The 144,179-nt window shown below is 37.2% G+C and overlaps 5 protein-coding genes and 8 long non-coding RNA genes across 17 annotated transcripts; 8 read left to right on the forward strand and 5 right to left on the reverse strand.

Moving 5' to 3' along the window:
- The first annotated feature begins 8,859 nt into the window (after window positions 1–8,859).
- LOC148843057 (uncharacterized) lies at window positions 8,860–9,495 on the forward strand. The gene has a single exon (XM_088959361.1). It carries the CDS (start codon window positions 8,860–8,862, stop codon window positions 9,493–9,495), a length of 636 nt encoding a protein of 211 aa, XP_088815487.1.
- Window positions 9,496–14,507: 5,012 nt separating this feature from the next.
- Window positions 14,508–15,333, forward strand: LOC148843058 (uncharacterized). Its single transcript, XR_016102879.1, has 3 exons — window positions 14,508–14,640; window positions 14,882–14,980; window positions 15,071–15,333. It is a non-coding gene; the product is annotated as an uncharacterized LOC148843058 (long non-coding RNA).
- Window positions 15,334–24,325: 8,992 nt separating this feature from the next.
- LOC148843059 (uncharacterized) lies at window positions 24,326–25,039 on the forward strand. The gene is made up of 2 exons (XR_016103629.1): window positions 24,326–24,409; window positions 24,572–25,039. It is a non-coding gene; the product is annotated as an uncharacterized LOC148843059 (long non-coding RNA).
- Window positions 25,040–27,811: 2,772 nt separating this feature from the next.
- LOC148843060 (uncharacterized) lies at window positions 27,812–30,844 on the reverse strand. Its single transcript, XR_016103132.1, has 3 exons — window positions 30,716–30,844; window positions 30,478–30,580; window positions 27,812–30,004 (listed from the first exon to the last, which is right to left on the reverse strand). It is a non-coding gene; the product is annotated as an uncharacterized LOC148843060 (long non-coding RNA).
- Window positions 30,845–35,346: 4,502 nt separating this feature from the next.
- On the forward strand, window positions 35,347–39,050 carry LOC148843061 (uncharacterized). The gene is made up of 6 exons (XM_088959904.1): window positions 35,347–35,697; window positions 35,793–35,917; window positions 36,060–36,156; window positions 36,653–36,762; window positions 37,068–37,142; window positions 38,737–39,050. Exons 1-6 carry the CDS (start codon window positions 35,628–35,630, stop codon window positions 38,785–38,787), a joined length of 528 nt encoding a protein of 175 aa, XP_088816030.1. The 5' UTR covers window positions 35,347–35,627; the 3' UTR covers window positions 38,788–39,050.
- Window positions 39,051–42,184: 3,134 nt separating this feature from the next.
- On the forward strand, window positions 42,185–55,091 carry PHT4;5 (phosphate transporter 4;5). Of its 2 annotated transcripts, none has more exons than XR_016103301.1 (15): window positions 42,185–42,673; window positions 42,757–42,902; window positions 43,172–43,271; window positions 43,467–43,519; window positions 44,008–44,082; window positions 46,182–46,262; window positions 46,533–46,594; window positions 47,381–47,475; window positions 48,236–48,351; window positions 49,667–49,703; window positions 50,858–50,953; window positions 53,121–53,262; window positions 53,333–53,426; window positions 54,449–54,535; window positions 54,643–55,091. XR_016103301.1 is itself a non-coding variant. In XM_088958001.1 (15 exons), the coding sequence occupies exons 1-15, from the start codon at window positions 42,281–42,283 to the stop codon at window positions 54,742–54,744; spliced, it is 1,638 nt and encodes a 545-aa protein (XP_088814127.1). In that variant the 5' UTR covers window positions 42,185–42,280; the 3' UTR covers window positions 54,745–55,091. The 2 variants fall into 2 exon arrangements, 1 of the variants encoding a protein (XP_088814127.1); XM_088958001.1 differs by having other exon boundaries at window positions 53,374–53,426.
- A 7-nt stretch (window positions 55,092–55,098) lies between these two features.
- Window positions 55,099–60,143, reverse strand: GUS3 (glucuronidase 3). Its single transcript, XM_088958000.1, has 9 exons — window positions 59,212–60,143; window positions 58,774–58,810; window positions 58,481–58,664; window positions 58,188–58,336; window positions 57,554–57,784; window positions 57,263–57,452; window positions 57,053–57,178; window positions 55,699–55,798; window positions 55,099–55,617 (listed from the first exon to the last, which is right to left on the reverse strand). The coding sequence occupies exons 1-9, from the start codon at window positions 59,452–59,454 to the stop codon at window positions 55,225–55,227; spliced, it is 1,653 nt and encodes a 550-aa protein (XP_088814126.1). The 5' UTR covers window positions 59,455–60,143; the 3' UTR covers window positions 55,099–55,224.
- A 16,636-nt stretch (window positions 60,144–76,779) lies between these two features.
- Window positions 76,780–84,678, reverse strand: LOC148843064 (C-type lectin receptor-like tyrosine-protein kinase At1g52310). 4 transcript variants are annotated; one of them, XM_088958271.1, is made up of 5 exons: window positions 84,193–84,678; window positions 80,867–81,331; window positions 80,613–80,646; window positions 80,076–80,531; window positions 76,780–77,463 (listed from the first exon to the last, which is right to left on the reverse strand). In XM_088958271.1, the coding sequence occupies exons 1-5, from the start codon at window positions 84,275–84,277 to the stop codon at window positions 76,881–76,883; spliced, it is 1,623 nt and encodes a 540-aa protein (XP_088814397.1). In that variant the 5' UTR covers window positions 84,278–84,678; the 3' UTR covers window positions 76,780–76,880. The 4 variants fall into 4 exon arrangements, with proteins under 4 accessions (XP_088814397.1, XP_088814396.1, XP_088814395.1 ...); XM_088958270.1 differs by having other exon boundaries at window positions 80,867–81,334; window positions 84,193–84,604; XM_088958269.1 differs by having other exon boundaries at window positions 80,076–80,646.
- Window positions 84,679–98,887: 14,209 nt separating this feature from the next.
- Window positions 98,888–104,831, reverse strand: LOC148843065 (uncharacterized). Its single transcript, XR_016103358.1, has 2 exons — window positions 104,692–104,831; window positions 98,888–101,372 (listed from the first exon to the last, which is right to left on the reverse strand). It is a non-coding gene; the product is annotated as an uncharacterized LOC148843065 (long non-coding RNA).
- A 2,796-nt stretch (window positions 104,832–107,627) lies between these two features.
- On the reverse strand, window positions 107,628–108,304 carry LOC148843066 (uncharacterized). Its single transcript, XR_016103357.1, has 2 exons — window positions 107,980–108,304; window positions 107,628–107,873 (listed from the first exon to the last, which is right to left on the reverse strand). It is a non-coding gene; the product is annotated as an uncharacterized LOC148843066 (long non-coding RNA).
- Window positions 108,305–110,061: 1,757 nt separating this feature from the next.
- Window positions 110,062–110,690, forward strand: LOC148843067 (uncharacterized). The gene is made up of 2 exons (XR_016103359.1): window positions 110,062–110,271; window positions 110,396–110,690. It is a non-coding gene; the product is annotated as an uncharacterized LOC148843067 (long non-coding RNA).
- A 10,405-nt stretch (window positions 110,691–121,095) lies between these two features.
- LOC148843068 (uncharacterized) lies at window positions 121,096–121,849 on the forward strand. Its single transcript, XR_016103064.1, has 3 exons — window positions 121,096–121,303; window positions 121,432–121,559; window positions 121,722–121,849. It is a non-coding gene; the product is annotated as an uncharacterized LOC148843068 (long non-coding RNA).
- A 16,754-nt stretch (window positions 121,850–138,603) lies between these two features.
- On the forward strand, window positions 138,604–139,135 carry LOC148843069 (uncharacterized). The gene is made up of 2 exons (XR_016102880.1): window positions 138,604–138,810; window positions 138,923–139,135. It is a non-coding gene; the product is annotated as an uncharacterized LOC148843069 (long non-coding RNA).
- The last annotated feature ends 5,044 nt before the right edge of the window (window positions 139,136–144,179 follow it).

Here is a 144,179-nt window from a genome sequence, read left to right on the forward strand (position 1 = left end):
TTTTTTTCCGATTTGCAGGATATGGCCAAGTACAAAAGCTTGGTCCGGTAACATCTTGATCTTGAAACAGTGAGATCGAGGTCGGAAGAAGGGCGATACTCTGGTTGCAGCTGAAAGTTCTTTTGTGATCTTCGTCACCTCTTTAGCAATGTGATTGTATTCTTCCCCAAGAACTCGTCCGAGTCCTCTACCGCAACTGCACTTATGGCGAATCCAGTATCATCCAAAATCATACCGCCGGATTCAATGCTTCTTAAACCAAAGCCTGCTGCTCCCAAATGCTTCTTAATAAAGGTGAAGAGCACCGTTAAGCGGTTGTATCCAACGAAAAGGAGTGTCGGGCGCAGCTATAATGTCTAAAATTACAGACCACAGAAAACTCACCCCCTTCCGGCCAAGCTTTTGTACTCCTTTCGGACCACAGAAAACTCATGGTGAGGGAATTTGCGGTCTGTAATTTTAGACATTACAGTTCAAGAGTGTCCGAAAGCGGTTGTATCCAGCGAAAAGGAGTGTCGGGCTCCTAGCTTGAGTCATCAGTAGTGTCTATTGCCTTTTTTTGATACGATTCCTCTGTTTCTCGACCTGGGCGGAAAAATAGACAGCTGCTGCTTTCGGACCAAGCTAGGAGCCATTGAGTCAACTCACTCAGTAGGCAGCCGGACAAATAGACAGTGGTGTTTATTGCAGTATCCGAAAGCGGTCCGACTCATCAGTTGCTTGGTCCGGCTCCTAGCTTCAGCCATTGAATCATCAGAAGCGAAAAGGAGTGGTCGGAAAAATATAGAGACAGAGGAAGACGATCAACATTGTCTATTGCCCTTTTTTATATTTTTATAAAAAGGTTATCCCATTTTAATTATTATATAAAAATATTACTTTTTATTGATATTAAGGGCAACTGTTAGAAACTCAATCTTGTATATGCGAGTGGAATTAACCGTTACAAACGTCCTCCCATTCATGAGCCCCGCAACATTTACAATGGGGCCATGAATTTATTACTGTAGTGGAACCTTATCATTAATTCCATAATCCATTGAACAATCATCATGTTTCGCTAACCCAAATTCAATAGAAAATTAACCGTTACAAACGTTAATTTTATGCGAGTGGAATTAACCGTTACAAACGTCCTCCTATTCATGAGCCCCGCAACATTTACAATGGGGCCCATGAATTTATTACTGTGGTGGAACCTTATCATTAATTCCATAATCCATTGAACAACCATCATGTTTCGCTAACCCAAATTCAATAGAAAACTACATGCCTCAACATCCCATAACATTGATCTAGAACGGAATGCTTGAGACAAAATATACATCAATAAAAAATACAAGACAAGGGTTTCTTCTTCTTTCATTCAAAGCTTTCTACAAGAAACTAAACATATCTAAAATGAAGCAACGAAAAACTGCATGCCTGAGCATTGCATGCCACCAAGTCACCAACGGAAGCATGAAGCAAAAAATGATGTGCTTAATACTTGTTTGAATGATTAGTCCTGTTACGGCTACCATAGACAAAACCTTGTGTGTTAATGTATCTTCAAAATCAATGGTCCCTTCAAAAACCCTAGCCATGTATATTTGCAACCCAACTTCCCTTGTCTTATAGTGAATACATACATCGATATTGAAATTTAGCAGCAACCCTTTGATTGAATGCACTTACAGAGAGAAACTAAGTCTACCAATTAACCATGGAGACTTCTTGTCCTTCTACAACGAGTCCTTGTTCTTGTAAGACAAGTCTTCCTTGAGGAACTTAGGTTTTGGCTTTACATCAGGGACATGGGTTTTTTCAGTAAATTTGGGTCTACTGTCAGTGTTTGAAATTATACCCTTTGAAGAATTTTTATAGAGATAAAGGGCCCTACTATGCTACTCAAGCTCTTGTTACTAGGATCCCCACCATTTTTCTTCCCAAATTTAACTTTTGACATCAATAATCGACAATGGAAAAGTATTCATCAGTAATTGATTTATTACTCACTGAAACTCTCAATTTTTAATAATCGACAATGGAAAAGTATTCATCATTAATTGATTTATTACTCACTGAAACTCCCAATTTTTTTAGTTGATTCAGGTATATTACAAAACCTAAATTACTCCTCCCTTATCATAATTTCCACATCTTGAACATGAATAAAGGGAGCAGAAGAATAAAAAGAGTAGAGAGATCCTCAATCGAAAGTCAAAGCCTTTAGTAATATTTCCAGTGTGATTTAACTGGTGTTTCCCTGTTGATGGCATTAAATATTCTCAAGAAGAAAACATTTAAACCTTTATATCCTGTTTTTATTTGATTTAAAATTTAATATAAATTTTAATATATTAAAAACAAGATGAAAGGACGTTTTCAAACATCCTCTATTGTCACTTCTACAATATGGGTGCTGATATGGCACCCTTTCATTTGATGTACAGGAAGATCTAGATCTGGGGCTATAGAAGTATACAACTGGGATAGCCATCTCCAAACCAAATTATAAATTGTTATTTTTAATATTTTAGGCTATTTTATAGTTATATTGGGCTTAACCAAATTAGAAAGCCCAAATAATACCCCTATCCTCCCTTAGTTTTATTTCTTTTGCTTGTATTTACCAGCTCGATGGATTAGAGAGAGAGAATTAAAAGTTAAAAATTTCCTTTGCTTGTGATTTGAACCGTACAATAAACACCTCTACATAACCCTTAACCTTGATGCAATCAGGATTTGATCTCCAATCTCTCCTACAACATAAGATAAAGACTATGACAAATCAGAACATTAAAGTCTTAGGCATGATTGATTTTGGAAGAGAACATTGGAATGAAGACAAAATAAAGGCGGAGGTTTTTGACCAAATTTGGCAAGATATTAAGACAATTTTTATTGATCCAAACTCTATGGAGGACAAAATTATTTGGGGGTGCAACCCTAAAGGGATTTTCTCTATAAAAATAGCTTATTAATTGAAATGCTTTTCTGTTCTTTAATTGGTTGGCTAATATTTGGAATATCAGATGCCCCCCCAAAGATAAATTACGGCGCATGTGGTTTGATAAATAAAATCAATTGTAATTCTGTATTGACGTGATCCACTGCTCCAAATTTTCTTACTCTAGCTACTTGGGACTAGATTTTATGACGAACGGATTAACCTGTGAAAGACATAGCGGGAGTCTTTCATAAAAATATGGCACAGGTGTTTTGAAAAGATGACTTTTAAAACAGAAACAAATTGAAGTAACCAAATCACAACATATATATTATATCAATTAGCTTAGAGCAACCGTTATATTAATTATTTAATGATACCATTCTCTGTATTCAGCCAACAGGCCTGAGACCAGAAAAAATACTTTACATAGATATTTTTTTCCTGTTTTAATTTTTTGGTAAATCGTTCTGATCTACGCTGTGAACAGCCTTATTTAAACATCATAGTCCTACACAGCACCAAAATATTGCAAAAAAGTGGGAGATCTTTTTTGTTTTTGATTTTTTTTTTTTAATTTTGGGAGGGGGTTTTATTTTGATTTTAATTTTTCGCCAATTAGGAGAGGATGATGAAATACCTAATATTGGAAGTCGATAGAGCCACCAATTGCATATTGATGGCATTTATTAGGAGGCTCCTCGAGAATTAAACATTTACATGAAAAATAAGAGGATGGATGAAGTTAAAATAATGTTCTTGTCTTAAACAAATTAATTGATAAAGAGAAAATTCTTAGTACAAAATGCTTAGAACATGAAGAAACAGAATTGAGATGAAAATTTCGATCATTGAGTTTGAAAGAGATTGTCATTCTCTCAAAGATAAAGAATCAGAACTGAAATAGGATTCTCATTTCCAAGGGAGTGGGAGGGAATGGTCATTCTCTCAAATCGGGAGAAGTCATTCCCTCAGGAATGGGAGTCAAATTCCAATTTCACCCAATCAAATGGTTGGAATCAAATGCCATTCCAATTCCCATTCCATCTAGACCTCTATTCCTGCAAACTAAATGGACCCTCAATCCAAAAAAGGGGTAGGATATGTATTTGCTTCCATGGATTTTATCCATATTTGAGTTGGATTTGGGTCTAACATTTGACCCGTTCAGATCCTTGTAGGTTTATAAATTATAACATTTTATATATGACATTCACATACTTAACTACATATTAAGGTTTAATTATATTTGAAGGGAAAATAAGTAAATTTCTAATATAATATCCTATCAGTACATTTTGTTACATATCAAAAATTGAGTTTAATTTTATATTTGAATCTAACCAATGTATAAGCATGTGTTGGCTAAAGGGGTCAATTTTAAGTCAGAAATGCAATGGTTTAAGATTTGGGTCCAGGTTGTCAATGGACTCCAAAATAAATCCAATCTGGCATTAAGTAGTGCTTAGTATATTGGACTGAACCGGTCAGTCAGATCAATTGAACTGGTTCCAGTTTCCTGAAATTTTAAAGAAAATGTGAAGCAAGAGACTTGAACCCTGATAATTTGCTTTAAAATTAAATTAATTAAGAAACTTATCATTCATTCACCAATTGAACCTCTGACCCATAAATCTCTCTCTCTCTCTTTTTCTGGTTCTATATGCTCTGTCCAGTTCTCTTAACATTGCATCTAATCTATTTTTTTTTTTTCAATACAGCTTTTAAAACCTGCTTCCATTTAATATGAGTCTAACTTCGGATTTTCAGTTAGTTGAAGCTCTTCCTTGTTGGATTTCTGCAGTGATCAGTCTCGATAGTTTGGTTGGATTAGGTTTGGTTCGTATCTTCTTTTTTCTACTCTGGTATTCATTAAACTTCACAAAGGTTTTAGGTTTTAAGTGGAAATTTCATATTTGTACACACACTAAATCCTGCATTATATTTTGAGAATGAGAACAGACCATTGTCAGCTTATTACGGGGGCTGTTGTAGCTGAGGCCATTGGAGGATCAACCAAATTCCTGTATAGAGAGGATTGGAAGTTCCTCAAACAGAGATAAGGGAGATGGGACAAAGAAGCATAAATTTGACAATTCATATTTTAAGAAGCTGCTGAAACAGGAGGATCTCAAGCTCTATGGATATATTGAAATCCAAATTCTTTGGAGTCTGCATTTTCACACAGGAAATTGGCAGCATTTATTTACAAATTAATCAAGAGTTTATTATCATAGGAGGAAATTGAAATCCTAGGACAATAATAGAGAACTCGAGGAGCAAGGCTAGTCCTTGACCATGCATCTTGGAGTCTTAAGTCTTGAATCAAGAGTAAATTATTTTCCACACAAAATTGCTGAAATAATCCCATTTTAACTCAACAAAAAAACATATTTCAGTAATTCTGTATGTAAAATTACTGAAATGATCTTTAAAAGAGGTTTCTGTTGAGTTAAAATGGGGTTATTTCAGTATTTTTGTATGTAAAATAATTTATAAAACAGTAGAATGGGTATTTGGAAAAAAAATTGGTGCATCAATCTAACATTTTCCGTCTAGGATGGTGACAGAATGAAGTTTTTTGTTGAGTTTCTTAAAAGTTCAGGGGAGGTATTTGTTAAAATGAAACTATAGGGAAGGTTTTTATGATTGTTAGTAGGGCTGTTCATGGGTCGGTTGGGTCGGTTTACTGCAGTTTTTCCAACTGACTCGACTTGGTCGGGTTACCTGACATAGAAACCGAAACCAACCCAATGTTAAGCAAAACCGACCTGGTCGGTTTGAGTTGGGTTGGGTCGGTTTGGATCAGTTTCGGTTCTAAGTTCATCCCTGTGATAAAATCTTGCTAATTTTAAAAATAGTCATAAATTGAACATCATTTCAGCCATCTCCTATGATAAAATTTAAATGAAAAGTTAATCACAAAAGTTGTTCATTAATCACCATTCACTAATCCAAAGTTTTTTGCAACCATTCTAAAACTAAGTGGCCTAATGGGCTTTGGAACTTCATGTTTGAACTAAGAACTAAGTCGGTTCAGTTCGGGTCAGTTTCGATTTTCTTGTGTGAAAACTGAAACCGACCCGAATCATCGATTTAAGAATTTGCACAACCCAAAACCGACCCGTGCTGATGAAAACCCGATCGACTCAGGTTGGGTTGGTTCGAGTTGGTCGGTTTGGTCGGGTTGGGCCTTCTTATGAACAACCCTAATTGTCAGAAATTCATGGGAGGTTTTTGTATTTTACCCTTACAAAAATGCCTACATGTAGGGGTGAGCAAAAAAAATGAAAAAACAAATCAATCAAAACTAAACCGAAAATCGGTTAACCGAACTGGCCGGTTCGGTTTTGGTTCGATATTCTTAAAAAACCGATAGTTTCGGTTCAGTTTCGGTTAACCATTTAAAAAAAATGGCAGTTAACCAAACCGGCCGATATATATACAATAATATATATTAATACTATATTATGTATATATATATATATATATATATATATTGAAAATCGAATAAAAGAGTTCGGTAGAGACTTTTAGCCTTCTCTTTGAAATTTTAACCTTTCAATTGAAAGTTCGGCAGTCTGCTAGAGTGCCAGACTGCCAGTCTCCAATGTCCATCAATTTTCTCGTCTTTTCCCCAGACCGCTAGAGTGTCAGACTCTCTTAGTCTTTTGACTCTTTTCTCTTCTCTCTCTCTCTTAGTGTCTCAGTTTTCTCTTCTTCTTCTACTCTTCTCTTACTCGTCTTCTTCGACTTTTTGTATTCCAGTCCCCACTCCAGATAGCCGCGTAGCCCACGCCAACCACCAACACGACAGCACCAAGCAGCAATGACAGTCGTCGCCTTGCCAACAAGCAAGCACCAATAGTCCAACGCCATCTGACTCTAATCTTTGTATCTCTCTTCTCTCTCCCTCACCTCTCCTCTATGTGTCTCTGCCCAGCACCACCTCTCAAGCTCTCACTTCAGGCAATAGTCGACAACAACCAATGGCACCAATCAGTCCAGCACCGACAACAACCACTGGCACCAACCAGTCAGGCATCGACAGCAACCACCAGCACCAACCAGTCAGGTATCGACAGCAACCACCACCAGCTTTAGTTTTTTTTTTTTTTTTTTAAGTGCATAAAAAAAAACTGAAAAACTGAACCATTGTTAACCACTTCGATTTCATTTTGGATACCGATCAGGTCGGTTGGTTTGGAAAAAATACCCCATGGTTCGGTTAACCAATAATGAGGTATTTTTAACTTTTTGTTAACAAAAAATTAAGGAATATTAACGATAAAAAAGTATTAGTCAATTGTCAAAAACACTAAGATAATGTTAGTCAATTTTCAAATAGTAAGGACACACTTAGCCAATGCTCTAAACCATAAGAGTAGGTTAAGAAATTTACCCTTACTCTCAATAGCCTAGCCTCCAACAACCAAAGTTTCTCCCATTAATACATGGACAGAGGGAGTGAAAAGAGTGAAAAGCAGTCAACCTTTCTTTCTTCAACCAGGAGCGTAATAACTCATTCTGTACATGCCATAGAACTGTTGCACGGATCTGAAGTTCAAGATCCACCATTACAATCTCTAATTAATCAATATTCTCCTTTGTATTATTTTTTACTGTTTTACATCAAAATCCATTATTTTAAATTTAAGTAAAAAAAAGGAAAAATTCCATATTATTATCTGTACTTTGAGGCTAGTGTCACTTTAGTCTTCAAACTTTAAAATGGTGTCAATCAATGTATTAAACTTTTAAAATGTGCCAACTTAATACTTATCATTAAGTAGCGATTGAGTGATATGAAAAGATATAAATTTCTTCAGGTATCATCTAATTTTCTTTATCATCCATCTTGCTCATATTAGCGTGAGCTGTCAAAGTAGGAGGATATTCCTTAATTCAAGGGACAACTCCTATTCGGAGTCGGTGATCACTAATCCTTATCATAGGAGTAGTTTGTATTGGACAAGGAAAGATGGAAGAAGGCTTGTATCTATATATATTCATTCCTTGTAAAGGAAAAAGTGACGGGAACAAAAGAATAATATCTTTCGTTCTACACGAATTCATTTTACACGAACTGTCATGGTATCAGAGCATCGATCCTACAGGGAGGGCATTCGAGCGGTGATCCTACAGTGATTGGCCACCCGTGCCGAGCCCAGAACGGTCGGCAAGCCCAACCTTACCTCCTCCTCTGTTAGTGGTAGCAGCATCAATCTTGGCGGAAATCTCCTTGGCTGCGTGCTTCTTAGGCTTCGTCCTTCCAGCCATGGTTGGTTCTCTCTCCGCCTGATGATCAACGACAAATCACCCGAAAGGCAGGAGAGATAAATAGAAGTTCAGAGCAGCGATAAAGTCATCGGAAGTCGGACGCAACCGAATAGGGGATCACCTCTTCCTCAGCCTTGCGGACGCAGACAGATCGTGTCGTCTATCTCCGACGTCAGAAGTCGGATGCAGTCGGATAGGCGATCACATCTTCCTCCGCCCTGCGGACACAGCCGGATAGGCGATCTCCAAAGGACCTCTACACGTTCAATTTGTTGGGAAAATTTATCGGTTCTGTGGAGCATCTATAGAGATCAGCATCAAGATCACGTTCTTGAGGTAATTCATCACCGTACTAGAATATTACTATTTTTTAGAGCTTTGGTTTTTTATCTCGGAGATCGGCGAAGTGCAAACGGGTTTTTCGACCAACAAGAGGAACTCGGATTCCTTCATCGAGATTGCAAACTCGGTGTTTGATTTCAGAGATTTCTCACCTCTTCCTCCGCCTTGTGGCACTAAGCTCTTCTGCTCCGAGATGCCATTAGCAGGGACACCCTTCGGGAGATACAACCATGTTCGATTTAGAAACCTCAGATCCGGTTGGGGAACAACGATCCGACCCTATCCTCACCGAATTGACCACCAGAATGGCTGAAATCCTACACAGACCAACCTCGACTACAGAGACTCCTATCGCACAGATTGGCATCAAGTTGGACGGCACCAACTATGCTCTTTGGTCCCAAGTTGTTGAGATGTATATCTCCGGCAAAGACAAATTGGGATATATTAATGGCGAGCTTCCCCAGCCTCCTCAAACTGACCCAACCTTTCAAAGGTGGTGCAAGAACAACGCTATTGTCAAGGGCTGGTTAATTAACTCCATGGATGTATCCTTGATCGGTAACTTTATTCGATTCCCTACGGCAAAGATGGTGTGGGATTCTGTTGCTACTACCTACTTTGATGGCAGTGACACCTCACAAATATATGATCTCCGACGCTGTGTGACCCGCTTGCGCCAGTCTGAAGGATCTCTTGAAAAATATTATAATGATCTCCAAAGTTTGTGGCGTGAAATTGATTTTCGCCGTCCAAATCCAATGGAGTGTGCTGCAGATATTCAACGATATAATAATCTTCTTCAAGAAGAAAGAGTGTATATTTTCTTAGATGGCCTTGATGACAAACTTGACAAGATTCGAGTAGATGTACTCCAAATGCACCCGTTTCCCACTATTGAGCAGGCATACGCACATGTTCATAGGGAAGCTATCCGGTAAAAGGTCATGATCACCGGTAACAATATTGAAACTCCAGGAGCTGTTTTGGCCTCCAAAAGTGTTAAAATACGACAACCTACTTCATCCTCAATAGGCTCTCTTTCTTTGAGCAATGAAAAAACTAGTATGTCCTCTAAATCTCGAACATCTTCTGATAAATCTAAGTGTTCTCATTATGGTAACTCGAAGCATACCCGGGAGAATTGCTTCAAACTACATGGCTTCCCCGGCTGGTGGCATGAACTCCAAGCCCGGAAATGTCAAGACAAGGCTGAAACTGGTGGTAAGGCTGCGATGGTTACAGCAGAACCCCAACTGTCATTCACACCGCCTGTTGAACTACCACAAGGAGACGTACACCTCTCAGATTCAGGTAACAATCTTCCCCACAACACTGCTGATAGCAATGCATGGATACTTGACTCGGGGGCTACCGACCACATGACCTATGATGCCACTGATTTTTCAAAAACTTCACCACCAAGATGAACTACAATTGCTAAAGCCAATGGGGCTATATCTCCAGTCACAGGAGCAGGTCTGTGACCTTGTCACCTACAATATCCTTAAAGAACACTTTGTTTGTTAGCCAAATTTCCATTGATCTAAATTGTGTTGTGCTCATCTATCCTACTTTTTGTCTTCTTCACGATATTCTCACCAAGGAGATAATTGGGCGTGGTACTAGGAGGAGGGGGGGGGGGGCTCTACTACATGGATGATCTTAGTATGAGTCGAGCACATCATGCACACCATCAGAGTAATACCAAAGAACAATAGATTTGGATCTGGCATCGCCGGTTGGGACATCCATCATTTGGTTACATGAAACATTTATTTTTAGATTTATTTATAGATATGCAGCCTCATGATTTTCAATGTAAAATTTGTATCTTAGCTAAGAGTCATAGAACTATCTATCCTTTAAGTATGAATAAAAGTAAAGCTCCATATGCTTTAATTCACTTTGATGTGTGGGGGCCATCCTGGGTAACTACAGTGTCTGGGTTTCGCTGGTTTGTAATATTTGTTGATGATTGCACTCGCATGACATGGTTATATCTGATGAAACATAAAGATGAAGTGTTGACTATATTTCAATCCTTCCATATGATGGTGAAGATTCAGTTTTCAGCTAAAATTTAAGTTCTCAGGTCTGATAATGGCGGGGAATACATAAATCAACGGTTCCAAGATTATTTCCGGATTCATGGACTACTTCATGAGACTTCATGTCCACAGACTCCGCAGCAAAATGGCATTGCTGAGAGAAAGAATCGGCACATACTCAAAACTACTCGTGCTTTGCTACTTGGAGCACATGTACCTAACCGACATTGGGCTGATGTTGTTGCTACTGCTATACACCTCCTTAATAGAATGTCATCACGTGTCTTACATTTTAAGATGCCATTACGAGCTCTTTCATCACATGTCTCTCTGCCATCCGTGTTGATGATTCCACCTCGAGTTTTTGGTTGTGTGGCATTCTTACATCTGATAAAAATCAATGCACAAAACTTGATCCACGAGCAACTTGGTGCATATTTTTGAGGTATGCATTACATCAGAAAGGATATCGATGTTATGGTCCAGCCACCCAATGGACCTATATTACCATGGATGCTACTTTTTTGGAATCTAAAACATTCTACTCTCCTTCCAAAACCAATTCTTCTCTTCAGGGGGAGAGTTAAAGTGCAAAACAGAACTGGTTTCTACCCGATTGGCTGAATAATAGTGATTCAACAGAAAAGATGGTCAATGAAGAACCTTCTACAACTGGTGTAGTTTCAAGAGAGACATCTACAACATCGGAAATGTCTACATCGCCATCGCCACTTCCAGCAAAAGAAATAGAGACCCCAACCTCCACAGTACCCGAAGACCCATCTCTTGAGAAAATTCCTGAAGCGAATGACCCTGAGTAAACTCTCCTACTACGCCTTCAAGCTCTAATGATATGAATACTTCTGATGGTTACACTTTACCTTTCAGGCATAATCGTGGCAAACCGCCAAATAGATATTCTCCAGAGATTGAGGACCGGAGGTCAAAGTATCCAATTGCCAATTATGTATCAACAAAGAGACTCTCCAAACCTCTCAAAACATTTGTGCAAGAATTGTCCTCACATCATATTCCCACCAGTGTTCAAGAAGCTCTGACAAACTCGAAATGGACACAGGCCATATAGGAAGAAATGGAGGCACTATTGAAGAACAAAACCTGAACTCTTGTTACCTTGCCCGAAGGGAAGAAACCTGTAGGGTGTAAGTGGGTATTTTCCATTAAATACAAAGCAGATGGGTCGATCGAGAGATGCAAAGCGAGGCTAGTCGCGAAAGGTTATACTCAGATACATGGTTTAGATTATCAAGAGACCTTCTCACCAGTGGCAAAATTAAATACGGTTAGAGTTTTATTATCTCTTGCAGCAAACCTTAATTGGCTGCTACACCAGTTCGACATAAATAACGCTTTCCTCCATGGTGACCTTGAAGAGGAGGTGTACATGGACATCCCACCTGGTTATACAGCAAATTCCAAGACCAAAGTTGTGTGTAAACTGCAACGAGCACTATATGGACTGAAACAATCACTGCGGGCATGGTTTGGGCGGTTTAGTCTTGCGATGAAGAAATATGGCTTTCAACAAAGCAATTCGGACCATACACTATTTCTAAAGCACCAACGAGGGAAGGTGACAACCTTAATGATATATGTAGATGACATGATTATCACCGGAAATGATTCAAGAGAAATAACAACTCTTCAAAAGCAATTGGCGACTGAATTCGAAATGAAGAACTTGGGAGGGCTCAAATATTTTCTAGGAATTGAAGTTGCTAGATCAAGGAGAGGTATATTTCTGTCTCAACGAAAATACACTTTAGATTTACTATATGAAGTAAGACAGTTGGAATGCAAACCGGCAGACACACCAATTATACAAAACCATAAACTTGGAGAATACCCAGACCAAGTACCTACCAGTAAGGAGAGATATCAAAGGCTAGTTGGTAAACTTATTTACCTCTCACATACTCATCTAGACATCACTTACGCGATCAGCGTGGTGAGTCAATTCATGCATTGTCCAAGCGAAGATCACATGAATGCTGTAATGCGAATTCTTCGATACTTGAAGTCCTCACCCGGAAGAGGACTTGTGTTCTCAAAGAATAATCATCTAAAGATTGAAGGCTATACAGATGCAGATTGGGTTGGAAATATCTCGGACAGAAGATCCACCTCGGGGTATTTTACATTTGTCAGTGGAAATCTTGTCACATGGAAGAGTAAAAAATAGAAGATGGTGGCCTTATCAAGTGCTGAAGTTGAGTTTCGGGGAATGGCTAAAGGGCTTTACGAGCTTCTTTGGCTTAGAAGATTAATGACTGAAATCGATTTCTCCCCAACCTCTAAGATGGACATATTCTGTGATAACAAGGCTGCCATAGATATCTCTCAGAATCCCGTTCAACATGATCGAACAAAGCACGTGGAGGTGGACCGACATTTCATCAAACAAAATATCGAAGACAAAATCATCCGATTTCCTTTTGTCAAGTCTAAAGACCAGCTGGCGGATATACTTACAAAAGTTGTATCCAGTAAAAACTTCCACAGCTCACTTAACAAGTTGGACATCCAAGATTTGTATGCACCAAGTGAGGGAGAGTATTAACGTGAGCTGTCAAAGTAGGAGGATATTCCTTAATTCAAGGGACAATTCCTATCCGGAGTCAGTGATCACTAATCCTTATCATGGGAATAGTTTGTACTGTATCTATATATATTCATTCCCCGGAAAAAGTGACGGGAACAAAAGAATAATATCTTTAGTTCTACACGAATTGTCAGCTCAAATCTCTAAAAATAGAAACCTTAAAACCGGAGATGCTCAGTAATTATAACCATAACCTTTTTTTCTTTTGTAATCTGTTTCTTCGGTAAATTCGCCAATTTTCGTAAAAGCTGTCACCTTTTTCCTTTTATTTCCTAATAAAAAATTATCAAATTCGATCTCTTTCTCAACTTTTTGAATCTAAATATCTCGTCTTCCAGCTTTCTGTTACTTGTGGATGTTGGCTTTGAACTAAGAGCCTCAAAACGTTCCTTGGAAAGCGCTTCAAGTTTGTTATTCGGTTTGAATTTTCATGAATTTCAGATATTGAAGTAATTCTTTCATTCTTGTCTCTCATGTTGATTTCCTTACTCCAGGATACTCGTTTCCGGTCTGTTGAAACTTATCAGATGCTCTGTTTTGTCCATTTCTGTGGTCGTCTAGATATTTGTTTCTCTTGTTTCATCCTTTATTATTTTAAATTAATTGAATAAGCATTGATTTGATGCATATTGTGAGGTGAGAAAGAGCAGAATTTTTTCCTGCGGTAATGAGTTTGAATAGTGTTTTTCTTTGAGAAAGGTTCCCGTCACTGGTTTGCAGTGTTTTATTTTGTTTGAGAAGATAATGAACAGTTTTATTTTTAAGGGCAATTATAATATTTTTAAAAGTTTTAAGTTGCACTGATGTCATATGATGCACATAATTGATGGTTGGTTAGGTTAGCACATTTTGGAAGTTTAGGTATCAGATTGGTACGTTTTGAAGTTTGGAGGCTAAGATTAGGCCAAAATACAGAGTATTAATTGGAAATTAGAGTTTTATTGCTCATTGTTTTTTTCTAACTAGTAAAATGAAAACTTCAGAAAAAATTCTACAATGGCGAATGAATTTGTGCCATGTCATTTTTGCTCAAAATCATTAAAGTTAGGGAAATTGTCTAAAACTCACCATGAACTTTTAACATTTCCCTTAAACTCTACCCTTTCTCAGAACTGAAACCCACCGGAGATTGCCCCCTTTGAGTTTCGTCCGTCGACGCTGACAGCCGTTCCGAAAGATTTATTTACCGGAGATAGGTATCTTTCAGTTATCAAATAAGGCTTTTCTCATTTTCTATCTTATTTTTTGTTTTTTGTTTTTTTTTTTTCATTTTTAACAGTGAGAAACAACGAAGAAGATGTTCAAATGCACTCCATATAGATACAATAATCCTTCCAATGATGCCGATATCAATGATTTGGAGGTTCTCATGATCAGTTCACAGAAAAAGTCATATAATGCTGTTTCCAAAGGTACTAACCCCCTAAATTTGAGACAATTGAAGGGTTTGTTCTACTGTCTGAAGCGAGTAATGTGTTGTTTCTTAATCCTGCTTTAACATGGTGCAATTGATTTTGTGCTAATCTGGGAGGTTGGGAACAAGATGAATCAATCGTAGAAGTGGCGGAAAGAGAGACATCATGTTCTCGGCATTGGCAAATCCCTGGCTTTCCTAGACAAGTAGAACTAATCTCTTTTATTTGTTTATTGCAGAAAAGATTTGGTTCAGATTATGAGGAATATATGTATCCTTTGCGTGTCAAAAAGCTACTAGACAAATGGCCCGAGAAGAATGTACGCCAAAGAAAATGGGTATGTACAACCGGATGTGTTTGATATTTCGATGCTTGAAACAAACAAAATGAATTAAGTACTGATTTTGAGTTGAAATGTTCTATTTAGATGACTATGGATGAAGCCAAAAAAATCCTGCCCCGCATGCCTGGATGATTCAAGCTCTAGATGAATTGATGCTACGTCTACTGGTGACAAAGAGACACAACACAGAGCATAGAGACAAAGGAAACCTCAGAACATCAAATTGTATATGTTCAGTGATTTGGAAAAACCCATGAAAATTACTCGGGAAAAGAAAACATCAAATTGTACAATTCAACGCAATTTTTTTATTAAATGGAATTGGGTGATTCCATCAGAACCTTAAATTGTCATTAAAAGCATAATAATTTTTCTCTTGTGAAGTGAGTTGGTGGTGGATGAAAGAGGCACAGAGTTGCAGATGCTGGTCAATGTAGATTAATTCATGCACAAAGAATGAAAACAATTATAAACAAGCCTGAATTAAAACCATAATTAAGGAAGTACCAATTAAAGAGTATAAAAATTCAAGAAACTCAAAGAGTGTTATTAACTGATGCTTGTATACCCAGTCACAAGAAAATCATGGTTTCATACTAGCGTCTCTACTTCCATGATAGGACTTCAAAATATTTCTCCTTACATGGTGAGAAAAAGAGGATTATCATATTCTCAGCACCTCATAGTAACAATACAGGCAATTTGATTACTGTATGGGCATCCAATTTGAGTTGAGATCCTGACGCAGCATGGAAGCAATAACCGGGCTGGCTATGCAAGCACCGGCTAACCAAGCTTCTAGCGAAGCGAAAAAGAAAGAAAATCTCTAGGAGAGAGAAAAGGTGGCAAGAATTAAAGATAAAATCTGAAGTGTGTATTAACTAAAAAATAGCAGTATTTATAATATATCTGGAAATCATAGAATAACTAGGAAAGAAAACTATAGTTGATCTAAACATCTCAATCTCATAGCTGGATCGAACTCTTCTTGATCTTGCCTTGCTTTGATCGAAATCTTCTTTGACTTGATCTCCATCATCCGATCTCCCTGGATCTTATCCAGGCATGGGTTATCCTAATCTTGGTATGAATCTTGGATTATCTTAGATTTCCTTAAACCTTGGGATAATCTTGACTTAATCTTCCCGTGAATCTTGGGATAATATTGGATTCTTGGATTTTCTTGAGATAATCTTGAATTCTTGATTTATCCTTATCCTGCAAGCTTCCTATCCTATGAACTACCGCCCATATGGTGAGATGGGCCTTCCTGATGAGATGGGCCTCCATCATGATGAGATGGGCCTCCATCATTCTCCCCCACTTGGAAGGGACTCGACCCTGAGTCGTGGCTAGGATATGCAAGTGTCCCCCTAACACAGCGTGGACTCCCTGTTGAAAGTGAGCAGGATCAATAACTAACCCAGCTTCTGTTAGCATTTGTGCATAACCAAGTTCCTGAACACTTTGATGACTGACTACAGTGGAAGCCAAAGAAGAAAAGGAATATTACTGAACTTGTAATTGTTGTTGATTATGTTTCTGTATTTGGAGTTGTGCTTGTGGTATTTGAGAAATTTGTTGGGCAGACAAAATCTATGATTGTGTCTGTGTTTGGGCTTGAAGTTGCTGAACCAATGGCTTTTTCCGTTGATGTCGTTGCTCAAATAAGGTCAACTCCTCCGGTTTCTCCCACCAACTTTCACTAGTTACAGTGTTATAATGACACTTAAATCCTTCAGGCGATGTGTGCTCAATCCAATTACAAGTTAAAGGACCTGCTGTCTTTGTACTTGCATGAACAACTGAAGCAGCAGATGCAGTTGAAAGTGCCACTACAGCTTGGGAAGTTGCAGGAATGCTGCTTGCTGTCTGTGGTACAGTTCCAGTTCATTGAGGTTGTTGTTTACTAGCCTAGGAACTCTGCTGTTGTGTCAGATTTTGACTTGATGGCTGCATCAGATTCAAATGTTGTTGCAACTGGGGAGACAATTGTCATGATGACTGAGAGCTTGCCTGTGGAGTTTGCATATGTTGAGATAACATCTGAGAAAATTGAGCAGATGACTGTTGTAAAGGCTGAAGCAGGGGTTGCTAGATGGAAGGAGCAGACAACTGTTGTTGGCCTGCCATGGTAGAGACAACTTGCTTTTGTGAGTTCTGAGGGGTTTGTTGTACTACAGTAGAGCAGCTTTGCTGGACCTGAGGCTGAGAAATTGGTAGCTGACCACTCAATCCAAATGGTTGTTGCGATGGCAGAACTTGACTAAAGGATGGACTAGATAACCAACGGAACTTCCCATCCAAGTTGTACTGCTTTATGAGGCCATGCATCTTCTCAATCTCTTCTATTTCTTCCCTGTCGTTGGACTTCTTCACATCATTGTAACCAGCAACAACAACAAGGTTTTCCCGTTCCATTAGTCTAGAGTTCCTACCATAGAACTCACACAGACCTGTTATGTTTTTCATTCGGTCAAGCCTTGCCATGGAAAAGATAATGGGCTTTGAGTGATCTCTTAAAGTACCAATGCGTTCATCATTCTGCTCTAGGTCATATAAGAGCTTTTCAATTGAACCATGTAGAGCAGTGAGCCTCTTTTCTTTATCTGAGTATGGGAAGTAAATAGTCATATATGCTCCTGGAGAGACAATATTGAACTTCAGATCAAAAAATCAGTGCCATGGACAACTCGGTACAACCCTGGAAAAGTGAAAGAGGTGTGGCTCCCATACTACCCAACAGTATTTTTGGTTCTTGCAATCTCTTGGTATGTACTTGTGATGATAAAATCTTGTAGCTTAGCAGTAATTTCACTTGATACATCTTCTACGAATTTCTCCAGGTATGACCATACGTCAAACCTTGAGATCCATTTCCTGAGAATTCCTTTTGCAGTCCTAAAAGGCACCCGCAAAATATGCGTATTTCTTGTCCCACCGATCCTTTCCAAACATTGATGGCATGTTGTCCCATTTCGCTCCTTTGCCTTTGGAGCTTTGGGGGGATTTTTCTCTGCCATGGGTAGTAAGGTATAGCATATACGCTCTTTTTCGAGCTGGTATGTATTCTTCCTACCCAGGTGTTTGGCATCTGCATCAAACTACCAAGGCCTACCCAACAAAATATGGCAAGCATCCATATCCACAATATCACAATATACTTCACCATTGTACTTACCAATAGAAGATGGTACCTTGCAGCGTTCCTCCACTCGTACACCGCCTCCTTCCTTAATCCACCCAATTATGTATGGGTTTGGATGTTTTTCAAGAAGTAATTGTAACGTTTGTATGACATCCCTGCAAATAATATTTTCTTGACTACCACTATCAATAATCAGATCAAATAATTTACCCTTCATAATACATCTAGTATGGAACAATCTGTGCCTTTGAGAGGTATCTTGATTTTTTTTGGACAACATTAATTTTCTCACAACACAAGTATACTCTTCATGTTCGTATGAACCCTCTTCATCTTCCCCATCAGGTCAACAGTATACTTCATCCTCCACATCTTCTTCCTCCTCCCTTTTTACCATATTAACTGCCTTCCTTCTGGGATAGTCACTCGATCTATGCCCAACCTCATTACATTTAAAGCATTTAAAAGGAGCAGGCTTTGCATAGGGATTACTGGGTTTAGGAAGGTTGGAAGGGTTACCTCAAGTATGTCCTCTTGTGGTACCTTTACCGGCGTTAGCTGTACTTGCCGGGTGAAAAGGTTGTACTGCTGGGGCTGAATTGTTCCTGTCAACAGTTGCCGGTCTGCTGTCGCTCCTGCTGTACCGGCGATAATTATCACTACGTGCCTTGTTTTGGAACATCAATTCTGCTTTCAAAGATAGGTTCCTTGCTTCCTGCACACTAAGAACCATTTGTACACCAATTTTATCTTTGATGGACGGTCTCAAACAGCTCAGATAACAGACTGCCTACTGGTTATCACTTTCAGATAATTGATTTCTTTCAACTAATATCAAAAATTCAGATGTATATTCATTAACACTACAGGAACCCTGCGCACACTGTTGGTAAGATTCAAACATGTACTGTTCATAATCTAGGGGTAAAAATCTACCTCTTATAAGCTGTTTCATGCGCCTCCAGGTTCGAATAGGACCCCTTCCTTCTCTGATCCGGGTCTCTCTCAAGCGTTCCCACCAAATAGATGCGCCTCCCTTTAATAGGAAAGCTACCAGTTTTACCCTTTTTTCCTCTGGTATCTCCATGTACTCAAAGAAACGATCGACTTCTGTGATCCAATCTAGAAGTCCCTCTATGCCAAGATCTCCACTAAAAGTAAGAATGTCTACCTTGAGTTTAAATTCATCATTATTCCTACGGGGATTGAAATTACCTTGATTGTGCCAATTTCTGTCATTTTTGTTGTTGTCGGGAAGAACTGGAGCACCACCAAATTCTAACTCATCATCACTGTCGTCGTTAAGAACTGGACGTCAGAACGCAGCGTTGACGGGTTGCCTGTCGTGGTCGTCTCCTTCGATGGGATGTGGATTTTCCCGGTTCCATGGAATAACCTCCCATAACAAGGTTTGCAGTTGTTCAACCATCTCTGCCAACTGTTGTTCGATGTTACGTGTGGCCGTGCACTCTTCTTCGATTACTCTTCAAATAGCTGGGAACCCCTGATCTCCGTCACGGGGTGGGTTGCGACTGCTACAATCTAGGTTGGCCATCTGACTGGGCGAATTCCCTACTCTGATACCACCTGACGCAGCGTGGAAGCAATAACCGGGCTAGCTATGCAAGCACCGGCTAACCAAGCTTCTAGCGAAGCAAGAAAGAAAGAAAACCTCTAGGAGAGAGAAAAGGTGGCGAGAATTGAAGAGAAAATCTGAAGTGTGTATTAACTGGAAAATAACAATATTTATAATACATCTGGAAAATCATAGAATAACTAGGAAAGAAAACTGTAGTTGATCTAAACATCTCAATCTCATAGCTGGATCAAACTCTTCTTGATCTTGCCTTGCTTGAATCGAAATCTTCTTTGACTTGATCGCCACTGTCCGATCTCCCTGGATTTTATCTAGGCATGGGTTATCCTAATCTTGGTATGAATCTTGGATTATCTTGAACTCTTGGATTATCTTGGATTTCCTTAAATTTTGGGATAATCTTGACTTATCTTGAATCTTCCCTTGAATCTTGGGATAATATTGGATTCTTGGATTTTCTTGGGATAATCTTGAATTCTTGAATTATCTGAATTCTTTGATTTATCCTTATCCTGCAAGCTTCCTATCCTATGAACTACCGCCCATATGGTGAGATGGGCCTCCATCAGATCCGCTATACAAATTTGCTATGCACACAATCAGTATGTAGCAGAGTATCGGTTTTGCATGTTTGAAGGCGGTTCTCAATATGTTCCTCACAAAACACACCTCACATCATCATCACAGCATATTACAGTCATGCATTGAGAACATTTTTCCATGAATGACAAAAATACATATAATAAGATATTTCCAATAAACAACTTAAATTGCAATGAGATTGGTGTGAGGAGTGTTCTATGAGGAGCAAATTGGCTCTCTGTGCACCCTTGGGATGTGGTTGGCGCATTTGATGAATGCAACGCCAGGAGTCAATTTGAATTTCACACAGCACAGATGGAGTTTACATACCAGATTTGAGAATGATGAGATTCCTTGTAAGAGCATGCATGGGAATCCTGCTATATATCACGATTCAGGAATATCTATAAATTTAATATAAATGTAAATGTACTGAATATATTCCCAATGTGCGACTAGATATGTAAACAAATCCTTCATTTGAAGATCCAGGCTCAATTAGGCGCCTGTCCCAAAGTGATTGCATCCTATATAATAACGGTTGGTTGTGTACAGAAACCGTGTACACCAGATCTGGATGTCACCGAATTCATTTTATTGGCTCTTTCATGCCGGCCGGGGACCACCGACGCATAGAAATTAATTAGCAGTCAAACAGGAACATGCGAATGGCCATTGTAATTACCATATTTAATTTTTTTTTTTCATTTTCCTTAAAAGGTTGTGTTTGGTTTGAAGGAAAAAATAGGAAAAGGAAAGGAAAAATAGAAAAATCTTTATCGATTTTGTATGGATTTCCTATCTTTTCCTTCTAACCAATCATATCCTAAAAGTATTTTCAGAAAGTATCCAAACACAACTTTCTTATGTTCTAATATTTTGTATTCATGTCTTGGTTAGTGGGGACATGTATGAAGGTAAGAAAATGAATCTTATTGCCTAGTAAAAAATAGGGAAAATTCCTAATAGGTATCTTGTACTTTAGGTTGAGTGTCAATTTAGTACCTGAACTTTAAAATGTGACAATCAAGTACCCGAACTTTCATTTTTGCGACAATCTAGTACCTACCGTTAATAAACCGTCAGTTAAGTATATCATGTGACCTCATGTGCAATTTAAGACTTTTAAAAATGTCAAAACTACCCTTAGACATTGATCATCATCTTCTTTCTCAAAAAAATGAAAGAGAGTCCAAACACACTCTTCATCATCTTTTTTCTCAAGAAATTGAAGATCAGGTTCTGGGAACCCAAATCTCTTAATGGAGGTAAAGCCTCCATCCACCACCAGATAGATGTTATTTGCCACACCGAAGAATACTTGCACCAATGGCTCCAGCCATCGCCACCAAAGAAGCTTTTCATCAGTAGCCTAGTAATAAGCCCTTAACCTTACAATATTGGGATGCTTAACACTGTCCATCTTCTTCACAGAGAAGACAATAGATCTGAACCTGTTTGGTAAGTGTTAACACCATGTCAACAAGGAGCTAAGTTCGAAATAGTCTCCAGTACTAATAGCATGCAAAGTAGTTACTTCCTATTGGAAGATCAAAGATCGTAGCAAAAGAAATAGAAAAAGAAAAAGATTAAATCAAGGTATGCAATTAATAATCATCCTTTAGAATTGTTTTTGTGCTTCTATTTTAGGGAAATGGCTTGTAATCCATCGGAAATGCAAGAACCAAGCATCGATACCGACAAGCTTAGTTATGAGATATTCTCTATTATGGAAAGTAATTTTCTCTTCGGCCACGATGGTCAGAAACTCTAGATTCCCAAACAGATCGCTTCAGCCATAGAAACAAAATCTGAAACTACATCTCTAGGAACCACCGGTAACGGCGTGGGGGCGATCAAGAATTAGAGAGGTAAGGTCTGCATTCATAGCATTGATGGCGGAGGAATGAGAGGGATCCTCTCAAGAAAAGCCCTAGCTTACCTAGAACAAGCTCTCAAGACCAAATCCGGAAATGCAAACGCAAGAATAGCAGATTATTTTGATGTTGTCGCTGGTTCGGAGGGATTTTCTTGGCAATGCTCTTTGCCACCAAGGGTGATAACCAACCCATTCTCCAGGCAGAAGAGACATGAAAGTTCTTAGCAAAATAGGGGAAGCGTTTTTATCGATCTTCTTTTGGTTCATTCTCTGGCGGGGGTTATATACGGCGACAAGCTTAGTTATGAGGTGATCGACATATATATAGATCGAAGCTTACTGTCACCAGCAACTCTCCTTACCACATGCACCCTTCCATGTGCATGGATCGGTGTCATTTTCGTTCCAGTTGGAGAATGCCGAGACGTCTGACGTCTAGTCAAAGGCAAACTTCAAAGCCAGGAGGGAGAGATCGTCGGGGGATAGAGAGAAGAGTAGAAAGAGGTCACGTGAACGAAAGAAGATGAAAGGGACATGTGTTTTGGGCTATGTTTCATTTTCGTGAGAAAGAAGATGATTAATAGTATCCCTTTCATTGGCTTCTATTGAAGGGCATTTTTGTCTTTTTGCATGCCACTTAACGACTTGGTTAACGCCAAGTACTAGATTGTCACAAAAATGAAAGTTTGGGTACTAAATTGTCACATTTTAAAATTTGGATACTAAATTAACACTTGACATAAAAGTACAAGATACCTATCGGAAATTTTCCCTAAAAAATAAAATATACTTTGAAAAATCACATTGTCATGTTTGTCAAAGCTGTTAACTGGCTGAACCAATCCGCACTGAACTTGACTCATAAAGCGAATACATGCCACTGGTGAATGAATTAATTATGCCGCGCTTAGTAATTGTGGACATTAGTGGAAAGGTCAAATCGGATTCTTTTTCTTATTTACTTAAATATTGATAAATTATAGATAGCCACAGATACTTGCCACAGTGACACACAGACACTATATAATTTTTTTTTTTATACTCTTACATAAATTACATACATGGGTGGGTGCAAAAGCTTGTATTTTGTATGAATTTGTATATGTACTCTTTCTAGGCTCAGTTTGGGAAAAGTTAAAAGCAATTAAATTTGGTGCAAAATTTTGTATATGATATTTCTAAACTTTATATTTATAAGTATACATATTTATATTTACACTTTTCAAACTGAGAATTAATGTTTGTGATGAGTTTAAACATGAATTGCAAGTTTAGAGTCCACTTTTTTTACATTGATCAATACGAAATGTAAATGTTTTGCTATGCAAACATGTGGAATTCATGAAAAACACCCAACGCAACTCAATACACGTGTGTGAAAAGCACCCCCAATCCCTCTTAAGCATATTTTAATGTATGGGTGTATCTTCCTCCTATATGTCCCTATTCATTCCGATAGCAAGCTTAGAAATACTAGTCCATCTCTATTCCCAAACAATGTGGGACAAAAGGAGGGAGTTCAAGATTCTTGGAATTTGAATCTTCCCTCCAAAGAATAAGAATCCAACAGTTTCTTTCAACAAAGTTCATATTGGATAGAATGCGTTGAGAATGATTGATTTATCAATGCATTTGGTGCCTTGAAATGGTTATTTTCATCATTTTTGACAATGATTACCGTTAGCCTAATAGTTTTATTTTCACCACATTGAAAAGTAAAGGAATCATTTGCAACTGCGCAAGCCCAACACCTCATGCAGATGTTAGATCGAACATTGTGATTGATTGTGTAGATGGTTAGATAATTCACTTGTTTGACTGTTGGATATATTGGATTCTGATGTATATAATCTGATAATTAAATGAGTTTCCGAACACCAAAACCAATGTATCCAAGAGGTAAAACGAGAGAGAGCTTCACCAAATCATTTTAAGTTCAAGAGGATTATCAAAAATAATATATTACTCAGTCACTAACACTAGAATTCGACAAGCCTACGTGCTAGTTCCAGACTTCCTGCCATGGGAACAGTGGTGATTGGTGAAGCTCAGTGACTTGAATGGTAATTGTACGCTCTGCAAGCTTCTTTCATTAATGTGAGGCCTTAAAATTATTTGAATACGAACCCAATTAAATAAGCTTGCAGAGCGTACAAATTACCAACAAAGTCGCTGAGCTTCAACACTGTTTCCATGGCAGGATGACCTAAAGTTCAAGTAAGTGATCACCTTCACATACATATGTTTTTGCTTTCTAACCTTTTTAAACTTACTCGATCTGCTGTTTTATGACTGAACTCAGTCACTCACCTCTGTATTCATTCTCTCCTCTGTAACATTGGTTCATTTTGAGTGAGCACTAGTATGTCTCGTTCGCAGCTGATCACCCCAATCATGGTGATTTGGGTTTGTCTTTTCGTCGCTGCTTCACCTTTTGTAGATGCAGTTAGAAGATGCTTTTGGCTGGCCTGCGTAGATGCACCACCCCAGTATGAAATTCCCGGCGTTGTGATCACCATTCCCGGAAGGCACAACGGCGAGCCACCTGCTGCAGGAGTCAGAGTCCCCGGCATTGTCATTATTCCGGAGCCTTTGCCACCAGACGAGTCCCCTCCACTTTCGGATCTCCTACCACCACCACCACCCCTGCGGCTTCTGAGGCACCCATCACCACCACCTACTCCGCCTCCAATGTCTCTGCCACCGCCACCTCCAACCAATCTAACTGTCCCACCACCAAAGTAATATTGTAATAATCTTGGTAGACCTAATTATCTACATATGTAGATGTGATGTGCCAGTTATGTACTAATATTGGAAGGAATAATACTTGTTTGTTTTGTGTTGTGTTGTGGCTTGATATTATGAACACTTAAAAAGCTACATAATTTTATAGATATATAGTTTAGTTAGTAGAGATTTGGAAAGTAAAAATAAAAAAATAAAACAGTTTATGTTGAATTGCTGGGAAACTTTATACGTTGAAGTATTTGTTGCTGCCAAAAATGGGGCCGAGGGCAATAAAGGAATTTTGTTGGTATCCAAGGCCTAAGTAGGAGAAGAGTATACGTCAGAGCCCAAGGTGTTATTCTAGGGGCGGAGATTGCAACGGTCAAGTTAATCAAGTGCCAAAGAGGGGTCAGACTAGGCTCGAGACGAGGGTTCAGAGCTTAATTAGTCCTTTACAACTAAGGAGAGATCTCTCAAGATTCTGAATGCAAGAAAGCAAGATGTCTTTACTTTAAGATATCAACCCCTTTTATAGTTGATCTTGCTATGGAGTGGTTGGAGGCAATTAGAGATGTACGATCAAGATTTCATCTAGCCAATGCCATGAGACATGATCCGAGGCCTGCCAAATACACCTATCTCAATATTCATAATTAATAATAGGGTTGAATCAATTATGAAATGCCCAACCCAAATGTAATATAGGAGAGGAGTTTGGATCATCAACCGCTAACAAATTTTCCATTTTATATTTAGAGGCGGGTTCCCCTCATTATGAATATTTGATCATCCATTTACTAGCAAGTCTTCAATAGGTTAGGGAGATCTTTTAGCTTAAAGCATTGTTATTCATAGGATGCATGCCATAAAAGAAAGGTTTCAAATAAAGTTTTGAACTTAAGTATAGGATGAATTACTCAAACCTCATCCCGATGTTTATGATAAATAATAATTAATCTTCCTTGAATTTTGACCTCTCCAAAATCCTCGTCCCGAGTTTGGAGTAAACTTTATTGATTCCTTCTATTAATGTGGTGTTAGGAACTCCCGTGGAGTGCTCTAACACTCATCCTTAATTGCAAAAGTATCCTCAATCACCATCCTGACTTCTAGTATGAGTAGTGTACTCAAATAGATCAGCTAATAAGGCGGCCCATTCTTTAGCCAGGTTTGGACTGTCTTGTGCTTTAGTGTGTATCTGGTCATCTGTCCTTAGACTTCTTTAAGAAAATTGCTGAGATTTTTAATGAATGTTAGGCCTTCGGGCTCTTTTATCTTTTATTCAGAAAAAAAAAAAAACGATGTCATTCTCTTAAAGGATTTAAAATCCCCAATCTGCCCATGGGTGGTGTTGTATTAAAATATTATAGAAATGAAAAAAATAGATAATGGTGGAAAATTTAAAAATAAAAGATAATCAATAAAATGAAAATAAAGTGAAACAGAAAATAGAAAAAAAAAACAGTAGAATATAAATTAATAGAAAGAAAAAATAGTATAAAATAATCAAAATAATAAAAGAAAATTGTAAAGAAATAATAATAATAATAATAATAATAATAATAATAATAAAAAAATGTTCAGGAAATTATTCTTATGACAACCAAAATATAATAATGAAAAATAGTGAGTTTTTAATAAAATTATATAATAAAAAATAAAGTTAAGGTATCATTTTTCATAATAGATCTATTGTTGTGCAAAACCCAAAATATAGATTCGAATGACACCCAAAATTAAAAGAAAAACAGAGATAAAAAGAAGTAAATAAAGAAAACCACCTCACTCATAAAGAGAAGTAATATATTATTTACGTGGTTTAGCTTATAACCTACATCCACGGGAGAAGAAGGAGCAGAAATCCACTATGATATCAACAATGGAAAAGAATGCAGAGTTGTGCACTTACAACCTCACTCACAAAAGGGGAGAATCAATTTCTAATTTTTCTTATAAGGCTTTTTTTTTTTACTTTTTCATTGGTTTTATACCTGTACGTACTTATTATCATTATCTTCCGCTTAACAGTTCATCCATGTTTGAAACAGCCTTTTTCATGTGTTTCTTTCAAAGCTCAACCCCCAATTGAAGAATTGAAGTCAAGATGGAAATGAATATATATATATATATATAATGTTCAAGGAGAAAAATAATCAAACACCACATGAACAATAACAAACCAGAATTTTTGACATATATAACCTCTTTAATGTGATAAAGAGAAAAACTATAAGGTGCTAACCCAAAAATCTTCCACTATCAACAAGAATAATGAGATTACAATTTCATCTAGTTTCAATTATAGGATAGCAATTTCAAGAGATAAGAACCCTCTCTTGTGTTCATAAACAATAATAAAGCAAGATGTATTTAACCAACAAATTATGAGAAAGATCTCACCAAAACAAGGCTGCCAAAGCCCTATCGAAGATCATTGTTGAAGAGCCAAGAAAACCACCAAATACTTGATAGAATAAGTACAAACAACAATCAAAGCAATTGATTGAAAGTGCTTTTGTTCGCATAGCAAGAGGATTGAATCTCTTCTTCTCTTGTAAAAGAGGACTACTTTTCCCACTCTCTTTTTCTGTTATTTAATTTTTATTTTTTTTCTAAAAGAGGATACAAGTGAGTGTGTCAAGAATTCCAAGAGACTCTTCACTCCAAGAAAAATGAAGCTTATAAAAAAACCAAAGGGATAATTGAGAGTGGATCCCACTTTCCACTAACATAGAATCAAAACAAGACAATTAGTTTATTTCTCACTAATGAGAGAATACCCCCAAGAGGATTAAACTTTAGGGAAAATTCCCGATAAGTACCCTATACATTAGGTCGAGTGCCAATTGAGTACCCAAACTTTAAAAACACGATAATCTAAAAGCCGAATTTTCAAAATGCGACAATCTAATAGCCGTTAAGTAAAAAAAGACACAAATACCTTTCAAGTGTCATCTAATTGTCTTTATTAACTATCGTTCTTGAAACCTCTGGCCTCCCCCTCCCTCTTTTAAAATGACTTTAATTCTCTGAACCTCTTTTATAAGATCTACTAATTGTTACGGATGGATGTCCTCCGGGGTTTCCCGTAGAGGATCGATATCAAGTCACTGAAGCTTACCTGAACTGGAAAGTGCCCTGTGGACGTGAATCTTCAGTCTCTTGTGCTTGGGATTATCCACCTGAATGCCATTTATAGTCTTCTCGTCCCGACACCAAATCCAACAAGAATAATGCTCTACGCTCTGGTTATTAGAAGCTTCAAACGAATAAGCTTTGCAACCTCTGTTAACGCATTCCTGTCTGCACTCTGCCTCATTCTTAGCTTCAAACTTGCACGACTCTGCTTCCTTTCTTTACATTCAATATATTAAAAGGGGCGAAGTCTTGCCTCCATACCTCGTTATTTGTGATGGTTCTCGTTCACTCACATTTGATTTTCTTCTGTTACTTTTGGCCTTAATAACAAGTGCCCTCGAAGAAACTATTTCAACTGCATGACTGTTTAATAGAGGGGTCCAACGGCAGTTCACTTGACTTCGCAACTAACAAAAGCCTAGTATTCAATCTCCTTAAAATAGAATGATCTAAAACATTATAGAGGACTACAGCAGAGACGGGGCAAATGAGCATTGCTGCAATCGTCATGAAACCTGGGAATTGTAACGGAGGATCCAAACAGTTACTCTCAAGATCTCCAATGCGAGTTCAAATCTGCGTCCCACCCGCTCTCGCCCCACAAATGCCCCACACGCCCGTAGTGCGCCATCTGTCCCTTCACACGACTTCCGCTTGTAGCGCGTGCGGGGTTAACGAGACGTCCGTTAGCCCCTCCCGTTACCCCTCAAAACTCTCCTTCTTTAGCACCGGCGATCTACAACGACAACCGGCGGTATTCTCCGGTTCAACTTTTTCACATATTTTTTATTTTTTCCTTTTTTCTTCTGATATTTTTATTGTAGATCGCCGGTGCCGGAGAAAGAGAAGAGAACTCTGGCGAGAAGTGGGACCCAGCAATCAAATCTCTCTGTTTTCTCTTTTTTCTGTGTTAAATGTCACCAGCACAGCACACACACAGGCCAGAACTGCGCCGTCGTCGTCGTAGAAGTTTGGTTCTCTCTCTCTCTGGGAAACTTGAAACGCCGTGACTCTTGACTTTTCAATATTATCTCTGCAGAATCGAACACCAAATGAAGCTCTTTCTACTCTTCTTTCTCATTCTGCAGCTCCACGCCCTTAATCTTACCTTTTCTCTATCTCCCGACGGTCTCTCCCTTCTCGCTTTAGTCTGTCGTTAATCAAACGTCGCATGCCTCCGCCTTTTCCAACTGGAACGAACAGGACACTGACCCATGCAGCTGGTCCGGAATTTCTTGTATCAACGTTACTGGATTCTCCGGTCCTCGTGTCGTCGGAATCTCCCTCTCCGGACTGAATCTCCAAGGGCACATTCCGTCTGAGCTCGGTACTCTCGTCTTTCTTCGACGTCTCAACCTCCACGGCAACAGTTTTTACGGTTCTATACCCCTTCATCTCTTCAACGCTACGTCCCTCCGCAGCATCTTTCTTTACGGTAATAACCTCTCTGGTCCTCTTCCCCCTTCGACTTGCAATCTTCCTCGGCTTCAGAACCTCGATCTTTCTCAAAATTCGCTTTAAGGATCCATTCCCAGAGACCTGAGCAAATGCCGTCAGTTGCAGCGGCTTTCTTTACGGTAATAACCTCTCTGGTCCGCTTCTCCCTTCGACTTGCAATCTTCCTCGGCTTCAGAACCTCGATCTTTCTCAAAATTCGCTTTCAGGATCCATTCCCAGAGACCTGAGCAAATGCCGTCAGTTGCAGCGGCTTGTTCTGGTCAGGAACAAGTTTTCTGGAGAGATTCCGGATGGAATTTGGCCCAATCTGGAGAACTTGGTTAAGCTCGATCTGTCATTGAACGAATTCAATGGAACTATCCCGGCGGATCTTGGCGATTTGAAATCGCTCTCCAGAACTCTAAACCTGTCCTTCAATCATTTCTCCGGCGAGATTGCCGGTGACGGTGAACTTCGATTTGAGGCATAACAACCTCACCTGGTTTTCTGTGTATAAGGGTGCATTCCCAATTAAATTGTGACAGTTAGAATTTGGATAGCACTCCAACTCAAACATGCGAGCCATTTAAACGCCCCGTTTGCCTCTATTAGTTTTTTTAATAATACTTAAAAGTGAAAGAAAGGGTGAAAACCTTCCGCAACTACAAGACTATTCCATGACAAACTTTAATATTGTCTGTAAAATCCTAATCACTTTTTCTTAGCAGAGAATGAAGGAAAAACCAGAACTCCAAATAGAGAGATATACACTACATATCTCATGAAACATGGGATGAAGAAAATAGAAAAGTTTATTGTCAATGGGCACAAATCTATCACTCCATGAATGCCGATCTTCCACAGATGAAGACATTGCTATAGAAAACTATCAAGGGATTAGTGAAGCATATGAAATCTTGACTGATGAGTATTGAAAAACGAAAACAAAGAAAACGGTTACAAACCAAACCAGCTCTAACCTGGTGCCGATGCATTAATAAACGATTGCAGACCAAATAAGGGAGGAAGTCATTTGCAAGAAACTGTTTCAAGTGCCCATCATTTCTTACTCACTTCGGTACTCTGCCTTTTTCAAAACAATTGAAACCCATTATGAACTGGATTCGGTAATGACTCCCAAATTTATAAAATGTCAACTTTATTTTCTAATGATGATATTGAGAAAAAAATCTATCTTGAAGGTTTCTGAATCTTCACCTCAATCAATTGGATAGAGTATACACTATAAAGTCATAAAAACAACAAGATTTGCCGGTTTGTTGCTTCTGTTTTCATTTGCAGAATAAGAAACACTGAACGTTGACTTAGAAAAAGCAAGTTTACCATGGAGGAGCTATGCTAGCACTTCAATATAAACAATTCAACACCAGAACTGTTTTCCCCTGCAATTCGTTAATGGCATCTGCTCAATGAAAGGGCTAGGTCTAAACAGTTCTCTATATTTTTTATCGTTTGTCGAGCTGGGCGGTCCAATTATCTATTTCTATTCTTTCTTTTAAATTTTTAGTTTGAAAATTTTGAGATATTAAAAAAATGCAAACAGTCCCATTAAATGACTCCCACATATGACCTGGGATACCATGCGAAATCTGACATGTTTCAATGTAATTCAGTGCACCACAACACACATAACGAAGTGCAGGAAATCTGGACTCGAATCAGACAACGGTATTTGATACCAATCCAAAAAAAGGATTGAAAGCAAGTTTTGGGGGGTAATGGGTCCGTTAGCCCCTCGTGCCCTACATGCGGAAGCCGTGTGAAGGGACAGATGGCGCACTACAGGCGTGTGGGACATTTGTGGGGGCGAGAGCGGGTAGGGCACAGATTTGAATTCCTCCTGTGCACCCATGGAATGAAACTGTTGATCTGAGCCAAGGCTCTTAAGGATACCAGTATGCGCTGATTCCAACTCAATGCACAATGCTCTGCAAATGTGATATTTCAGAGCTTTCACCATTCAACAACTCTAAGTCAATTTTACAAGAATGCTCACCAGAGACCTCCATCTTCATCAATATTTTCAGAAATTCGATAGTTCTAGTTATATGATTAAAATGGTAATAGGAGACCAAATAGTCTATCCGACTTGCAACAACGAATTTCCATTGTAAAATTCAAGTATAACCCATCTTTACTCTTTGAGTTCGCAACTGAATTTCAACAAACAAGAAAAAAAAATGAACGAACTTTTTTCCATTAAAAATCCTTAACCATAGCATGAAAAAAACAACTACAAACAAGGCCAATAAGCCAAAGTTCCCCAACAACAAAACGTATACGAGTCCAAATTAGTTTCCTCTGTAAATCAAAGGGAGGAACGTATTCTCATTCTCTTCTCCTCCTCCTCTTCCTCCTAACGTCAGGTAATCCAAGAGCATAGCGGTGGTGTTAGTGGTTGCAGTTGCGACCTTTCTAAACCAAACTACTTTTCCTTCACTATCTAAAATCTGGTGGTTTCCGTCCCAGGCCATGGTAAACACTCCATTACTATTTGGAATTGGGTGGTCTCTGTTGGCGACCCACACAAGCGTTTGAGGAGACACACCATGATACTAAATCCCCAAACCGGTTGTTGGTAGAATTATTTCGAGTGAAAAACCCCAATTCTGATCTGCCTCTAGCAGAAACGAGAGTTAAGAAAAAAAGGTTTAGCAGATTCCGACTCAGATAGAAGTTAGGTTTAGCAGATTCCAATTCAGATAGAAGTTTGGGTTTTAAAAACATGGGTTTGTCGCTTCCTTTATTTTGGGCTCTTGGATTTTTGTCATAAAATGACGGTGGACTCTTGAGAGTTTGGCCTCTCTTTCATTTTCTTGAGAAAGAAGATGATGAACAGTGTTTAAGGGTAATTTTGACATTTTAAAAAGTCTTAAATCACACATGAAGTCACATGACATACATAACTGACAGTCTATTAATAGTAGGTATTAGATTGTAGCATTTCAAAAGTTTGGGTACTAAATTGTCACATTTTGAAGTTTGGGTATTAAATTGGCACTCGGCCTAAGTACAAGTTACCTATCGAGAATTTTTCCTAAATTTTATTTGTCTTTCACTTTATTCACGTGTTAGGCCAGAGATCCCAAAACATGAGTAGTTCCATATGTAATATTTTTTATGCATTTATAATTTTTATTATTATTTAGATAAAAAATTCTAAATGGTAAGGGCATATTGATAATTAATTGTAACATAGATAAGACTTTTTTCTGCAAAACAATATTAAGGGATGTCAATGGATCAGGTTAAATGGGAAGCCTGGCTTGACCCGACCCTATAGGGTCAAGTTAGGGTCAAGTATATTTGGTTTAGGGCCGGGTTAGGGTTTTGATTCTTTGACCCTAGTTAGGTTCGATTTTTTACTGACTTGCCCTGCCAGGTCATGATAACCTGCATATATACCAAGTATTCTTGCAAATTTTTTACTTCTAACTTTATAGGATTAAAGTTTATAATTTATTTATATGTTTATTTTTATTTTCTTTTTTTTTAAATAGAAAAAATAACACCTTATAATCTATAAAACAATTTCCTTACTTAAATTAATGTATTTTAGATCTTCAAAATGTGTTAAGTGCATTTGAAATTATACGGGTCAAGTCGGGTCGGAATCGGAGTAAACCCTACGGGGTCAGGTTGGATTTCGGGAATCATGTGTTTTTAAGACAGGGGTTAGGGTTGATGCAAACCCATGCCAAATCCAACCCGTTGGCATCCCTAAATAGAAAAAGGCTTTTTTTAACAAAAGGATAAGGCAAAAAGCACTCGTCCAAACACTTAAAAGAACATTTTAATTTCCAAATGCCTATTGGTTTAGAACAAAAAGCACTCTCAAATAGTTAAACGTGGTCTAAATCCACTAAAGAAACGTAATGTGTGAAGAATCTGAATTTGCTCATCATAGAATGCGCCTCATATTATCTCCCCATGAATGACAACATGCAAGTATGGATGATGTTTCTGGTGTATGACTACAATGTCTGTGAGATTGGCGTAAGGAATGCTCTCTGATTCTCGTGTGTGGAGCACAATATCATGAATATCTTCATTGTCACTTATACATTTGTTGCAGCCACTCTCTTGAGAGACTAAGAGATCAATGAAATGGGAACAAATTAGTGATGAAAATAATCAAATAAATTTAAAGGAATTTTTACTCATGCCGACTAAATAAGTAAACTTTTATCTACAATTGCAAACGATGACAATGGGAGGAATTGATGCCAATATAAGGGGTGTATGGTGTTGAAATATGGGTGTTGGATGTTTTGAATTGTTGTGGGTGCACAATGGAGTTAAAATTTGTTAAGTGGGTTTTAATCATATTTTCCCTAAAGCTATGTTTGGTTTGAAGGAAAAGGTAAAAAAGCTTATACAAGTTTTATAAAGGTTTCCTTACTTTACTCTTCCTTTCCCTATTTTTTTTCTTCAAAGCAAACACAGCTTAAAGTCAAAGCAGCATTTGAATGATATTTAATTTTCATCACTGGCACTCTCCCTTTTTCACTAGGGTTCATAACGGGGTGTAGGGTGCTATGACCCTTGTTGCTTTGATTGCCCGTTTAGGAGGGTTTTCATATAGGTGCAGCTAGTTTTAGTGCTCATGGAAGGCTTTCATGCAAACGGCTTCTCTTTGCAAAATGAATTGAAAGCCTAAAAATTACATTTGATGAAAAACCCAGAAAGCCCAAATACACTTTCTTTCTAATAAAGTTGAAGCTTCTTCAAAAAGCCCAAATACACTTTCTTTCTAGTAAAGTTGAAGCTTCTTCAAAGCACTCATGTAAATGTAGTTCGACCAAAACTGAAGTTCTCTCAAATAGGCCCTTACTAGCTTCTTCAAAATGGTTGAGCAAAAGCAGCTATGCAAACATAAAGTATGCCAAAACTGACTATGTGACCAATCATAAATGAACACAACAATACTTTATGCACATGGGACAAGTGGACAACATTGGGTAGGGATCTGTTACCAACAAAGCACTCCAAACACTATCCCAACAAGCTATTGTAGCAGCACATTGAGAATATTTCCCAATATCCAACTGCAGAGCCAATTGAAATAATTGGAAGCATTTATTGGTAGCAGATCCAACATAATTACACAAATTCACAGCAGATCCCGACTCCCCATGATCAAAGTCTGGGTCACCCACTAATGAAAGATGTTCTAACACCCTCCCAACATCATCTAACACACCACATTTCATTCATGGCATATCAGAATCACATCTCTGCCTCATAATGTCAACCCCCCCCCCCCCCCCCCCCCCCAATGCCCCACAGCACATTCCCGCCATGTATTGGTAAGATCTCCTGATGTCGAGAGAGATGTGGGGCGGAAATATAGTCTTGGCGCATCCCACCTCAAAACTCCCCATGATCTAAGTCTAGGTCACCTGCCAGGGAAAGATGTTCCAAACACTCTCTCAACATCATCTGACACCCCACATTTCATTCATGGCGTGTCCCACTTTTGTGTTGGGTACCAATATGATGATTTGATGTGTGGTATCAGATCATCTTGTTAGGAGAGTGTTGGGACCTCTTCTATTGGCAGATGATCCCAACTCCCATGACCCCATCTTCAATCAGATGAAATCATTTTTTGGGTAACGGGTGGGAGACCGGATCTGTTCCTTATAGATGACATCACACATCGACCTGTATTATGTATTATTGTTTATGGGAAATGTTCTCAATGTACCGTGAAATGTGTCTGTGATGTCGTTGTGAGGCGCTTTGAAGAGCCAATTCAATATGTGGGGCGCTAACACCGCAAAACATGATTTTCGGTTTTAGCCCTGCGCTACGGCAGTGACGCAGCAAAAGTGAACTCTCCAAACGAGCCCTTAGAGAGTCGACGATCAATATGTGGGGCGCTAACACTGCAAAACATGATTTTCGGTTTTAGCCCTGCGCTACGGCAGTGACGCAGCAAAAGTGAACTCTCCAAACGAGCCCTTAGAGAGTCGACGATCACAAAGCCTTATATACCCGCTCATCTCTTTCGATGTTTTCAATTTCTTATCTGGGTCCAGACTCCTGAGCTTTCACTCGTTGGAACAATAAGCTATTTCGAATTTTCGGTAGAGATAGAGAAACAATGGGGAGTGCACCATCGATGCTAACTCAATATGATATTGAAGATGTTCAGGAATATTCCAACAATCTCTGTAGACTCTTACTCTTTTTCTTATTTCTCTTTGCTTCTCTAGTTCTAGCCAAATTACGTCTCTTGGGGAAATCCTTATTTATTTCTGAAATTCAGTTTCTCAGCAAGAAATAGTGTCCCTGTACGAAAGATTTTGTCAGCTCGATAGGAACGCAAAGGGTTTCATCTCCGCCGACGAGTTCTTATCTGTTCCGGAATTTGCCGTAAATCCCCTTTCTCAGGTACTGACTATATTTCATATCAATTTGTGTCTAGGAGGTTTTAAGGTGAAGGAATTGTTTTCCTTTAGAAAAAATTTACAGACTCATTGGTGATGCACTTCATGTGCTTGAATATTTGATAGTTCTGTTTTTACCTTTGCAGAGGTTGCTTAAGATGGTTGATGGATTGAATTTTAAGGACTTCGTGGCCTTCTTGTCCGCTTTTAGTAGTAAAGCAAGTATTCAACAAAAAATCGAACGTGGGTTTTACTTCCATGGATTGTAAAGATTGTATACCCCTTCGCAATGCTATTCATACTTGTAGATCTTGCTCTGTTTACTATTTCTCAATCTCTAGTTTACTAATTACGCTTAGAACCCCCTGTATAGATCATAAAAGATCCCACCTCAAGAAATGATGAGAATAGTCGTTTAATGGGGGCTGCCTAGTCTGATGTTAAAACTCCACTTGACGGATTGATTGCTGGTGGTTATGATTTTCCTATCAGGCCAGTAAGTAGGACCCTTTGAATGCTGGGACCTCCCCCATCCCAGGAGGGAAAAGAACGATTTGCACCTTAAATTTTGCAATGAAGTTATAGGGATTTCAAACTTGGATTTTCACTTATTATATTCCTTGAATTTTGGATTGTTGGTGAAAGATAATTCACAGTTCATACTTCGTACTCTACATCATTGACTACCTTTGGGCTTTGGGGCTTTGGTTGTTTTTTTTATTGATATTGTCTATCTCAGTGATCTTCAAGGTCTATGACTTAGACAACAAGGGAAAGGTCACTTTCAATGATATATTAGAGGTGCTGCGAGATTTGACAGGTTCTTTCATGACTGAGAAGCAAAGAGAGGTATATTTCTCAGTGGCATATGTTCCTTTTGGTTTTCCTCTTTCAAGTAAATAGTCACCAATGCACATAAGCTTTTGCTTTAGCCAGTTCTACCAATCAATATCTGTTGCTCAGAAGCAGAAAGATGTCTTATGGGAATTATTTACCTTGGTTTTTTATACCGTAGTCGATTTTCTTGTAATCTTAAACTGCAATGATGAGAGATTGTCATTGATACACGTGTGCAATGAAAAATTGGTTTTTTCTAAGTTTTTAAAATTTGTATAGTAAGCCCTATTAAGATTTCCATACCATATATTTCTCAGACAGTTTTGAGCCAAGTATTGGAGGAAGCTGGTTACACAAGGACATCTTCTTTACTGTTGGATAACATCATTAAGGTATTTTCTTCCCATTTCAGAGCCTTTTGTCAAGATTCCTGTGGAAATTTGTTTTCTATTAAACAATTTGGCCTTCTGTAGTGGTATAAAATACAAGGCTGCCCTTCATTTTGCTTGGTTCTAAGCAATAAGAACAAAAGCAAGGACATGGTTTCAGGTTGTCCTAGCTGGGTTAAGTAGTCTCTGTAGATAAGTAAAGTTCAAAATATATGAGGGTTTAAGTAAGAATTTTCTGTTTAATGTTTAGGCGCGTTTTTCAGCTTCAGCCTTTTTCTTATATTCTTTCGTTTTTTCAGTGTAGATGGATCATTACATGACTGGAATCATGCCTCCTAGAAAATTAACATGTGAAAATAAAAGGAGCATACTGAAAAGAACAGAAGCCCTATGAGTTACGATTCTAGTAATTTTTCTTGATTCTGCTCAATAGCTGACCTCCTGACTCTAGCTTCCTTTCATGTGAGAAAACAAGAGATGAAAACTAGGATCAATAGCATGATCTCTAAAAGTAGTATCATGAATAGTACAAGATATTAGATAATGGGAATTTCTTGCGCATGTTATGTTTCTAAAAGATGAGTATGTTTTGATTGGATCAAATTAATTTAAATTATTGGAACAATAGCACCAATGGCAACACAATGATTTAGGCTATCCATGGACCATGATCTTGAGTTGTTATGGAACCATATTTGGAAAAGGTTTTAACCTGATTAGGAACAGGATGGTGGTTCTACTGAATGGTGATGAATAAGTTATCACCCTTTAATAGATGGACCCAAACCCCATATTCCTTTGGTAATGTCTGCTGGAACAGATTTAGTGGCAACTTGGTTATATACACCACTGGGGATTTTGAGGGGTTGTGTAGCAATTTTATAAATCTGAATTGCTGTTCACTAATCATAGATTTCATTAAAGCTTTGCAACTTCTGCAGAAAGCTTACATGTCTAACCTAGTCAATTTATATTGGTGGAAAATGACTTTCTTGGAGCAACCTGCCAGACAATTTTTGAGGAATTTGTCAATCTCCTGAGATAATCTATTGTTAACTGGTGTGAAATGATCATATTGATGTTTGGAAAAAAAAAAAAAAGAAAAAACGAAGAAAGTAAACTGATTACCCATACCATGCTAGATGCATAGAATGCATGCTGCAGCAGGTAAGAACCATTCATTTTATCTATTTCTATTTTTATCCTGTTATTATCAGCACCCTTTATTGGTCCAATCATATGTAACATCTTTTTAATTATCTTTAATCTTTTTTTTTTTTTTTTTTTTTGTGTGGACGGTCCACCCTATTATTGTTATTTGACCATCTAAAGAATAAAGGTGAAAGTTTTAGTACCATATCATCCCTCTTGCCTGTGTTATATGTTCTTCTTTGGAACATTATTTTTTATTTTCAACCCACAGTTTACCTTGCATAATACAGATATGGAGATATAGGCTCCTGCTCTCTGACTTAAGCTATAACTTCTAGAAAGCATCTGCAGAATTTTCTTGATTTCCCTTTTCATATTGGTATATCCACTTTCTATTGTTATTGTTCTTTATTGTTTGCATTATCACTAATTCACTTGTTTTCAGATTCTTGGCTGTCCTGGATTGAAGATGGAGGTTGAAGTGCCTGTCGACTAAGTTAAACTGGGGAGTTTAGCTACCTTGGCTCACGATAAACAAAGGAGAGGATGCCCAGCAATACTTTGTAGCATGCGTTTGAAATCAACCTTGGGACACAACTCTGTCTATAATTTTCTTTCTCATACTTTTATTTTTTTGTATTTTCCATAACAAATGAACAATATCGGAGAAACTATCTCTCTGACATGAGAAACTAAGCTTCTGAATTTTATAAATAGTTAAAGATATGAGTAAAAATGGGTGGGAGGTAGAGATAGAAATGCAGTTTCATTTGCGTTTTATGATTATAATTTCAGTATATTTTTGTGTCACTGCATTACATTATGGAAAATTGTGGTGGCAATTTTCAGTGTGGATTGAAGCCCGAGGCCCTCCTTTCCAGTTTGGACCAAAAGCTAACCAACTTGAACCCTGAGATTTTACAATTCTAACCGACTCTGTTATGAAAGAAAGATGCTTAAATGTCTGAACTTTCAACTCTCACGTTCCGAGTTAGCAAGTATCTCTTGCTACAAGGATGGTCGCTTCAGTAGTTCAGTACTATAATCAAAAACACTGCAAATTCTCTGAAAGCACCGATCACCGGTGCACGGGGATTCAGACGGGTATGGGCACATGGCATGTATGGAAACTGAAGCATGCAAGACGGTCGATTGTTTTTTTTTTTTAATAGTTTTCATAAGCTGTCCTGATAATTTGAACTGTGGACATATTCCCAATTACAGCGGAAGTTTATACTCGTTAGATCTATGGAATTTTTCTAAAAACAAGTTAAAAATTCAAAATTATAAAAATATTTTTTTATTAAACTCATTGATCTAACAATAATTTATTTTAAAGATGATTTTACTAATTTAAAAATCTGAAATTAAAAAAAATAATATGTATTATATATTCAAAATGATATTCATGGTACGAAAGAGCTATAAGATGGAATTAGTGATACTACTGAATTTTTTTTAATTCATGTTACGTTGTACTATTAGTGATACTACTGAAATGATATGTACATGTTCTAGACTCTTGGTATTGTTGATAGTAACGGATCTTCTTATATATAAAGGCATGCATACATTTATGTGTTTATACTCTGTTTTCTGGTTCATGGTCTGATGGCCTCTGGCACTACAGAATGGGGGCAATCCATCGTCCATGCCCATAACCCCACCAACATTGATGGCAATGGGATTTGATCCCAATTTTTTGGGCATTAAACAATAACGACACCTGATTTGGTAATATCTTTCCAAGGGTATCGTGTGACAGAAAGGATGTCAATTAACCAGATATTGTCATGGTTATCATCAATCACCTTGTTTAAAATTCAGAGCAGTGTTAAATCCTTTCACTTTCTCATGATTTGATATCAACTCCATCTCACACATCCATATATAAATCTCTAAAAGGTTTCTTGCAGCTAACATCTCTGTGCATCTCCCATGCTGATGTTGAACAGATAAGACAAATTAATCTCCATGAATACAATATCACTCAGTTTTCATATACCTTTTAATGTTTCCTCTCCCTTCATTTACTCTTCCTTCACTATTAGAAACAGTGTTAAGCTTTTGTTCTAATAAATGACCATCCATGTATTTAAACAGGATGCAACCGGAACAGGTCTGCCACAAATTCCTACACTGAAAGGCAAGTCTGACTCTTGAATCAAGAGTTACTTAAAGCTAATATATATCTTCATACTTTCTTTTGGTAGGACAGTCACAGTGATGCTGTGCTGTGCCATGCTTTTACCCAGAAATAAACTCAGTTACAACTTACAACTATTTGTTGGGGTTATGCTTTCAGAGACAACACTATTCTATGTTTAGATTAGTGTCTTCGGATGCTCTCTTTCATTTCACTTGTATTTTGCTTTTGCTTTTTATAAAGGATATTTGATAAGCCCTGGACAAAGGTTGGGAGCTTGAGCAACTGATCCTCACATATTTGCTTCAGAATCTTCTAAGTTCTAACCAATGCTCTCAATCCTATGGTGAAATTTGATATGGCTATAGATGCATCATGTAAATCAATGTCAAGGAAAAGTTGCAAAATTATATTAACAAACATAAACTAAGTCAACAATAGACCATATAATTAATAATCCAAATGCCTGCAAAGTATAAAAATTTGTTTTCTTCATCATCCAAGCATTATCCCAATCATATGGGGTTTGGTTACATGAATCCTGTTTTTCCATTTTGTTCTATTTAATACCATATTATTAGCGATTAAATCATTTATTTCAAGTTGTTGAGGTGGTGGGTCCCACTCAAAATTCCAGATTTGTGGTGTGAAATGGATCTTTGGGAATATAAAGAAGAATAAAATGAAAGATTTGAATTCAAGTTAGTTCTTGTAGAGACTATAGAGTGTAGAGGACTTGGACCTCGTTCTTGAATAGGTTTTATTCTCTAACATGCCCTCTCACACAAAAGCCGAATGAAGCGTCGACAGCACAGGCCCACCCATAAATTGCACTGAAACTTAATTAATTATAATGGGAATGACGAGAATCGAACACCAAATCAATTGATCAAAGTGGATACCATTTCAAAAAGCCATTCAACCTAAAAGCTTAAAATGACAAATGAAATAAATCCTTAAATAGGATTTATTTTCTAACAAACTCTAGGTGGAGTGTCCAAGTTATCTTGTAGTCAGTGGCCTGCTTCACGGCTCTTCCTTGTAACGTGGCATGACTGGAGACTAGTGCAACTCTATTACAAAAGTCATGGCAGACAGACAATGACAACTTGAGTTGCGTCAAGGAACCTGGAAGGAATATTCACAGAGCAGAGAGCAATGCTAGTTTTATAGATACAAATTTATTCTAATAAGGAGTTTCGACGAAAACCCATCACAACCCCTTCTGAATTTCGATGAAAACCCATCCATACGAGCAGTTATCACTTTTATGATGTTATGATATTGGTTGGTTGATTGTAAGGTTTTTTCGTTATCATGGTTGATCCCTTCAATTTGCTCTACCTCTTCTTTTTTTGATGAAAATGTCTTAGAGCTTAAATCTTGGAAACAACCTTGTTTTTATTGGATCCTCCATCTGTCAAGATTGATGGGTCCTACGCATCCCACAGAAACTATGCATTTATTAAACTCTACAGTCTAGTTTCGCGGTATTACCGATTATACACCGCTGATCAACGTCCACCTGTCACAGACTTACAGTTAAGAGTCGTGATTTGGTGCGGCTGAATGCACGGTATTAATGTAGCAAAGTTCTAAGGTCGTCAGGCTTGGAATAAATTCGTGGGGCCCATAAATACCGGGCTCACCATTTATTCCCATCCGACGGATTTAACTTACGGCCTCGAATCGTTTCCTTTCACAACTTTCAGTTTAAGCGGAGCCACACTGCATTAACTTCTAGCGTGGCTTGCTCTAGTCCATTCAAAGTTCAGACATGTTTGAGTCTGACTTCACTTAAAAAGAGCTCCTCCAGTTCTTGGCTTGGTTGAGTGACGAAACAATGGCGAATTTCACACTTCGAACAGAAAACTGGTGCTGTTTCTCTCACCAGAGAAATTCCTGGAACCCCATCTCAAATGCTTCTCTCAGACACCGCCAGTTACATATCTTCTCCTCAAAGCGGTTCCTTAGGTCCAGAATCTCTTCCAGTATCAAAGAAAAAGGAGATGTTGCGGAAACGGAGAAGACAAGAGCTATCAACGGCCTACGGCGAGTTGCGAAGGAACCGGAGACGACGGTTCCAGTTTCAGTTTCAGAAGACCACTCGGGCTCTGAAGGGAGCTCTAGTGTGGAAGGGTTTGATTGGAATTGGCCACCTTGGAAGCATCTCCCCCATCGGTATAAGCTCATCGGCACTACGTCACTCGCTTTTGTTGTTTGTAATATGGACAAGGTATGCTTTACTTTTATTTTGTGGCGTAATTCTTCGAATAGTTACTGGGTCTTAATGCTTCTCCTTGCAAACAAAATGGGTAGGTGAATTTGAGTGTTGCTATAATACCGATGTCGCACCAGTTTGGGTGGACTTCATCGATGGCTGGGTTGGTTCAATCGTCTTTCTTTTGGGGTTATGCTTTAAGTCAATTGCCTGGTGGATGGCTCGCAAAGATTTTTGGTGGAAGGTTAGTATCAATAGCTAACAGGGTTTCCTTGATCCTTCAACCTTGTCTGGTATACTCACAAGGTTAGGATCAATTTAATAAAAACCTTACCAGAGGGACCATTTCATTGGATTCTTTCAGACGAGGTTGGAATATATGTGATAGATAATATTTCTCGATATGCATATTGTTCGATGCTTGTTTTATCTTTGCATGTTATGCCTATGTATTAGGGTGAGTTAAGTAGGAGATATACTTCATTCCTACTAGTTATTTTGTTGATGATGCAGAAAAATTCTTGAGGTTGGCGTCTTCAGTTGGTCTGTGGCCACAATACTTGTTCCTTTGGTATCAGGATTCCTGCCTGGACTTGTTTTTTCAAGGATTTTGGTATGTTGCTTTCTCTGACCCATATAATTCTGAAATTTTGCTTTTTGGGTGCTATGTGCCAACTACATTTCTTGGCCTTCAGTCTATTAGCGATTTCCATTAACGCTTGTGCAGTTTGCTCTTCATTTTCCTTTCTGTATGGCTTATGCAGATTTTAACTACCTCACCTTTCATCTTCTTTTCTTTAAATTCCAGGTTGGCATAGGGGAGGGCGTTTCCCCTTCAGCTGCAACTGACCTTATTGCCAGGCAAGAAATTAGAAATCTAGGACAAATGATGTAGCTTAGAAAACATAATGTAAGGATTGGAAGCATAAGCATAAGCATAAGCTGCAACTAACCAACTTGTGTCTTCCAATGGCCTTATTCTTGCTCTGGTTTTTGAGGACTATGTATTTTTCTTCTTCTCTATGGCTCCATGCTTATTTTTGATGAATGAAGTGCATTTTTTTTTCCTGTTGCATCCAATGTGAAATGGTTTCCTTTATGAACCTCCTTAGTGTAGACCTTCAGCTTAGCATATTTCTCTTTCTATATTCATTTTGTTGTAATGTTTATAAATTCTATTTTCTTGATATTACTGTTTGGAAACCTTATCTTGATTTTCTTCTTTTTGCACATATCCCCATGCTTCTGTTTTTGTGATTGCAATACCTTTGTTTGCATAGTAAAATGTTTTGAGTTATTTGAAAAGCTCATAGACTTCTATTCACTTAAGAATTATCCTTGCATTCCAGGTTTATACCATCGGCAGAGCGGTCACGGGCAGTATCATTTGTTTTTGGTGGCTTGAGTGTAGGAAGTGTTCTGGGGTATGTTTCTTTCGAAGGTGGAGGTAGAACTGCCCCATAATGTCAATATTTGTTTTTCTAGTTTACAGTTGGTACCGCTACTCAATTGTATTTCACAATAAATATCTATGGTGGAATTTGATGCTTGATTGTAGGGACTAGCTAGGAAAGAGAATTATAACATACACAAGATGATGATATTCTTAGGAATTTCTGTAGTTCACGTATGAGAAGCTATGACCTCTATCCAGAGTATTAGCATAATGTTTGTGCTTATATGGAAAATATACATCTAAGGCTTCTGTCTTAATGTGTAATGACAAGTAATCAAAATTCCAATACTACAGTTACAGTTCTTATCTGATGGAATAATCTATTTTCCTAAATAAACTCTTGTAGAACCATACATATATAGAACAAAGTGTGTTGAATCTCAATTCAATCCAACCAACCAAAATCCTATTCAATGATTTAAAGTCAGCAAATAAATCTTTTATTGCCAATATACAATATCGAGGTCCATGCCTTGTGTCAAAATTTGAGTCATCAGATCAGATGATGTGTTAAACCTCAATCTTATGCTTTTTTGGCCATCATTTAGCTCTTCTATAACCATCAGTTTGCATCAAAGCACTCATTGTTGTAGTGGGTTCTCTTATATTCACATGTTGAAACTATCTTGCTTACTCCCAAGCCGACTCCATGACTCTCCTGAGTTGACTCCACTTCCAAGCTAACTCCTAATGCACATTAACTGTCTGAGTCAATTTCTTTGACTTTTTCCCAAGTCACTTGACTCTTCCTAATCAATTTTGAACAACTTCTAGCTGTGAATTATCACATTTATCTATAAAAATATCAAATAAGTTAGTTAAACAAAATGTTTTGTAATTAGGTCAATTAGGGAGGCTCTTTCATTTCCTATCCATTTATGCCATGTGGAAGAATTCTGCAACCAAATCCAAGATGTCCTTTGTGGACGCCTCTGGACTGATCATGTGATTATTCCCCCATACTTATCATCCTTATAGCCTACCTTGTATTGGAGTTTCACCTTACTGATAACAAGCTTTCCAAGGTGTAAGTTTATAATTTTTGGTTGAGCATCTTATTATCAATACAAGATATAATGTCACATAATTACTTTTTATAGGTTTCTAAGTTGTAACATGATTCCCCAAGTCAACTCCATGATTCCTGATTCAACTCCTTTCCTAATTGTAATGAGATGATTCAAAAACTCAAGTCAGCAAGCTATAGAGATGAAGCCATCTTAATCTATTTTGCCTCATTCATTGTTGAGATATTACTAGATTCCCACAAATGCACTTATTTCTGGTTCTGTCATTTCTAGGTGCCACTTATCCGTATCCAACATCTCTGTCTTTATTGCACATATTTATGGCCATTTTGGTTTTGGTTGCCTATATACCGCATGCAACATTGCTGTTCTTGAGGCGAGAGAAATGTGAAATAAATTTCAATGAATATGGATAATATATATACATGATACAAAATTACAAATATGATGCTGAGAAAATGCAAGGAAGGGAAGCCTTGGAGGCATGATGTTTGGTATAATATCCTGTTTTATTTGTTGCATTGTCCTTAGGACTTTAAAGATGAGAGTTGTCGTGCCATTTGTTACTTTCTCATTTTAATTCAAATGAACAATAACAAGTTCCTTGTTTTTCTTCTTTGATCAACAAAACTTTAGAAGTATGGTTGGTGTTAGTAAGTTGTATCAGGTTGAAGTATGACAAGTTACTATTTCATTTTGCTTATACACTTCTTTTATTTTCATTTGAAAATGGGTTCATTTTTTGTAGTTCTAGAGATTCTGTTTGTGAAGGTTCTATATCATTCTTCTCTTGAAACATTTTCAATGTGGATATGAAGTTGACATGATCTGATAACAATGTTATATGATCAATCAATTGTCTTGAAATTCTATTTTTTCACTACAACCACTATTTGAGTTTTCTCCTGCATATTATGTGTGTGGTGTCCTAAGTTTCTAAATTTGCTTATCTTACTTGAACAATATACATCTGGTTATGACTATACCGTTTGCATGAACATTCTTTTATGTCCTTTTCTGAAATTGGTTAATATTGTAGGCTTCTCTCGGCTCCTCCTCTTATCCAAAATTTTGGCTGGGAATCTGTTTTTTACATGTTTGGCTTTCTTGGAATAGCTTGGTAAGTAACAATTACTTGGGGTCTATCCGAAACCACAAAGTAAATTTTTTTATTGATCAAACTACAAAATAAAATTTTGTTTTATGATTTTTTTTTTAATTCTCCTCTATGTATCATGTGAAAATGCAAAAGAAAAAGTCCTGATTTTCAGCCAGTATGGTTCTCCCGGTAGTTTGTAATGCTCAGTAGTTTATCCAAAAACTTGTGAACATTTTGAAATGCTAACATGATAACTGAATAATTCATGTTATTTTTCAAACAATTATGCAGGTGTTCGGGATTTCAGTTTGTTAAAGAAGAACAATCTTCCTTTACTGGTGAATACACATCACGTAAGTATTTGCCCCCTTTGTTGTTGCTGTCTTAATTATAAATCTTCTTATCATCATCATCACCTAAGCCTTATCTCAAATATATGTGGTTGGATACATGAATAAAGTTTCACCATTCCATTCTGTTCATTGACATCCATTATTAAAATTAGCTAGCTTCATATCTTGTCATAAATATAATTTATGCTTTAAATGTTTTACTTCTTTATAAATTGATGTTTTCTTAGTTATCATGAATGGGATGTTTTATTTCCAATGTTATTAGGCAATCTGTTGGACATTTCAAGTTGATGAGTACTGCAGACATAAATATTGCATGTTTCTTTTAAGTTAACATCACTATTACACTTCAACAACTCAAGTAGCAAAGTAAAATGCTATGGAATAGTTATACAAAAACAAGATCAGACGTAATGAAAAACCAGTCACCTCTGGTGAAAACAAGACCAAGTAGCATTACTAGCATGAGCAGTTGCAATTGCAAAATGTTTTTATTTACTAGTGGTCCATGGTTACAATATTGTCCTGAGAGAGATGTATTAATTTCACTATTGTTGTTCATATTATGATTATAAACATATAGGAACATATTAAATGCATTATTATATTGGTATATCTTTTTGTGGCATCATCATCAATTGTTTCAAATCCTGGAAACAGCCTTGTGCACTGGGCTGCCCTTTTTTATCATCAGTTGTTTCAAATAACTTGGCTTTCCAGCTTGCACTTCAAGGTTCTTTTTTTCTCACAATTATAAATATCAATCAAACTTTCTTTTTATAACAGGAAATTTCCAGAGTACTGCTAACAGTCCTTTGACATATTTCTCTGGGGAAAAGTCATTGAGTGCCTCCATGAAAGAGTTGGGTGTTTCAGTGAAGGTACATGCAATTAACTGTATAAGTATGACATGTGACATGATCATGAGATTGAGGCAACATTTTAATGCATCAAGTCCACAGATTGAACCTCAAAACATGTCCTATGTTCTTATTAATAAATACTTTCAAAATAAAATGTTCAAATTACATTTATAATTGCCAAGTCCAATAGGTTAGCGGGACTTGACCAAATAAAACAATCATTCTTTATTAGGATGCAAGATAATTTTTTATATGTTTCATTTAGTTGTTACTTATTGGAAAGCCCTGGTTTTGTGTCTTTCACTTAACACCCTGAAGCTTATTCAACCTGCTTTAGACAGGTAAATGTCATTGGCTCATGCTTGAACATTGTGCACCTAGCACAACCAGGTTGTAAGCATTATTTTATGTTATATATGTTACGTTTTTCATCGGTTTTGCATATATTACATTGGTATCACTCAATCTCTTATGATTATCTCCTTGTATATCTCTTTTTCAATAATTTTTTTTTTTTGATAAATGAAGGAAGGAGATCTTTTCCAATAAAATTTTTACCTTAACTTTTCAAAAATAAAAAAAATATGGGCAATGGATTCACCACGTAAGGTGCAACTTTTTTTTCAGTGAATCTTTTAACACTTCAGATTCTTTATGTGCCTTCCATTAATTCGAAGGCAAGCATTATTTTATGTTATCTGTTACATTTTTCTTTATTTATCAATAAATATAAAAAGAAAAGAAAAAGAATTGATACATTTGGACAAATTATTTGCAGGAAGTACCATGGAAGGAATTTTTCCAAAGTCCTGCTGTATGGGCAATGATATATGCTCATTTTTGTGGGAGTTGGGGCCATTATACTTGTCTATCATGGCTCCCTACTTATTTTAGGTATATGTTTCTTTTATTTATTTCAGCCTTTTCATTTTGGTTCATTTTGAGTTATTGGAGATTTTAACTTGTTTTCGTTAATGAGATATGCTTTTGATCTACATAAAAGTTATTGCTGTTTTTGGATTAGAGTATTGATGGATTTGAGGTTTAGGATGCTGTCCAATCTCACAAGCTTCCATGTTCTGTTATTTGGTACAAACACTGTAGAGGAATGAAAGTCAGGATCTTGTGGAATTCTACAAATACATTGTTGTTTGAGGGTCACTAAAGTCAGAAAAAATTGACATGGTTCAGAACTGAGTTCCATATCTGCACCCAATTTTGGCAGTAGTTCAACAGAGCCCTTAAATGTTGTATACATGTTATATGATATTATTGTTTAAGGGTCAACTAGGTGCATCCACCTACCTTGTACAACAGTAGGTGCATCATAGTTGGCCAAATGATAAAGAATACTGTGCCAAACACTTGATCCAAATCGTATGGGGTTTATCCCCAGATCTCTAGAGCCACTAGAACAGAACAGCCTTGTTCATAAGCCTAAAACGTCTTAAACCTGCACCACCACTTTCCTAGGGGAGGACACTTGAATTCAGTTAACCAAATAGTATTTTCTCTTATTATTTGTCCCATCACAGAGAGATCTGAATAATTTGTTTCAATGCATTAGTTACCAAAACCAAAGAATCGGGATAGCAAACACATCATAAGATTTGAGACTTCCATTCTCCTTTTTTACAAGTTTGAGCTTCCAGTTTACATACATAAGCCTTCATCCAGATAACTTCCTCCTAAATCTCCCACTATCAAATCTCACATTACCTTAGGCCCAGAGATGAATTTGTAATTGGGTAATGTAATTCAATATATTTTTTTCCTTTTCTTTATGGTCAAGCTTGGGCTGTTTGTATATAGGTCCTCTTCATTTCAAACATTTTAAATGCTTGGTTTTTTCTTCTTCTTTTCATCTATAGATCCATGGTTCACTGTTTCTCATTAAAAAAAAAAAGACATTACCTTAGACTAATGGTTGGCACCTGAGGTAGGCCAAGATATCTAAATAGTAATGATTCATTCGTACACCCAAGAGAAACTACCAAATCTAAGTGGAGAACATTTCTAGCTATAAAGACCTTAATTTTTGTTTAACTGAATGGCTATTCCATACACCACTTCAGAACACATTTAATTTCATTATCTCAAAAGAATTATTTACATTGCCACTTTGCATCTTTTCTTGCTTATCTTTCCATGTTTACTTTTGTCATTGAAATTAGAAAGACATTGAAGTTTCAATTGATATTCTGTGCAGTGAGGAGCTGGACCTAAACTTGACTGAAGCTGCATGGGTAAGCTCATGCTATCATTACTTTTCATTACTCTAGCCTTCTAAGGAAGAATCCTTGGATGATGAAACATGAGGCAACCTTGTTGTAAGTAAATGTAAACTGTGTAATTATTAATATACAATTGACATACAAGCTAAAGAAGTATCACTTAAGTTACTGCATTTGATGGATAAATAATATATTATTAGAGATCAGATCGTGCTATTAAGGTAACAGTATGAAAAAAGAAAGTTATTCTATAAATATTTCTTAAAATGCTATTCAGGATATCCCATTTTCCTTATTCTTAAGGGTCGAGATTTAAGCAGAATGAACTATTGAGACTTCTAGTAAAGATCATTGCAATTGTGGGTATAATGAACTATAACTACTAATAATATCTAAACACAAGTTATGTAGAATATAAAACTTATTCAACTGCAAGGTGGAAAGTTCCTGCCTCAAGGACAGTATCATCAATTTGGATATTTTATTTAAAAGTTCATGAACTTCAGCCAGAAGTAAATTGAATTTTATAGTTGGCCTTGTATCTACTAAGCTAAACCAACCATCTGCAAGAATGCATTAAAATATAGCTGACTTTGACAAACAAGGCATAGACCATATATACCAATGTGATGAGTGGAAATGCCACAATAAGTGATATTACTTCTGAAAACTTAGAATTTTAAACATGCTGACATGTTAGAATAATGATGTTTAGTTCTATGGCAGAATTTGTTGATGATAAAGAATTCATGCTAACTAGAATACAACTTTTGACTGGTAGTTTATGTGGAGCATATTAGTTCCTCATCACCTGTACATTGAATGAATCGATTACTTGGGATTGATTTCATGTCAGATCACCTAAAATGTGAACACATCCAAGAGGTAATTGACCAAATTGTCTCAGCAACATCGCCAATAATATATTATGGAAACTGTTGGTTCATCTGTCTGATTTGTGCTATATTTGGTGACTTAAAATGCATATTTTAAATTTGTGGCATGCTCCATAGGCATAAACTTAAGTGCGTGAGTTATCCTTTATTTTAAAGAAGTTTATGTCAGGAAATGTTCCATGAACATCAATGGAACTTTACTTCAATGCTTCTGAAAAATGGACCATAATAAGTTTCTCTTTCTTATCCATTTGTAATTTTATTATGTAGGTATCTGTTCTTCCACCTTTGGCTTCTATTATTGTCACTAGTGTTGCATCACAATTTGCTGACAACTTAATTGCCAGTGGAGTTGAAACTACAACGGTATGGAGTTGGGGTGCATACTATCTTGGTTATTTGAATTCCAGATGAAATGAGCATTCTACTAATACCATCTTACTCATTTTGGAGAACTGAAATTTTTTATCTGTAGTGCACCTCTTTATCTATGATCTATGATACTACTAAAAGTATGAGTGAGCATGTGGAACTTTCTTCTTGACTAAAATACCCCTGTTTTTGAATTTGGTCCCACTAATTGTGAAGGCTAAAAATATAATTTGAATTGCTACTTTTCACCTCATTCAATTCCCTCTCATTAAGTCTAATGTTTAAGGTATTAAGTATTAACTCCCATTCTCTTCATTAATTCTTATATTTAAGGCATTTTTCTCACCAATAAGTTTTACTAACTATTTTTATGTTCAATAAATTCTACTAACTATTCTATGTTCAATACTTTTTACAATATAAAACCCATGTTCCCATGTTTTTTTTTTAAATAAATCCAAAAATGAAACCACCCATGAGGTGGCAGTTAAGCAATTCAACCATTTGGGTCAAAAGAGTCAACCTATGATGCTATAGTTAAATAATAATATTTTTAAAATAGAAATAAATACAAAAAATCCAAAGTAAAAAGAAAAATATAAAAATTCGTAGAAAACTTTTGGTTACATCTTTAATATTATATATTTATCATATTAAACAAAAATAAGTGTGATAAATATGACTTTTATAACATAGAAATATAAAAAGTTGTAGAAAAAATTGGACACATTTTCTTATTTTTGTATAGTGAGCTGAATGTAAAGGCTTCTGTTCATATATAGGCACCTTTTTGTATATGCTGAGGGTTTTTTTCCCTCTTATAGTCTTCTTCAATACAATCAGTTTACCACTTCTCAAAAACAAAGGACATATTATTACTATCATCATCATCATCATCTAAAATTGCCATGTGCAAAGTACATGTACATTAGTAAGTTATTTATAAAGAGGAACAAAACAAAATATGCTAGTATGAACATAAAAAGAATGTCCAAAAACTAGGCCAAAATCCCAACCTTCTCAGATGATTATCCCAAGTCATTATGCTAGGAACAGATCTCGCTAACATAATATTGCTCTATCTACCTGGATAATCCATCAGCCAATACATTTGATGATCATCTGAATGATGTAAATAAGATATTCTGCCTAGATGCAAGAGGGACCAGTGCCTAGTGTAATGGTAAAATCTCAGGTTGACAAGCATGACAATGTTGATTTGAGTCTGATATCAGGCACTGTGAGCAAGAAAAAAAGTTAGTCTGTATCCAGTCCACCCCTCCCAAGACCCCAAATGATTAGGGCCAGCATTGAGTAATGGCCTTTTTCTAACCTAAACACAAGATCTCTATCTTCTCTAGTGAAACGTCACATCTTCAATTGTCCTCCATTTATTTAGCTAGTTACAAGTTACAACTAGGGGTGATCAGGGCCAGACTGGGTCTGGTGGGGCTTAGCACCTATGATAAGGGGCATAGCCCGGGTCGTGGGCTTACAACCATAAAAATAGTTTAAGTATCATATATAATATGCATTTATGTATCATATCATAACGTGTTTGTGTGTAAACATGTGCTCATAATTTAACGATGGACATGGCACTAAACAGAATAAATTGGAAAAAACAGGATTCAAGTAGCCAACCCCATATAGTTTGGGATAAGGCTTAAAGTATTGGGCCCAGGCCTTTCCTTGAAATTTGTGGGCTGGGCTGGAAATTATCACCCTTCATTACAACAAGTTAATCTCATTCCACTTTCAGCCTTACATAAGTCTCAATTCGCAATTAGGTTTAAATTTTTTTCTCTAATTGCAGTTCTGTAAGCACTCCAGTTAATTCCCCAATTCATCCAAATAGCAGCCATCAAAATTTCAACTTAACTGCTCCTTGGGAAACAGGGGACAAATTCCAAAACCATAGATTCTTCTCACTAATTCTCGTATCCATAAAACATTTGAAGAATCTTGGCAGGATAAGCTCTTTCGATACAATGGAATCAAACTTTTTTACTGTCTTTGAATTGCAAAATGAGAGTGCAATTAGTAGTTATGATAAATATCTGAGACTGGGTTTAGGATTAGCAGCATTTATTGCCATGCTGAAAAGTTGTTTTAGTTTTTCTTATTACCACTTACTTATTACATCACCTTTGCAATGTAGGTGCGAAAGATTTGCCAAACAATTGCCTTTTTGTCTCCTGCAGTTTGCATGACTCTTTCCTCTTTGAATCTAGGATTGCCGCCTTGGGAAGTGGTGACAATTCTCACTGGTGGCTTAGCCCTATCCAGCTTTGCTTTGTCAGGTATATACTTCAACTTCAATATTTCCATCTTCTAAGGTGGTCAAGTTGCAAATTGATTTAAATTTTCTAGGTGTAGAGATTTCATAATATCTACACCTTGTATTGCCACAGGGCTTTATTGTACTCATCAGGATATTTCTCCTGAATATGCAAGTATACTTTTGGTAAGTTTCTACAACTTTTCACGTCTCTTCTATGTTTAATATTCCTGTGACGAGTGTCCTTAGGGTGAGTTATAGGAACCAGGACTAGAGTTAATTAATTTCATGCTCCTTTTGGTATCCTTTTCATCCTTGTCTTCCATTTGTAACAAACATCATTAAAGATACAGTTTTGATTGCAATCCAATGTGTTTTCCTGTGCTCTAGGTGTTAGTTGGAGGGAAGGGTTGTGTGATGTTTGTTGTCCTTGACTGTATAAAATATGTGTACCCTGGTCAATTGTTGTCCCAAGGTCATGGGTAACTGAATGTCAACCATGTAACAAGTGGATCTTTTCCCCCACATTAACCATTTGATTTACATTTATCTTACCATATAATAAGATTATACCATAACCCAGAAATCGTGATAAAAATGATGATCCAACCATCAACACTGGATTTTCCTCCACAACTACTATCCATTTATTTGAAGCAGACAAGTCTCGATTCCTAATGTAGGGATAAAATTGTTGAATCTTGTTATGGCTGGCTTAAAAAGGTGATCACCTACTGAAGAACAAGGTTCAAGGTATCAATACTCTTGATACACAAATTTTTCATATCAAGAGTTTCTATTGAGCGGAACTATTTTTTCTCTAATTTTTGTTCTGGCAGTTTGACAGGAGACCTTCACATCACATATTGGTGTTTGAAAACATTGAAATCTTAGAACTCTATGTTAAATGTATTGGTGAATGGTGACCCTGAAAACCCATACTTATTGGTCAATACACACCAATATGTTGCGATATTTTGAACCTTGCTGAAGAGTGGAAAAAACTTTTTAGGCCAAGTGTATGGCATTGAGTGCAAAATATGAGTTGTTTCTTATATGAGATGCCAAAATACATCTCTTTAAATAACTCAATTTTTCAATTCTGAAGTGTCAGGAATTTGTGTGAAGGAAATTCCAGCAAGAAATAGTTTTAGAATTCCCTAATTAAAAAATATTTTTTTTCTTACCACTCTCTCTCTCTCTCTCAGGGTATTACCAACACTGTTGGGGCGGTGCCTGGAATTGTTGGTGTTGCTCTCACAGGCTACCTTTTTGATTCAACACACTCATGGAGTGTAAACTCCCTGATCTTGAATAATTCTTGATTTTTCTCCCTGTTGACTATTTCCATCCTAGAGTGTTTTATAAATTTATCCTTTTTTTTTACATTTATTTTCTGCAGATATCATTGTTTGCACCATCAATCTTCTTTTACTTGACGGGTACAATTGTATGGTTAGCGTTTGCAAGCAGTAAGCCTCAAAGCTTTTCAAAGAGGGACTGATCCTTTGTCTATCTGCGGATTCACTAATTCTGTAATGAACCACTGAAGTTGGAGTTTAGTTCACTCTATGGTATTGCTAAATTCGTTTCTTTTACAGAACTGTTGGCAATGGATATCATCCACTTAGAGGATCGTACTGTTGCAGATCTAATACAGAGAAAGAAAAAAAAGGGAAAATCTGTATATACTCAAATGTAGTTCATTGAACATAATGTATGAGCATGTTAGATTTTTTGTATGTTTGGAGTTGGTGCACCCAACCCAAGTTTTCCCCAGTGATGTATTCATTTTCATTGGTCTGCCAAATAGAAATAATAGAAAGTTTTTTTTTTTTTTTTCTCACAAAACTCACAATTTTGCACTATATTGTTCTCTTATCATTTTTCTGGAACGGTACAATTGTACAAATTTGCATATATTCTGTTTTCTTATTTGATCATGGTCATCAAAAAGAACAAATTCGGATCCATTTGATCAGACCTACCTACAAGCAGGAACATCAATGTCAGGGATGTGGGCGAATACAATAGAAAAAGGAGCAATTGTTATCGGATCAGATCTGTTTACGCTTATAGGTTCCAATGGAGGAATATCCCCAGATGAATTTACAGTCAAGATGTTCCCATTTAAATGTACAGTTTGACTGTGCAAGTTCCCATCCTTAGCTGTTAGGTGGTATTCCTCTCTTGTGATTCTGCTGTTTTTATGATCTCGAGGCATCTGAGTAAACCTTGTCTTATGAGATCTGTGTTTATGGTGTCTGTGTTTATGTCTCAAAGTCGATGTCTTATAAAGTGCAGCATGCTGGGTTGTAACATGGACTTGAACAGTGGTGTTGCCATCAAGGTTGATCAGCAGTAATGTTATCCCCGGCTGTAAGAAACATCATGGTTAGTAAAATCAACAGAGAAAACCGTAAAACAATACATGTAGATAAGTCTAGCTCTAACTTACAGATTGTTTCGCACAGTGAGAGTATGCACGTATCTTCTTTGTTCCTGTAAAATTTGTTGAGAGGACTGTCCTTCCCATTAATCGGTGCCAAAGAAGAGCACTGTTGTACAGCAGGAAAGCAAGATATCAATTAGATTGTTAGTTTGCCACCAAAAATAAAAAAATAAAAAATAAAGGTTAGATGATCAGTTCCACAGGATTTATTCTATAAAGAGTCCAACAGTCCTGGCACTTGCATTTCAGCTTACTGGAACAAAAGAGAACAGTGCTTATGTTCTTACATCTTGCCACAATTCAATTTGTATAATTGATGCATATCTCAAATTTGGTTGGACAGCCATGAGACCCAAGGTTCAAAATATCATACACCCGATATACCGGTAGGGGCGTATCAGGCGATATCAATACTTTTTTTAATTTTTTTTTCAAAACCGTTTCAGGGGAGCCGGTTTAAGGCTCCTCCACCCCCTGAACCGGTCAGAACCCTGATACACGTTTTCAAAACGTGTCAATATTTTGAACCTTGATGAGACCCGGATATCCATACAGAGGCACCATATCGTGTTGGATGCTTCAATTTGTAAGTATAAATTTTGTATCCAATACTGTGTTCAGCCATGACCTTGCCATATCTGGGTATTGGATATGAAATTTCCATTAAAAATTGAAGCATCCGACATGATACAACACCCTTGTACAGGAACCTGGGCATCATAGAAGTTAAATGAAAGAAACATTAGATCAAATTATAAGCATGAACTATGGATCTTCCCTACAGGAAACCACCCATATGTGCCATGCCAAGGGATTTTGTGGCTGATCATACTGCTCATTAGATAGAGAATTCACTGGATTGGCCACATCTCTAATCCCATACCTGACCTCGTATCAGAATTTTGCTTACTGATAGTAGCCATTCATAAAAATTTGTATATAGAGGGTTATTTAGATCACGTAGCAAGTTCATTTAACCATTCTTCTTCGAAGACTGGAGTGTATGAAAAGGAATGCAGAGACTCCTTTTGAACTCCAAACTAATTTACCAAATGGACAATTCCTGGATTGTTAGAGAAGCTTACTACTGATTACTACAATTTGTTTTCTTTACTGACAAAGCGTTGAATTAAATGATAATTCCTTCATTGTTAGAGAAGCTTACTACTGATTACTACAATTTGTTTTCTTTACTAAGAAAGCATTGAATTAAATTTCTGATTAGATATATAATTTCTTGAATGAATTTCAAAATTTGGTATCTTCTAAAGGTCTTGAAAAATCAATCAAGTTGAATAATATTGTATTTATTAATGGATTAAAGATCTGAAGGCTGATTCTTGCAGAAATAAAGAATAACCTGTAGTAATCAGGATTTGGTACAAAGGTGGTAGTATTGAGAAGGCCATAGTTCCCACCAATCAATGTTTGTCTGCAATATGTTTTAGTATCGTAAGTCGCTGACATGCCAAGTTGATCCAAGTACCTGTTTGGTTGGTCATAAACAATAGAAATTCTTAAATAGAGATCTTAGAGATAAAAGTTACAGAATTAACCAGAGCTAACTTACCAGAAACTAAACACAAATGCATTTGTGACAAGATTGTGGCCGCTGTTGTAAGCACCTCCTGCTTCTCCAACCCATGCAGTTGCATTGGTTGCTGTACTTTTGAGAATGCTTTGGAGGCTGCTAAATGTATTTGCCTCACCGTCAAGATAAGTTGGATCAAGGATCTTGTCTATCAGGTGTGTATCTACTCCTATATGTTCAGAAAGAGAGAATGTTTCACATTCTTGCATTTTAAAAATTTATAAGAGTTGGGTTTCAAAGAGAATGATGGATACATTACAACCAACACACCTGGACCAAGATTATATATGTGGTGAGTGACTACATCCAGTGATTTTGGTATTGTTGTTACTAGTTGTTTGTACCATCCTGCATCAAAGAAACCTCCTGGTGCTAAAACTAGTGGTTTTACATCAGAATTCTTGTAAAGATCTTCAACTACATGTTGGAGAGATAAAACATCGGAGGCATACTGGTCTGCTGCAACCCTTACTCCAACCCCGTTTCCACTCAATTCATTCCCTGAAAAAAAAAGCATTTTAATATAAATAAAAAATTAGATATATAATCTTATTTTAATCTAAGACAGCATAGACAGTGCAATATAGAGAAGAATGGGTTGGGATATATGAGTGCAAAACTTGAGTATGAATATGTAATGATAAAATATTGTCAAGTCAATAAACATAAAATCTAAATTTGTTCCACCTCTCATACAAGTTGAACTTTTAACTTTTGGAAAGCTTAATGATAAAAGACTTGTAAAATTAAATCTTCTATTGCTAGAGCTGAATTCTCTGTATCATCATAGCCATATTGATGGTGAGAGTCAGAGGTGGTTAAATGTTCAGAAGAGCACCTCAGGTAATCTTCCCATGATAAAACTTTCTTATAAAAATAAAATAAATGAGAAAAATATCCTTACCAAGCTCCCAACCATAAATGACATAACCCTTGTTTACAGTATAACGTATAAGAGAGGCAGCATTGGTGTAGTCCCAAGGCCCCAGTGCAGAACCATCAGAAGAGAGATTTCTTCCATTGAGTGCATTTAACCCAAAAATAACCAGTGCGCTGGATCAGAAGAAGAGATGATAGGGTAAATGCAGAAGAAAATTGCTTCTGGAAAAAAACAGAAGTGCATTGTAAAGATAATAATAGAAGAAAATGGATCTATGGTCTGGAAAAATAATAAAACAGTAAGGTAAGTCGTCTTACCCAGCCTTTTTGAAGAAATTGTTCAGTTCATCCCATCTAGACATGGGTAAGCACCCCTGTGTGAAGCCAAACAGCTCGGAACTGTTTTTAACGAACTGGGTACAGGGTTGTGGAGGGCTTCCTGTGTCATATATGACCTTATCTTGCAAGGTGCCTCCTAATCTAAGCTTCAAAGGTGAAAAGGCTGTAAAAAGATGGGGAGAGTTCTATTTCAGATTTTCATAAAGAACGAGGAACAAAATTAATAAATTCAATCATCAGAATGTTTATTAAGTACTATCAGGATTCTGTACCTTTCACTGCATTTAACAAAACAGTGTTGTTAAGATCCTGTAAAGAGCAGAAGAAATATTTGGATTTCAGAAAACCATCGAACTCAGAATTCTTAATAACTTATATCAACTGTTTTTTTTCTTTCACAAAAGGAAAAAGAGCAGCTCAACATATTTTGAAAACCAAACCCAAGTCAAATATTTTGATTTCTGACATCCTGATCCATAATATCCCCTCAAACAGAAAAATGAGGTAGAAAAGAACAATCTTACAAGGAATAAAAACCAAAGAAGGGAGAGAAAAACGAATTGAGAAACCCACATTAAACAGAGTATGGGATTTGATAACAGGAACTATAGATTAATAAAATTTCTAGCCCATTTCCAGTTAAACGGTATCATAATGTGTGCTTAAATTTAGATGGAAAATGAAATCGATAGCCAGTAGATAGAACTTACCAGATTGAGCATAGAAGCATGACCCCAGCTGCAAGTCCCGTAGTCACATTTCTCTGGTGGCCACCAGTCCACTGTGGCACAAATAAAATCATCGTCTATCCTCCCAATGGAAGCGCTTCCATTAATTAAGACAGTACCTTCAATAGTTCCACCTCCTGATACATTCTGTGACTTCACTGTTATCGAACTGTAAATACAGAAAACCACCCAGTACAGACCCAGAAGCTGAAACCGAGAACCCATTACGGGATTCAGAGTTTCAATCAATGCTGAGGCCTGAGGATTCTAATCCTTCTCAATGGGTGAAAACCCCCATGAAAGCGCAAAACTAGTTGAGTCTAAAGCTGCCCATTGGAGGAAAGGAAAAGATTAAATAAGAAAAGAAGGAAAGGTGGGAGTGGATTCAAGCTTTTAACAACACCCAGCAAAGAATTAAGAATCTTCGTTTGTTTCGAGGAGTAGAAATTCAAACTATCTTCTTCTTTGGATCATTTTTATTAAAAAAAAATGCATCCAGAATTAAATATTGCATGGTTGGATCTTATACTGAGGAAGGACTCTTGCTTTGCTTCCATGCCAAAGATACCCTGCAATCGGTGACAGGTGTGACTGTGCGGTTCACTGGGTCCCACCCCAATGAAATTATTCTTCGTTTTTTTTGTTAACTAATGAAATTATTCTTCTCACCGTCTTGCTCTGACTCTTACATGAACATGATTGCTGTAGGATTAATGGGTCTCTCTGCTAGCTCTCCACTTTGTTACAGTTACAATTTTCTTTTCTGTGCTGTATTTTTGTAGTGTATCTTTGACGGTTTGAGGCTCTGAGCTAGGAAGGTTTAACTATTTTTTTCGTATTAAGCCAGGAAGGTTTAACGAGAACAGCTTTTAAGCAGTTTTAAATGCATTCAGGCAAAGTTATCTAAAAGACCCACCTCTGAAGTATCGTGCCTTGTTTTAAATAAAAACAAAAGACCCACCTCTGAATTCTCTAGACAATAGTTGCTTTAAGACTGGGAAAGCATATCTTTGATGGACCAAAAAAGCCTGTAAATGGTGCAAAAGACAATGCTTTGGAACCTTGTCTACTGGGGCCCTGAAAACAAAGTCTCATTAACAACTTAGAAGGCATAAATGATTTCACTTTCTACATTATGGGATGATGGCCCCAGCAGCAAGTTCATTGAGTAGGGAAGAAGAGTCCCCCAGCTGGGACCATTTCTTCTCCCTGGTTTTCAGACTTCAAGCCTTCTCTCTTGTCTTGTTTTCTCCTCTTATGGTGGGATTTGGTGAAGCAATTATCCACCAAAATCATGTTGAAAGTTGAGTTGGACAATAATTGATGCTTTTGTTCAATAAGAATTGTTAGAGTCAAAGCTAACACCTAATGATTGGGACCTGGTGGCTAATCCCACCACCCACTTTGCTACCACCACACTCATCTGCTCAATCGCTTGTACTAAAAGAAACTCCATAGTCATAATCTGTAGTTTCAGTCTGATGAAAGAATTCAACCCATGGTGATGAAGTGTTTGTTAGATTGGAATACTTTTATGTCTGTGAATTGATGTATAAACTGAGGGCCTCCAGCCAGGACTTCTAGACCTGCTGGAAAGTGAAGTCTTATTTTATTGGTCTCATCATCATCCTCTGAGGGCCTATTCTAACAAAAACATGAGATATGATTATTTGTAAGTCTTTCACAGTTGTCTCCCTCAACTGCAACTTCAACACGTGAATTCACGATACCCTCGTCATCCTCATGCCATCTGACACAATATGACTCGTGGTTGATTAGTCGTCCCTATCATCAGTAGTCTTCACTAACGTCATTCAGTAGTTCATAATCTCTATCAAATGTTCACTAAATTTTCTGAAAGAACAACTTCAGATCTGCTTAAGACGTGAGGGAGGACAAAAGGTGGACTATAGATGGCAAATGAAAAGGTCGGTTGAGGGGTTGAGATTATGGTGATTCACCATACCTTTTGTCCAGTTGTCCTGACATTGAACACCTCACGTTTGAGCCATTTAGGGGTCCAGTTGTCCTTCAAGTCTTAAGTAATAAGCTTTTTGAAGGGTCTACCGTATCATTTTGAACCATTTAGAGTCATTTGTTGACAATAGCATGAACCATTCCATGTCCATGTGTAGAGAATAATGGGTCTCTTTTATTGTGCCATTTCAGGAGAGAAGATCTTGGACCAATGCACTAGCTGACATTTCCATGTCTTAATGGAGAAAGCCATTGGTACGAACCACCTAATCCATTAATCCTTGGACCACTCGCCAGCATGGATGACCTTAAGCAGTAAATTAAATGTGATTCACGTCTGTTGAATATCACCATCAACTTTAATGGTTCAACCCTAGGAGAGGAATCTGGAGTGCCTTCACTTTAACCAATATGACTACTTCCAGTCATGCCAACTAAATTCTATGTTTCATTGGGTTGGGACTTGGGAGTGCTTATTCTTAAGCACTTTATAAGTGCTTATTTTAAACTGAGATCACACGTATAAGCACTTTTATGCGTTTGGGAAATCACCTGAATAAGTACTCTTTATAAGCCTATTTTGAATAAGTAAAAAAAAAAATTGGTTTTTTCCTAGTGCCTTTTGAAGAAGTCTTTATTGCTGACCCATCGTGGCCTCATGGCCTGTCATGTAAGTTTCAAAAGACTTATACTACCCCCCATTTAAAGAAGTGTTTTTTCACCAAGGTAACTGTTTTATTAAGCATTTGCACACCCAAAATATACTCTAATACTCATGCAATTTTATTTGTTGAGTGAAAAAATGGACCTTTCCTAAACTTTTGGCAATCATAAAAACTCTCTTTAATTTTATTTTAACAAGTACCCCCCTAAAATTATGAAAAAAAACTGACAAAAGCCTCCCTTCCGTCTTTCAGCCAAGCCAAAAACATAAAAGGGGCGTTCTTTTTTCGGATTTTGAGAGGGGGAAAGTTGGTAAATGGAATTTTGGTTTCTATTGACCAAGAACCCCATATTCTTTTTTCAGATTTATGTGGGAGCCAAGAAAAAGTTTATTTTCCTGGGTATCACTTACCCGGGGAAAAGTTGTAAGTGATATACCCATCTCCTAGGTGGGTAAATAATTTTCTTACCTAGGGGAAAAATTGCCAACACTTGAATGGGACAAAAATACCCCTTTTAATAATGGATTGTTATGGCTAAAATGGTCATTGCCTTATTTACATGATAAATAAAAGAACATGGATAAATGCACTTACCAAGTAAGTGTTTTCCAAGAAAAACTTACCCAAGTGTAGTTACCTGGGTAAGTAACTTACCGAAAAGTGAACGAGTCGAAAAAGTTATGAATTACCCTAGATTAATCTCTCATTCGATTAACAACACTTTCACGATTTTACGAGTCTTAACGAGTGAGTGTTCTTCACCGGCAAAGTCCTTACAGGTATGTGAAATAGTTGAAAGTTGAGTATTTGCTGTGAAAAATAGAATCTTGGTCACTTGACACTAAACAATTTTAGTGATTGATTTAAGAATAATAGTGGTTCAATTCAATATATATCTTTCCGAAACCTCCCTAGCTTTAGCGACTGTAGACTAGAACTAATAACAAGTACACAGCTACAAGTGCAGTGAAGATGGTCCTAATTGTTAGGATACATTTGTTCCATATTGGTAGTATGGGATGTTAATATGAGGTATTTCAAATCGGTAGTATGGGATGCTGTTGTGGGGTATATATGTGCTTGGGTTCCCTCCCTCTAACAGCTAGCTTTTAAGGGTGAGTTCTGCTAAGGCATATATCACTAATCCTCTTCTTCTCGCTTTGATCCTCCTGTGACTCCACCATCACCGTTGGTTGGGTATACGCATAGTCCATCATCTCCACCACCACCGCATCCTGAACCCTATTGTTGTTGATGTGGTTTTGGTTGGTGTTGCTTCTGCCGCTTCCACCTTTGCTACCCAGGATGATGACTTTCTAGTGGAAGTTGTAGTGGCACCCACGCACCTCACACTTTAGTCCTCCTAGGGTGGTTTCATCTGCCGTGAACTCCCCATAGCCATTTGTTGTGTAGCTGTCAAGGCTGGCCGCATGATTGTGGAGGCATTCTTTATAGGCATCATTTGTGCTCTCCCTCCATAAACATTAATGGCCGCATGATTGCTGGCTAAATCTCTGTACAACCCCAGATCACTGGAACTCTTGAATCTCATGTTAGATGAAAAAAGAACATCTAAACTATTCTCATAGGAGTTCACATCTCCACCCTACAATGCCTCACAACACATCCCCGTTGTGTATTGGGAACATCTCCCGATGATAGTACCAGAATCGATGATGACCTAATACACAACGGGGATGTGCTGCGGGGTGGTCTCTTGTGGGGTGAATAACTCTCTCAATAGTGTCACCACTCGTTCTCTTTTTAGAGAGTGAATAGAGTAAATGGGTTTCAATACTAAACACTCATCGGTGAAGAATAGTTTCCGCAAAATGGAAAACATTCTTGGTGAGTGGAATATTCTGAGCAATGGTGCCACTACGAATGTTGTGGTGTTAGGGTTTACACTATTCTTTAGCTCTAAAAAAAGACTTGTAAAAACTAAGAAGTGTTGTTAATCGAATTAGGGCCTTTTTGGCATTTTAACATATTTTGAATAATGTTCTGACGATTTCTATCTGGCTCAGTGATAAAAGGGAAGTTTTTGTTGATTTTTTCAAAAGTTCATGGAAGGTATTTGTTAAAATAAAACTAAAGAGGGGATTTTTGTGTTTGTCAGAAACTTTAGGAGAGGTTTTTATTTTTATCCAAACAAAGTAGGAGTGCAAGTAAGTGCCCAACCTTAAGAACTAAGCTTAAGGTCTGAGCCTAAGGTCAAGCCCGATTTGTTTGACTGGAGTCCAACCCGCACTAAAATTTGATGCCCTTGTGTTGGGCTCAGGCCTGGGCCAGGCTTGGGTTAGTCAATCAACTCACACTAAAAATTAATGTAAATGTATATATTTATGTATGCATGTATGTATATAAGTATATATGCATGTTGCATGTAAATAATGTGTATGTGAATTTATCTATGTATATAGTTGGCTTGGGATTGGGTTGGGGTAAGGCTAGGTTGGGCTTGGCTTGCCTAAGGGTTAGACTTGGGCCCAACCCAAAAATTAAGAAAACCAAACATTTGGGCCTAGGCCTAGCCCAAGGACTAAAAATCTAAGCCCAACCTATGTAAAATTATGGATTGGGTCGGCCTGAGCTCTGGTTGGGCCTGTCCAAATTGCACCCCTAGAAAAAAGAAGACATTAAAATTGCAATGGATATTCCAAAAGTAAAATTTGTTAAGCGTTTTAGTAGGTCAAATGCGAGGAGGGCAAGGTTGAGAAGGTTTTTGCATTTTCATGTGTGAAAAGAGTTTTAAATCTAAAAATCCAACTTACTTAGGTTTTGGAGAAGGTACAAATTGGGAGGTTTAAGGAGGTGGGTAGAGTCTGGAATTTACAAAACCCTCCCTAAACCCACCCCATAGCCATCCCTAATGATTGATGACCTAATAGCTGAGATGGTCACTCAGCACTAGAGGTGGGATCAAACCTATATAACTGTAGGCAAATGTTTCCTAAACAACACTTGCCGAGACAAGTGCATTTACCAATATCCTTTTGCTCCTATGTAAAAGTATATGATGTTAATTTTACCCACCAACTTACCCATCCCCATTTATCTAAAAATGAATAGTACCTAAAGAAAATAATAATGATAAGAAAAATTAATGGAGGTATTCTGTGCTTTTGGATAGTGACATTTTCCTCAACTTTTTCCTACAACAACTCCACAACTCATCTTTTTCACCAAACAGTGGCGAGTTTAAAAATAGGGATTATAGTAGATAAGGGCAACTTTTGGGCCCTAATACCAATAAAAGTAATATTTTTAAAAAAAATTTAAAAAATAAGTTAATTTTTTAAAAATAATATCAATTAAGGGTAAAAGCATTGTTTATCTTCTTCATCTTGCAATCCATTCATCAGCACCGCTGCCGCCCACCATTGCCTTTGGCAACGCCTCTACCTATCTCCGCCCACCTCCACCTCCACCTCTGGCAACATTACCGAAGGTGGGTGGAAGCAAAGGCAGCGGCGGCACTGGTGGTCATTCCTTTGCCCAATGCATCCACCTCTGCCGACCTCCGCCTCCGCCTTTGGCAACGTTGTCGTAGGTGGGTGGATGTAGAGGCGGCGGCGGCGGTGCTGGTGGGCGAAGGTAGCGGCATTGGGCAGAGGAATGACCACCAGTGCTGCCGCCGCCACCGCTTCTACCTCCGCCTACCTCCGGCAACGTTGTCGGAGGCAGAGGCGAAGGTGGGCGGAGGAGGCATTGCCGTAGGCAGTGGCAGACAACGGCGCTGATGAATGGATTGCAAGAGGAAAAAGATGAATAGTAATTTTGCCCTTAATTGATATTATTTTTAAAAAGTTAACCTTTTTTTTTTAAATATTAGTTTTATTGATATTAAGGCCCTAAAGTTGACTTTATCTGTTATAATCCCTTAAAACCTGGAGGGAGTCATTAAATAATGTCAAATGAACCTTGAAACAATTAAAAATACCAAAACTACCGTTACTTTGTTCATGAGACCTTTTTTGCCTCTCATTTATTGAGTATCTAAAACCCTAATTATTAATCCTTTCTTTCTCATTTTCTTTTGAATAGGGTATTGAAGCAATAAATATAAAATCGATCTATGTATTAATTATATCATTTTCATCATTTTACAATTTTATTCTCTCAACTACTAAAGCCATTAATAGATATTGTTAAATTTATCATGCACAATTACAATTACATCAGTTTACGCGCTTTTCATGTGAGGTGCAGTGTTTTATTTTTATTTATTTTTTTATAAAAGTTGAGGTGTACTGTTAAATTAAGTGTGATGTTTTCTGTTGTTTTATCTAAAAGAAGTGCAGAACGAGTCTTGGGTCTCTTGGCTATGGTAATAAAAGTTGTGCAATTCAATGCACATCTCAGTCGTTGTGTTCCTCGCCACGTCCCTCAGATTTTGGTCAATCGATACAGCCGAAACTTTATTTATTTTTTTTGGTTTTTTTTTTTTCACATTTTGGTTTTTTGGAAAGCTTTAAACATGTTTTTTATTATTAAAAAAAATTGGGGTCCGAAAGATCTGAAAATAGGCGTTTCGAACTGTATCTTTTTAAAAAAATATGATACGATCATATGATACTTTGAACCATGCTAAGATCAATACTCACCTCATATTCATCAATCAAAAAATTCCCTAAAAAAGTGAAAGGAGGATCTGCTCAGCGCCTCATAGACATATTCACCATGCATTGAGAACATTTCCCATAAATAATAAATTATAAGTACGGGAGACATTTTCAATACATAGAAGGATGTATGTGAGGTCGGTGTGAAACACCGTGTAAAGGGCAGATCCGATCTCAACAAAGCAGAAAGCCCAAGATATAATAGAATATTCTGCTGATGTGGACTCAAAGGTGGCAATTCCAAAGCGTCCCTTACTGGTTAATGGTTTGGATTAATTGGCCAAACCAACCATACATGTGGTAGAGAAAAAAGTTGAATATTTTTTGCTGCCTCAAATTTTGAACCAATAATGAGAAACATGTGGGTGTTGCTGTTTTGTTGGATCACCAATCATTCATCTTGAAACGGGATAGTTTTATTCTTGCATTTGCATTTGGATAAATAGAATAAAACTAACCACCATTTAGGGTGTTTAATTAAATGTTAAACCGATCAAATCGATCAAACCAGCTCAGTCCAAGTCGAGTTGGTTGGTTTTTTAAATATACCGGTCGGTTTTGGTTTGTATGAAAAAATAAACTGACAATTCGATTTGGTTTTGATTCTATATATTTAAGTAATTATTAATTAGTCTCTACCCTATATCTTAAATATTGATATATTTTATTTGTGTTTTGTTTGAATTTTGAAAAAAAAATGGTTATTTATGATAAAAACAAAAAACGTAAAACCAATACAAATATGATACAATGGTACAATATTTAATCCAGTTTTGTATAAATTTAAATATATATTGACAAAAACATAGTTTTGCATAAATAACTAATCAATTTAAATATATATTTTGATTTTGCATAAAAACTAAAAAGAAATAAACTTAAATATAAATAGATATTTTAGTTTAAAATATATATAAAAACCGACTAAATCAATAAACCAACCCAAACCGACATTTCATGTTTCATTCAATTTTGCTTCGGGGTCAATCAGTTTCACTTTTGTTAATAAATAAACTGATAGATCGAATTGGCTGAAAAAAATGACTCAAACTGACCCTATGTATTATCAAATTACCAATTGATTAGTTTTACAGTTAATTAATTTAAGAAATGATAAAAATTAAGAAAGTAAAATCAATACTTTTAACAACGTTTGAAATAAACGTCATTATAGGTTCAAAACTAAACGTCGTCAAACTTTGTGTTTCGATGACGTTTGAGACAAACGTCACCGAAAATATATGGCGGGAGGGGGAGGGGATGGCGGAAAAGAGTTTTTACGACGTTACTTTAAACGTCGTCAAGCATTATGAAGAAACGTTCCAACAGTAACTTGTAACAACATTTATGTATGACTGTTGCAAAAGACCATTTTTGACGATATTTATTATTAGGGTCGTAAAAGGTGGACTTGTTTACGACGTTTCGTTTAAACGTCGTAAAACTGACGTCGTCAAAACCCTCTTTTCTTATAGTGCGACCTATGAACACCCCTACCACCACTGGAGGGAGATGAGATGACACCTGATTTAACATAGCCATGATATATATCAAACATCTGTTTCATCAATTATTTTGTAAACTTTTAGTGAATTTTAATACGACTTTTCTCATCTCCATATGTTGTCAGTCAAAACACAGTTAATTAAGATTATATTCTGAGCTGATTATTTAATGCATTTAATCTCATGGGTTGAACTTATCTAATGATGGGTGACCGGGAACATCTCTAATGAGTCTCATTCAATGTCCCCCTCCAGATTTCCTACCCCCAAACTCTTATGACATCCTACCCATAAGATAATGCACATTGGAAACATCAAATCTCCCCATGAATAATAAGGTAGATATTCTTAATATACAGCTATAGGATATATGGTGTGGTCAAAGTTCACTTCCTTGTAATTAAGGTTTTTAAAATCGATTTGGAGAACGAATTGGTCAGGGGTCTGGTTTTTGGGTCAAATGGTTCAATCATTTGAATTGGATGGTCAGCCCGTTTTGACAATAAAATTAAAAAAAATGGTCAAAATCGTTCGAACAGTTAATCGCTCGGGTCAGTGGTTTTCTAAATAAAATCAATAGTTTTTAGGAAAAATCTGATTTTTCTAGAAAAACAAAACCGGTCACCTGACCAGCTCCCAGTTTTTCCAATCCGACCATCCGGTCCAGTCCGGTTTTGGAAACCATGCTTGTAATCCCATAACTAGGCTCAGTTTGGAGGAGTACAAATACAAATATTTACAATATAAATATATACAAAATAATAGAAAACAATGTTTTAAAAAATGACCTAGAATTAGTACCGTTTTGGCCACCAGTTTCTGGGTTGATGGTTTGACTGTCCAATTCAAACGGACGGCCCATTCTGAGAAAAAATTAAAATAAAAACGGCTAAAAACCATTGAACGGGTCAAATAAGTCGACAGTTTGATCACCCGATTCAACAGTTTTTTACCAGGGACCATGTTTAGGGTAAAACGAAACTGATTGCCTAAACGGTTCTCGAGCTGAAAGGTCTGACCATCTGAATCAACAGTGATTCAAATACCATAATAAAAAATACATGATTTTACATTCTATATAGTTGCATTTGTATTCTTTCCAAATTGAGCCTTAGAATACAAATATGTAGAGTATAAAATCATGTATTTTATATTATTTTGTACATATTTATACTATACATATACATATACATATACATATTTGTACTCCTTCCAAACTGAGTCTTAATGAAACATAAACATGGCAGCGGTGGAAATAAATTCAAAACAACATGTGAACTGCTTTATTTCATTGGAGGGTAACAAGGGAGTGTGTTAATGCGACAGCGGTCACAACAGATGTGCTCTGGTTGTCATCTCCTCCCATATAAAAAGATTAGTGTTGTTCTCCTTTGAATTTTGATGTGAATTGGATTAGATTGTAATATTTTGTAGAGAAGGAGAATCATCACCAACTCCTCTATATAGAGATGGGAGTTAGAATAGGATTTTTTTTTTTTATTGTTTGTTTTGATTTGTAATTATTAGAGCAGGTTTCCATTTTAATTAGGTAGGTTAGACTTGATTAGAATATGATAGAGTAGCAATTGGTCAGCTTAGATTTTTTATTTGGTAACATGTCATGAAGAGTAGTTGGGTATTGCAATGGACTTATTCCTTTAATTTGGTAACATGTCATGACCAAATTATTTTTGGTCAGAAAAACTTCAAGTCAACCTTATAAAGAGACAAATGTACAACCTTAAGAGAGATCCATCACTAATGAATTGCGCATGGATATATAAAAAGATGACAAGATAATTCTTTATTCACTTCCCATGAACACCTCTATCCCATCCACTTTGGTTTGGTTGATATACTGGATTTTTTATTATGTAAAACTGTGTAATTAGCAACTTAGCACAAATAAAAAAAAAAATTGTTGAACTAAATATATATACTCTCTCTTTGGCAATCAAACTGATCGAATCTAAGTATATAACCGATTGACCAGAACAAAATTGAAAAGGAGGAAAGGTTATGTGATTATCATCCTACAACCTGCCTACAAAGAAATCGAGAAAACAAGGTTGGAAGATTTGTGGGGTTGTGTACACTATTCCCTGATGTGTCTGGTGCAAGTCTTTATAAATAAATAAATAGGAAAAATTTGGATCATTCCGAACTTCATCTTCCTTTTCGCTCTTAGAGAAGTTAATATGTCTGCTTAATTATGAGATTGTTAAAAGGTGCTCTTTCTCTTTCAAATGTTAAAACCTGGTCATAGCTCTTTGACTTATTGTTACCTTCCATTGTAAGAGATTGTAATTCTAAGCAAGTTAAATGAAATGGAGTTGTTTATGAGCTTCCTTTAAAAAAAAAATAATTTGAATGTTGTATTTTTACTAAATTGTCATATATTCAAGCTTCCTACAAGTAAATTTTAATTCATTTTTTTTTATGGAATGCAATATCAAAGTCATTTTTATCAATTTTATTTTAATTTTTTTATACAATTCAATATTCAAATATAAATCTTATGGATAAGATCTGATACATATTCAAATATAAACAAATTAAATGTAAATATACCTATATATATCCCTTTAAATTCGATATGTTACAGTTCTACTATGTTGACAAATAACGTCTAGTGCATCACAATTTGATTATTACTAGCTACATACGTGATGGAACTCATGATCAAGACACACTAATTACATACTTAGGGTTCATTTGGTTTATAGTCCGAATCAGAATCAGAATCAGAAAGACCTATTCTTATAGTCTGGTTGGTTCAGACAGGAATGAAAACGAGAATTGGAATTAGCAGGAATGAGATTTTATTCACAAGGAAAGAGAAGGAAATGACCATTCCCTAAAATGAGGGAATGCCATTCCACCAGGAATGAAAATGAGATCCTGATCCAGCCTGTTCTAATTCCAGACCCCTATTCCCGTGAATATATGGGGCCTTAATTTGTAATTAAGGACTTAAAGTAAAGACTTTATATATGCATATGTATGGATGAATGGATGCATGTGTGGCTAATTTTACCATGTTCAGTGGAAGATCCTACCGTGCATTGTTGTGGGAGGTATTCTTAATGCACGCCTGCAAGTCACTGTATGGACGGTCTTCCAGCCAGAGTGCCATCATCCAACTCACAACTCACACATTTTGCCCCTGTATAACATTCTCCGGAAAAGCTTTAGCTGTTGGGGGCCAACAGTCTACATTGTTGACAGAATTTCTAAGAATGCCACGTTACCATGAGAATGGGTAAATTAGTAATTGCATATTATTTTATTTTTACTAAAAATCAAAGCATGGGCGTGAATAGGTGAACTGCCAAGAATGTGCCCAGCCCAAAAGCCGTCTCAACAGTCTATGCTTGTTGGGCCCCGTGAATAATAACTTATAAGTACAGGAAATGTTCCCAATGCATGGTAGGACGTGCATGTGAGGCGCCTTATGTGAGGAGTAGATCCGGTCTTGGCCCCAACAACCAAAGTTAACCCGCATTCTCCACCGGTACGAGCGTCTAGTCCGCACGAGAAATTAGAATATGCTCCTAACAGAATGCGCCTCACAGCAAAACATCTCTACATAAAAAATAAATACAATTTATGGAAGATGTTCCTGATGTGCAGCCAGACATACTGTGAAGTTGGTGTGAGGAGCAGATACGGACTCCCACGCGAGATGATACCATCCACATGTGACGCCTTCTAAAGAAGGGAAAACTCTTCAGGGCATGACGGGATTTGCTCCTCACAAATGGGTGCCTCACATGTACATCCACCGGCCATTGGGAACATCTCCCGTGAATAATAACAAATAAGTACAGGAGATGTTCCCAATGTATGATAGGATGTGTGTATGAGGCGCCAGGTGTGAGGAACAGATCCGGTCTCCTTCAGGGCATAGGAAATCAATCATCCAATAAATCGAAGGAATCAGGTAATCTCAAATCTACAAAGAAAATCGAAAACCCAGTCTATAGAGTCCACCCTCATCTTTTCCTTTCTGTTCATGAATAAAAAAGAAAATTTCCCTGATTTTCTCTTATTCACACTGGAAAAAAAAATTCACCTACCAAAACAAAACATCTGGATTTGATTTCTTTTGTTTTTTGGGTTGTTGTACTGACAGTTATCTTTTGCTAAAGCCTCAATGCAACTGCTGTTGCTTGTTTCTTGAAACGTTTTTTTCTGTCGACTGAAATCAAGATTTAGAGCATGATTTAAAACTCACATTTATACTTAGTATTAATTTCACTAAATTAAAGTATATGTTTGGCACCGATACTACAGATGCAGCATGCTTTCTGAGAAAATTGTGAAGTAACAATAACATTTTCTGTTCGGTATCAATGCTCCATAAAACGTTTTCAGTATTGGTATCTATTATCCAGTGCCACATTACTATCACCTCACATCCCTATTGGCTGCAACAAGCTGTAGCTTCAGACCACGCCTTCTCGATTTCTGAGGCATGGCTTGGAGCACCATTTTTTATGGAAAAATAGTTCCAAACAAATACCCATTTCCTGGAGTGCTGTTTTTTCCAATGTGGCGCTGATGTGGCACTGTTTTCTAGAGCAAGGGCAACGATGCGAAATAGATGCTAAGACTAGGTAAAACGGTAAAAGCAAACTGGTGAATATTGAAGTCTGCTTATAGAAATGCTTTGTTGCGGTACTCAATTGAACGTTGTAATTTGTAAATTTCAGTTAAAATTGAATTAATCGATTGTTTACACACTGATGGACTTCTTGGCTCATGCACAGTCAAGAACTCAATACATTAATGGTGTTTCGCCCCATTTTTGGTGTTTGGATGGGCAAGGAAAGAAGAAGTTAATGGTGGGAATTTGGGATTTATCACTTTTTTCTATGGTTTTTAAAATCGGACCGGACCAGATGGTTGGACTGGAAAAACTGGGAACCCGTTTTATTCCAGAACTGTTATTTCTCCAAAAAACATGACCCAGGTATTCAAATCATTCAATGGTTTGGTCATTTATTTTTTTATTTTTTGTCAAAGCGAGCCATCCATTCGGTTCAAACAATCGGACCGTTTGACCCAAGAACTGAACCCTGACCGATTCGTTGTCCAATTCCATTTTAAAAACCTTGCTTTTTTCTTTCTGCCTACCTAGTACCTTCCACTGATATCCTAATACAGGATAGATCCCTAGGCTTACAAATAAGGATTAAAAAGGTGCCAATGAAAAAGGATAAAGGAGGGAAATATTTCATCACGTTTGTTGAAGGTTACTTGATATTTATTAAATATAATTGATAATTGATGGTATGTTCTTTTTAGTTTTCTTCCAGTTTGACTGGTTTATTAGCCAATAAATTATTTATATTTTCCATTATTTTTAATCTCTTTTTGCAGGGTTTTTTTTGGAACAATATAATTCTAGTTACAAAGTCACTGGAATTTTGTTGATCATTCAATTCTAGTTATAATTGTTATGGTTGATGAACAGTGTGTGCATCTTAAAATTAATTTGAAATCAGTGCATTTCATGATTCTTCCCAAAAAGGGAAAAGAGAGGAAAGCAAAAAAAAGAAAATTGGGATGAGATAGATTGGAGCTTACATATAAATCGCTCCATCCATTTCATGCCATACAAGTGAAGTGGGTCCAGCATCATTGCCCTCCCTGGCCACAATGAGCCTGTTGATTGATGCAGTCTTGCTTTATATGACAATTCCATGAAAATGTTTACAGCAAATCAACATGTGTACTTCTGACCTATTATCGGTTCAACAATATAGATCAGTTAGATGGTTCGCCAACCCTTGTAATGCTAATGGACAATGTTGATATCTTCTATAACTATTAACTTTGATACATGTAAAATGTGTTTTATGTGCAGCAGGCCTGGAGTCCTTGTATACACAGATCCTTAATGGGCCTTTTGCATTCTTGTGTTTCTTATCTTAATGTAAGAAGAGTTGAGGATATTAGGATGAGTTCAAGAGCAGTACCAAGGAGAGAGAGCCCATGGGGGTTGCCAGAGGGAGATAATCGACAACCTCAAGCACACAGGTGTGATGATCGAGCAGAGGATGTAATCTAGGTAATGTACAGGATTTAAGCACTTTATTAAATTAGATTAAGATCCAGTCCCCAGAAAAGAGGAGACTGACCCCCCAAAAATTTTCAATTTACAATTCACCCCTTTTTATCCTTGGTTTGGCTGTCAAATCTAAGCAAGCACTTTATTAGATAATTATGAATTCCAAGTAGAGCCATGTGGACAGTGTCAACTAATGATGCAATGTCATTAAACTAGAATTTATATGCTAACACTTTGAATTTGTTTAGAACTGTTCAAGCTCTGTTGGCAATGCATGTGTTCTAAACCAGGGAATTATGGTAGATTTTTAGATTAGTAATTTGAAAAATAAACTTCAAACTAGAATTTATATGAATGCTTTCTTTTCTTTTATCGAGGAAAGTTATTTATCCGATATATATATATATATATATATATGAATTGATTTATTTAAACTGAGTTAATAATAGTGGTAAATATGCTTGAAATACATACCCTTGAAAAATTTTGCAGAATACAACTTAATTTTTCTACAGGGAGGAACCAACAGATCCATTTTATTATTTGCAGTTTGATACCCTAGTCATTCTTTTTTCATATTTTGAGAGGGGGGAAAATTGGTCAATGGGATTTTGGTTCCCATTGACCAAGAATCCTTTTTTTTTTTTTGTCAAATTTATGTGGGGATCAGGGAAAGTTTATTTTCCTTGGTATCACTTTAAGTGGTACCCATCTCCTAGGTGGGTAAATAACTTTCCCACCTAGGGGTAAAATTGCCAACACTTGAATGGGACAAAAATATCTTTTATAATAATGGATTTTTATGGCTAAAATGGTCATTGCCTTATTTACATGAGAAATAAAAGAACATGGGTAAATGCACTTACCCGGATAAGTGTTTCCCAGAAAAAACTTACCCAAATCTGGATAAGTGACTTAATGAAAATCGAATGGGTCCTACGAGGGAAGAGGTCAAATTTGAATTAAGCTTCCACATACAATACAACCATCAGGATTTAATTAAGACAGGATATCTTTTTAGCTGTCCTGACATTTTTAGTGAAGACGTGCTTCAAGATTAAGCAATGTGCTGCTTCTCTTTCATCTTATATATTCTTGTAATGCAAGTGTTGAATCTTAGAGGTCATTGATCAATAACTTGCTGAATCCTTGTATATTGTTATTCTTGCTTTAATGAAATAATGACAAATTTGTATTTGCTTATATTAGCTCATGACTTCAAAAAAAAAAATCCAATAGCTCCTACAAGAACAAGTTTACTAAAATATAAAGAATTACTCATAGACAAGACAAATTGGTAGGATGATTGGTGGTTGTGTATCTTTTGGACAGTACGCTAATAATTTGAGAGGTCCATGAATATTTCCCCTGCCCCCTGGAACTCATTCATTCACTATTTCATGGCCTTCAACTAGAATGGAGGTTACTATCGCCGCTTCATGCATCAACGTTAATTTTGACTAGCACGGTTATTTTAGTTGGTCCTGGTTAAACTTGTATGAGACAACACAGACAAGAGTTGTTTAGCAAATGTGTTGCACATTGTAATTTGTATGCCCTCGGGAAAATTTTAAACAGCAAATTCACCCCATGTGATAATCACATCTTTCAAAATGAGGGGAGGGGAATATTCTGGACCAGCAGTTCTTATCGGTCTCAGTGATGGCCTTGTGACATGCTGGGCCAACCAAGCGTGGTTGGAAGATCAAAAAGGCAGAGATGGAGATGGTTTCTTCTTAACATCCCTCTATGCTCTGCAAAGATGATAATTTATAATCAATGTGCAATCTCTGGCTCTGTCCGAAACCAGTTGCTGGTGTGAAATGGTCCAGACTCGAGTCATCTGCAACTAGCGTGGCCATACAAGGTAGGATTATCAGCAGTAAAAGCGTGTTTGTTTAGTTGTTTGTAGTGCAATTTCATTATGGACGTGCAAACGAGTTTAGTCCAAATTTTGGTTGGACTTTGTCATCGTTTTCTTTTCCTATTTCGCTTCAAATTCTCAAATGTTCTGTACTCTTCATGTAATATAGCATCTATAATTGATCTCTCTTCAAGGGAAGAGAGATCTAAAAGACCCAAAGTTCTGATCACGGTAATTCTAATAAACTAAAAACTCACTACCTAAAATAATTCGGAAGACTACTAGCAAAGGGAAACTAAAAATTGGTATATATCAGAAATGGTTGTTTGGTGTCAAACCAATTTGTTCAATTTATCATTAATTGTCCTGATAACAAAAAAAAAGGGTGAACACACTACAGCCTGAGTTTGCAACCTCGCAGATGAGTTTCTGCTGCTGTTATATAACACCTAAGATCATATCTGCTTCATGATCGACTGCTGAACCAATTGCATCCACAATATCATACTGTGGATCATAATTGTATGATCCGAATCAACTTCTCAGACCCATTCATGAGAATATTTGTTAGACATAAATAAACATCAAATTTATCCACAACAACCTCCTTTATTGCTTCCCCATTTCTTTGGTTTTATTTTAGGGCATGCATCAATTGTATGAAATAGACATGACAAGTTATAGATTGTGCCATCATTTTATCAACCTATTTCAGAATGAATTTTAGCCAGAAAGAATCCTTGGGCTTCACATTTTTTCTATTGTTTTTTTTTTATGCTCAATGTAAAATCTTATGAATTAACAGAGAGAGAGAGAGAGCAAAGCACATGCTCCAGAATGATGAACTACTCGTGGGTTATTTAAATCCTATTAAATAGTTCGGGTCAGCAAATATTGGAATGAATTGCTAAATTGAAGGTAAATATAGGTATTTTCCTCTTACACATTGTTGACCTCCATTTCAAATGGAGCAAGTCGAGAGGCAGTACTTGTGCTTGTACCACTTCTTGCCTTCTCAGAACTGGTTTTCAATCCCAATTGTTGCAATTGATGAACAACATGCGACATCCTTGGCCGCACTGATGGGACATGTTGTGTGCAAGCATATACAAGGTCCACAACCTTTTGTATGACTCCAACTTCAGGGATATCAGAGATAACTGGATCCAGCAGCTCTATGTACCTGTGTGACTGCACTAGAGGTGTGGCCCACTCAAATATAGTCTGCCAACCCACTGAATCCACTGCCTGGGCAGGTCTACGCCCACTAGCAAGTTCAAGCAACAACACTCCAAAGCTATAAACATCACTTTTTGTAGTGAGCTCATTTCTGTAGACAAATTCTGGAGCCAGGTACCCATATATGCCTGCCATCACTGTCCTTTCATGCATCACTTCCCATGGGACAAATTTTGATAGACCTACCCCCATCAGATGTGCTCTGAACTCTTCATCAAGTAGTACATTGCTAGCACGAATATCCCGGTGCACCACATGTGGCTTCACCTTGTCATGTAGGAATCTGTACAAAGAGGTGCAGAGAGATCACCATAAGATTCAAAAGCTTATCAAGTATTTAAGGAGAACGATAAATGGAGATTGGAGATCTGCATTTAGAATGGAATTTGGCTATTGACAAGCATTTTCAAATAAACAAGTAGGATTACCACATCATGAAACCACCAAAACCAATAAACAAGAGGTCCTTATTCCCTTGAGGTAGAAATGCCATATGCAGCAGCTACATGAACTCTCATGACAGAACAAGGGTTGATAACAAGAAACAATGAAAAGAACGTTTCACATTAATCATACATCTTTGACAGGTGACTACCACAACCAACTGTGAGTCTGTGATGTATATTCTAGAAATCTCCGGGCCCAAATATGAGACTACAGGCTCTCTATTATTGTTGTTAACTCATTATTCTCGTTCTTTTCATGTAACTAGTTCAGGGATTAAATAAAAAAAGAAGACACAAAGATCCAACTATTGTCAAGTTATTGCCCCTAGGCAGGTAAAAAGTTTTATCATATACAGAAGAAAGGTGCAAGTGCAACATGGTTGGAAATGAGTTTGCATCAGGAACTGTCAGAAAGCAGTCAGTGTCCAACCTTTTATGGACAGAACACACATGCATAAAAAAAAGCAGAATTTGATGGCCATAGATGTAAATCCATTGAAAATCCTTTGCCAATTATGCAACACAAGAAATAAGAAAAGTGGGGTTTGGAAAAATAAATTGCCTATATTCTTTGGTGGGATGTGATCCCAACATTAAGATATGCCATAAGTATATCCTTTTTTGAGTCAGGTAATAGCTAGTATTGGCTTTGCAAGTGGCCAAGTCATCTCCTACATCCTTGTACCATCCACAGAATTTCTTGTGTCAAAACCAAATTTAGCACATGATCCTGAAAACTGACAATTTCTTCTAGGTTGTAATTGTTTTTCTTGTTTTTTATTGAAGTTTTCTTTTTTACTTATCAAAAAATGAAAAAAAAAAAAGATATTGCCTGGCAGACCACTGAAAGTCATTCTCAATAGATTCTTCTATTTTTCATGGGCATGATGTTCAACTGTAAACTCTGTTCTCAACCTGATTATAGAAATGCTTGGGAAATGAGAGATTAATTGGATTACCTGAGGAATAGGAGCTAAAAATAGAACTAATACAATAATTGGATTAAAAGCATAGCTTAAGAAGGCAAGTGGTATTTAATCAGCCAAGCTTATGACTGTTGAAGATCTAAAGTGGAACCCAAAGTATGGTAGTTCAAGAAAAGAAGAAAGAGAAAGTTTAGAAAGAGGATAACTTACAAGAATCATACCTAGGAGCATTGAATGCATGGGCACCCCCAACAAGAAACCAAATTATATATGGCTTTTATGCGCATGCTCTCTCTCTCCTATATCAAACCTACATTTCTCAAAATTAAAACTAAATTAGTTAGTTCTTTTACCTAAACAAACTTTGTTAAATGGTTTGATCCCTGGTGTTGCTATGCCTGACACGTGTTTTGGAAAGTCAGACAAGTCAACTTCTGGGCATGCATCGACTTACAAGTCCTCTCTGTTAGATGGGTTACAATCTTAATCTTTATTATTTATTATTATGGTCTATTATGCATCACTATTTATTCCTGCTTCTATGTTTTTATGCTGCAGATTGTGTTGTACAACTAGGGGTATCAGAGATAAAGAACCAAGTCTAAACTCTAAAGATGGTTGTCCATGCAGAACACGTGGAGGACTTAACTGGCACCTCAAACCGGGGGGGGGGGGGGCGGGGGGGGCGGAATCAACAACTACTAGAACAAGCAAGGAGCATTCAGAGAACATATTTCTCATCTGATTCCTTCATTGGCATTTGCCTATTCCATTTTAATATGGTACCATAATGTTTAACTCTAGTTAAAAGCAGACGACTGTACATCAAGGGGAAAAAGATAAAAGAGAGGCAACTTGGATGCAGATAAATAAAAAAAAGGTCCTTCCTGAGATCTTTGTACAGAGAAGAAAACAAATAGTAAGGTAGAGAATAAAACCTAGATAATCTCATTGAAATTTTAATATAAGTGTATCCATACATATAAGTATGATAACAAGGGAGTAATAGGGTTCAAAAAAAAAAAAAAAGATAACAAGGGAGTAATAAAATTAGTTCAGCAAAACAAAAAGATGAAAAGAAAACAATAAAAGCAGGTTATGATACCATTATGCCTTTTTGAAAGCTATGATGACCAGATGTGAATATTAACACAGATACAAATGTAGGAAATAGGTAAGCAACTTCCATTTCCTAATATCCAGACATGGATTCAGGTATTAGTATCTCCTATTGACATGCTTATTGCATGTCAATATCTAGTTTTTAAAGCCATAATGTCATTTCTCAATACTTTTTAGCTAAACTTCTAACACATTGATTTTTTATGGTATGATTTGATAAACCATATCAGTTTAGATATTCTAAAAGTGTTATTGTTATAAAGTACACTCTAGAAGTTGTAATCCAGTACCAGTGTATCAAGTGCATATTGTGACTGTAGTACAAAATTGGAAGAAACTAATGCAGTTTCAGGTGCACGTTTCACTTAAGCTGCAGTAGAGGTATAGAATTCAATACTGACGCAATTCCCTGTGCAAGAGTTATGGCGATTCTCATTCTCATTGCCCAATCCAAGCTTCTCCCACCCCTAGGTATGTGGTGTAGCCATCTATCTAGGGGCCCATTAGCAACAAACTCATAAACAATATAACGGTCACCATGATCATAGCAACATCCTTTCACCGCCACCAGATTAGGATGATGGAGCTTTGCAACTCTTCCAATCTCTGAATAAAATTCCTTCTTTCTTTGAAAGCTAGACCTTTTCAATCTCTTGACTGCTACCCTTGTTCCATCAGGTAAAAGCCCACTATATGTGCCACCAGTCTTGGCATCTCCCACAAGACGGTTACCTTCACTGAAATTCTTTGTAATTGACCTCAGTTCCTCATTGCTGAAGACTTTCCATGATGGGGTAACTGATGCAGATGTTGATGGATTAGATGATTTGCGAGACCTTCTGCGCCTCTTGCTCCTCCTGTATGCAAGCAACCAAATTACAATAGCCAAAGTTGTGCAAAGGATCAACCCACTAACAGTTGCAAGGATGATAAGATACTCCTTGTGGCGGTGCAGGTGGTAGCATTTGTTTTCTGTCAAAGATGAAAGCTTTTTAACGAGGATACAAAAATTTTACTCTGGGTAACCAACCATTAGATATATAACAAGCTCCATGGAGGCAAAGAAATAAGAAACAAGAAAAGCCACCAGCTTGACTCCTTTTGTTAAAACTGTTCTTATCTCGAAGAGGAATTAAGAAAAGAACACAAAAGAAGAAAAAGATGGTAAAATAATTACAAGGTAATTGAATACCTATATCAAGCATACAGATGAACTCATGAGAGTTGTTGCATCTCTCACCCACAAGGGTTGGCTGGCCATTAGTCACCAATGTACAGATATTGATCAGATTAATGCCTTCACATGATGAATTGGAGCAATTGGAGCAAAATGGTGCCCCAGGGAAGATGGACTCATTCCAATGTGTTGCATTGTCAGACCACTTCCAACTAAAACCACCTGCAGAATTGAAGCCTCTTCCTCCAACCCAGCAGACTCTTGCTGTATTACTGCAGAGTTTTCCAGTAAAACTTAGTTCCTTGGATGATGTCAGTGCTGCCAAGTGCCCATTATAATCCCTACATCGGGACTCTGATTCATCCCAATAACTGGAGTTTTCTATCAGCCCAAAACACTTGCTCTTATTTGGACTGATTACCCAACCATCAGGGCAAAGTGACTTATTTGAGCTGATCTCCCAACTAGTAGGGCAAAGTGCTGCTATCAAACAAATGGAACATTTCAGGAAAATACTAACTCAAAAGGCTATTTCTGTGATCAAGAAGCAGAAAAATAAAATGCATTACTACATTTAAAATCTTTTAAGAATTTAACATCTGAAACCAATCAAACTAATAAGAACATTGACCTGCTTCAAGTAATTATATCTATGATTTACATATAGTAAATGTCTTGATTAGGTGTCATCAACTGTGTGATCATTATCCTTATTAAAAGGAAAAAAGCTTTCTCACAAAGAACCTAAACACTCAAGTCAAGAAAACCTTTTCCCAAGTATATGGGATTGGCTACACAAATCCTTTTCCACTATTCCACTCTATTCAGTGTCATATCCATTGTTAGATTATTTCTCAGTTTTTCTTATCAATAAACATGTATTTTATTTAAAGTTCAGATTGGAAACAGTTTATACAACTTGGTGGTGGGAATGTTGATCCCATTTAAGAACACTTTTCTATCCCTCGTCACAATGCAGCCCAAAATAATTATTTCTCAGTAATTCAATTCATATCCTTTTCATCCTGTCCCTAGCTCTTCTAAACCTTTCAATTTTCAACAGATCATCTTACTAGTGCATAGATGATCTTCTATGCACATGGCTAAACCATCGTAGTGCATTATCATTCCTTTTATCACCCTTGGAGGGGGGGCACTTCTCCAAGACTCCCATGAATATAGACATTTCAAAGCCAATCTTTTAATGTTTAACCATTCATCCATCTCAACATTTACTTTATGCTCCACACAAATACAGTATTGCTTGGTTTTCACACCTTCATCATCACATAAGCTTTATCCCAACTTTATGGGGTTGGCAATCCTGTTTGAACATTCCATTCTGTTTAGTGCCAAACTGCCACATCCATTGTTAAATTATGAATGCTTAGATGGTACATCGATACTTTGAACCTTGTGTTTTTTATTTTTTTTATTTTTTAGTTTTTTTCCAAAGTTTCAAAGGTTGGGAATATTGTTATTTAACATTTAAAATCAACAGATTAAAAAAAAAAACTTAAACAGCATATTGGTGACCAGTCAATACATTGTGAAAATTCGACCCTTGCTTAAATCATTTGTTACTACTTCAACCACGTCCTTTTTGGCCAGACCCTATCCCTTCTAGCCCCTTCAACTCGCAATAGACTGCTTCTTCTTACAAGTGCTCTATGCACATGGCCAAACCAACCTAGTCTACTTCATCTCATTCCATCATCCATTGGAACTACTTGAATGACTTCATTTCTGAACCTATCCTTTCTAGTTGTTTTGCTCATCCATCCCAGCATACACATTTCTACTACACTCATTTTTTGGACATGTTTCTTAATACCCAACACTTTGCTCCATACAACATTGTTGGTCTTACAACTGTTATAAAATTTCCTTTTAACTTGAGTGGTACTTACCTATCCATTTTGCCCATCCTGCTCTAAATCTATGGGAGACATCCTCCTCAATCTCTCCCTTGTTATGAATTAACAAACCAATGTAACAAAAAATGTCACATTGAATCATCTCTTAGTTTCTAATTACGAAGCAGTCCAAATAAACCCCCTTCATTTCACCCATATCACTCTATTCATATGGGCGACATCCTCCTAAATTTCTCTCTTTTTTAATGAATTGTTCAACCAAAGTAACAAAAGATATCACAATGGAGTATCTCATGGTTTGTAATTCTAATTGTATCCTCGTTATCATTCCTAAAAAAAGGTCCATTACATGATGTTGGTTCTCACTCCAGTTGTCAATAAATTTACACTGCATATATTCTATTTTAATCTTACCTAACACCACTTGATTCTAAAGTATCTCTACAAAAATCTAATTTTGCACTTAATCACTGTATTCATGCAAATCCTGCAATGTATATTTACCATTAAACAACATGGATGTCTTGGGCTCTTTATGGTTACATACTGTCTTACATGTTAGAATTTATAATCTAAAATGGGGGTTCTGTATCTTTTTAATTAAACTCAGTTTCAAATTCAGGCAAATTATTTTTATTAAGTGAAGTGGATTCACTTCAACTAAGTGCAGTTTCACTTCAGTTAAAGAAAGTGGTTTTTTAGACTTTTAGTTTCACATAAGTCTTTGATGGAAGGATGCCTATATAAACTCAGCTTAGGTCCCTTCTCTTGCATCAAAAAGCACGTGGTACACCCGGCAAAAAAGAGAACACCGAAGCTTGTTCAGACATGAAGACCAAATGTAGTATTCCGTCTGGATTCTTCTAAATGGCAGGTATAATTCTTCACATTAATGTATTTCCATGCATTATACTCAGATATGTTATATCTATGTTTAGCATTACATCCACGGCAGTAGATACGCATTCTGCTCTTTGCCTCTTATACAACTTGGATGAAGAAACTGTCCTATTGACAAGGTAACATAGCATACAGGAGCAAACAGACGGGCTGTTTTCTTTGTCAGCTTCCTATCTAAGATACAAAATAACAGTCAAGGATCCCCTGATGCTCTGGGTAAACAACCAATTGCTAGGAGTTTTTACCCTGATATAGGTCCAAGATCTCAAACATTGAAGTTTCTCAGGACTATAATTAAAGGAACATCACACCCGAAAAAAATGCCTTGATCATACTGAAAATACCATTAAAAGCACACGAAAAAACACATACACACATTACTTATGTAGAGAATCATAGCCATCAAAACATCCTTAGACCTTTTTCCCTTTACCCTCACGTATAAATTCTGAGCCTTTTGCAGTACAATCTCTTCTAAGTTCTAATCTCTCAGATTTTAGAACTTGGAAACACTGTTGGTGTGTGCGTGTGTTGGGGGAGGGGGGGGGGTGAAGAACGACTCACTGCTTTGTGCCCTAACGAGACTGGTGAAACAGAAGCTGAAAATCAGTAGAGAGTAAAGTTGGGAGGTTCTGATCCTCTTCTCCATGCTGCAATTCAGAAGGAGAAATGTCCCCTCTTCGTATTCCTCCTCCTATCGAGAGAAGAAATAGAGGTAGAAAGATAGTAAATGCATGTACTCCATTACACTGAGTCTACTCCTCGCAGCTGCTTCATTGTTGTCTTCGTAAATTGAGCTCATATGAGGATCGACAGATGGCTCAGACTCGCCGCATCCTCTCTCTCACTCTCTATCCTTCCTGTGCTAGTGCGAACTGCGAAGGAGAAGGGTCTTCGTTTCTTGGAGAGGCAACTGTAAATAACAGTTAGCTCCTTCGTTTTCCAGACAACTCCACATGACCTCCCCTGAAATTTCTGCAACAAGGACTGATCGTCAGTGTAATGCAGGAAACTTGAAACGGAACAAGTCTTTTTCTAAATGTCGTTTACATCCTTCATTTGACCCGCTAACTCGGTAAAATGGAGACTGATCACCCTCAGACGGGTATAAGACCCCGGGCCGGATCATACCATTTGTACTTTGAGTCTTTGTCCAAATGAGTAAAAACAGCCTACTTCAGCGGTTCAGCCTTAATCACTTAGGCAATATTTGGTAGTCTTTTTCTCCAATAAGCATTTATGACTACTTTTCTTTCATTTTCTTTCAAATTTTATGAAAAAACTTTTACAAAAGTACTTGTGCGAAAGCACTTTTACAAAAGTATTTTTATGAAAGCACTTTAATAAAAGAACTTTTACTAAAGTACTTTTATAAAGTACTTTTACGAATGCATTTTTATGAAAGTATTTTTATAAAAATACTTTTACGAAAGTATTTTTATAAAAATACTTTTACGAAAGTACTTTTTATGAAAGCACTTTTTGTAAGTACTTTTATGAAAGTACTTTTATAAAAGCACTTTTACACCAAGGCAATCACCTTGTCCCCGGTGGCAAGGTGAGACACCCATTCCCCGTCAAATCCCCAAATTTTCTCTATCCCAAGGCAATCACCTAAAAATAATCTAATATATGTATATTTTACAAATAGGGTAATGGGAATTTGGGGGTATTTTAGAAATTGAATTATGGCAATTTGGGGGTACTTTAGGAACGGAATTATGGGATCTTAGAATTTTAAGAATTTGGGAGAAACTTAAAGGTATTTTAAAAATCGATATTAAATCTAAGAATGTTTTACTAATTTACTATTAGGTTTGGGGAATTATATGAAACCCCATCTCTGATTCGAGGCAAAAATATTTCCCCATCTGGCCATCCCCACCCTGTCCTCATTTAAGATCGGGGAAAACCCACCCCATTCAGGGTGGGGTAGGGTGGGGCCTCGATTTTATAGCCAAGGAAAATTGAAATCCCTAAAGATAAAATTATTTTTCCCTCTAGATGGTAAAAACAATTTAACCATTTAGGTCAAATGGATCAACCTATAACATCATAATTTATAAATAAAAATATTAAAAATATAAAATAGATAAAGTTCAGAAAAATTATGGATAACTGCAGCAAAAATAATTAAGCTTATCTACATCAAACAAAAATAAGTGCAAAAAATAACAATTATCTTTATTAAGGATAAACATATCTAAAATACAGAAAAAATAAAGGAGTGAGATGTATATTAGATTTAGAACATTGGATTAGGTTCATAAGATTTGCATGAAGTTACTCAAAAATAAATGATATTTTATGCTTATGCACGTTGTAAATTTTAGGTAAAAAACATTAATGAATAAAGCAAATACCCATTAATGAAGAGCTCACACATGCTCCCTTTGGTTTACATTAGAACCGAAATCAGTTGGTCTATTCCCATAGTTTATTTGGTTTATATAGGAATTGGAATGAGATTTGGAATCAGGTGCAATGAGATATCATTGCCAAGGGAGGGGGAGGCTAGGAAGTGGTCATTCCCTCAAAAGAGGAAATTCCGTTCCACCGGGAATGGGAATGAGATTTCAATCAAGGTTCAAAAAATCGACACGTATCGGCCCGTATTGGGAGCACCCTGATATGCCCATACAGAAGGTGTATCGGGGTTCTGAATGGTTTAGGGGGTGGAGGAGCCTTAAACCGGTTTTGAAAAAAAAGTATAAAAAACAATATTGATACTGCCTGATATGCCCATACCAGCGTATCGGGTATATCGATATTTAGAACATCGATTCCAATTCTACCCAACCAATCAGTTGGAATTGGAATTGTTCATCCCGATTCTGATTCAGACTCCTATTCCTGCAAACCAAGCAGTTCATTAAGACTGCGTTTGAATGTGGTGTAAAAGTAGAAGTATGAGTTCGCATCTCTGCCCCTCAACCTCAAATCAGAGTCTTTGACCCCATTCTAGCCCGAGCTCGGATCCAATACCATCTTCGGCATCGGCGATCGCTCTGGCCAGTTTACCATCACCATCAATTGCCCGATATACAAACCATATAAAAAATGGATTGAAACTTATAGATAATCCAACAAAAAAAATCAGAATGATCAGAAATAGAGAACATAAAAAATAAGGAGAATGGGACTTCAGATGATGTTTTAACACTCAAAGGGAGCTTGGAATAGGAGCAAAAGAAATAAAGAACAAGTTGAAAAAAAATGAAGATGACGCTTCAGTTTCTTTGGATGAAACTTAGAATCCTGTTTATTATCGATCGACTCTCTGCTAAAATTTCATCATATTATTAGAAAAAATCCGGTTTGCTCCTATGCCCATCGATAATACACAGAGACCCATAGGTAGGGGTGTAAAGGGATCGAATTCGAATCAAATCAAGCAATATTTGAGTTCGACTCCGATTAAAAATTTTGATATCTGAATTCAATCCGATATTCGATGGATATTAAAAATTAATATTCAAATTCGAATTCGACTAAATATTCGAATATTTGATTCGATTTAAATTTGACTAATTAAAATAAATATTTTATTTATATAAAGTATATAAATTATTTATTTAAATTTAGTTATTATATATACATTTTATAAAACATTTAAAAATTTTATATATTATATATAAGAATTAAATAATTGGTCAAATTCGGATATTTATCAAATTAAATAGGTCATATCTGAATTCGAATCCGATTAACTATTCGATATAAATAGAATATCCGAATTTAACTGATTAAATATTCGAATTATCTAAAATCAATTCGATTATGTCAAATTTCAAATTCGGAATTGGCTTTTAAATGTGCAGAGGGGCACAGATTATGAGTAGAAGAAATGGAGCTTCAGAATAATGAAAAAATTACTGATTCTCTTTTTAATTTTTACATTGCAAAAAAGTTAATTTACACAAAAACAAAGTTGCGGAAGAAAAGGGAAAAAACTACAGAGCAAAAAAAAAAAAAAAAAAAAAACTCCCGATGAAACTCACAAACCTCCTCACGAATCCTTCTCCATCTCCTCCACTTCTTTGTCTCCACCAATGTCCTCTCCCCGATGAGCGTCAGAATAGTCGCAAGAAGGAAAGCGAGGTGGTCAGAGACAATCGGAGGCGATGGGTGAACTTTGCCTTTTTTTGTAGAGCTTCTTCATTCCTGATCAGTCTTCTCTCTTCTTTTGATTCTTTTCTCGACAGCTCCTCTTTATACTGGTTTTTAGATGGACAGGACTAGAGGCAAACCAGAGGCGAGGGTTGAATTGAAGTTTGAAGATAATGTTTGATTCGAGCGATCGCTGGTGCTGAAGATGGTGTTGGATCCGAATTTAGGCTAGAACGGAGTCAGAGCCTTGAGGTTGAGGTAGCGGGAATATGGGAGAAACTCAAGTTATGTATCGTCGTAAAATGGGAAGTATGATTATCAATGTACATGTTTATATTGATTTTAGCAAAGTTGTATTTATATTGATTGTCGATGTAAAACTCAACACAAATGGAGTTTACATCAGTTTCTTATATTTAACTACACTCCATCGATCAAAATAATGACAAATACGGACCAGTGCTGGGCATCAAAATACTGCATTAATCACCGTGTTCGCTTAAAAAGAAAATAACTGATTTCCAATTTGAGATGCCCCAATTATTAAGCACTAAACAATGTTGGGCCTTTGGGGGAGTCACGAACTATCAGGAGTCATCAAATCGGGGCTTTGTATAGGTAGGTACACGCATGTAAGATTTTACACAAGAGATGGACAGCATTTATAACCCAAAAGTCAAATTAGGTCGTTATGAATCACTCTTATATATAAATCTCTTGTACTTCTTATGACTTTCCAATGTAATATTTTCATTCATTACACTCACATGTGCAGCCCAACAATAATAAACTAATTGCTTGCCAATAGAAGAATAATTTATGTTGGAGACTGAAAGAAAATAGGTCCAGATGGTGAATTTCTGAATGAAAAAGCTTGATGAGTGAAGACGCCCGGTAAACACGAGTTCTCCAAGCATTAGTAGCTATGTATTACTTTTCTTTTTCTTGAAAAGGAGAATGCCCATAACAAAAAGGAATCTTACCTTGGCTAAAGCATTAATTAAAGTCCCATTGAAATCCTATATATACTGTGTATTAGAGCATATAACTTGTTCATCTTATTATTTCTTTCTTCTCTTGTGGTCTTTCTTATTTCATCTTTCAGTTAGAATATACAGAAGAGATGAAGGTTTCTGTTGATCTAGTGCTCGTACTTCTTCTGGTGGCAGTATCATCTCAAGTTGTTCTCTGTGGTTCACATCGCCTTCCTGTCGTTGTGGATTCTAATGGAGACCGAAAATCTGGAATTCGTAATACATCAAACATCACTTAGTTTATGTTTAATTTCACTAGCTAGTTTTATCTTATTGTTTTCTTATTTATTTACGCCCACAGTGGATATATAGTTCTCGTGTAAAAGTTTATGCATTAATCTATGCAGCTTTTGACGATTGCAAGCAATGTTGCTTTAGCTTCGTGGAGTGAGAATACTGTTATTGTTGTGATTAAGAAGAATGGTGTAGTTTATAGCAATCAGCATTCAGCAATAATAAGAGTTTGTTGTCTCTGGATTAAATATGTAACTGCAAAACCTCGATCCAATTAATAATATAAGAATGACAAACTTTTCTTAGTCATCTACTGTCTTCATTATACTAGCTTTTTGCATTTGGGAATGGACTGTTACAGAAAGGAATTAGAGCTCCATATATATATATATATATATACATACTTCTTACAGTATATTAAGAAGTGGGGGAAAAAGTGTGGAAAGTGGAAGTCTTAATTGTTTGTGATTGAGTTTGCATATCGAGAAGTGAAAGAAACCCCAATTGACTCTCATAGAGACTGGAGCGAAATCAACAATTCAAACAATATACAATTAGCGACTGAAATAGTGGTAACAACTATAATCGTTCTGACTACTGATAGTGATCGATGAAATTGAAATTAAATAGTGATACTACCTCTTCCTCATGCCATTACCAGAATCACAATTGGGTTTGAAGTCTGGACAAGCATAAGCCCATCCATACCTTATGCTGAAATTAATAAACCATAATATGGGATAATGAAGAACAATACTTGACCACTTAGTCAGATAGGATCTTATACCATCTCAAAGAACCTCAACCTAAAAGCTTAAACTGTCATAAATAGACTTTCTATATATTCTCTAACATCTATCTGCTTCAGAAGAAAATCTACTGTATTGCTTGAACCCTAATTAGCTAAGTAGTCATTGTTGATCAGTACGGTACCATACCATCACACTAATTAGGAAACCAAACCAAATGGAGCTTCAATGAATACAAAGCTTTGCCGTCTTAACTTCCCCACTTCAACACGGTACATCAACAGGGTCAACGGAAGCCATGTGCATCCCTTGTCATTCATTCATGGCCCACAGGTGTTCACATTCTCCCATAGAACATCTCAAGCGTGTATAGAGAACATCTCAAGATATTCTAATGCATGCTCAAGTATGCATGTAATATGCTTGTGGGGCACTCTCAATAGACTTATTGTTTATGTCATGTGTTTAGATCTGTTCATGGGCCGGGCCGGGCTTTCACTCTGTATTAACAAATTTTTTTAAGACCCAAGCTCAAGCCCGGCCTAACCATCAGACCTACAACTTGGGCCTGAGCCCGACTCTCATAAAAAGCTCGAAGCCCAAGCCTGGGCCCGAGCCCAAAATTTAGCCCATGTTGTTACTACTGTTGAAGTGGCTGAAGAGAGAGAGAGAGAGAGAGAGAGTGAGAGAGAAATTATAAAAAAAATAAAAAATGGCTGAATCGGGTCGGGCCAGGCTAAGCATAGGCCAGGCTTTTTTAATAAATTTCGAGTCCGACCCATAACACAATCGGACTTACTGTGTTAGGCCTGAAGTCAAGCCCGCGGACCTAATTACATGACCAAACCCTGACCGAGATGCGGGCTGGGCCATCGAGCTACCTGGCCCATGAACAGGTCTAGGGGCTTGCTTTGTATTGAGGCCCATCCCAACTCCCAAGCAGCTGGTATCTGTATCTACCCCTAGATTTCTTATTAATCCGCCCTTATGATAAGGCAATTAGTTGTCTTAGATTTTAAATTTTAATATTTACGAATGTAATTGGTCCCGTCTACCCAATAGAACCAAACTGATTATGCGGGGTTCTAGTTACTTATGTGGTTTTATTCTGATTAATAAGTAATAACTAGCGAATTCGTTACATATAATTTGATTTTTAACTTTCAATCTTATATATAGTTTTCTGCTTAAATGAGTTTTTGATAAATTAAATTGATGGGTAAAATAATAAATAGCCTTATAAATTTATAACTTATAGTTTCAACGTGTTGAAACTTGAACGGAGGTTTGTGTAAAAGGTAGGGAGAGTTTTAACTTTTAATTAATTATTTTCTCGTCACTTTCATCATTGATATTTTTTAACATTTTGAAAATCAGACCGGACGGGATGGTCAGATGGATTGATTCGGAAATTGATAACCAATTCTATTTCACCCTAAAACCGTTGATTTGATAAATAACCTGCTGATCAGGGCAATCTAACCATCAAGCGTCAACCTCAACAACGAATAACCATTTTTGGTCATTTATTATTTATTATTTTTTAAATCAAAATGATTTAGGTAATCTTCTTTTTTGACCAAAAAACCATTGGAAATTTATTAAAAATGGTCAAATCGACTTATTTTTGACTGATCAATCCGGATCAGAATTATTTTTGACTGGTCAAATCCTATACTGATCAAGGAGATGAATCTTGCCCGTGAATTGATACCAAATTTATGAACAGGATGTAATTATAAAGGGCGGGGGTGGGGGGAACTATTAGTAGAGTATGGGGGTTGCGCAACCCCCTGTATCCCAATAGTATAACAAAAATACCCAAATCGCTAAATCCTCCCTACTCTCGAGTCTCGAGACAATTCACATTATCATTGATTGAATGTTTTGATGATAAAGGTAATGACAAGTTCATTGCTCACCGCTTCTCATCAGTGCCCACGCCATGAGCATACACTACTCTCGTGACTGTGACGCCTACAATAACGTGATGGCTAGTACAAGTATTGCTTCGTTAAGTTCCACCTCAAAGTCCGCTACGACTCTGACCTGACTCTTGACGTTACTAGCTGCAACTTCAAAATCTCTAATCCTTTCGTCCTCCTTGTCAATGTTGCCCTGATTTCAAAATCTCTAACCCTTTCGTCCTCCTTGTCAATGTTGCCCTGATTCTGATAAGCAAAGGGCCGGGGCAAGAGTTAAGATTGAAAGCCCTAGCTGGAAAGGGGATAGGAAAAGACCATGCGAAGTGGTCACCTGTAACCACTGTGACTTCCATGTATGAACTGGATATCCATGAAGATTTGACGGAAACACTAACATTTGAATAGAAAAGAGATTGCATTCAAAGCAACCCATCAAGGGATTTTGGCATTGATATCAATACTTATCAGGTTGGACTAGTTGACCCTGAGGAATCTAGAACTTGTTCATTTGGTGACCGTATGCTTGAAGGATGATTGGACTGATCACTTAAGGCGACATTAGATATAGATAGAAAAGTTTTAGTTATGTCTTTTTTGTTGAATCTAGGCTTTGTTGGGCCAAAAGTACAACCTTGAACTCTTGACCCTTAAGAATCAATATGGGGGTTTTGATAGTTTGATGAACATTATATTTTATAGGTGAATGTGGAAACCCATATAATGGATGGTGATGGATCACGATCTAGTTGGTCTTAATTGGATGGCAGTTTGGTTGTCGGTCGCTTAATTGGTCGATCGAACTGTAAGATAGGAAAGCTCAGAGAACCTAGGGTGGCTCACCCGATGTGGTCATTCTAATGCTTAAGTTAGTATCTGATTGTGCGAACTGGTAATTCTCGAAGGCAAGAGTGCTAGTAAGCAGTAAATCACGCATACCTTGTATCACTGGGTTAGGCGTCTTTATATAGATGACTTGCCGTGGGTCTCATGAAACACCTTCGAGATCATCGGCCTACGCTATTAGGAATTTGTTCCATAGGGAGGTTGATATTGTGCTAGCCGATAAGGCTCATCGTGTCCGTCCGATCCAGGTAAGATGAGGATAAGACCCACAGTCATGCAGCGTGATCCCGAAGTGCTCAAAGATAGCTGACATGCTTCTAGAAGTCTACTACGTGTCACCTCGACAGGTTTGGCCATCCCAAGCTATTCGGACCTCTATCCTGGCCGAAGTGGCCCAACCTTTTGAGGTGACAAGAAATGCTGAGTCACTATCCAATCATCAGGTTGCATCCACATGTCTGTTGTTTACTAGGTTGGGCCAAATCACCTCTCATCAATTGCCCCCACTCCTTGTGTTAGTGGTCCTGACTTGATGCAGGGAGTTCATGACGAGGTTGGGCAGATTTGGTTCGGTTTTTGTCCAGTTTGACATCCAATCCTATGGTCAAACCGTAGTGACCCGATTGGCTTGACCGCTAAGCCATGTCATGCATCGGGGATGCGCGGACGCCACACGGATTACAAACTCTACGGATGTCAAAATGCGCACTCAACCGATTTTGGCCTCGATAGTTGTGCAACCGATTTTTACGAGAGCCATCGGATCGCATTGATCTAAGCCATCCAAGATCGACTATTGTGGTTATAAATAGGGGCCTTGGGGTCCCATTCGCCTAGTCTTGCTTCAGGTTTTGCGATTTGGAGCTCGTGTGCTAGATTCTAGGTTGGTGGCTTTTGTTTTGTTCCCGAAGTCATTCCTCCTTCCATAGGTAAGTCGCTTTTCCTTTTGCTTGAGTTCACTTCTTCACTTTCATTATGTCTAGTAGTAGTACTGGTAGTCTGTTCGAGGTGACCAATGAGTCCAGTGGGGCCAAGGTGGGCACCTCGGTCCAAGACATAGAGTCTAGCCCGACCGAGATGGCCACGTCAGCTCACAACTCGGGGTCTGTCTAGGCCGAGGTTGACACCTCAGTTCAGGAGCATAAAGCTTCTAGTAAAAAGGCCTCTTCTTCTTGTTGTGCTCATCCTTTTTGTGGACTTGACTGCTTCGGTCCTTCTGTCTTAACGCCGAAGAGGATTGAGGCACTGGTCGCCCACTATAAATTCCCTGAGTACTTTGGTTACAACCTACCCTTAGAAAATTTTCCCTAGGAGCACGATGATGACGAGATTGCTGTCTGCGAGGAACAATTGATCATCGGGCTCTGACTTCCTCTTCACCCTTTTATCGTTGAAGTCCTCAACTTTTTCGGTGTCACGACAGACTAGGTTTACCTGAACTTAGCTCAAACTGTAGTTGGCGCCATCCCTTTATTTCATGGCCGTGGCCTCCCCTTAGACATTGATACCTTCACCTCACTTTGCTCGATCAAGAAGAACCCTGTCAGCCCCAAAGGGATGGACAAATATAGTTATTACATAGCTTATCGACTTGGGTACAAGTTGCTTCATGAATATCCTTCCAAAGTGCCAACCTGAAAAAATAGGTATTTCATTGTAATCGCTAAAGGGGGTGGCCCTTCTCAACTCGGTGGAGAACCGCCACTAGTGACCCTGGGAACCGGCTAAGTTGGAAGATGAAGAAGAGGATGCAAAAGTTGGTTGAACATGACCTAAAATTGGAAGACTACTTGGCCGAGGACAAGCTTGTCAATGTCAGGCTAAGTCCTCCGGGTAGGTCGCCACCTCGGTACACGCACACACTTTCCTTTTATACCACTTCTGCTAATCTAGTGCTTGCTTTTTATAGGCATTATGTCAAGTGCTTTGATGACTAACCTCTTCATTGGCATGAGGTAGAGGAAGAAGAGAAAGACATTGCGGGATGACTCTTCCCAGGCACCTTCAACCAAACTGACTGCTCCTGCTTAACTCAAGGACCTTCCAGTCATCAACTTGGTCGAGGAGGACCAAGAGAAGGGTCAATCGCCTTACTGACCTGAGCCAGTCCCACCATCCAAGCCTCGAACCATCTATCCCAGAGCCAGTTCCTCCGGAGAGGGCCCCGAGTTGGTCTAGAGCATCATGAATGATAGAACCAACCTGATAAAAAGAAAGGAGGTGACTTTTCCTGAAGAGATCAACAAGTTTGCTGAGCTGCCTTATGCTCAAGTGGGTGCCAGGGCGACGAGCTACATTATGATGGTATACTCTCTAAACTCGACACCTAATTTATGATTGTTTTGTCTTCTATACTTAGTGAAATCTTCCTCTTTTCTGCAGGCGAACTCCATGATCCACACTCTTATGCAACAGCTTGTTCAACACACTGCAAGAGCAAGGGTTGCCGAGGCAAAGGCTGAGTTAGCTAAGGCTACATTTGCGGAGTGCCATACCAAGATGTTGAAGGAGCAGATCGGGCAACTAGAGAAGGAGGCCGAGGAGTTGAAAACTAATGCTACTGAGCGCGAGGCCATCCTCACCTAGGGCATTAAGGAAGTTGGGGTTGCTGTTGTCAGGGCTTATCGAGCCTTTCTGAAGTACAACAAGATGAAGGAGGAGCTTGGTATTGATGCCTTCCAGAAAGGTTTCAAACTCTGTCATTGGGTGACCAAGTGCAAGTTTCTTGAGCTCAACTTTAGAGTCATCACCTCTATCGAGATTACCACTGAGATGGTATTGGAAGCTGCCAAAGATCTAGACTCTGACGAGGAGGGTGACGAAGAGCTCGACAAGGGAGCAATGGAGAAAGACTCGTATGCCGCAGTCGACGAGGCCTTAGAGGTCGATGAGGTTGCTGCAACAAACGAAGTTGTGGCGGTTGAGCTAGTTGGGGACCCCAGAAGCGTTGAAGGTGGGGGCAAGGAGCCTCTATGAAGATTTTTTACCTCTTTTCTTTGGACCTTGTAAACACAATGTAGACCAAGCCTCTGAGCTCGGTTCAATAGGCTTTATTTTTTCTTTCTTTCCTTTTTTTAGCTGATTGTACAAAACTTTTTCATTTTGTTGCAAAGTAATGAAATTCTCTATCATTTTTTGTCACTTCGCATACAATAATTCGACTTGCAAAAATTTTTCTAAGTATGGGTTATCCTGAGGTGCCGAGCTGATGAACTAAGCACAGAAAGAAATAACCCGAAGTTAATGTAAGCCGAGGTGGAGAGACATTGTAGGGCATATGCCCGACCTACCTATGCACCGATGAGGCACAATTTGAATCTACTTGTGTTGCCTATGCTTAGGAAGCAACTGGGTCTTATTTGTGTTTGGTGTCGAGGTCCCTGTTGGATCAGCACCATGGCTTTTAGACTTTGAGAGTGACTCAGAGTTCATTCTCCATCATATTATTTGACCGTGACCTTTGCTCCTGAGCTCACAATTAATATCTTTTCAATTTGTCGACGTTCCAGGCACGGGGCACCTTCTTCCCATCCAACATTTCGAGCTCGTATGTGCCTTCACCGAATACTTGTCTCACTCTGTACGGACCCTCCTAGTTCGGTCCAAGCTTACCTATGCCGGGCTCAAGTACCGCCACCTTTCGAAACACAAGGTTGCCAACTCGGAATTAGCATATCTTGACTCAGGCGTTATAGTACTGAGCTACCCATTGTTGGTAGGCCACAGTTCGGATGTAGGCCAGGTCGAGTACCTCTTCGACGAAGTCGAGGTTTGTGCGCAGCTCGTTGTACGCCTCTAGCCACAGGGTTGGCACTTCGATCTTGGCAGGGACGATAGCCCCTCTACCGTATGTTAGGTTGAACAATGTCTCACCCGTCATGGTTTTGATGGTATTCCTATAGGCCCATAGGATTCTGGATAGCTCGTCGACCCACAAACCCTTAGCTCATGCTAAGCGAGGCTTTAGTCCGCGGAGAATGGCCCTATTTGTCACCTCGACTTGTCCATTTGCTTAGGGGTGTGCCACTAATGTGATGCTCTGCTGGATCCCCATTTTGGCACACCAGTTTTGGAACTTGATGTCTTTGAACTGCATCCCATTATCTGAGATCAACACATTAGACAGTCTGAATTGGCACACTATGTTCTTTTAGAAAAAATTCTGCGTGTTTCGGGCTGTGATCGTTACCAAGGGCTTAGCTTTTTCCCACTTCGTGAAATAATCTACTGCCACAGCTAGGAATCTTCTTTGCCCGGTTGCTGGTAGGAATGGACCAAAGATATCTATCCCCCACTGAGCAAAAGGCCACGGGCTGGTGAGATACTTTAGGTCAACGGTAGGCTAATGAAGGATGTTGGCATGACTCTGGCAGTTATCACACTTCTTAACGAGCTTGAGTCCATCCGCTTTCATAGTAGGTCAATAGTATCCTTGCCTTAACACTTTTTGGGCGAGCACCCTGCCCCTAGGTGTTCTCCACAGAGACCTTCGTGGATCTCATGTAGCACCCGGCTTGCTTCTGAAGGTCGTAAGTAGCACAAGTAGGGGAGCATAAATGATCTCTTATACAACTACCCGTCGATAAGGATGTACTGGGTTGACTGGCGCTCTACCCTTCAAGTTGCGTTATGATTTGCTGGTAGGGTCCCGTGGAACAGATAATCAACAAGTGGGTCAACCCATCTTGATTATGCTTACAACACGGGAGTGACCTCTTCTACCCCCTTAACGATGCTGGGTTGAGGCATGTCTTCAATATATACCGTCCTCATAGTGTTGTCGCTTATGCTTTCCAATCTCAAAAGTGTGTCGGCCTCAGTGTTCTCTGACTTCAGTACTTGTTGGGTGAACCAAGAGTGGAAGCTGGGCATGAGTTCCCTCACTTTGGCCAAGTAGGCCATCATGGCATGTTCCCAAACCTCGTACCTTGTCATTCACCCGGTTCACAACTAGCTGAGAATCGCTATACACCACAACATGCTTTGCTCCGATCTCCTTCGCCAGTGTCAGCCCAACTATCAACACCTCATACTCCGCTTCATTATTCGATGCTTTGAATGCTAATCGGAGAGCGTACTCCAGCTTCACTTTGCTCGGCCCGTACAGTATAAGTCCGACATCGCTTCCTCACTGATTAGACAAGCCATCGACGTGGAGGATCTAGCGCTCCTCATCCCAGGTCAGGTTTTCCTTAACTGAAACCGGTGTCATGCTAGTTGACGCCTCCAACGTGCTAGTCGGCTTAGCCACCTTAAGGGTTGGCATGCTAAACGTTCATTCCGCGATGAAATCCACCAAGACTTGAGCTTTAATGGCTGAGCATGGCTCGAACTGGATGTCATACTCACTCAACTTGATGGCCCACTTCGTTAGTCTACCTGAGACCTCGGGCTTTTGGAGAATGTGCTTCAGTGGTTTGTTGTGAGGACGACGGTAGTATGGGCTTCCGAGCTTCAATCACTAGGGTGTAGGCCAGCTTCTTGATGTCGAGTACCTTGTCTCAGTTGCTTGCAAATCTTTGCTTATAGAGTAGACAGGCCTTTGGACCCGATCTACTTCTCGAGATTAGTTCCGAGCTAACCACTTCGTCATTCTCAGAGAGGTATAGTCTAAGCTCGTCTCCAGGTTCAGGTTGGATTAAAATCGGTGGCGTACTTAAGTATTTTTTCAGCTCGTCGAATACGAGTTGGCACTCTTCGGATCATTTAAAGTCCTCGTTCTTTCTGATTGCCTTAAAGAAGGGTAAGCACTGACCTACCGATTTAGACATAACCCGATTTAAGGCAGCTACCCGGCTAGTTAGTCTTTGTACTTCCTTTATGTTCTAGGGTGGTCGGTGGTCTCATATCTAGTATGGCCTTTATTTTTTCTCGGTTGGCCTCGATGCCATGCCGGTTCACTATATAGCCGAGGAACTTGCCCGACGTGACCCCAAAGACACACTTGTTCAGGTTGAGCTTCATGTTATACTTTCTTAAAATTTGGAAAACAATTTAAATCATCAATTAAAGAAGACGAAAATTGAGTATCATCAACATAATATTCTATTTTATTTAAAATCAAAGGTTCAAAAACTTTATTTGCAAGTCGCTGGAAGGTCGTCCTAGTATTTTTCAGTTCGAAGGGCATTACTTTATAACAGTATAAGCCCAGTTTGGTTACAAAGGTTGTTTTATCCTGATCGGCTAGGTCCATCCTAATCTGATTGTAGCCGGAGTGAGTGTCCATGAAACTCAACAACTCATGCCCCGAGGTTGCGTCTATCAAGCGATCTATTCTGGGAAGGGAGAAACTATCCTTTGAGCTAGTTAAAAAGGTGTTTGTTTAATGTGGCTCAATTTTTTAACAAGACTCCATCGGAAGTTTTGCCGGATCATTCATGCATTAAGAGTAGTTCACTTTTACAGTCTACAGAAGATCTTTTAAGATAACATTAATCTAATAAAACCATTGTATAATCTTGATGGATTTGTAAAACAAGAAATATAGAAAACAATTATCAAATCTTGCATTCCATGAGAAAATCTGAAACTGGAAAGCTATATCGATTGTTGGTGTTGGAACCTCAAGAGGGGGCTAGCTAGGCAGTGGTCCCTTGGCTTCAATCAGCTATCAAAGATCAATCAGAATATATGTTTTTTTTTTTTTTTCTTAAAGAGGAAGAATTGAGACAAGTTTGGGCAGAATGAAAATCTGATGTCACAACCCAAATCTCAGAAGGTGCCATGAGTGTGATAGACCAACCACATTGACAGGCAAGGATTCAAAATAGGCTCATTTGTTTGCAACAGAGAGCATTTAAGATTTAACCTGCAATTCAACAGATTTGAACCAGTCCCATGGAGGATTTATTTTCCATTAGACAACTAGCATTGTCTTGGGAACCTGTGCTTATGTCATGCTGTCAAAACCAGTAAATTAATATTATCCACTTCTTTCTTCTCCATGCAGGCTGGTTTGGTCAGAGAAAAATCATTTGGTACAACAAAAGATCGGATGCTTTATATTGAGCAATGTGCAAATTCAAGGGTTGTAACCATATTTATTCGTGGTGGTAGGTTTATACTTGTTTCCATATTTCTTGTTCCTTTTACATAGAGAACATTTTAAAAGGCAAAATCATGATCTCTTATTTGCTTTTGGTAAATCGTATTTCTTGCAGTCCGAAACTCCGAATGTATGGCATTATCTTTTTTGGAATTCTTGCAAGTTCTTGATTAGTCTTTTTAGAATGGTGGTGAAATGATTAGTATTAAAACATTTTGACAAGATGGCACGAAATTTCCAATTACAATTGGTCTATATGGGGTGTGGGTCTGCCCTTGGCTCATATTGTTTACATTAACCATGAATTAGCTTAGCATTTGCAAGTGAAGGCTCCACAACTTATCCTTGTTGATGAGACTATCTGGACTGAATACATGAGAAAAGGAAAAAAAGCTGGAATTGTGGAAAGATGTCCTAGGAATCTTAAGATAAGTAGAACTAAAATAGAATACATGTAATGCAAATTTAGTAACAAAACAAGTGAGAGTGAGGGCATTAGAATTCAAGACCAAATGATAACATTGAATTAGCTCTATTATACCTGTACGAACTCAAGTATGAATATGGTCATGTGCTTTGTGCACACCAGACACATATATGGAAATTCAGTTCCTTTTGTTTATTGTGCGTAGACAATAAATGGAAAAGGCAAATATACTTGATTAAATAGAACTGAAAATTTGGGTAATTTGAAGAACTAGCTAGATTACATTAGGAGAGAAGACAGCCTTAGTACTATCATTGTGAGAAAATGACAGTCTAGGGACTTTGATCTCCATTGAAAGGAAAGCTTTGCTCTTGGTTGGCACTTGTCAGCACCCAAAGAGTTCAGAAATATAATTTATATAATAGATTTTTGTCTTTGTGTGCACATGGCAAAACCCCTTTTCTGGTAGAATTAGCAGCAGAACTGTGTCCACAAATTTCTACAGCAATACCATATTTTACCTTTTCAAAAAAGGGGAAAAAAAAGTAGGAACCATGATGCATCCTTTACATGGGTTCAAAGAACTGCAAATTAACAAGTTTGCACATACTTTGGCTGTGCATGGTGTTAAAATAAAGCAGAAGAATTTGGAATAAGAGAATTTTTTGAAGACGGGTTGTTGGACTTGGACAGGACCCATTCTCTATAATCCTTCTTCATAGTTCAGATAGAACCCCACTAAACTAATCCTCTTCCCACGGGGACCCACACCAATGAATAAATGGATAACATGGGCAATCCAGGCAACCCTTGGGATAGATGAACGACATATATGTGGAGTATCAGTTTCGACATCACACACTATTCCTATTGTGCTAATTTCGAAATTATGTCCATCTTAATTGAAAAGACATCTCATTCTCAGGCTAACAAAAATTTCCCAAACCCCAATCAAGGTTTTTTCCTTTGTGAGTCACATTGAGCCTGGGTTTCATATTGTCCTTCACATAGTAATGCTATAAATATATATATATATATATATATATATATATATATATATATATATATATATTTTTTTTTTTTTTGCATCAATAAAATGAGGTTCTAGTGAACAGTGATCATTAACAAGTATGTATACATCTCTAAATATTGATTCCTTAAGTACAAATTAAAGTCATTGGTGATTTTTCACTTTTTAGTAAAGCATTTAGCAAAAGTAAGAATTATGATGATTTACTTGTTGTCCATTAATTCATGCATGGACCGAATTAAGAAAGAAAGAAGGAAAGGAAGACTCACATCACGTCGAGCAAGATGATCAAGGCGATTCTGCAAGCTTAGTTTGTTACTCTTTTCTACAGCTTCTTCAGTTTTCTACACATACAAGCAAAACAATAGATAAGAAAATTAACTACATCAAATAGAAAGGCCCAAATAACTAACAAATTACTCTATATTTAAAATAAAATATTCAAGAGGACAAGGTGACGGGGTGATAGGAGCAAAAGGAATTGGGAGATGTTGAAGAGTCAGTGGGGAAGGGAAAAGGAGAAATGATTAAAGATCTAATAGAGGAGAAAGGAGAGGAGGAAGATCTAGGGACTAAGGGAGGGGGAAGAGAGGAAGGAAGTAAGACAGGAAATGGAGTTAGAACATACAAAAGGGTCAGAAGTCAATAAGGAGCCTGGAAGAAGCTGTGGCTTTTTCTAGGATCAATGCAAACCCAACCTACCCTGTATGTGGTTACTTCAGCCCTCATATGATATGCAGCATCTCCTGCTGATAGAGTAAATTATCTTTTGGAGATCTTGATATTACTTCTTCTACCCAATGAAAGTGTTTTGTCAAATTGGAAAGTAGCAAATCAGTACTACTACAAAAGCATGGCATCAGTGCAGCTTTTGTGGCAGGTTTGCCTTAATTTTCACAAAGAGTTCAGTCTGGAAGAGGTAATTCTCCTGAAATAGAAGAAAATTACTGATCCTACATTCACAGAGAGGAAAATTACTGCCATTAATTTCTAGTTTAGTGGGTCAGAAGTGAGAATAGCCATTTCAAAAACTAGAAAAGGTACACCTCTAGTTTTTAATCTTGACCTTTTTGCAGTGGAGTTTGGCGATACAAACTAACTTCGGTTGTTTTGCCATTTGATTCTCTTTGCGGTTTAGGTCTTTGAGCAGGTCTGTATTTTGACATGTAGGAGTGGATTTGTCAACCCTAGAACGAAACCTTGTTATGCAGCAACTTTCAATTCAAGAGTAATCTGAAGTATGCTGGCATTCGAATTCTGTACTTCTCTTTAATGCAACTGACAGACACTGAACAATAGCAGCACTAGACAAGAACATGAATTGGGGTATTGGGGTTTGACTGATTTTAACAATGTGAAAGTCAGCCTTTGGATTTGTTGTAAGTTATGTGCTAAAGTCTGAAATCGTGGTAGTTTAGAAAAGCTACCAAGAAAGAAAAAACTGCATTAATAAGAACTTGTCATGGTGATATATTTTAATTAATCAAACTCTTAGTGTTGCTTTTGTTGTTCAAATAATTTGTTGTACATTTACTTTTGTCAATTATAGTCCTTCTTTAGATGTTATTTGTTAACAACGTTTTGTGTCCATGAGTTATGATACAAACAGAACAACTCAGTGATAATTTCCTTGTTGTCTTTGCATTTTCCTTTAATCAATTCTTTTATGGTTCTGTTTTCTAATTTTAGTTCCAGACTTCATCTCTTGTTAGATGGCTTATATTTTGATATTTTAGTTTATCTGAGTTGCAACTGTTATCTTTTACTAGATTGCATCGGGCCTCTTGTTTCTCTCTTTTTTTTTTCGCTGGGTTATATTGCATGAATTTTTCTTTAATGATGGGTACTGTCACTTGAATAGCTTCTTTGATCTTTATGAATTCATGTTTGTGCAAATGAAAAACATATAGAAACTAGACAAGTATATTTATTTATTTTGTTTGAAATTATATATTGAAGAGAAGTGATCAGATCTGCGTCTCTTTTAGAAACTAGACAAGAAATCCAATTAATGTGCCCAAAAATGAGATTTTTTATCTATTTAGTCTTTAAGACCCTTGCTTTATCAGTATTTCAATGTCCCTCTATGCAGCCATCCATTGAAAGACAAATAGGCCTCTTTCAGTCATAAATTAGACAAGAAAATAACAATGAGATATTTTTGGTCAAGTGATATGAAACAGTTATGTACGTTAAGGACAGAAAATTGTAAGAGAAGCTTGGGGAATTGGATTTCTCCATCTCAACCTCTGTACCAAGAAGGCAAGAACTTTGTATTACAGAGAATTTAGTCTTGGATGACTGTTAAATATCCATACCCATCAAGAGATATCATGGAAAAAAAAGGGCTTAAACCATTTAAAGGAAAAGAACTTAACTGGAGAAGATCCTTGTTAGAACAGAGTTCTTAGTACAGAGGTTGTCAAAGAATAGGCTATCAGGAACCAACCAGATGTAGATACAGAGCAAACTTTTCATATGTAATATAAGAGATAGGATGCAATTATGAGAATCTTTGATGGGTATAGAGGAACAATGGATTGTTTGATTACTTGGTATGCAATCAGAGAGCCATAAGAATCACTCTTACATTGACCTTTTTCCTTTGGTTAAGTTAAATGAAAAGATGGAATATACAACGATTATGCATACAAATTACTGTTAAACAGAACCAAATGTGAGCTGAGGTAGTGTCATTCATATTCTTGTGGTACACAGAAAGGCCCAACTAACAACCAATTGTAACTGAACTTGGAAACCTCATTTTCATGGAAAATAATTTTCAAAACAAAACTTATATTTTATAGACAGGGTCTGCCTAATAATGTACCCTTCTTCTGTGAACAGTTAGTGGTTTTAAAATATACTAAATGCATGTGACTTGGTAGCAGTCACTAAGTTATATCTTTTAATTTAGTTTAGAAAATTTGACAACTAGAATTTGGGGAAGAGTCATTGTATGAGTCTCCTAGTAAGGGAATTAACATGAACTAGAACTTGGCAGCTTTGGTGGCAACCAGAAAGCACTCACCTTCTCTTCATGAAGTAAATGAACACTGAAATATCCAGATAGTCTGAAGTGGGTCCTCTAACTAAGGCTAAAGAAGAAATATTAGCTACCTCCGTGGTAATATGGAACTCAAAAGTGGACTTGGTTTAGTCCCACATTGTTAACATGGAGAAATGGTGGAAAGGTTGGATTATAAAATGGAGGTTAATAAACTGATCAAGCCATAGCTTTCTTGGCCTTTTGGCCAAGTGTAATATCTGTTCTTAACAGATGATATGTGGTCCATTGGCCCCAATGGTATTAAATCTCACCATCAAAGAATTACCCACCAACCATCTTTCTTTCAACCAAAACCCCAAACCCAGAAACTCAAATAAATCTCACCATTAAAGAAATACCCATCGACCATCTTTCTTTTGGAAGAAAGATGGAACAAGCTCATTTGATACCCTCATCCCACCAGTTAAAGAATTACTCACGGACACTCTTCAATTTTTTTCCTTTTCCTGCAATAACTTATAATTTTAATCTTTTGAAAATAAATATACCTAGTTAACAATCGGTTCATGAGAGCAATTGGAAACTTGACAAACCAATTAAATTCATGAGAGATAGGGCAATTAAAACAAACCTAAGCTAAAGAAGTTGCATACCTTTGGCATCCGAGATGAGACAACAAAGCTGCACAACTTTAGCACCCAAGCCAATCCTTGCATCTAGAGAAAGATAAATGATTTTTTGAATACGACTAATTAAGCACATGCGCTGCACGTGAGAAATTTTTCTTCATATTAATTACTTGAATTTTAGATATATCATAGTTAAGATAGAAATTGGAAATTAATAAAAGTAACAATACGATTAAAGATAAACTTAAATATTTATTATTCAATTATCACATCATGGGTTTTTTTGAAAGGCTAGATCACTGACCCACATCTAGATAAGAAAATAACTTTGTTTTTTGATTTCTTTTAAATTAGGGAAAATTATAGTTGGAGCCGGTTGTACATTTAAAATTAGGCTACAATTTGGTCCATAAACCAACGAAACTCTGACAACCGGCTCTACATTTCAAATTATAAAAACCACCGCCATGTCATTGGAGGCTTATGTGGCTATTACTAACATGGGACTCTTAATCCATGTTGGACACAAACAAAAAGCTTATACTGAAATTGCCCTTTAATGTTGCGTGATTGGAAAATTAAAAAAAAAGGGTTTTTGGTTTCTCTCTCTCCCTCTCTCTTATACACACACACAGTCATCTTTATCTGCTCAACGACTATGTGATTTGAAAATAAATAAAAATGGTTTTTGGTTTCTGTATTTACGTTCTTTATATTAATTTCTCTCATTCTCTCTCTCTCTCTCTATGTATCATTTTCCCTCATTTTCTCTCGTTCTCTTTCTCAATCGATCTCTCATTCTCCCTTAATTTCTATCGTTCTCCCTCTATTTCTCTCCCGCTCCCTCTCTAGTTTTTTTATTTTCTTACATACTTATATGGTATTAATCAGATCGTATAAAAGAACATGAAACCAACTTACAATTATTACACCAATTTAATAAAAATTCACAAAAACTATTAATTATGAAATTTACACCAACTAGAGAACGATAGAGATTAAGGAATAAGGAGATATTGATCGAGAGGAAGAGTGAGGAAGAAGAATGAAAAAGATTGAAGGAGAACAATAGAGAGAGAGAGAGGTTTTGATTTGGCTATAGATCGAAGCTGAGAGAGTGGGAGAGACAAAGGGAGCGGGATTTCGAGAGATGATTGTGAGAGTGAGAAAGAAGGGAAAGAGATCGAGAGACAAAGGGAGTGAGAGGGAAACTTAAAACCTATTTTCGGTATAGGTTTTTTGCTGTGTCCAACATGGATTAAGAGTCCTATGTTGGCAACAACCACATAAGCCTCCAATGATATGGCGGGGTTTTTATAATTTGAAATGTAGAGCCGATTGTTAGAGTTTCGTTGGTTTCTAGACCAACCTGCAACCAAATTTTAATTATACAACCGACTTTGACTATAATTTTCCCTTTAAATTATATATTTCATTTACATTATATAAAATATTTTTTATTTATCACACTTAATTGTTTGTCTATGGTATCATTTGATTCAAACCACTAACCCACCATCTAAAAAAATTTGTTTGATTTCTAGATTAACATTAAATTTTGTATTACATTTCCATCATTGATAAAATTATTTCTTATGTATAAAACTTTTTTTTGTTCAATATAATGAATGCACAATATTAGAGGTGTACTCAATATTTTATTTTTTATAAATATATAATATTAGATATGTGCTCAACATTTTCTCTATCCTTTTTTTTTTCATTTTTGTGATCCTTTGTATTTTTGATTATTAAAAATTTTATTATTTGACTATGACGTCATTTCATTCTAGGTAGATTTTGAATTTGGCATTCCATTTTCATCATTTATGAAAATACTTCTTACATTTCATAGTTATTTATTTTAATTTTTATTATTTAATTATGACATTATTTATTAATCCATTTGACCTCAAATGGTCTAATTTCTTACCCACCACTAAGAGGGAAGAAAATGGTTTTGTTTCCAAATTACTTTTCAAAATATTTATTCTTATACTATTAAAATTAATATTGTGGATTTAATTACAAGAATTTAATGATGAGAAAAAATATATCTTAAATATAGGATTTAATTAGAGAGAATAGGAAAATATTTTTATTTCCAATTGGTTTTAAATTTTACATTCCATTTCCATCATTAATAAAAACATTTCTTATTTATCATACTTATTAGTGTTTAACATGTATGTTAAAAATGTTTGCAATTTTTTTTAATTTCTTTTTTTTTCATTTATTATTTAATCATGGCAACATGGATTAACCCATTTAACCCAAATTGATTTAATTTCTTATCACCACATAGATGAAAACACTATTTTTGCTAGGTAGATTTTAAAAGTATAAGCTTTTATGTTATTGGAATTATTAATTTATTAAGTATGGACTTAATTAATAGAACTTAATGATGAAAAGAAACAAAAAAAAAAGACTTAAATATATGATTCAATGAACATGAATGCAAGTTAATAACTTAAATTTGGATTTAATGAGAGAGAATTGAATGCATTGAATATCTTTAAATTACTTTTTTAACTCATTAAATATCTAGAACCGATTTCCCTATTCACCCTCATTGTTTATTAATAAATTTAAATATAGAGGGGTAAATTTTGTCTTTAGAAAATTCCAGAAATTCTTCAGGCCATTCGTGTTTTTTTTTTTAAAGTAGTATAGATATTGTAGCTTTTAGGTGAGAGAGGTAAAGAGTGAGAGAGAGTGAGAGATAAAGACTGATAGAATTAAATTGGTGTAATAGGAAACCATGTACACGTTTCTTTTGTCAGTTGGTACAGCGAAAATATATATAAATGTGAATTAATAGTGCAGTACAACCATTACAACATTAGTTTTTCAAGCATCAATGGAGCTTGCAGCACAATTATTTACCTTTATTATTTAACAGACAAGTGAGTTTCCACTCAGCTAACTACAATATCTTAATGAGAAAGAATCCTATCTTGGCTAAAACAATAAACTCTTTATTCATGGTTTTATTTTGGGAGCTACACAATAGGAGGTAGCCTATCTCCACTACAAGCAGAAGGAAATGTTATTACCAACCAACCACTAGCTAGTAGCTACAATCTCTTATTCATGTTGATTGCTATAAACTTTACCATTCTTCTTAACCAAAAGCTCACAACAATCACAGTGTCCTCCCGCCACAGAATTGAAAATACAGCATATTTTACAGTTCTTAAGAGCTGCATAAACTTTTATAGTTAGAACTATCCACGGTAGAGGTAAGTAGGAAAAAAAGTAATGGAACAAAACATAAATGAAGTGATGCATGTTGGATGTATTACGTACGTTTTTCAAATGTTTGATCTCTATGAGGGTCCACAGCTAAAGGAAGGCGAGGTGTACCACAACGAACAACTTCAGACGATACTGCCAGTATAAGCAGTACGAAAGCTAGATTAACAGCAACCTTCATCTCTTCCGTGTACTGAAACTGAAAGACGATCGAATAAGAGAGAACACAGAAAATGGAACAAGTTATATGCTGCAATTCACACTTTCGCAGTATATATAGAATTTCAAGGGTAGATTCTCTTTCGAAAAAAAGATTAGACTCATATAATGCTTTAGCCAAGATAGTGTTCTTTAATTTTTCATTAGGATATTGGATTTTCCGTTACAAGTAGTGCAATGCACACTTTTCAAAAATAAAAAAAAAGGGGTAAAAAACTAGTGGGAATGGGATCCATGTCATGTTATGCATGCAGAGAACCCCCATTTCATGGTTTTTAAAATTGACCCATGGATCCTAACGGTTATCGGTTATCGGTTCAAATGGTTTGACCATCGATCCATATGGTCAGCTGTTCTGACAAAAAAATAAAAAATAAAAAATAAAAAAATGATCAAAACGATTCGAATAATCCAAACAATCGACCGATTCAACAGTTTACTAACCAAAATCAATGATTTTGGGAAAAACGGAATCAATCAAATGACCGATTCCCGGTTTTCCCATCCGGTCCGGTTTTAAAAACCATGCCCCATTTGATGCATGGCAGAGAACCCCATTTAAATTGATGAATGGGAATTCGTTATTCGACTGGACAACACGATGCACATGGGACTCATATATAGTCAAACTTAAATTACATGGGAAATGAAAGGGGGATGGGGGCAGACTGGACTGGCTGCAAATTTGATTCCTTCGCAAATAGCCGATGACCAATTGACCATCATCTTGGGCGGAGGAATGGCACGCAAAAATGAGAGGACAAGTGGGATCCACAACGGCAATAATAAAATACATACCAACAAACAACAAAACAAGTTACAACACTACTCTACCAACTAGACCTGACCTGACCTGAGACTATACATCTTGCTCTATAAAGTGGGACCCGTCATGTATGACGTGTACAATGTCAGATATTATTAACAAGGTGTTGAAACGTTTTTAATTGACAGGTGTTCCGAATTCATCCCAAACCCTAGCCTTTGAATCATTTGAATTGGGATTTGTTTCAGATGGGGTAGAACACTCACTGACCTCAGTCACATCCGGCGGTTATTGGTAACATATCCCATGTTCTGGCCGACATGGTGTGAGGTGCAGATAACTCGGAAGAAATATGTTTAACTATTTTCAGGGTGTTGATTAAACGTTTTCTAAAAATCGAAAAAATCAATTAATGAGGGCTAAATAACTTGGGACTACAACACATCCCGTGTGGTAATTTCATATTAGAATTTATAACATAATTTGGGAGTATATACATGTATATATAATTAAAAGAGATATTTTGTATAAATAAAATGCATATATAAGTATGTATTTATTTAGGTGGGTTCAGGTTAGGTTGGGCTAAATTTGGCCTACCAAAGCCTTCAACTCCAGCCCAACCCAAGTTTGGATAAAACTTGAATTCTTAGGCCCACCCAAGTTACAGCCCTACTTAAAGAAACCTTCAAGGGCTATCCCCATTTCAACTTCGCTTAACAATGCCTATATTCAAAATTTCAAATTAACGAAACCATATTCATTTTCAAATCCAAATATCAATAAAATCATATTCAAATTATTTAATAATATGTTAACAATTATATTAAATTTCATAAGATAACGGCAATGTAAAATGTTTCTCTGTTTTTATTTCTGAACCTAATTAAATTTATAAATTGAATATAAAATATGATTTCCTATTAATGCATTGAAAGCTTCAAAACACCAGAGAACTTCTTTCCATCAAATTTTAAATAACAAATCCCCATGCCCCCATTAATTATTTACCCTTTTTATTTTTTAAAAGCCAGTGTCCAGTTCACTACAGTTGTAACCGAAAAACCATTATCCTAATTTAATGAAAAAGAACCCTATCTTGGCTAAAGCATTAAATGGGTCTACCCTTTAAATCCTATATATAGAGTGAAAGTGTGAATTGTAGCATATAACTTGTTCCTTTTGTTTCCTTTTCCTGTCTCTCATCGTCTTTCAGTTTCAATTCACAGAAGAGATGAAGGTTGCTGTTAATCTGGTATTCGTACTGCTTCTACTGGCAGTATCGTCTGAAGTTGTTCGTTGCGGTTCACCTCGCCTTCCCTTGGTTGTGGACCCTAATGGAGTGAAAAAATCTGAAAATCGTAATACATCAAATATCACTTCATTTATGTTTGATTTCACTAGTTCTATCATTTTTTTTTTCTTTATTTATGTCTACAGTGGCTAGTTCTAACTATAAAAGTTTATGCATATTGATCCATGCAGCTCTTCGACACTGTAATAATATATGCTGCATTCCCTCTGAGGGGAGTCAAGTCTGCTTTTGCTGTGATTGAGAAGAATGGAGTAATTTATAACAACATATCAACATCAATATATAAGAGATTGTAGCGGTTGGTTGGTAAGATCTGCTGGTTGTACCGGAGACTTAGTGTCAAATCTCATATGCACCTAGGTTGGGGGGATTATGGGTTTGGGAGATGGCTACCTCCCTTTTGTGTAGCCCATTAGCAAAATAAAAGGAAATCATGAATAATAATAAACTTTTGCATTGCGAGAATGGTACACTTTTCTAAGTATCTACTGTCTTCATAACTTGCATTTTGCATTGTGAGAATGGACCACAAGATGCACAAAAAGGTATTAGACCTCCATAGTTCTTACCATATATTAAGAAGAAAGAATAAGTGTACAAAGGAAAATGCTTAGTTGTTTATGATCCACTTTGCATATCAAACCTGAAGGCCCTACAAGACCCTCGTACAGATTTGGTGATCAATAATTGTTATTTAAATATATCCTATCGTTTCATTAATGTTTTCAAAATTTCTTGTACCCTCTTGCCTGTTGGGTTGCCCCGTTTGACACAAATATACCCTCCCTAAACAGATTAAACCTACAAAGTTGTCTATACTGTATCTTACAATGCAATTTCAGTTTTGCCCCTCCATGTTGAAAAGAAGAAATAAGGAAAAAAAATAATATAATGATTAATAAAAATTTTCAAAAAATTAAAATCCAGAATTTTTTTATTGTGAAACCTAAGGGTGCAACATGGGCGGGACTAGCCTGAGCCCGATTCGGCCCAACCCAAAATTTTACACGGGTTGCACTTGTATTTTTGGTCCTCGAGTTGGATTTGATGTTACCATTCGATTTTTGCTTAGTCTGTCATCCGAATCCCAATTCACTCCTACCACCCGATCAAACCCTTCCGACCTCTCCAAAACACCTAAAAACCCAAGAGACCCGAATTTCACCCCCAAGAGCCTTCAAATCCACCATTAAATCTACCCGATGCCAATATGATGGCCCCAATCAACCCTAGTCTCCACTTTGACCCTCAGATCAAACATTACCCTTAGACCCCAAAGTTCACCTTTCCATCATTGCTGAGTTACCAAATTCTCTAAAATACCCCTAGCCAAATTCCCAAATTACACCCCGCACCATATTCCCAAAATTCCCCCTTGCGCCAATTAACAAAATACCCCTAACCAAATTCCCAAATTACACCCTGCACCATATTCCCAAAATTCCCCCTTGCGCCAATTAACAAAATACCCCTAACCAAATTCCTAAATTACCCCTCACACCAAATTCCCAAAATACCTCCTTGGACCAATTGCCAAAAATAGCTGTAACCAAATTCCCAAATTGCCCCTCACACCAAATCACTAAAACACCCCCTAACCAAATTACCTATATACCCCTTCTTTCCAAATTCCCAAAATACCCTTAACCAAATTACCAAAACACCCTTCAAAGCCAAAGTTACCAAAATACCCCTTCTCTCAAATTCCCAAAATACCCCTTTGCCCAAATTCCCAAACTACCCCTTCTTCTAAAACTACCAAAATGTTTCATTCTGCAAATTACCTGAATGCCCCCATAAGCTTACCCATTTGGACCCCAAATAATCAAATTTTCCTCTTCACCCCAAATTACCGCTTTTGACACTTGAAGATCCAACCTGGTGAGATGTCCCCCCAAACCCTAGCTTACCTACCAAAAACCCCTTTCTTTTAGATTTTGTTTAGAAACCCCCTTCCTTCCCACTATAAATAGGAAGCACTATTCCCAATAGAGGAGGTCAAAAAAGAGAAGTTGTGAGGGCCTCTCTCTCTCTCTCTCTCTCTGGTTGTTTCTCTTTTGGGAAGAAGATCTAAGAGTTCAGAAGGGGAGATCCAACTAAGTATGTGTTTGGTACCGTTTATGTTTATTGAATAAGTGTTTGTTCTTTATTTGCAGGTAAAATTGAAAAATGTAATAATTGCAACCGTTTATGACAATTGGGTGCCACTAGACACCATTAGGCGCCACTTCAACGTAACAGTTTGTGGAAGTTTCAAAAAATAACTTCTACAAACGGCCAGCATGCACATAAACCAAAGTTCACTTTTTTACATTTTCCATATATGCAGAAGAGCAAGAGAGAAAAAATGCTGAGATGGCACTTATGTGGCACCATCAATAAATATTTACTGAATAAACGTAAACGGTACCAAACATCACCTAAGAGGGTGAGAGAGAGAGAGAGAGAGCTCGAGGGAGAGGAGAAGTCCGAAGAGTCTAAGAGTTCTGGAGAGAGCAAACAAAGAGAAAGAGAGTGGAGAGAAGAAAGGGAGAAAACTTCTTATCCCTTCAGCCTATGCCATAGAACGTAACTCCATTCTATATCCATTGCCATCCAACTCTAATTTGTTACGTCTCTAAGTTAAAACATAAACATCAATTTCTTCCTTTGAAGGCTACAAGAGGTGAGATTCACACCTCATCTCCTTTGTGGTTTCATTTGTCTATTTTATTTTTTCTTTTTTTCTTTTTTGAGTTTTCTGAAGACAAGAGTGCTTGCGTCTTCTTGCAACCGGAGGAAGCAGTTGGAGGGCTCTCTCCCTTTTCTATTTAATCAACCGAGTAAGATTGTAGGGGTGCTGATAGAAAAGCGGTGGGAATGTAGTCTCACCCTTTTGCTCAAGCGCCTGTACCTAAAAGGAGATTAAATGGGAGGAAGAGATGCCCGGTTACAGGATCTCTCTTCCATTGCAGATGGACAATAAATTTCTTCTTCTGTTGTGATTTTAGAGAATGGAAATAATATTTGAACTGATTAGACAGGAGTACCTAACTCCTTCTCTTCCTCTCAGCTTAGTTTACCTACATCTACGGTGACAAGGCCTGGGGTCCCCTTTTTTTGGTCTAATTACAATTATTTGGGAGACCCATCACTCCCTACTTTGTGATTTTGGTGGGTGACTACTCTAAACATTCAGCAAGGAAGTGAATTGCCATTAATTTCTTTTCGCACGTTCACAGAATGGCGACTCCGCTGGGAGTCCTTGAGAGCTATGCAAAGGTTAATTCCACTCCCTGTTTTTTATCCAAAGGAGGAGGTGGTTTCGTTCGATCCTTGTTAGTTCGGTTACTCTATTTTTCTGTGTTAAAAACAAAAAATGAATACATTTAGATTTGTTTGTTTTGTTCTTTATATCAGTACCTTTATTTGTATCTGTATTGACCGAATACAAAAATTCCTATTCATGATGATGTTTCTTGAATTTGCAAGGGAAAAATGTTAGAGAAAAGGGCTAAGGGGCAATCGAATATTATCATTGTATCGAGTAGGATTTCCTTTTGTTTGATTGTGAGTTGGTTAAGCTCTTGCGGTTACTGGTGGACATTTCTATTTCGTGTTTAGTGTTTTTGGATTTGTTTTCAGGGAATGGACCTCTCGATCTTGGTATTTTCTTGCTGATCTTCAAAGTAACCAAATAGGATATCCATTACTCTGGATATTAAAAAAAAAAAACATGATAATGGCCGGCCTGGTCTTTGCATGAGTCTTTTAAGTCCTGATTTATAAGCTGCTTTGCATGTGTTAACGTTTTAACAAATAGATTTGAAAAAACAGAGCAATCTGTACAGTTTGGGATACGCTTTTTTAGTCCATGTGATCAGGTCCATTGAACCCAATTTACAACTACCCCATTACTCAAAAGATCCCAGGAACATTCGGATTTACTAAATTTCATATCAACTTGGGTTTCTACAATGGGAAAGATTCTAGACTTTTGTTTTGTCTTCAAATGGAGCCTACTTGCAGATTTCGTTCAGGTTTGTTTAATTTCAGAAAAGGGAAGAACTAAAGAAGAAAGTTGAAACCCATATGAATTTGCAAAGAAGTGGTGTTTTCAAAATTTCATCCCCGGCTTAGTGAAAATGGGCTAGCATTTAGTTCTTTTTTTTTCCCATATTTAGAGGAGATATCCTTTATTTGCAAATTCTGTTGTGATTGTTGTTGTCTGTACAATGAGTTTTACCATGCTCCAGCTGAGTTACTTTGTTTTGATGAGCTTTGAATTTTGCCTTTAGGACGTAATGTTGTTCTGGTTAGAGCTGCCATTCCCATCTTTTTTGAATTGAACTCCATGCACTAACATAAATGGTGAAACGGTAGTTTTGTTTCCAGCTTGTTAATTGAATCATAAAAGGCTTATTTTTAATGTATGGTGGGGTCTCTAATTTTCATTAGCTTCAAAAAGTTTAATTTGATTTCATTATCTTTTCTTGACCGCACTTTGTTACTAGAAGGAATAGACATTGGTAATAAGTTGTTTAAGATTCCATGGTTGTTGAGTTGAGAGCATATATATGTACCTTATACATGCTTTTTCCCTCCTCTCATTTTGCAATTATCATACTTATAAAAAGGAAGGGGGGTTCAGGTCATAATATGTTTCTGTTAACTCGATACTTGCACATTATACTGAATTTCAAGTCGAGAGATCACCTCGGTCAATCAAAGAGACTCAGAGACTTGTTGGCTGAGTGGCTACCTTTAGCTATTTCATGTCGAAGTCGGCCAACTGCTGTAGCCTACTTTTCTTCTGAATCATTAAGAAACTGAAGAACTTCTAGTGGACAGAAGAGTGTTAGTGTACCTTTGACGAGCTGAAATCTCACCTTGCCTCGCCCCCTCTATTCACTCCACCGTGTCTAGGAGATGTACTATTTCTATATCTCTTGGTCGGGGACAAGGCAATCGGTTTTGTTTTGGTGAGAGAAGAAAATGGAGTGCAGAGACCTATCTATTATGTTAGCAAGGTCCTTTGCGACACTAAGACCCGCTACCCTGAGGTGGAAAAGCTAGCATTCGCCTTGGTGGTCTCGGGTGAAGGAAAGGCATTACAAGGAAGGAGACATCATCCTCAAAAAAGTCATGGTGCCTGAGCCCAGTGTTGACAAGCTTGGCCCCAACTAGGAAGGTCCTTATAGAATCAAGCAGGTCGTCGGCCTCAGTACATTTCAGCTTGAGCATTTGAATGGAAGACCAGTCCCCCGAACTTGGATTATCAATGAATGTACTCCTTGATGGCTAAACAATGAATAAAGTGCAAAGTTCTTCCCCCTCAACTTCAATTTTGGTGTATAAGTTCTTATTTTTGCATAACTGTCAGGACCCCTTGGTTATGCGACTGGCCGAAGCACATAACCTTCTTCAAGATTATACACTTGGATTGGACAATGGCATAGGCATACGGTTCCTTGGGAGCCAAATGCCTACTTGGCCTTCTCGCTAAGGGAAGGAATGATAGGAACCTCGGATAAAAGCAATGGCCAAAGACTTTGGCCCACCATGAACAAATACACTAAAAATAAACTAAGTACTTTGCTAAGCATGAAGCGCATTGTGACCTTAGCCAGACACACACTCTGCGGCCTCAACCGCATGAAAGCTCACACCCCAACTACCCCTAAGGAAAGCCAAGCCAAGCCAACTAAGACACACTCCTCGCCCCGACCCCTCGATGTCATAACGTAGCCTCAGCTTAGCTACCTTAATAGGGATAAAGAACATGATAAAAAAAGTTAAGGCTTTCGCCTCCCCTCCCTCATCACTAAGGAAAGGGGCCTTGACCCCTCGACAACATAGTTCAGCTTCGTCCAACCAATTTTCGATGGGGGTGGAGAACAAACCAAGAGAGCTAAGGCCTTTGCTTCCCTTTCCTTCCCTCTAAGGAAAGGGTCCCCAAGCCCTTCGGCCTAATAGCTCAGCCTCGGATGAACTCCCTTAGTTTCCCTAGTGAATGTCTAAGTAATAAGGCACTTTGGATAACTTCTTTGCTACTTGTGACCTCTCGGAAGAGGGCATCAGCTCCTAAGAATAAAAAAAATGATGAATAAAGACACAAGTTATGCAAAAACAAAGGTACTTCATTGAATATATCTGTTCAGCTTTACAAAAATTTGCCTCGGTTGGGGGAGGCCGAGCCCTTACAAAATGATCAAACAAAAGAAAAACAATGAGATGAAGATAATGCAACTCATGCTGCACCCTCGGTAGGGAATGGGAACCTTGTCAGCAGGGACCTCAATAGTAGGGACCTCAGTAGGAGGGGCCTCAACAGGAAATCCCAACTCGTGGACCGAAAAGTTGGGCATCAGATGCAACACCTGGAGCTTGGTGTCCTCGATGACTTCCAGGTAGGACTCGGCCCCGTAGTTAGTGAGTGCCATCTAGTAATCATTCGTTGTCTTCCAAATTTTGACAACGTCCTTGGCCTTCTCCTCGGCCTCCACCACCTGCTTCTGAGTAGCTTCAAGAGCCTCATCTAGTTGGACCCGCTTCAGCTCAGATTGCCTCAGCATCTCATCAGCCTTCTTCAAGGATTCCTTTAGCTCCATAGTGAGAGCCTTTTCCTCCTTGAGCTCCTCCTGCAGGACCTTCCTCAGCTCCCTCTCCTCCTCGCACATGGCCGAGACAATCGATTCTCTGCTGCTCACTGCTTCAGCAACCCGCACCTCGAGTTGCTTCCTCTTCTCCTTAGAGTTCTTCAATTCTTGCAGAAGAACCTCTATTTTGTCACAAAGTTTGACGGTGTGCCAGGACGACTGCAACAAGAGAACCTTCATCCGTAACATAGAATAAAAAAAGACAAAGTTCCACTAGAAGACAAGGTAAGAGTGTAGCATACCACGACCAATTGATCCAGAGAAGCATCGCGAAGATCCTGCGAGCATTAGTTCATCATAGCAAGACGATCCCCTTGAGGGATCATCCTAGTGACTAGAGCCCAACCAATGCCCCTTGTGTTGAGGGAGTCTCCCTCTTTGATGTTCCACTGGGGGCGGAACATGCACCGCATCACCAATTGCCCCTGATTCCATGGTTCGGGAGAAGGGTGAGGACCCGAAGGGCAAGACCTCCCTATGATTCCCTCGACCGGGGGCCCCCTCTATTTGTTGTGGCCTTTATTTCCTCCTTTATTACCGTCCTCAGCTGGGCGGTCCTTGTGTTCCAACCTCTTCCCAATTGGGAGAAGAGGTGGATCGGTTGGCCTCTTCTGGCCAGACTCTTGGTGCTGATCTCCCTCGACTGACTTCTTCCCTCGGCCCATCCCAAAACTAGCAGGCACTAGCGGCCAATGAGCTCTCTCAGCTGGCACCGCCTTCCTTGGTTCTTGTCTTTGTGATGGGTTGTCGCCTGGTGTCCTTCTCAAGGACTTTGCCTTCTCTAGCAGCATCTGTTTGGTGTTGATAGGCATCTCTACAAAGAAACAAAGCAAGTGAGTCAATACTCATGCACAAGAAAGCAAGTCGATGTGTTAAAGCTGACAACAGGAGTTCTGCTATTGAGGCAAGCGAGGTTGAGGCCAGCCAATACTAGAGCTACCTCCTCCTCCTCCACCAGGGGCTTGGACCGGATCTTCCCCGACACTCGGATGCGGGTTACAACCTCGTCTTCATTGTCCCGAAGATAAGGGGATGTCTTCTCCACTGTTAGGTTCAAATCCTAGCAGTTTGACCTGACCGACCAACCCTTGGGGTAGGAAACAAAGAAGTATTTCTTCTTCCAGTTGTGCACAAATGAAGAGTTGTTGGTTACTCTACCATGGCGAGCTAGGAAATAGTAAATTCCCATCTCGCGAGGGTGTGACATCGACATGAACATGCTACAAAAGATCTTTGATGTTAGCTCAACACCTTGGAGTCGAGCCATCACCAGCATTGCGATTATTATTCTGACACCATTGGGGCTAGCTGGCTTATGGTGATGTCGTACCACCTCAGTAGCTCGAGGATAAGGGGAGGAAGCAGAAACATAAGGCTGAATTCAAGTAATTGTTGGTAGATGTAGATCTCACCCTCCTCCGACACCCAGACTGATCATTAGTGTTAGAGACCCTAAGCCTATAGTTCTTGGGGATGAAGTATTTCTTAGCGAGAAACTTCACTTGCTCAATGTTAAGAATATTGTCTAGCTCAGAGCAACAAAGACACTCCACTATCACCCCTCAGGCCATGTACTCGACCACTATTCTTGGATTAGGTTTGTAAACTTCCTCGCCCTCAACCACCTCTGGAGACCCCAAGGTCCCCTTGATTTATCTCAAACCCATAGACCTAGCACTCTCATGAGGAGAGTCATCACCCCTTCGACTGCACTCGGAGCCTACGGGTGTTGTCCTTTCTCTTAGTACACCAACCTCGGGACTCAGAGCAGGGCCCTAGGACTCACCAGTGTAGCCCTCACTACTACTGGTCGATGTAGTGGTTGGAAAGGAGCTCACTCCCGAGGGGTTAGGGAGGTCAAAGACTCATAGCGCTTGAGGCCAGAGTCTGAGTAAGACATCGCCACAGCTTGAAGTCTGAAGAACTCAAGGGAAAGCAAAGATGAAGGCTAAGGTCTTTGAAGGCTAAAGGTCTCAAAGGCAAATGGTGAAAGTGACCATGACTAAGTACCCTATTTACATGAAAATGGATGGCTCAGATCACCTCCTATCCAATGGCCATGAAGCGACCACCTTATCGATTTGAACCAACAACTGACATGTGTCACTCACATTGGGAAGATGAAACGATGCCGACAACCTGTCATGCGTATGGCCACAACCCGATGCTTGTCTTGGGCATGACTCCTACCTATCGATATGGAGATCCATAGATGACCGTATCATGTACAATCATGACCCAACCCATCTTGAGTACGATCAGAAGCCATCAACATGTAGATCCGTAACACACACAGTCAACACCCAACATTACCCATCTCCTGTACGGTCTCCCCAGCCTAGCCACGACAATACCTATCTCGTGCATGGCCATAGCATGCCCATTCGTTACCCGTACCTCACAAGGAAGCCGCTGGCTGAGGCTAATGCCTGGCCCATGCTTAAACTCATCAAAAGCACGCAACCGGGGGGCATGCATGACTTTGTACCCATGTCCTAAGCGGTACCAAGCTCTCAGATGCTGAGGTTGACACCTCCGTACGTCCGATCCTCCACAATACTCTCAAGAAGATGGAGCCCAAATAGCAACTGACATCAAAATGACTAAGGGATGAAGCCTTTAGAAGCCGAGGCCAACGCCTCCATGCTCCAAAATTAAGGCTCTCCCAACAAAGCCAAAGCCATTGTTGAGGCATACTCGTAAAAAATAGTTGTTATCAAAGACAAGAGAAGCCCTCCGAAGCCAAGGCCAATGTCTCCACGCTCTTGAACAAGGGTCACCTTCAGCAGAGCCAAAGGTTAGAGTCGACGTCTTCCCACTTTTGAGCTAGGCTATCTCTAAGATTCTTCTTAGCCAAGCGAAGTCGAAGTCGAGGTCCTCACCGATGCAAGCCACTTAGTGTCTCTCAACAAAGATAACACACTCTCTTCGGCTGAAGCTGAGGTCACCGCATGGACCTCCACCACGACCTTGAGAGTGGGGGCAAATGATGTAGGCACACATGACAGGCCCATTGGCATGATGACACATGGCATCCTCAAATGGCAACTTGCGGTACAAGATGAGATTGCATCTTGGTCATCCACTTGTAACTAATTATAGGCAGGTTAAAGTATAAATAAGTGGCATCACTCCCTAAATAAGCTATCTTGGCATTTACTGTTCTCAGCTCTTTAGCTTCTTAGTGACCTCGTTTGAGCTATCTTACTTAGGCCTCGTCCGCCCTCTTCATTATGCATTTGCTAACTTGACCATTGGAGTCTCCACCACTGGGATAACACCCAGGGCCTCTAACGTGCTTCATCCTCCACATGCCAGACTTACAGGCCCTCGGCTCTAGGAGCCCTCGGAGCCTATATTAATTAGTAAATTAATAAGTTAATCACTTATAAAATTGTTAATAAATATTAATACAAAAGTAATAATAAAATAAAATATTATCAGTTATAAATTATTTTTATTACTTTAGAATCAATTTAAAATGATAAAATAAATAGATAATTATTAACCATTTATTAATTTAAAATTAGTTTAAAAATATTGGGAAGCTTAGGTAGAGGGTGTAAGTTGTAACGTAGGCAAGTTAGGTCAGGTTGAGGGATTAACCTAAGCCCAACCATAAAGGTATAAACTTGGGCTCAAGCCTGATCCAAACTGAGCTTAAACCCAAGTTTATCCAAAACAATTGAGGTTGGGCTCAAGCTGGTCTTCACCATGCTTGGGTGGGGTAGTTAAGTTTGAAAGAATTTACAGATATATATTTTTTGTGTAGTAATTTTTTATTAGAATTTATAACCTAATTTGGGAGTATATACATGTATATATAATGAAGAAAGATATTTTATATATTCAAATCCAAATATCAATAAAATCATATTCAAATTATTTAATAATATGTTAGCAATTATATAAATTTTCATAAGATAATGGCCAGGTACAGTTTTTATTTCTGAATCTAATTTCTGGACCTAATAAAATTTATAAATTGAATATAAAATATTATTTCCTATTAATGTATTGAAAGCTTCGAAACACCAGAGAACTTCTTTCCATCAAAATTTAAATAACAAATCCCCATACCCCATTAATTATTTACCCTTTTTATTTTTTAAAAGTCAGTGTCCAGTTCACTACAGTTGTAACTGAAAAACCATTATCCTAATTTAATGAAAAAGAACCCTATCTTGGCTAAAGCATTAAATGGGTCTACCCTTTAAATCCTATATATAGAGTGAGAGTGTGAATTGTAGCATATAACTTGTTCGTTTTGTTTCCTTTTTCTGTCTCTCTTATTCGTCTTTCATTTTCAATTCACAGAAGAGATGACGGTTGCTGTTTTCGTACTGCTTCTACTGGCAGTATCGTCTGAAGTTGTTCGTTGCGGTTCACCTCGCCTTCCCTTGGTTGTGGACCCTAATGGAGAGAAAAACTCTGAAAACCGTAATACATCAAATATCACTTCATTTATGTTTAGTTTCACTAGTCTTATCATTTTTTTTTCTTTATTTATGCCTACAGTCGATAGTTCTAACTACAAAAGTTTATGAATTATTAATTGATCCATGCAGCTCTTCGAGACTGTAGTAATATATGCTGCATTCCCGCCGAGGGGAGTTCAGTCTGTTCTTGCTGTGATTAAGAAGAATGGAGTAATTTATAACAATCAACATCAATAAGAGATTGTAGCGGTTGGTTGGTAAGATCTGATGGTTGTACCGGAGACTTAGTGTCAAATCTCATATGCACCTAGGTTGGGGGGATTGTGGGTTTGGGAGATGGGCTACAAAACCTTCTCTCTCTCTTTTTCATTCTCTTTCTTTCTTTATTTTTTTCATTTTTTGTTTTTTATTTTTTTCAGGTGACAGGCAAATAGGAACCACAGTTAGAGACTTCCTGGAAATGCCTGTTAAATGGTTTTAAGCATTTCCTTTTACTATTTAAGTAATTTAATAGCCATTTCTCAGAACTATTTAATCTTTCCAAAAAGCTTCAACTGTACTGAATTCATCTTTATAATGCGTTCATATGATGTGCGTGACGGTACTCCAAGTGTTCAAAGAAATTCCTAATACAATCTTAAATCATAAAACATAAAAGAAAATCAAAGTTCTATTAAGTATCAAGCACCAACCTATTTTGCTCAATCTTATCTGGATTGTTTTATTAAATTTAACATGAACAAAGTCAAAAACATTGCTTCCACACGGATTGATCCCCAAGAACAAAAATCTTGACAAACTAAAGAAACCAAACATGAAATCTAAATTAGGATTATCAACTACCTGTTCAAATTTTGGTAAAACCTATGAGAGTGTTGCTAGAGAATTTGTGGAGATGTTTTTGTTTGAAAGAGAAACTTGCTCTGTTCTTATTGAACTTGACATAAAAGGATACATCCCATAAAGAGGAGGATGATATTTGCTTTTTGCATAACTTGCTCTCTGCATTGTGAGAATGTATTTAAGGGTATTTTAGTAAATTCCTCTTCTAAGTATCTACAGTCTTCATAACTTACTTTTTGTATTTTGCATTGTGAGATGCACAAAAAAGTATTAGAGCTCCATAATTCTTACTATATATTAAGAAGAAAGAAAAAGTGTACAGAGGAAAATGCTTAGTTGTTTATGATCCACTGTGCATATCAAGACCTGAAGGCCCTACAATATCCTCGTACAGATTTGGTGATCAATAATTATTATTAAATATATCTTATGGTTTCATTAATGTTTTCAAAATTTCTTTTATTTAAGTGTACCCTCTTGCCTGTTGGGTTGCCTCACAAATATACCCTCCCTAAACACATTAAACCTACAAAGTTGTTTATATTGTATCTTACAATGCAATCTCAGTTTTGCCCCTCCATGTTGGAAAGAAGAAATAATGAGAAAAAAATAAATAAATAATATAATGACTAATAAAAATTTTCAGAAAATTAAAATCCAGAATTTTTTGATATTGAAACCTAAGGGTGCAACATGGGCGGGACTAGCCTGAGCTCGATTCAGCCCAACCCGAAATTTTACATGGGTTGCACTTCTATTTTCGGTCCTCAGTTTGGGTTTGGTGTTAGCATTCAATTTTTGTTCAGTCTGTCGCCCGAACCCCAATTCATTCCAAACACCTGATCAAATCCTTCCGACCTCTCCAAAACACCTAAAAGCCCAAGAGACCTGAATTTCACCCCCAAGAGCCCTCAAATCCACCATTAAATCTACCCGATGCTAATACAATGGCCCTAATCAACCCCGGTCTACGCTTTGACCCTTAGATCAGACATTACCCTTAGACCTCAAAATCACCTTTCCCTCATGAGTTACCAAACTCCCCAAATACCCCCTTAGAAAATTACCAAATACCCCTACACCATATTCCTAAAATACCCCTAACCAAATCCCTAAATTACCCCTACACCATATTCCCAGTGCCCTTTGGGCCAATTATCAAAGCACCCCTGACCAAATTCCCAAATTACCCCTCACAAAATTCCCAAAATACCCCCTTGGACCAATTACCAAAAATGCCTCGTGACCAAATTCCCAAATTACCCCTCGCACCAAATCAATAAAACACCCCAACCAAATTACCATTATACCCCTTCTTTCCAATCTCCCAAAATGCCCTTAACCAAATTACCAAAACACCCTTTAAAGCCAAAATTACCAAAATACCCCTTCTCACAAATTCCCAAAATACCTTTTTGGACCAATTACCAAAAATGCCCCATGACCAAATTCCCAAATTACCCCACACTAAATCATTAAAACACCCCCTAACCAAATTACCATTATGCCCCTTCTTTCCAAACTCCCAAAATGCCCTTAACCAAATTACCAAAACACCCTTTAAAGTCAAAATTACCCAAATACCCCTTCTCCAAAATTCCCAAAGTACCCCTTCTTCTAAAACTACCAAAATGTCTTCCATTCCGCAAATTACCTGAATTGCCCCTGTAAACTTACCCATTTGGACCCCAAGTAATCAAATTTTCCTCTTCACCCCAAATTACCGTTTTTGACACTTGAAGATCCAACCTGGTGAGATGTGCCCCCAAACCCTAGCTTACCTACCAAAAACCCCTTTCCTTTAGATTTTGTTTAGAAACCTCCCTTCCTTCCTATTTATATTATAAATAGGAAGCACTATTCCCAACAGAGGAGGTCGAAAAAGAGAAGTTGGGAGGAGGGCCTCTCTCTCTCTCTCTCTGGTTGTTTCTCTTTGGGAAGAGGGTCTAAGAGTTCAAAAGGGGGGATTCCAACCCAGAGGGTCAGAGAGAGAGAGAGAGAACTCGAGGGAGAGGAGAAGTCGGAGGAGTCTGGGAGTTCTGGGGAGAGCGAACAAAGAGAAAGAGAGTGGAGAGAAGAAAGGGAGAATGCTTCTTACCCCTTCAGCCTATGCCACCGAACGTACCTTCATTCTACGTCCACTGACATCGATATCCTGTTATCATTCAGCTTCAGCACTATTGCCATCCAACTCTATTTTGTTACGTCTCCAAGCTAGAACAACAACATCAATTTCTTCCTTTGAAGGCTACAAGAGGTGAGATTAACACCTCATCTCCTTTGTAGTTTCATCCATCTATTTTATTTTTTATTTTTTTATTTTTTGAGTTTTTTCAAGACGAGTGCTTGCGTCTTCTTGCAATCAAAAGAAGTAGTTCGAGGGCTCTCTCCCTTTTCTAGCTAATCAACTGAGTAAGATTGTCGGGGTTAGATTAAATGGGAAGAGAGATGCCCGGTTATTGGAGCTCCCTTCCAGGTGGACGACAAATTTCCTTTTTATTGCTTTATTCTCATGTGATTTTAAGGAATGGAAATAATATTTGCACCCATTAGACAGGGGCACCAAACTCCTCTCTCTCACCTTACCTACATCTATGATGACAAAGCCTAGGGTCCCTTTTTGTGGTTTAATTGCAATTATTTAGGAGATCGATCACTCCCTACTTTGTGATTTTGGTGGGTATGTCATTTTTTTCGGACGTTCAAAGAATAGGTATTTCGCTGGCGAGTCCTTGAGAGCTGTGCAAAGGTTAATTCCATTCCATGTTTTTTTATACAAAGGAGGAGGTGGTTTCGCTCGATCCTTTCGGTTACTCTATTTCTTTGTCCTTGAAAGAAAAACAAAAAATAAATACATTTAGATTTGTTTGTTTTTTCTTTGCCTTTTGTTTTTAGGTAATCGGATCTGTATGTTGGCAGTATCTGCATTGGATATGATTTTTTATTATTTTTTTTTATATCAGTGCCTTTATTTACATTTGTGTTGACTGAATTCAAAAATTCCTGTTCATGGTGATGTTTCTTAAATTTGTAAGGGAAACATGTTAGAAAAAAGGGCCAAGGGGCAATCGAATATTATCATTGTATCGAGTAGGATTTCCTTTTGTTTGATTGTGAGTTGGTTAAGCTCTTGTGATTACTGGTGGTGTAGGTATATAATGCTCGTTCAGACCCTCAAAGAATATAAAAAATCAAGATCAGCATCGCAAATTTGCATGTGAACGATATACAGTCAATCCCCATGCTGTGATGAACATGTAACACACTATCAACCATGTGATGAACTTACAATGCGTATCGCAGAACCGCAATAAATTCGCGATCCATCGAGCCTACTTGGTACCCGAATCAAAGAAAACCTCGATTGAATCTTTCCAAGGGTCTCAAGCCTACTCAAGCGTGTGGTAAATCCACGTCCACCAAGGTTTGCGATAAACCAACAACTTATAAACCCACTTGCGAACCAGATTGATTGAAACCCCGGCCAAGCCCGTGGCAAAGCACACATGAAACCGTAGCCACGTGGAACGCATGCCATCGAAAGATGCTGTGTGACACCATGTAGGGTTAACATGATGTCGCCCGCCAAGCGATGATGTCATAAAACGCCACGTCAGTTAAAATAAAGTGCACGAAAGGAAGTAGCACAAATGAGTAATGAGGGACCTTGGGGAAAAGGAAAGCCGATCCTCGAGAAAATCCTCATGAGATGCGTGGCAAAACCCTAGTAGCGCATTTAATAATTGACAATGAATCCAATATTCCCTTTCCCGATACGGTGTAAATGTCTTTATTTCCTACCTTCTAGGATCTCGGGAACTTCCCCATAAATAGAGGTCGTCTTTGTATTGAGAATCATCGAATCCTTAGCATTTGTCACCCAGCACCCCTGAGTATTCTCTCTCTCTCCAATTCCCTCATTTTTACATCCTTAATCCAGAATCTCATCCCCTACTCACAGGCCTTTCTCTGTCTTTCAAAGAGACCATTCCCTAACCGCGCCTTACCCCTCCTACAGGTGGACATTTCTATTTCATGTTTAGTGTTTTTGGATTTATTTTCAGGGAATGGACCTCTCGATCTTGGTATGTTCTTGTTAATCTTCAAAGTAACCAAACAGGACTTCCATTACTCTGGTTATTTAAGAAAAAAAAAAACATGATAATGGCCGGCATGGTCTTTGCATGAGTCTTTAAGTCATGATTGATAAGCTGCTTTGCAAGTGTTTTAACAAATAGATTTGCAAAAGCAGAGTAATCTACATAGTTTGGGATATGTTTTTTCTGTCCCTATGTGATCAGGTCCATTTGAACCCAATTTACAACTACCCCATTACTCAAAAGATCCCAGGAACATTCGGATTTACTAAATTTCATATGATCAACTTGAGTTTCTACAAAGGGAAAGATTCCAGACTTTTGTTTTCTTTTCAAATGGAGCCTACTTGCATATTTCGTCCAGGTTTCCTTAATTTCTAAAAAGGGAAGAACTAAAGAAGAAGAAAGTTGAAACCAATGTGAATTTGCAAAGAAGTGGTGTTTTCAAAATTTTATCCCCGGCTTAGTGAAAATGGGCTAGCGTTTAGTTCCCTTTTTCCCATATTTAGAGGAGCAATCCTTTATTTGCAATTTCTCTTTTGACTGTTGTTATCTGTACATTGAGTTTTACCATGCTCTAGCTGAGTTACTTTGTTTTGATGAGCTTTGAATTTTGCCTTTAGGATGTAATGTTGTACTGGTTAGAGCTGTCATTCCCATCTGGTGAAAGGGTAGTTTTGTTTCCAGCTTGTTAATTGAATCATAAAATGCTTGTTTTTAATGTATGGTGAGGTATCTAATCTGCATCAGCTTCAACAATTTTGATTTGATTTCATTATCTTAATTTCTTGACTGCACTTTGTTACTGGAAGGAATAGACATGGTAGCAAGTTGTTTAAGATTCCATGGTTGTTGAGTTGAGAGCATATATATGTACCTTATACATGCTTTTTCCCTCCTCTCATCTGCATTATCATACTTGTAAAAAGGAAGGGGGCTTCGGGTCATAATATGTTTCTGTTAACTTGATACTTACACATTTTACTGAATTTCAAGTGGAGAGATCACTCGGGTTTTGGTTTGAACTGGCCATTAAAATGAAGTTTTGCATATCTTGAGTCTTAGAGATTTTGCATCAATTCATTCTATCTTTTGTTGGTTACACTGGTGATTGAATTAAACACTGCTAGAGAGGGCTTAGAGTCATCTACTGTGGCTTGTTGGTTTCAAGACTAACTTTCTATGGCACAAGAGGATTCGTGGAGTAATTGTGATTACTGCACTTGCCTTGTCTATAGTGAGCTACATTTACAGAACAGGTATGGTGTGAAGGTGGCTTTGTTAATCATATGTTGATCGAATTTGAAAATAACCTCTGGTATTACTATTACATATGGTTCTTGAGAAGCTGGCCTATATTGTACACTTCATTCAGGCATATCCTCTTATTTTTGCATGTGATCTTGATGCCCTGTTGTTGAATTCTAATAGAACAAGAAGGCAACTGTGAAAATTCTTTGGTTACTCTTCAAGCTTGGGTCATCAAATCGGTGGTCACCTATATTCTTTCTCAGCTTCAGGACATAGTTTTGGTCACTCTTCTGACTCCCTCTTAATTTCCCACCTTGGGTACACTGATATCACTTGTCGATACATGGACAGGATGACCTACTCTGTCTCAGATTTATCTCCATACCATATATTGGTATGTAGTCACAAAGGTTTGGGATTATGCTAGTGTTACACAGGTTTTTGTTTTGTTCTCATCTATCCGGGTTAGGAGTTTCTCTTATAGCATTGTGGGTCCCTCAAGATAGCAAACTATGCTGCTAGCCTTTGATCCTTTTGGTAACAAGTGGTAATAGGCCATGTGTATGTTGAAAACACGGTTAGTGGTAAGCCTCCCTTGATGACGCATCTCTAGTAGGCTAGTTGCACATAAGTTGTAACAAGTGGCTTAGCTAGCTATTTCAATCCTTTCCATCAATGGAATTCCTATGTTGACAGGCGAAACGCAACCCTGAACTGAAGTATGTCTTAGAAGTTGTGGCCTTAGGCAACTAACAATCTCGATTGAATGGTGGGTCTAGTTTAATTCTGTCCCAAGAAACGGTGGCAGAAACTTTAAACTAGTTTCAGCTTACTAGGCCACTTCTCTTGACTTCATTTGTCTCATATGGGGCCCTAATTAGACAAAGGGGCCCACTAGCAGTGTCTTTTATTTTTGAGTTCAAGGTTTTGTCTTGGCAGCCGAGTGCTAGTATATTGTGGTTACATGTAATTCCATCGAGTCTCTAGCACAATATGTGGACATATTGGACTGATCAGATCCTAGCCAAAATAGTTGGTGTGAAAATATGCCTTTTGTAGCAGCTGATTTCTTTCATTTCACTGTTTGCTTAAGTGTTGATTTGGAGTGGATAATTGAATATTTGCTTCTTTTTTATTTTTTTCTTTTTTTTACAAGTAGAAATAGAAAATAATGGAGTCGTCTCATGATCGATAACTATGCTTTTTTTTTTTATATCATGTATAGGCCAGGCAGGTGTTTAGGCATGTATCTTGAATGATCATTTATATTCATTTTTATGTTTTTGAAGCTATGCCTTGTACTGATTGTTATAAATGAGCATCTTTATATTGTATATCATCATTAGAATTCTTGAATCCCATTGTCCTATTGGGAGGGAGTCCGGTACACTTGAATCATCGGGACTAGGCATCCAATGAGATCGATGAAAGGCTCAACCAATCACCAACCTGAGAAGCTCATATGGGTGGAGGTTTGAAGATTAATAGTCTTTCAACAATGATTTCGATGTCACACCCCAACCTCATGCACATCATTTGTGTATCAACCTAGACTCTAGGGTCAGCCACCTTATGTCTGACACATTTGCATGATCAATTTTAGAGTGTCCGAGGTTAAGAATGGAAAATCCACAAAAAACAGAATAAAATGCAAAAATGATAAAAAAAATAAAAAATTAAAAAAAGAGAGAAAATTTATGAGGAAAATGAAAAGAAAAGAGGTGAAAATAAATAAAAAAAGCAAAATCAAAATATAAAAAAAGGAAAAATCCAAAAAAAAAAGAAAAAACCCAAAATTTTAAAAATGAAATATATATATATGTATGTATATATATGTATGTATGTATGTATGTATATAAGTCAAAATGAGGAATCAAAAGTCCAAAATATAAAAATGGAAAAGTCCAAAATCCAAAAAATACAAAAAAAGGAAAATATAAAATCCATAAAAAAGGAAAATTCAAAATACAAAAAAGAAGCTAAAAATTCAAAAACAGGGGGGCGGATCCAATGTGCAAAAAAATCCAAAATTAAAAAAAAAAAGAGGAGTCCAAAACTCAAAAGAAAAGAAAACTACAAAATACAATAAAAAGGAAAAAAAACCAAAATACTAACAAAAAGATGAAAAAAAACCAAAATTCAAAAAAATAGAAAGAAAAAAAGGGGAAACAAGTCAAGATATAAGAAAACAAGCAAAATTCAAAAAAAAAAAAAGAGAGAAGAAAATCTCAAGATATCATTGGGAACCCCAGACTAGTAGCCCATTGTACCATGGTGCGAGAGTCCTTCCCAAATGATGTTATTAGCACCTTTTTAGCCAATGAACTCGAATGCCTTTTTTTTTCTCAATAGAGCCTAGGGTGTTGGCCTCGACCTCTTATTTTGAACTATGTTCGGCCTTATCCCTTTCAAAGGGGTGCATAGAGCAACTTATCTCATGGGTCCATCCAATTTCATAATAAAATATTATTTTTCCCATTTCTCCTTCTCTTGCCTGAGATGCTTACTTATAAAAAATGGATTAGTCCATTCAGGATTGTCCACATGCAGAAGAAGGCAGAGTTTGCCTTCTCTCAGAGTCCCAAAAGTATGCCTGATGTAACTTAGTTGTTGATCAAGAGATCTATAGTTGAACTTCCTGTTGACCTCCCAAACCATAATCAAGCCATCCTCCTTATCCAAACTAGGGTAGAGTTGTAGCTGCCAAAGCATAGCACATTCCCCTTGAATAACACCTGAGTCGATACAGAACAAATGTTTCATCTTAACCTAGTGCTTTGTCGATTAATCAAAGAAAGGTCTAGGGGCCATCCTTGGTCATTTCTCTTTCTTCAATGGTCTCTTGAATTTGCAAAAGTTGCTAGTTAACCAATTGAGCTTCTGCATGAGACCTTTTTTCAACAAACTAGCTAAGTCAATGGGATGCACCTCAAGGATCATCAAAGGGCTAAAAATAAAATAAAAGAAAAAAAAGAAAAAAAAGAGAAAACAAAAAAGGGAGAGAGAAAAATGAGAATGTCTAAGTGAACTTGCTCCACCAAAGGAATCTTAACCGTATCTAGAGTGAGGAGGTAATAAACCAGGCACGGGCTATGCTCAACATATGCTTCTTCAATATGTGATGTGCAATCAATAATGAAATGAAGGGAGGTCATCCTTGGCTATTTGTTTGACTTTGTGAATTCAATCCTAATAATATGTAGTAAAATCCCCTAGTTGGCCCTTTAAGCCATCCTATCAACATTTTCTTCACAATAAATACTTTCCAACAAGTGGGTGTCAAAACAAGCAGAAAGCGATTAGGGCAATCAAGTAAGAGCAAAAAAAAAAAAAAAAAAAAGAGAAAAAGGGAATGAACTTTTGGTAGCTTTGTTGAGAATGAAATACTCAAGTAAAGTAGGGCAGTTATCAAGGAAGATCAATGCAGTAGTGAATTGGCAAGTAGAGAGTCAAGAAATAGTTGGAAGAAACTGGGGCAGCTAAGGTGATTTCAACGCTATGGGATTTTTCATGATGACACTCACACGTTAATTCTAATTTTTCCTACCTATTTACATTTCATTCCAAAATAAAGTCCTCTTTGGTCAATAAGAAGGAACGGTTCATGTTGATGAAGAATATGAAGAACAATTTCCATCTATATGGCTATAAAGAGAGCATTAACAAAAAATGAAATAAAAAAGAAGAGATAAAAAGGATGATGAGAGCAGACCCTGAATCAAATTTCCCAAGAGGTGATCCGTGCATCCGGTGCCTCCCATTAATTGTTATTTGGGCCTTTTAACTCACCATTTGTAACTTTCATCCCATACTACGTTTTGTCCTAATGAGCAAGACATCCTTAGTTTCTGAGAAATCGACAAATCAAGACTGTACATACCTATTTAGTTGTCAATGAAAGATCATAGTTGTCACTCGCTCCATTAAAGTATCATCTTCATAGCCCATCATTTTTGTTAACCAAACAAAAAAAAAAAAGAGAGAAAAGAAGAAAACAAAAAAGAAGAAGAAGAAAGAAAAAAAACTAGGGCCAACCCCCTGTGATAAAGGTTTCTTATAGTGAATCCCTTGTTCAATAATTTACAATTCCATCGTGCATGCTTTTGAATTCAATGTGTTTGAATAAAGATCCTGAAGAAAGGGCACACACTCTCATTTGATGCGAACCAGATGTAGCACATATGGACATAATTACTCTCATATGATTTAAGGTTGAAAGCACTTTTACCCTTGAGTTTTGAATCTTTTTCCTTCTTACCATTCCAATATTTCATGTCCTTTGCATTGTTCGATAATTGAATATTTCCTTGTGCCAAAGCTTGAGATATTTTGGCATTTTAATGCATACTCAACTTCTATCTTAGCTTTGCCATCACATCATGTCATTTTGCTTACTCATGTATTCCGTTGGTCATATCAATCTCTATGCTTTGACCTATGCCAAAAATCCCATTTGTAAGTTTCATTTCTTTGGTCGGCACTAGTATTTTAGTTGAGGAAATAGATATGATATAAATGATAATAAAAACATTAGAGAAAAGTGTAAAGAAAAGAAAAACAAAAAAAGCAAAGTGAAAAAAGAAAAGAATGAATGAAATGAAGGATAAATATTGTCTGAAACTCTATAACAATTATTTCACATTGTGTTATGATATATCAATTTCAGGACCTCTATTAAAACTTGAAATATGTTATTAAAATCTTTCAAAACGTTCTAAAAAAAGAAAAGAAAAAAACTAAAGAATATTTGTTGGTGTTTTGTGATTATGCTTTGCAAGAATTTTGAACCTCCTATCTTGTCTAGTCTTGATGATTGATTTGTATGTCTCTAACATGGTTTTCTTAGTGATAAATTTACCCTGATTCTATATGGGTTTTACCTAGGAGGGGTTAATGACATTTCATATTTCATTGAGTCTACCCTGATTTCGTAAGGTTTTTACCTAGGAGGGGTTGTTTTCAAAAGAATATCAATTTTCACCAAATACCTTGATTCCGTAAGATTTTTACCTAGGAGGGGTCATTTTCTAAAGAATATTAGTTTTTACCAAAATACCTTGATTTTGTAAGGTTTTTACATAGGAGGGTCATTTTCTAAAGAATATCAGTTTTTACCAAAATACCCTGATTTTATAAGGTTTTTACATATGAGGGTCATTTTCCAAAGAAATATTGGCTTTCATCGAGTTTATCCTAATTCTGTAAGGTTCTTACCTAGGAGGGGTCGTTTTCCAAAGAATATCAATTTTCACCGAGTTTTCCCCAATTCTATAAGGTTTTTACCTAGGAGGGGTTGTTTTCCAAAGAATATTAGTTTTCATCAAATATACCATGATTTCGTAAGGTTTTTACTTGGTAGGGTTGTCAATTGGACTAGATTTGGTCCAATCCAAGTCCAATGTGAGTCAATTACAAGTGGATCAGGTCCAATCAAATCGAATGAATATTTTGGACCATTTTGGATTGGTCCAATTAAATGTCTGAACCGTCCAATCTGTTTAGATTTGTTTTAATTTAGATTGGTTTCAAACCAAACCCGGTCCAATGACACCTATGTTCTTATCTTATATTAATGGACCAAATATTGGCTTAACCCAACACAGTCCAACATAAATTCATGAGGGACAAACCAGGTCCAATCGAATTTAATAAATATTTTAGACTAGATTGGTCCCATTCAATATGTCTTATTGGTCTATTCAATCCATCGAAATTAATTTTGGTTTGAATGGGGTCCAATCCAAAAGTGGTCCATTGACACCCTTGCCAGCATTGTTATTATTCTTTCCTTCAGCATAGTTATCTTACTAGCACAATCTTATTCTATAGGAATTTTGGCGTGGAAAAGCATGGGAATCACTTTTAATGATGGGATCAATCAATTCCATGAAGGACTTGTCAAAAAATAAATTAAAATCAATTCCATTAAGGGTTTAAAATATTGATACACCTGCTACGTAGGAACAGTGTTTCTCTACTTAGGCTGTATTTGGTTGCAATGCAAATAAATTTGTATTGATACAAAATTATAGCAGTACAAATGATTTAAGTGTAAATTCTGACCTATTTTTGTTTCAAATTTTAGTTTTTTTATTGCAGTACAAATGAAATGAATTAAGACATGAAACAGAATAAAGTACAATCACAAACAAAATTAAATGAGAATTTGCATTTTTTTTCATTTGCACTCTCATACATTTGTATTAATGCAAATAAAATTACACTGCAACCAAACAAAGCCTTAATAATAACTTTGTGTTTTTCATTTTTTCTCAGAATTGCATCAGGGGATGTCTATCCCCTGAAAATGATCAAAGTCCAAAACACGTACCCCTTATTTGAGGTTTCGGACAGCTCCCAATACTATACGATACGTTCCGTGTTGACAAACCCGTCAATCCTCATTTCAGTGCCACTAATCTTCTATTGACCAACCTTAAATCCTGCTTTCTGTTATTGCATTGGACGAGCCATGGAAGAATACATTTTAGGATGTATCTCTCTCTCTTTGTTGTTTAGTAGATTCTCCATTCTATACGTTTTAGGTTGTCTTTGCTTTCAAGAAACTTTGTTTTACGTTCTTAGATCCGTTCAGGTCTTACAGTCACTAGGTATGCTACGTCGCAAGGTTTTAAAAACCGGACAAACACAGAACCTTTCTGTCCATCGGTTTTCCGGTCAAACGGTCTGTTCATCTGGTCCTAATGAACGACCCATTTTAATTTAAAAAATGATTAAAATAAAAGTATAAAAAGAACTATTGTCTTAGTAGATAATTCGACACGTTGGTAGGGATGAAAATTTCCCCATTTTTTGATCCCTATGAGGATCTGCCTCGAATGGGGTGGGGATGGGGATGATTTCCTCCCATAGCGATGGGGATGGGGAAATTTTCATCCCCATTAGTGGGGACGGGGAGTGAACTCCCCACCCTACAGGGACCCCGATCCCCACTAATATATATGTATATATGTATGCATATGTTATATATGTATATATGTACACATACATCTATATATTAATATTTTTAAAGTATATTATTTTATTTTTATTTTTTAAAATAAAACGAAATAATTAACATTATAAAAAATCACGGGGAATGAGAATCCCCATGGAGACAGAAATGGGGATAACCTTGTCGCTATTAGCTGGGATGGAGACGGGGACAGGGATGGAGATTTTCGTAAAAACAGGAATAGAGAGAGGCACCCCACCCTATTGCCATTCCTGCACACAGGTCAACGGAACATTAACCAAATCAACGGTTTTTATTTCAAGAACCGTTTTAAGGTAAAACAGAACCGATTGCTTTAACGATTCCTAAGTCAACCTATTTGACCATTTGACTTGTTCCGATTTTCAAAACCATGCTAGACTGCATATCCCGAGCTGAACATCATCTAGTTTTGGCCCTATTGGTCAGAATCTTGGTTAGCCAACAACTTGTCAAGAGCAAGTTTTGAAATTTTAATGAACAGTTAAGGGTATAATTGTTCTTTTATTTATTTTCCTTAATTAAATGCTTTAAAAGTTTATTTAAGTAATCTTGGAAATCATATGATATGTTCAAGTAATTAACAATTATACAATTAAAAGTGAAAGATACAGAAATATTTTTATATATTAATTTTATTTGAACAAAAGTATACTGGAGAACAAAAATTCTGAGCTTAGGATGATGAAATAGTTAAACAAAGTTATTCTATGTTATCTGCTCCTCACACCGAACTCATCACAGCATGTCGATCAGAACATCTCCATCATTGAAAGTTACTATTAATGGGATATGCTCCCATTAACGGCCGGATGTGATTGTGAGGTACGTGAATGTTTTATGAGAAACAAATCCCAATTCAAATGATTCAACGGCTGGGGTTTGGGATGAACCCGGAACACCTGTCCCGTTTCAACACCCTATCCATGATATCTGATATCGCACACTATACGTGGCGGGTCCCAATTTTATGATGTTTCCAGTTTTATAACAATATGTATAATGTCAGGTCAAGTTGGTAGCGTGTTGGATTGGAACTTGTTTTGTTAGCATGTATTGCCTTTGTGGATCCCACTTGCCCTCTCATTTTTGCGTGCCATTCCTCTGCCAAGATGATGGTCATCGGCTATTTACGAAGTAAAATCAAATTTGCCGTCTCCTTTCATTTTCCATGTCACCCACTGTGCCCAAGATGATGGCCATTCCTGTGTCACACCCTCCTTTCATTTTCCATGTAAATTAACTTTGACTAGGGTGCCAATTAGATTGGATTTGATCCAATTAGATATAATATAAAGTGAATTTATCACAAATGAACAAGGTACAATCCAATCCACTGGTATATATATATATATCAGGGTCTAGAAATTTGAATGGAGGTCTGAAAAGTATATAGAAACTGAAATTCTTCCAAAGATTAAAGTTTTTCTTCTTCTTTTTAGTGACAATTTTTTTACGAAGAATAAGCTTATTGTGAGAGGTCTCAATATTAAACCATAATTGTGGATTTTGTGGTGAGGTTGAGAATTTTGATCATCTCTGTTCATTAAATGCAACTTATCTAAGAAAATATGGATGATTCCCAATGCCTATTGAGAATGATACCTTGTTCAATTTATGGTGGACTAGAATTGCTAGAGATCAAGGTCCAAATAAAGATTAGTTGTTTAGAGAAAAACTTGCAAATTTTCTTTAATTTATTTGAAAAAATGGAAATGAGAAATGTTTTAGTAATAAGGCCTCACACCCTCAAATTATTATTGACAAAGCTTTGAACTAGTGGAATGAGAATAAGATCATGATTAATTGTTTCAGAAGGAAGGTGCAGCCCTGTGGAACCTGTATAATTTCATCAAAGAGTGCCTCAATGCAGTGACACAGATCAATGCAATAATCTCATCCTTTGGCCCAAGTCTAGCCTATAGCATGAAAACTTAGGCCCAAACCATGCAAAACTTGAGTTGGGTCATCTCAATTTCAGGTAGGGCCCACTAAGTTATAGCCCTACTTAAGTGAGCCCGGGTTGGCTGGAGAGAAAATCATGCATCATGCACAGCGGGATGGGCTACTTATCTCCGGTGAACATGCTAGTGTTCAGAAGGGGCCCAGATGGAACCTACAATGAACACTGACATGCTCACTTAGAAAAAAATTTTTACTCTGTCCCAGAAGTATGTAGTTCCTCTTTTTCATGGTGGATGAGTCAGCCATGCCTCCTGTTTTGTTGAAAATTTTTGAATGTTGAATGAGGCGACTTGAACATCCACCTTTAAAAAGCAGAAGTATCTATTTCCACGATGGAGCAAAATAAAACTCATTCAGTTGTAATAGGTAGCCCATCCCGGTGTGTAACTCTTTGGGACTGCTTAAAAGAGCAGCGTGAAGGATAATGATACAGGAATATGTACAATACTAATTAATGTACCCACCACCCAGATCCTGATCACTTTCCTTCAGCATCGTTACTGTTGTTTCCTTCAGCAAATTTATCTATACTAACACAATCCTATTCTATGGAAATTTTGGTGGAAATGGGAAAATGGGAATCACCTTCAAAGATGGAATTTACGTTCTGTTCAGGTATACTAGGTTGTGTAGGGCACACTAGCTTTAGTCATATCCGTCAGAATCTTGTTTAACCAATAACTTGTTATAATATTATAATAGTACATGAACAGCAGGTTTTGAAAATTGAATGAACAATTAAGGGTATTATTGTTCTTTTATTAGCCATATCCGTCTAAATGTTTTAAAAGTATACTTAACTAATCTTACAAACCACAAGATATATCCAAATAATTAATAATTATAAAATTAAGAGTGGAAGTTATAGAAAACCATATTTATTTATTTATTTATTTGAACAAAAAGTATATTGGCCAAAGAACAATAATTCTGAACTTCTGATAAGGATGAAATGGTTAAACATTACTCTTTTTATGTTTGACAACTTAAAGCTAAACGTTGATAATTCTAGAGTTATCCTCGCACCAACCTCATAGCATGTCTCAGCCGCACATGAGGAACATCTCCAATTGCATCATATCAGCCTTCAAATATAGGACTCAGAAATTCAACAGGATAGGACCGGGTGATAGTCCTTAGAATTATTACGTCCAAGTTTTGAGGCAATATGAGCTGCTTGAGACTCTCCCGCCCAAGATGTTCATATTGAAGCCGAGAGTCCGATGAATGAAATTTGCCTTGGGACTATAAAAAATGTTGTTTATACCACATGTTATATAATTAACAAGTTAAGAAGGTTTGTGTTGGGTTGACCAATGCTTTTGAATAGTCATTGAACAGGATGATTGGACCGTTCGGCTCGGGATCTGTTCAGGCAATCATTTTTAATATGGTTTTTGGCCAAAAATAGTTGATTTACTCAATAATTCACTGATCCAGGTGGTTGAGTCATCCAAGGTTTTAAAAACCTGACTGGTCATGTAACCGTTTTGACCATAAGTTTTCGGTCAAGTGGAATGTCTGTTTGGTTTGAACAGATGGTCCATTCTGATTTAAAAAAAAAAATTAAATAAAAAATGACTAAAACCGTTGTTTAGGTCAACGACTCTAAATTTTGTCCGCTTGGATCAATGAATTAGTGATCAAATCAATGGTTTTAAGGTAAAATGGATCTGGTTGTCTCACCAATTCCCAGGTCAATCCGACCATCCAGTCCAATCTGATTTCAAAAACCATGTATTTGACCCTTTAATAGTTTTTGACTGTTTTTTATTTTACTTTTTTTTTTTTTTTTAAATTAGAATGGGCCATCCATTAAATCGGACTGGATGGTACTGAAAGGGCTTTAACCAATCAAAGCACCCCATGAACTTTCCGAGATAATAATGTCTGTTGGTACAGTGAAAATATATATAAATGTGAATTAATAGTGCAGTACAACCATTACAACATTAGTTTTTCAAGCATCAATGGAGCTGTGCAGCCACAATTATTTACCTTTATTATTTAACAGAAAAGTGAGTTTCCACTCAACTAACTACATGCGCCAGAAAAACCAATATCTTAATGAAAAAGAATCCTATCTTTGCTAAAACATTAATTAGTATCCCCATGAAATTCTATATATACCGTGAAAGTGTGAATTGCAGAAGACAACTTGTTCATCTTGTGTCCTTTTTCTCTTGTTGTCTCTCACATTCATCTTTCAGTTTCAATACACAGAAGAGATGAAGGTTATTGCTGTTAATCTAGTGTTCGTACTGCTTCTACTGGGTGTAGCGTCTGAAGTTGTTCACTGTGGCTCACTTCGCCTTCCATTGGCTGTGGATCCTAATGGACACCAAAACTCTGGAACCCGTAAGGCAACAAACATCACTTAGTTTATGTTTAATTCCACTAGTTTTATCATTTTCTTTCTTATAAATTTTGGTCTACAGTGGATATAATGTTTATGCATTGATCTATGCAGCTTTGGACGGGTGCTATAAGACATGTTGCATTTCGAAGCTTGGGGAGCCTGTACACTGTTTTTGCTGTGATTAAGAAGATCTATCGTCTAGCTAGCTAGTTTATATTAGCAATAATCATCAACAAGAGCTTGTTATTTATGAAATTACGTATATACAATTGCAATTAATCCATCGATCCAATTAATAATAAGAATGATGACAAACTTTTTACTTGTCTACCTTCTTCATAACTTGATTTTTTCATAACAGAAAGGAATTTTGAGGTACGTAAATGGTAATCATGGAGAGGAGTTCCCAGCAAATAGAGAATCCATTGTTGGAGCATTTGTGAATCTACAGAACTCAATAAACATCTGCTACCTGCAACCTTGCTCATTTCACTTCCTTGAAGACCCCATTTAAATATGGACACGCCTGTGATGGAAATAAAATGGCAGATCATATTCATATGGTGCTTCCAACATTAACAAGGGGCTGGCGTGTCCATGATTAATTGTTGATAATCTACAACATTCCAAACAGTTGTAACAAATTTAAGAATTCTAGAAGTCTTTCAACTGGCAACACATAGCCATATGTCTAATTTAACTTCTCCTTGTATCTATAAATATCGAACATTCCTAAATAAAGGATACTCTTTAGTGTTCAGTACAGAAGGGGCCTAGGTAGAACCCATACCTATCTCGAGTGAACACATTAGTGTTCAATACAGAAGGGGCCTAGGTGGAACCTAAAATGAACACTGACATGTTCACTTGAAAAAAATTTTTACTCTATCCTGAAAGTATGTAGTGTTGGAACCTAAAATGAACACCGACAAATGATTCAAATTGTATTAACTAATAAATAGTTAAATGCAGTTAATATTTAATCTAATCCCTATTCAATAAATATTAAATAGTGTTATTACCAAAAGTTAATGATGGAGCGCGATCCGGTCACTCCTAATTGGCACTCGCGTGGCTTCCCAAGAGGTACCTGAAATGAGGAAGAAGAAGAATCCTCGAGGGATTTGCCCGACGTGAATGCTCCGACGATTAAGTCAGAATTTTGTGCAAGAAGCAAAGAGAAGATAAAGGCTAAGAGTGAGATAGCACAACCGATTTCAAGATGATCCCCCGTTCCTTGATACTATCTCCTTATAATAGAAATCCGTTGTATCAGGCCCACAGGCCTCTGACAGTGGCGGTAGCCTGCCGCAGCTGTTACTAACAAGGCTGAGGTGGCACGTGTCGGGCCATCGCCGTAGTGTACGTGCCTGTCAAGTGTAAGGCACCCTCTGAAGGTGGCAGACACGACGCTGTCTGACGAGGGATATGGCCATTGTTCCCAGATTTGTCGGGTACGGTGGTCAGCAAAAGGTCTTCCTGCGATGTGATGGACTACCCTTCCGCGAGCTACCCTGTGCCGGGTTATCCCGTAAGTGGCTTGCTGCCTGTGGCAAGCTATGCCGAGTTGGCTGACTCAAGGTGTCTATAACTCGGGGTGTCCAAAGATGGATCAATGCGTTCCTGTCTGGGAGTAGCCATTGGGAGGAGTTCATGCCTTAGGAGAGGTCAGGGTACCCCGAACTCGGGGCGCCTCGAAGTGCCTTAACCCCGGGGATGAGGTGCAGGTAAGGTGGCTCCCGGCAAGTAGTTCATCCGCCTAGTTGCCGAGCTGAACTTGGTGGAACCTCCCCTCCGAGTTGTAGTTGCATCCATTGCACTGTCATGCTGAGTCACTGTTTAAGCAAGGTCACGCCTACGTGTACCCGTGCTGCAAGGTCGGGCCAAATCACCCCCCATCAGTTAATAAATGTAATTAGTAAACTACCAAAAATTAAATAAATGTCGTTATTAATCAACTCATCACGACTTTTTAAAGCATTTTTTGTAAATACTGTTATAATCATGTTAATTAACAACATTTTATAGAAATTGAAAACTCTTTAGCTAATTTCTGTAAATTTGAGAATTATATTTAACACTTATCAAAAAGTATAAAATTTTAGTTATTGCTATTATTATAGTTAATAACCACATGCATATGAGGGAATAAAATATTATAATGTTAGAAAATAAAATTATTAATTATTTATATTAGAAAATAAAATATAAACTAGTGTCATTTTGTTAGTAAACTACCTAATAAAAATAAATATTTCATAACAATTTAAAATAATTTTCAATAGATCTCCATAATTATACAAATGTAATAAAATTTTCAAAAAATTTTGATAAAGCTACATTTTGGAAATTAAAATATAAAAAATTATTGAAAGTTCATTTAAAATGTATTAAATAATTATTGAAAATTATTAGAATATTATGGAAATTTTAGGAAGATTTATTACATTTGGTAGATTTTGGAAAACTATAAAAAATTATGTAATTTTAAGTAATTAATAAATATATTTGAATATTCAATTCAAACTCAACTGATTAATTATTTTAAGTAATTAATAAATATATAAAATAAATATTTTATTTATATAAAAAATATAAATATATAAAATGTTTATATAATTTAAATATTATATATAAATTATATACAAGACAAAAATAGTTTAACAAAAATTTGAAATTGATGAAATACTAAATTAGGGTCTGTTTGATTTGTAGCTAGAATCAGAATCAAAATGCTTTGGAATCAAGATAGGAATGATCTATTCCCATAGTTTGTTTGGTTCAGACAAGAAACAAAATGGAAATTGAAATAAGTTGGAATGAGATTCCACTCTCAAGAGAGGGGGAGGGAATGGCCATTCCCTCAAATGGGAGAATGTCATTCCACTTGGAATGGAAATGGGATTCCGATTTCACCCAACCAAACAATTGGAATTGTAATTAGCCATTCCCATACAAATTCCAAACCCCTATTCTTATGAACCAAACAAGATCTTAGTATTATTGACAGCTCGTCCCAATTCCTACAACACCCCTGGTGGCAACAAGATTTGATTGTTTATGTATATATCCAATAAACTCTAAAATTATTATTGATATTTTTGAGTTTCCCTGACTACCGTTTTACATAATTATCTAATTCTTTTTCCACCATATCAAATAATCAACGTGTTTTCAAAGAATCTCTTCATACCATGGTTTTCAAAACTGGACCAGACTTGATGGTTGGATCAGAAAAACCGGGATCGGTTCCGCTTTACCCTAGAATCGTTATTTCACCAAAAATCGTTGATTTGATCAACAAATCGCTGATTTGGGCAGTTGAACAGTTTGAATCGTCCAATGGTTTTGGATGTTTTTATTTGTTTTAATTTTTAAATTTTTTATTCTTTTTCAGAATGGGTTGTCCGTTCGGTTCGAATAGTCTGACCATTCGACCAAGGAACCGAACCCCTGACCGGTTCGTTTTCCGGTTCGGTTTTAAAACCTTGCTTCATACATATCCTAAAATCATTTTCTTAATAATCGCAATACCGATATATTTTACCTTTGACAAGTTAAAAAAATAAAAATAAAAATAAATAAAGCTAGACAAGTTTATATAAAATATAACCAGACTATTCCTGATTTAACTGGATTTATGCCCCAACATTAAACTAATTCAAATGAGCGCATGCATATCAATTATCAAATAAATAAGAACAACAACAGCAAGGATGTTTATAGGACATCCTATATAGGTAGATAGTCCCCTGGAAAGCCGAACTATATACAATTAACATTTAAAATTAAAATTAAATATTAGTATATATTCCAACAATATTTGTGAAGGGAGTATACACAAGGAACAACATGATATATTTATTTTTTATTTTTTATTTTTTCTTTTTTGAATGGAAATTTAAAGTTTCAATATCAGTACTACTCTTACAATATGAGGCCATAAACCTTCTTGAATTAAAAACTTAGAGCGATAAATTAGTTTGGATGAAGTAGAGACAAAATCATACACACCCAACTGAACTACCTATCACAGTTGAACGCACCAGTGGTCACTGTGGGCCTCATATAGGACCCAACTGTATTGAAGCCTTGGCGGCAATATATGAAGGTATCAGGTTCGTTGTGCATCTTGGATTCACAACCCTGAGTAATATCTCATTCATATATGAGAGTCATCCCATTGAAACACTATATATACCGAGTATTGGAGCCCAACGACAGGCCAGCAATTGAACCCTTCAGGTCAAACGAGTCAACCTATAACATCATAAATTATAAATATAATTCTTAAAATACAAAATGCAAAAAAGTGCAGCGAAACATATAGACAATTGCAAAAGAAAATTAAGCAAGTTTATGATATAATATATTTTATATTATATTTATCATAACAAATAAAAATAAATGTAAAAAATAATGATTATTTTTATTAATGAAGTATTTAAATACAGAAAAATAAAGGATTAAGATGAATATTAGATTTAAAAGATTGGTCATTAGGTTTTTAAGGCCCTATTTGATGATTAAGTGATTGTTAAAAGAAGTATGTGTTGTACAAGTACTTCTTAGAAGTACTTACTTTAACAACCACTTAAAGCTGTTTGATAATCCATTTGCCAAATCACTAATTATGTTTTTAAGCACTTATTGGGGTGAGTATGTTTGGTAAACTACTTTCCTATAAGTGCTTATATTGACACAAATGACAATTTTAGGCCTCACTTCACTTATACATATATATAATGTTTTTCACATGTTATAATATACATTTCAACCAATAGCCCACATGGACCCACACATGAATCGCCATGTGAACCCAATTAATAATAATAATAATAATAATAATAATAACCCTCACGTGGAGGTATTTTGGGTATTATAAGAAAATACTAGGGACTGACTCATTCCAATTTATTGGAGAAGTACTTCTTCAAGAAGTGCTGTAAAAAGGCCAACTTCAAGTTACTTTTTTAAAAAGTACTTTTAACAAAAAGTACTTCTTCCCCACTTTTTTAGCAAACACATAAAGCCACTTAATGTATGGTCTCAAACTCATAAAAAAAGCACTTGTTATAAGTGAAACCAAACAAGGGCTAAGGCTAAGCTTGGGAGTGCTTAATAATAAGTGCTTATTTGAATAAATACTTATTTTGGGTTAGGACCACACCAATAAGCACTTATTTGCATTTGGGGAATAAGCCCAAAATAAATGCACATTCTAAGCTTATTTTTAAGTGCTTATTTTCTTTCTGGCCTATCTTGGCCCGCCACCTATACTACCCTTGTTTAAAATAAGTGCTAATTTATAACCAACCAAACCGGAACAAATCAAACTGGTGGTGGTCAGTTTCAGTTTTGAAGTATA

This window comes from Nelumbo lutea, chromosome 8, assembly GCF_056320005.1.
Source record: "Nelumbo lutea isolate HS-2025 chromosome 8, American lotus-T2T, whole genome shotgun sequence".
NCBI classification, from domain to species: Eukaryota; Viridiplantae; Streptophyta; class Magnoliopsida; order Proteales; family Nelumbonaceae; genus Nelumbo; species Nelumbo lutea.

Bases quoted from the DNA above. Each gene is read 5' to 3' on its own strand.
- LOC148843057 (XM_088959361.1), top strand. From the start codon at position 8,860: ATGGCTGAAATCCTACACAGACCAACCTCGACTACAGAGACTCCTATC.
- LOC148843061 (XM_088959904.1), top strand. From the start codon at position 35,628: ATGGGGAGTGCACCATCGATGCTAACTCAATATGATATTGAAGATGTT. The intron at 35,698-35,792 runs GTAGACTCTTAC...TCTGAAATTCAG, and splicing joins GGAATATTCCAACAATCTCT to TTTCTCAGCAAGAAATAGTG. The intron at 37,143-38,736 runs GTATTTTCTTCC...ACTTGTTTTCAG, and splicing joins TGTTGGATAACATCATTAAG to ATTCTTGGCTGTCCTGGATT.
- GUS3 (XM_088958000.1), bottom strand. From the start codon at position 59,454: ATGGGTTCTCGGTTTCAGCTTCTGGGTCTGTACTGGGTGGTTTTCTGT. The intron at 58,811-59,211 runs GTAAGTTCTATC...TGCTCTTTACAG, and splicing joins ATGCTTCTATGCTCAATCTG to GATCTTAACAACACTGTTTT. The intron at 58,337-58,480 runs GTAAGACGACTT...CTTCTGATCCAG, and splicing joins AATTTCTTCAAAAAGGCTGG to CGCACTGGTTATTTTTGGGT.
- LOC148843064 (XM_088958268.1), bottom strand. From the start codon at position 84,277: ATGGAGAAGAGGATCAGAACCTCCCAACTTTACTCTCTACTGATTTTC. The intron at 81,335-84,192 runs GTGAGTCGTTCT...TTTGTTTGATAG, and splicing joins TCTCGTTAGGGCACAAAGCA to CAGCACTTTGCCCTACTAGT. The intron at 77,464-80,075 runs GTCAGTATTGAA...CTCTTTGTACAG, and splicing joins ACTCTTGCACAGGGAATTGC to ATTCCTACATGACAAGGTGA.